The sequence below is a fragment of the Sminthopsis crassicaudata genome, chromosome 3, assembly GCF_048593235.1.
Source record: "Sminthopsis crassicaudata isolate SCR6 chromosome 3, ASM4859323v1, whole genome shotgun sequence".
Classification (NCBI taxonomy): Eukaryota; Metazoa; Chordata; class Mammalia; order Dasyuromorphia; family Dasyuridae; genus Sminthopsis; species Sminthopsis crassicaudata.
This window is the reverse complement of record NC_133619.1, coordinates 568,588,309-568,732,487: the sequence shown is the minus strand read 5'-3', so window position 1 is coordinate 568,732,487 and position 144,179 is coordinate 568,588,309. Positions and strand designations below refer to the sequence as shown.

The 144,179-nt window shown below is 36.6% G+C and overlaps 1 protein-coding gene across 2 annotated transcripts; it reads right to left on the bottom strand.

Annotated features, from left to right (window-relative positions):
• Positions 1-33,787: 33,787 nt before the first annotated feature.
• Positions 33,788-142,959, bottom strand: FAM124A (family with sequence similarity 124 member A). 2 transcript variants are annotated; one of them, XM_074304781.1, is made up of 5 exons: positions 142,654-142,958; positions 123,372-123,403; positions 78,355-78,420; positions 77,687-78,196; positions 33,788-35,000 (listed from the first exon to the last, which is right to left on the bottom strand). In XM_074304781.1, exons 1-5 carry the CDS (start codon positions 142,685-142,687, stop codon positions 34,194-34,196), a joined length of 1,449 nt encoding a protein of 482 aa, XP_074160882.1. In that variant the 5' UTR covers positions 142,688-142,958; the 3' UTR covers positions 33,788-34,193. The 2 variants fall into 2 exon arrangements, with proteins under 2 accessions (XP_074160882.1, XP_074160881.1); XM_074304780.1 differs by having other exon boundaries at positions 77,687-78,420; positions 142,654-142,959.
• Positions 142,960-144,179: the final 1,220 nt, after the last annotated feature.

Here is a 144,179-nt window from a genome sequence, read left to right as displayed (position 1 = left end):
GTAAAAGGGGAGGGTTTAACCTACATGTAGAATACATTGTGAACTATCCGATAGAGGAAAGGCTCTAACATTAATGGGAATTGGGACTTTGGGAAACAGAGGAAAAGGAAGGAGGAATGAGTTGATGGATACCACCTGTCTCACACCCTGGAGGGGAAGTTAGTTACTGCAACTATTTGTGTGATTCTGGGCAAGTCATTTAACTTCTGTCTGCCTCAGTTTCCTTAACTGTAAAAAGAAAATAATAATAATACTACTAATACCTCCCCCAGGTGAGGTACTTAATTTTTTTTCTCCCTCCCTACCTCCTCTCTTGGGTATTTCAGTCCATATAGGAGGAGGAAGGGAGTCAATCTTAAGATGTTCTTAAGAGTGTTTAATTTCACATCTGATCTATTCAGGTTCCACCAAAATCTTATTTTTTTCTGCTTAATCAATAGGGGATATAGTGGGAGGTGATTCTTTTGTAGCTTCTAGATAGTACATCTCAGTATTGCAGTCAAGGACAATAAATAGGTTTGTAAACAAGGGGACAGGATCTCACTAGGGCAAATCTTACTGGTTTTCCATTTCTGATGTTACAGAGTAGTCCCAGGTGATTCCTTTCCCTTCACTCACAAGGTGGTACTTGGATTGACCAGGAGAAACCCTCCCTCCAGAGCAGAAGTCACTTATAAAAGAAGCTAAGCCCAAAGTATTATGGAAAGTCATCCACATGTAACCAGGCAGCATTATCTCTCTAGGACTAGAGAAGGCTTTAGTGTCTTCTAGTCCAACACCTTCATGGTTGAGGAATGATGAGGAAATCCTGAAACCCAGTGAGGTTAAGGAACCTGTCAAAGTTCACACGGCTATAGTAACAGAGCTAGGAATCTTAGTTCCTGTGACTCTATGGTTAGAGTTTTCCTCCCTGCACTTTGATAGGAGAGCTTTAAAGCTTTTATAATGCAAGTTGTCATTTCTTTCAGTGTACTCTCTCTCTGGGCCTGTTGTGTTTAGAATTCCCCACCAGCTGGAATAATAGAATTTAAAGCAATACCATCTTGTAAACTCCAATACTGTTTTCCCTGCCTTGCCTCGCCTATTTCCCTTCCCAATAAAGTTAAATACTATTCATTTCAGATTCCATCGAAGGTCAAATATGCCATCAGGCAAATTTCTTGTCTTATACCTAAAGGCCCCACGTCTGGACTTAATTATAAGTCACACTTTTTCCCTTAACTGTGAGTCATATCTTTTCCAGGCCTTTCCTTTTAATGTCCTAAAAGGAATTAAGGGAGCAGAGCAAACCCTTATTCTGCTGAAGGACCTGACTTCCTATTTCTATTCTCACGTAGCTTATTAGGATAACAGGCTGCTATTTGTCTTAGTGTCATTTCCACTTTTTGGTGACTAATAAAATGTGTTTAATTGAAGCTGAGAAGACAGCACTTGACTGATTGCAATTAGATTTGCTTCGATTCTGTCGGTAGGTGTTTCACTTCATCAATTAAAGTTTTGAAGGAATTGATTGACTTGGGACAAACATGGTGCCTTTCTAAAGGGTATCAAGAGACAAATGTAAACTTGATTTGTACTTCAGTCTTGAAAGAAAATGGGAAAAGTTTCCAAATAGACCTCTTGTCATTTTAAAACAGATTTCTGTGACAAAAAAATTGTGATAGAGGGTTCAGAGATATGTGATTGGAAGGAGTGATGTCTCCAAGTTTGTGGAACTGCTGGTAATGAAGTAATCTACCTGAGCTCCATGTAAAAGAAATAAAAAGCATTCAGAGATAGTAGTTTGCATAGTAAATTGGGCATTGGGCTTGGCTCAGGAAGACCCAGTTTGGAATTCTCCCTGAGGCTCTTATTAGCAGTGTGACCCAGGCCAAGGAAATCTTAAGTTTCCTCATGTGTAAAATGAGAATGTTGGACTTTGTGGACTCTAAGATCGTCTAAATCTATAATCTCGGGTCTTCATTCTCTCTTAAGAATCTGTATCTGATGGAAGTGGAAATCTTCAACATAAAGAAGATCCAATTCACTTCCAGTTGATCAATGATGGACAGAAACAACTACACCCAGAGAAGGAACACTGGGAAGTGAATGTAAATTGTTAGCACTACTGTCTATCTACCCAGGTTACTTATACCTTCGGAATCTAATACTTAATGTGCAACAAGAAAACGGTATTTACACATATATATTGTATCTAGGTTATATTGTAACACATGTAAAATGTATGGGATTGCCTGTCATCTAGGGGAGGGAGGGGGTAATTTGGAAAAATGAATACAAGGGATAATGTTATAAAAAATTACTCATGCATATATACTGTCAAAAATTTATAAATAAAATAAAATAAAAAAAGAATCTGTGTCAGTTGAAGAAAATATTTCAGAGCATAGATGATGGGTCCTAGAGATAGGTCTTGGATGTTTTTATCAGAAAATCTCCTTCTTTCTGATGTTTCCTTATTCTTGCAAATGAGCTACCTAGGCCCAGCTAGGAGCAAGTTAACTAAGAATGTATAAAGCTCTGTGGTTCTGCCAACTTTGTTAGCAGCATAGGAGGAGGTAATGTACCTCCAGTGGGCTGAGACAATGAATAGCTAGCACTGCTGCCTGGGAAGCAGCCAATGGTTCTGGTTGATTTGTAAACCCACCACCTCTTTGCAATTCTGCCAATGCAGAATAAAGAAAGGGGAAGGGGAGGGAAAGGAGTCAAGTGGGACTCCCTTGGCAGAAAAATATAACACCATGGGATTCCAGGGTCTCCAATTCAAATCAGCAAATATTTATTATAGAAAGTATTATTTTTTATTAAAGCTTTTTATTTTTTTCAAACATGTATGAATAATTTTTCAACATTGACCCTTACAAAACCTTGTGTTACAATTTTTTCCCTCCTTCCCCCTAATCCCTCCCCTAGATGGCAAGTAATATGTTAAACATGGTAAAATATATGTTAAATCCAATATATGTATACATATTTATACAATAATCTTGCTGCACAAGAAAAATCAGATCAGAAAGAAAAAAATGAGAAAGAAAACAAAATGCAAGCAAACAGCAACAAAAAGAGTGAGAATGCTATGTTGTGTTCCACACTCTGTTCCCACTGTCCTCTCACTGGGTACAGATGTCTCTCTTCATCAGAAGATCATTGGAACTGGTCTCAATCATCTCATTGTTGGAAAGAGTCACATCCATCAGAACTGATCATCACATAATCTTGTTGTTGCCATGTATCATGATCTCCTGGTTCTGCTCATTTCACTCAGCATCAGTTCACGTATGTCTCTCCAGGCCTTTCTGAAATTATCTTGTTGGTCATTTCCTACAGAACAATAATATTCCATAATATTCATACACCACAATTTATTCACCCATTCTCCATTTGATAAGCATCCACTCACTTTCCAGTTCCTGGCCACTACAACAAGGGCTGCCACAAACATTCTTGCACATGTAGGTCCCTTTCCCATAGGAAGTATTCTTGTGTGACTTTTTGTGCTCTCCTGGTACTCCGCATGGGAAAGTCAGTGAAAATGGACTCCACTAAAATAGAGTGTCTTGGTGATGGAATGGCAAGGAGATCAATGTCACTGAATTTTAGAGTATTTATAAGAGAGAATGAAAGGTAAGAAGACTGGAAAGGTAAGAAAGGGCCAGATAATGAAGAGTTTTTAGGATTTTACATTTAATATTTAATTCTAGAGGTAATAGGGAGCCACTGGAGTTTATATAGTAGGGGGATGGTCACTGTACTTTAGGAAGGTCACATTGGCAGCTGAATATACAATCAATTATAATAAAAAAGACGGGCAGTCAGCTAGAAGGTTATTAAAATAAGTCAGATATGAAGGGATAAAACTCTGGACCAACATAGTAGTATTGTCAGAGGAGAAGAGCAAGACGTATACAAGAGATCTTGCAAAGATAGGAACTAGAAGATTCGGCCACAGGTTTGGCTATAGCTAATAGGGAGCAGGTGATAATATCTGGGTTGCAAGCCAGAAGGACTAGGAGTGCTTGGAATAGGGAAGTTAAGAAGGGGGAGGGTTTTGGGCAAAAGATAATAAGATTGTTTTTGGACATGTTGAATTTGTGATGTCTGTGGGACGTCCAATTAGAGATGACTTGAGGTCAAGAGAGAAGTAAGGGTTAAGTTATCTGCATAGGGATAATAATTGAATCCATGGGAATTGATGGGTCAGCCAATAAGCATTTATTAAGTGCCTATTATATGCCAAGCACTCTGCTAAGCTCTGAGGGTACAAATACAAATTAAAACATAGATGTTCCCTGCCCTCAAAGAATCCCTTAAATAAAGGCCCTGGAACCCATGGCTTTACCTTCAATTAAGAGGATCCAATCAGAGAGGTAGAGAGTACTGATGAGATATGAGTACCAGGCAAATTCAGTCTTACAGAATAATGAGATTTCCCAAGGATGAGTTTCCTGGAGAAGGGAGTCATGATCAAGAGAGTCCCAAAGAAGGACACCATCCAACAATTATAGAGGAAGAGAAGAACCTTAGGTCCATGATTAACGAATGCAACCTAAATGGAGATCCACCAAAGGAGACTGAGAAAGAGTCATTAGACAGGTAGGAGAAGTAAGAAGAGAACAGTGTGAAAAAAGGAGGAAAAAAAGGAGAAGAGAATATCAAAGAGAAGAAGGTGAACTTCAGAGTCAAAGGTTTCAGAGAAGTCAAAATGGATAAAGATTGAGAAAGGCCATTTGATTTGGCAAATAAGAGATTGCTGGTAATTTTGGAGTAAGCCGTTTCAGTTGAATGATGAGGCTGGAAGACTATAGGAAATTCAGAAAAAAGGGACTGAAAGAACTGGAGACACTAATCGCACACAGCTTTCTCAAGAAATTTAAGCACAAAAAAGAGGAAAGATAGAGGAAGATGGCAGGGATGGGTGGTTTATTGGAAGATTAATTTTTAGAGATAGATGAGAAATAGGTATGTTTTATAAAACACCAGGGAATCTGTCAGTAAATAAAATTAGTGAGACATGAGGGGGTAGAGGGAGCAATCTGCCAAAGGAAATAAGTTAGAATGCATCATTTGTGTATGTTGACAAACAAAAATTTGGGTTTAATAATATTAAATTTAATATTTAAATGGCAAACTGGATTTTTGTTTTAACAAGGAAAGTTAAGGCTTGGCAAGGAGAAAGGTTATCTCTTTCATGTGAAATATGGGTGAAGGAGGAGATACTGAGGGAAAGCATCTGAAGGATGCAAGGTGAGAAGGAAGGAACCACCCACTACCAGCAGAAGCAGTGGTGCTGGAAGAATCTCTACATATTCATCTTCTCCACTTCCTTACCTCAAACTTTTCAACTTCTTTGTAGCTGAGGTCTTACCCTTGCCATTCCACTGAACTTCTACTCTCTGAGATTATCAACACTCTCCTAACTGAATTCCAATGATCTAAGTCATTGATGGTCATTCTCTCCTCCTAGAAACTCTCCTCTCTGGGTTTTTATAATATTATTCTGCTTCATTTTGTTGAACCATTTCTTCATTTTTTTGGATGGGCCATCATCATTTCTTGGCCTCTTTTTATGATTATAGCTCAGGATTCTCTGTCCTGGGACTTGTCTCTGTGCATTTTCTCCCAATGATTTTACCAGCTCCCCTGTATTTAGCTATAATTTCTATATAGATAAATCAAAAATCTATGTATATTTCTTTCATCTCTCTCCTGAGCACCAAATTAAATATTATGCTATCTCCTAAGCATCTCAAACTCAATATGTCTCAAATAGATTTGATTATCTTCTTTCCCATTCCCAACTCATCCAAATTTACCCATTTCTGTGAAGGGTACCATCATCCCACCAAATCAGATCTTTAAACTATTTCTGTCATATCCAATCAGCTGCCACATATATGGATTCTGTGTTCAGAGCATCCCTTTTATACATTTTCTTTCCTCTACTTACACAACAATCACCTTAGGGCAAGCTCTCATTGCCTCTTAGTTGCATCACTACAGTAGCCCCCCAATTGATCACCCTGACTTGAGTCTGACCTCTCCAAATTGTCTTTCACACGACTTCCAAATTCTTAAGGCACAGGTTTGACCATATGATCCCCTTGCCCAAGAAGCTGTAGTGAGTCAAAATATCCTTCTCAATTAGACTCCTACTCATCTTTCCAAACTGTTCAGACATTATTTCCCCTCATACACTCTATAATTCAGCAGAACTGATGACCTTACAGCTCCCCTTTCTGCTACATCTTCCACTTCTGTGCTTTTCCCAGATTGTATCTCACTTCTGGAATGTGTTCCTTTCTCATCTCTGAACTGACTTTAGCTCAGGTCTCACCTCCTGCTTGATGGCCTCCGGGGGGGGGGAGTGTTAGGATTACTAAGTGAGAACTCAGGTTTTCTGGACAATTACAAGGTGAGAACTCAGGTTGACTTGATAGAGGGGGCAAGCTCATTGGCTGAGGTGGTTCTTCCCAGAAGCCCTTGCATTATCCCACGCCCATTCTCTGGGAGAATAAAAGAGAGAACAGCATTGGGCCGAGAGAGCAGATCGGCCTGGAGAAGGATAAGAGCTGGAGGAGATTCAGAGCCAGGATTCAAGAAGGAAGACTCTCTGCATTACATCAGGCCTGACGGGGCTCTCTGCAGGAAGGGAAGTCACTTCTAAGGACAAGAGTTAACAGCAACTGCCTGGAGACAACGATTCACTACAGGAAGAAGAATCTGTCTGAGAGATTTGAGTAGACACAGCAGATCTCTTCCCAGAGAGCGATCCGGCAGCTTCTAGAGACGACAGCTCGCTACAATTGGCGTCCACACGTGGGGCAAGGACTTTTGCTTATCCTGACAAGAGGAGCTAGACCAGACCTTCGCAATTTGGCGCCCGAACAGGGACAGACACAGTCCTGATTCCAGTGGAAAAGCTTCTGATCTAGATCTCAGTCTCTCTGACACAGAACCGTGAGTAACGAGGAAACTTTGTTAAAGATTAAGTGAGCGTGCTAATAGATAAATAAGGAACTTAACTTGTTAAGGGCTAAACCAGGAATCTCTTATAGCTGAAATGGGGCAGATGTTAGCTATATTCAATCCCTGGACCTCAGCCGACTCAACCCCAGCCCCAGAAGCAACCTCAGCTCCACCCCCATTCAGGAGTGGTACTATAGAGAGTATAATCAAGATAATTGAGGAGCAGAGTTTACTTGTAACCTGGGTACAGATTGCTAAACTCTTGGCTGCATTAAGACGCACATCCCCTTGGTTCTTAGAGGAAGAAAAGATAGATGTAGATAAATGGAAGCTAGTGGGATATGAAATGAAAGAATTTCAAGCAAAAAATGGGCCTCGTTCAATTTCTGCAGAAGTATTTTATATCTACAACATAGTTCAATTAGCCTTAAACTATCAAGCAAGTTGTAGGAGAAGGAAAAGTTCTAAAAATGAACAGAGGAGGAAGTGTGAGGAAAAAAGGAAAGATCAAGATCTTTCCCTAGAGCAAGAGGATTTAAATGAGGAATTAGGGTATGATTCTCTTGAAGAAGCTTCAACCCTGCCTAGAGAACAGATTATTGACAGGCCCACATCAACCCCACCTTCAGAGATGGAGGAAGAAAGAGGGGAAGAGGCAGAAACACAAACAGAATTGCCTGTGAAGAAGCCTAAGCCTATGACAAGATTAGAAAAAGCATTGGTTAAAGCTAAGAGAGAAGGACAGGATATAAGTGATTTTATACATGCATATCCTGTGATTGAAAATACTGACTCTGTAGGTAAAAAAAGGAGAAGATATGCACCTTTAGATTTGAATAAAATTAAGGATTTGAAAAAAGGTTGTACCCTTTATGGGGCTACATCAGCTTATGTCAAAATGTTACTAGATGGTTTGTCTTATGAAGTCCTAACCCCGAATGATTGGAAATCCATAGCAAGGACATGTCTGGAACCTGGAGAAAATTTGTTATGGCTTGCGGAATTTCATGAGTTATGTAAAATTCAAGTCAGATGCAATTTGGAAATAGGAGTTAACACACAATTCACTTTTGAGCACTTAGCTGGTGAAGGTCAGTATGGAGAGAATTCAGAACAGATTCATTATACCATGACAATATATGAACAAATTGCTAAGGCTGCAATAAAAGCTTGGGGTGTCCTCCCTGGACAGAAAGATCGCGGAGAGGCTTTCACTAAAATACAGCAAGGTCCCAATGAACCTTTTGCAGATTTTGTGGGACGTTTGCAAACTGCTGTCAAAAGAACTATTGGAGAAAATGCAGCTACAGAAATAATGACCAGACATCTGGCTAAGGAAAATGCCAACGAGATTTGCAAAAGAATTATATGGGGATTAGACAAAGATGCTCCTTTAGAGGAGATCATAAGACGCTGTGCTACAGTGGGAACAAATGCTTTTTACACCCGGATGATGATGAACATGGAAAGACAGGGTCCCTCCTGGCAAGGGACTTCTAGAGAAACTCGGAGATGTTTTCAATGTGGAAAAATTGGACATCTAAGAGCTCAGTGTAGATATGGAGATACAGTGAGAAGACAGGGTGAGAGAAGACCTAAAACCCCATGTCCAAAATGCAACAGAGGACTCCATTGGGCATCAGAGTGTAGAATAATTCAGGGAAATGGGATGAGGGGCCCAGGTTCAGGGCCCCAGGCAAAAAAGACTTGGGGCATGATGGCAGCTGATGTTACACCTAAAGAGCCTTTAGAAGGTCAGGACTCTGATTTAATCAATCAGCAGAGAAGCAATCACATGGCAGAAAGGGATTACCTGATAAGTCAGTCAAAAGGCAATCAGATTGCAAAAATGGATTACACTTGGGGAGAATACAGGCCTTTTAAACCAACAGGGCTGTGCCCAGTGCAGACAACTCCAATGTAATTGTCAGATGATGAGAAGAGATTTAGAAAGTGGTAAATAGAAGAAAATTAGATAGGTTAACTGCCTGGGAGAGAGGGTTTGCTTGTATTTTAACAGACAGAAGAAAACAGATGAAGAAGGAAATAGATGGGTGGCAACAAGCACCTGGAGAGAGATAGAAAAAGAGAAAGACCTCAAAATAAAGGAGAAGATCTAAGAAACATCTTACACCGAAAGAGCATGGCTAATAAAAAGACTGTTAAAGAACTTTAAAACCAGCAGGAATCATTGGACTTCCTCACACAAGATGAGACTAATGGACAATGGACTTATGGACATTTATAAATTTTCAATTTATGATTATGTTATATACTTCTAGCATGTGTTACGTTACTATGTTACTATGTGCTTATGTAATTTATGTAATTATCTGTAATACTTCCCATGTTGATGGATTTATGTTTCAAGGTCATTTATGTAATTATCTGTAATACTTCCCATATTGATGGATTTATGTTTCAAGGTCATGACTGTCCTATGTTCTAAATCAAAAGAAAGGGGGAGATGTTAGGATTACTAAGTGAGAACTCAGGTTTTCTGGACAATTACAAGGTGAGAACTCAGGTTGACTTGATAGAGGGGGCAAGCTCATTGGCTGAGGTGGTTCTTCCCAGAAGCCCTTGCATTATCCCACGCCCATTCTCTGGGAGAATAAAAGAGAGAACAGCATTGGGCTGAGAGAGCAGATCGGCCTGGAGAAGGATAAGAGCTGGAGGAGATTCAGAGCCAGGATTCAAGAAGGAAGACTCTCTGCATTACATCAGGCCTGACGGGGCTCTCTGCAGGAAGGGAAGTCACTTCTAAGGACAAGAGTTAACAGCAACTGCCTGGAGACAACGATTCACTACAGGAAGAAGAATCTGTCTGAGAGATTTGAGTAGACACAGCAGATCTCTTCCCAGAGAGTGATCCAGCAGCTTCTGGAGACGACAGCTCGTTACAGGGGAGAGAGAGAGAGAGAGAAAGAGAGAGAGAGGGAGGGGAAGGAAGGAAGGAAGGAGGGAGGGAGGAAGAAAAGGAGAGAGGAAAGGAAAGAGAGAGGGAGGGAAAGAAGAGAGAGAGGAAAGGAGGAAGAGAGAGAGGGAGAGAGAGGAAAGGTGAGATAGAGTCAGACAGAAAGATGGAGACAGAGAAAGAGAGACAGTGACAGAGAGAGTGCACTAAGTACTATAGGTGACAATAGAAAAAGAAATGGACTTCCTTTCCCCTGCCCAGTCTAGGGTAAAGCCAGGGTTGACCCTTAGGGAGAGAAGCTCCACAGATAAGATCCATTCACCACCATCATATCTAGGTGTTTCATACAGCTGAGCAGCTGTGCTCAGAATTAGTTCTTTTTGAAAGTAAGATTCTTCAATGAGACTAATTGCTTTTATAATAGGACTTTCAGGGGGGAAAATTCTCTCTCTCATAAAAGCAAATGGATTCCCTGCTCTGAATGCACATCTTCTACACAGCAGGTACCGAATTACAGATGGCGTTTTATGCTCCCAATCAGGACTTTAATGGGGAAGGAAAAGGCTCTGGCTCCTCCTTCCCCTCCCTGTCATTACAGCTGGAAATGCATTTTCCCTTCTCTTCAGGAGGGCAGGCTGAAAAAACCCAGAATGCAAAAAAGGTGCCAGATCTGCATCTCAGAGTCATAGTGGTTCTTAAATTGGACATGGAATAGGGGTGTTAAAGGAATTCCAATGATGATAATTTTAGAAACAATGATGTAATTTATACAGATACTTGTTGGGGGGAAGGGATTGCAGGGATGCTGGGAAAGTCCTTTGCTCTCTATCCCCCCTCTCCCCTACTTCTCCAATAGTCATTGTCACAGTCCCAGGACCTCTGATTGAAAAAGTGCCCAAACTTCTGCCAGGGGAATGCAGGAGAAAATAGGGGATGGCTCAGCTTTTGTGGCCAAGAATCTGCTTTATCCCTAACTTTGTGGCATATTGATTACCATTATCAAACTTTTTGGTATTCCTTGTGCCTGAGCCAAGAAAAATAAGTTCATTCCAAGAGGGATATGCAACACGAGGACACAGATGTACAGGAAAAGTCACTCGGGAATATCAGACCTCTGGAAGGGAACTGCTATGAAGAATGTCTCAGCTGGTTCTCTTGTTCATGTAATTCTGCCATTGCAGGGATAGTGGACCTCAAGGGCAGCTCAGGTGCCCTCATTTCCCCCCCCCACCTCTAACCCCCATAACTTGCCTTCCAAATGATGAAAGAATTAAGATCACACAATTAGAGATTCATTCCTTTGGTTCAAGACTTTGTTTTCCATAAAAATGCAAACTTTCCCTGGGATGCATGATGTATTAAGCATTATCAGCGATCCCTAATTCAAGGTAGGCACTGGAAAGCAGGGAACAGAAGGATTTTGGGGAGAATACAAAAGCATTCAGACTGCAGGTAATAGTGGTTGATACATAGTGAGTGAGTAATGATAACTGATGACAGATTGGAGTTATGCCATAGAGAGAAGAAAAGATGAGGAAAGATAAGATTGCTATTGTTGGAGCATCCTTTGTTCACTTTGGTGGGTTTGAAGAACTCTCGAGACTTTTCCTGACCCACAGCAAACAATCCTGGGAAGTAGGTGCCATTATTGTCTTCATTTTGCTTCAGAAGAAAACTGAGACAAATAGAAGTCACAATGACTTGCCCAGAGTCACACAGCAAGTTAGGGTCTGAGATGGCATTTGAACTCAGATCTTCCTAATTGTTGGCTTAGTTCTCTATCCGCTGTACCACCCAGTAGCTCATATTCCTCCCAGATCCTCAGTTTCTTCATCTGTAAAATGAAGCAATTGGAATAGATGGCCTCTCCCTGCATTAACCATTTGAAATCTCTTACAAATATCCTTTTCTTCTTTTAAAATAGTATTTTATTTTCCCAAATACACAAAAAGATAGCTTTCAGCATTCATTTTTATAAGATAATGAGTTCCAAACTTTTTTTCCCTCTCTCACTTATTTCCTTCCTATCCAAGCCAGTAAGCAATGTGACATAGGTTATATCTGTACAATCCTTTTAAATATAATAAATATTGTCTTTGGAGAATGTCCTGCCTCCTGTAAAGGAAATGAGTCAGAGGGCCTTCTCCACTTCTTCACCTCTTTCTCATTTCCTCCTTAGATCCTTACAACCTGGCTTGCATCCCTCCTTCTCTATTGAAATGGATTTTCCCAAAATAACTGTGCTTTCTAACCCCCAAATCAATGGCATCTTAAGAGTCCTCCTCTCTAGTCTCTTGACAGCTCTCACTCTCTTGCCATTCATCATCCATTTTTCTCCATCCCTGGCATCTGGGATACTGAAGTTTACAGCCAAAGTCTGAATTTTCCTGAGTTTTATTTTTTTAAAAATAATTTTCAATTAATTAATTCTTTTCTTTTTTTTTTTTTTTTTTTACCAACTCTTGAGCCATTCGTTTTTTCTTCATCTTCTTTGATGGTTTTACTTCTTTCTCCTTGTGGGTATATTCAAAGGCTGAGTTTCCAACCTGCTTCTAGACTTAAAGCTGTAAGGAAGTTTACAACTTTGAGGGATTTAAGGGAACATCCCAATCCTTTATCTTAAAGATGAGGAGACTGAGACCTAGAAAGGAGATGTGGACAGGTAGGTGGTACAATGGAGAAAGGGCTGGGCCAGGAGTCAGGAAAACTCTTGAGTTCAAATCTAATCTCAGATACATAGTAGCTATGGGAGATCTGGGCTTGGAGTTAAAAATCCTGAATTCGAATTCAGAGTTAGACACCTACTAGGTGTGTGATTTTGGGTAAGTCACTTAAACTCTTTGTGCCTCTGGAGAAAGAAATGGCAAACCATTCCCGTATCCTTGCCAAAAAAAGCCTATGGGGCTTCAGAGGGTCACGAAGAGCCGGCCCCAGTGGAAGGACTGATTAACAACAAAGTATTCAGCACTGTGACTGGCACACAGTAGGTGCTATACAAAGGCTAACTCTTGAACCTTGCCCGGGTCGCATCAGCGGTACAAACACTCTGCGCTTAACCTGGGAGACCTCATCCACATTTGTGGCTTCAATAATCCCATTTTGAGAATGCCTGGCCAAATCCTGCTACCCTGGTGGAGGGTTAATGGACAATCCAGTCATGGGAGAAGGAGCCGACTCATTTTAAGTTGGCTAGAGCTGAGGGAAGGCAGGGGCAAGAAACAAAATGCATCCAAGTTCTGCCTAAAGGGCCACAGAAGAGCTGGAAAGGAAAGCTACTATGTAAATAGATACCCTTTTCCATTTAATCTGCACTACGAATACTTTCTTAAATCTAGATGATTTAAATTAGCCCTTGATTTGTAGCATTTGCTAATTTCCTGAGGTATAAATGTTCACACTGAAATTTGAACAATGGTCTCCCCTGAGCCCTTCAGCTGGCTCCTACATACCTCTGGTCTAAAGCATTCATTTGATGCCATATGGTACTTTGTTATTAATCTTTTATATCCAGGCCCTGTCTTTTCAGTGAGTAGGAGTTTGACAAATGAATACGAATTAGGGTGAGTCTGCAACAGTTCAAATGAGGACTCTGTAAATCTGAAGAATTAGGTGGTATGGTGAATAGATCTCTGGGCTTGAAGTGAAGAAGACCTGAGTTCAAATCCTGCCTTTGACACTAACTAGTATGTAACATTTATCAGCCTCAGTTTCCTTATCTGTAAAATACAGATGTTGGAGTTGACATCCTCTAAGATAATTTCCATCTCTAAATCCAAGGTCTTACCAAAATGAGAAGACTGATTTGTTTTTCCTCTCCATTTCTTCAAAGGCTTCTCCACATGAATGATGATGTGATAAATCAGAGATTGCCTCAGGGAAAGGAAAAGGAAAAAGTCTGTGCACCAATCTTTCATGTCCAGATGAGATTTATTAAGGCATAACCACTGGAGGTTACAATAGGTTTAGACTCTTGATCTGAAGGAAATTTAAAGATCCCAAATTTATAGTTTTGCTCTTGAAATAGTTGTTATGAAATATGAATGGTTCCATGACGAGACCCCCAGTTAAAGAGGAAAAACTCTCTAGCTGGAGAAGCTAGGAAAGGTGGTTCTCTTTTTACGGCTCCCAGAGACGTCCCACCAAAAGGGACGATGAAATGCAAAAGCAAGAATCACCGGTATTTATCAGAAATATGACGAGATCAGTCTGATGCAGCATTCAATCAAATAACAGGACATAATTAGAAGAGACATTCTTCTCAAGTGAGGAGAGGAAGAAGGTAAGATAAGGTAAGAAGGTAATTCCTCTGTATTATTTTTTTAAATCAGCATTCTGGCCGCCTGAGAGAAAATGCTACATTAAAAAGCAGTTTTATACTTTGTCACTTGTCCTTTTAATTTTTACTTCTTGAGCTTTCTCTTGGAGGCTTAGGTTTGCCTCCTCTCTTCCCCTGTTAGGAAGAAATTAATCTGCTAGTGTCATTAGCAAGTTAAGCCCCTTTGCTGATGGCCAGATTGAGCTTTACCAGAAGGCTGGTAGTAAAGGAGGTTGTATTGCTGCTGGAGGCCACAGGAGGGTTGGAGCAGGGAGGTGGTCACTATGGTCCTCCAAATCCACTTTATCATCTTTCCAAGATAATTTTCTGGTTACCTTTTTTTTTTTGTCCTAGAAAATTCCCATCTCTGACATACTCTCTCCTTATCCAGAATTCCAGGATAGAGATTGATAAAGAATAAATATAATCCTTTTTCAGAGTCCTACTTTGCCATCTTTAAATATTATATTTGGTTCAAGGGGATGAGAACCGTGGGGTTGCAATGTTCCCCCATCTACTTTAGGTTAGTTAACAAGGCAGTTATGGAGGATTTGGTTTATGAGAGTTTTCTAAGCCAATTTAATTATAGGAGAAAAAAATGTACTGGCCAAAAGTAGATGGAGTCATGTATATATTTGTCTAGCTTTAATCTAATTTCAGAATATTTCTCTACAGAAAAAAGCCAAGGCACAGCTTGAAAATGCCTAGAGAAATAAAATAGTGCCTGCTGCTTCCTCTATGGGTAGTGGGAGATGGAGACTTTTCTGCACTGTTTGAGAGAGTATCTCTGTCATCCCACCTGGCAGACCTTGATGTATTCCATGCTGGAGCCAACCTGAACACAAGCTTCTCTAAACTGGCCTCAGGAAATTCTTTAGCAGCAAAGAGCAATGAGTGGTCTCTTTAGGGGCCAGGGAAATCTTTCTGGGGGCAATACTTTGGTTACCACCATTCAGTTTTCTGCTTTGAACTCCTGGGAGCGGCTGTAACAGAGAATGATAGGAAAACATTAAATTCTGTGCTGTTTTTCCCATCCATGTTTCAGTTGTTATTCGGTCGTTTTTCAGTCATGTCCAATTCTTTGCGATCTCATTTGGGGTTTTCTTAGCAAAGTTAATGGAGTAGTTTGTCATTTCCTTCTCTAGCACATTTTACAGGTAAGGAAACTGAGGCAAAAGGATTAAGTGATGTACCCAGGTCACATAGCTATCCGAATTCAGGAAGATGGGTTTTCTTGACCACAAGTCTGGTACTCCCTCCACTAGCTGTCCTTCCCCACATTTTACAAATGTAGAAACATTATTCTCCTTGTTCTTGTATCTCATCCTGCCCACATTCTTTTGGCACAACACATATCTTGCATCCAGCCCAGTCTTTTCACTTTCTTCCAAGTCTTCTTTATAATTGTCCCTCTCTCTACCTCTTACTCTCATCACTTATGTAAGCCAAGATGGTTTACGGTGCCTTCTGCTCTGGAAACACCTGTCAGATGTAATGAAAGACATTTACAAATCAGGGAACTGTCATAGCTTTTGATGCTAATAGGTCTGTCTTTCTTCATGATGTGAGGTGAGCTAGAAGCATCTTGAACAGCATAATTAAACAATAAAGAAATTCAGACAGGTGTGAATTTGTTTTTGGAACTTTGTACTCAGATTTTACATAATCAAGCTCACATCTTCCTATTGATTGCATCTGATGAACTAAAGGAATACCAGACTTCCCTCATCGAAGGGAGCCCTGAATCTGACACTGATCTCAGACATCCTTCCCTGAAGTATGAGATCCATGGGGAAGGTGATCAGTGGAATGAGCTGCCAGCTGCCACCTTCACTTCTATGCCTGACACTCAACAAAGTGTTTGAGATTCCTCCTCTTTTAAAAAAAGTGAATTAAATTGATTTTTGAGAGGAAAATTTTATGACACTCTGGAAATAATTGGAAATATTGAAGTCTGGGTTCCAGACCTAACTCTTTTATTGCTTGGATGTGTTGCCTCCTCCACTAGACTTTTTCTAAGAAGCTAATCCTTCTTCCTGTTTATGTGTTGGATGATGACTTTAAGTACATGATTGAGTGATTTATTCTTGCTCTTACAGCTCTGTTGATTACTGGGTCCTTATAAGGGGAAAGGGTGCTGAGGGAGGTAGGGAGAAAGGAAGCCTATAAGCAGAGTTGAGGGGAAATTGAACCTGCCATTGATTTGGTGGTATTATAAAAATATAACAAATGAGTCTTATCCCATTCTTTGCACTGATGCTTCAGGAGAAGGGCAAGGTGAATCAAGGGGGTTCCTGATGAAATTGAGAGAGGCCCTCCACACTTCCATCTCCATCAACCTGAGGAGAAGGGTCATTATTTGGAAGCAACGTGTAAAAACATGGAAGTAGAAGAAGCACTTATATGTGTCCTAGGAAGGAAATTCCAGGACTCCTGAACCCTGATCCTGAACCACAAGCTCTTAGTAGAGGAGAAAAGGTTTTACATTCTTCAAACAATGTGATTCCAGAATCCAGACTTCCAGCAAAGAAAGATTTCCTAGGCATAATAGCTTTAAGAACTGCCTTGTAAGTAACTTCACATTCAAGTTTCTTAAGTCTGAGACTGGGTACTAGACCTACTAACGAGAGATTTCTTGATACTGGGGGATGGAGAATAAACTTTTATCTGGCACCTTCAATGTGCTAGGCAATGTCCTAAGCACTTTACATACTTTTCGAATAGTATTTCAGTTGAACTTCTGAGCTAGAAGCTGTTATTTACAATTGGGGAACTGAGGCAAAGAATGACTTGCTTAGAGTCATACAAATGACAAAATTGTGACTCAAAAGTCCTAGCTCCCCAATTCTACATCTATTCTTCTTTTCTTGATAACCTTCTGTCTGTAGTATAATAATTCACATTTATATAGCACTTTATGGTTTACAAAGATGGGAACAAATAAATGAAAACCTAGCCAGTACTCATTTCCAGCTAATGTATTATACCAAATATCATTTATTCACCAAGGCTTCTGTTGCTTTCTCTATAAAGTGTCAGGAGTCCTCTGGGTCTAGTGTACAGGCAGCCTTCACATTTTGCTATAATATATTCCTGGAATCCATCCATTCCTTTCTGCCCCCACTGCCACCAGTCTAATTTGTGTCCATAACACCTTACATCTATACTATTATCATAGCTTGCTAAGTGATTTCCCTACCAATTTATCATATCCAAACTATACCACGTACAACCATCAATGCAATCTACAATTTTCTTGTAATGAACTCTTCATTTGCACCTTCAAAGACTCCCCATTTTTGAAGAAATAAAAGTACAAAATCCTTAGACTTAACATTCAAGGCCTTTCATAATTTGATCTCCTCCCTTCCTATCCAACCAATCTTCTTTCCCACTATTCCCCAAATGCTTGTAAAATTGTGCTCCAAGACTTATGAAATAGCCATAAGTATATCATGTACATCAGTTATATATACAGGGGACTCCAATGAATTATAAAGAGTACCTGCAATATATAAAAGGATGTAGATGACCTAGAACTCTTGAATAAGGTGTCTGGCAAGTTTGAACTGACACCATCTTTTTCCCTTGATAGATTTCCCTGCAGCAAACAGAAGTTTTCTAAATCCAAGTGTTAGATATTTTATCATTTTTTATTGGTGGTGGCAATTGTGTTAAGAATGATGACTTTTTTTTTTGAAAAATATACTTAAATGTAGGACTGATCCTACATTTCTCCCCTTTACTTTTGTGTATTTTCTTAATTTATTCAAGGGTACCAATGTTATTTCTTAGAATCAGGTCATAAAAATGTTATTAGAAAAAAAGTGCTGTTAATTCATTCTTTTCTCAGCTTTCTCTGCCATCCTTAACCCAAATTCTCTAGCTGGTCTATTGAAGATTTGGACAGATAATGATGCATTCTCTGCAGAAGGAGATAGACCTGATGGAGGCTCCAGAAACTCGGGGCCAGGTGCCCTATCTTTTCCTCTTTATCTGCTCTGCTTCCTTCCCCATGTGACATAACAAAACAGGTTAACTTTTAGTACAGCAAAAATGGTTTTCATGTGTGACCCCAGGCTACTAGGAGCAGAAAGATAAAACTGACTTTCAACCTCATATATTCACAGCAATGTCACATAGCATTTGACATTTCATTGGAAGCTCTAAAACTAATTGGCCATTTGCTTTAAATTCACTCTCTTTTCTCTGAGAGAGGCAAAGGAGAGCAACCTGACTACCCATGCTCCTTTGTCCTACTTCCTAGGATTGTTGTGACATTCAAATGAGATAATATGTATAAAGTACTTAGCACAGTGCCTGACACATAGAAAATGCAATTTTAATTCTATGATATTATTTTTGTTATATCAATATATTTATTAATAAATGTATTTCTATGTGTTGACTATACTTTATATTTTAATGTTATATTTATTATATTATTTAATAAGCATATTGATTATATATTTTATATGACATCTACAATGTAGAAGGTAATTTTAAAGGGGAAAGCATTAGCAATGGGAGCCAAGAAAGGACTCTGGAAGAAAGCAAAATTTAAGATTTAAGCTGAGTTTTGAAGTCTTCTAGAATGAGAAAAAAACTGTAAGCCAAGCAGTAAACATGTTGAGGAACAAAAAAAATGTTCATCTATAAGCAGTGAAGAGATTCAGTGAATAGGGCATTGGTCTAGAGTCAGGTACACCTGAGTTCAAATTCCATTAAATCATATATTTATAAATTGTGTGACCTTGAGTTAGCCACTTAAACTTTGCCTCATTGCTTAGTACAGTACCTGGCACACAGTAGGTACTAGTACAGTACCTGGTGCACAGTAGGTGCTTAAAAATGCTCATTCAATGAAATTGTTCAATGTTCCGGTTGACCAATCCAGTAGTGTCTAGCCATGACCTCATAAGACAGCTGACAAATCATGCCTCTAATTCCTTGGTGAAGAGGTGGTGGACTGTAGCTACAGAATGGGGCATTCACTGTCAGCCGTAGTCAATAACTTGATTTGTTTTGTTTGTGACAAAAGTCTAGTTGTTCATGGTGTGAGAAGCCTTACATTTTCTTCTTCATTTTTTTGAAAAGTCTTTTGACTTTATTTTAGTATTCTTTCCTGTCTCAAAAGAGTCCCTAGTTTCTATTTAATCCATTCTAATTTATGGGGAGTTTGTTGCTTGAGCAAGGTTTTGTACCTCTTATGCCAAATTGTTAATTACCTATTGGTTGTGGTGATGGGAGTCATTGGGAATTGACAATAATTGTGTAAAATACAGCAAAAAGGGTTTCTTTTTAAAGAAAAAGTAGCAAAGTTGGAATCAGGAGATTTTGGTCTTGACTCTATAAGCTCTGTTACCTTGAACAAGATCTTTCCATCTTTCTAGGTCATAGATTTCTCAATTTAAGCATGAAAGGACTGAATTTGGTGATGGTTAAGTTTCCTTCTGACACTAACATTCTTTACTGGACTTTTATTTACCAGATTTTTATGATCCTGTCAGTCTGAACTAACAAGGAAAACACAAACACCCACCCCCTCCCTGAGACATCCTGGAAAAGAAAAATTATAAATGACATTAGTTTAAATAGTCATGTATGAGGAATTATAAAAAGTGAGAATGGCTCAGGACAAAGAGGAAGGTGATGGGGGAACTAAGAAGAGGGAATGGGAGGATCCCCATAAGTTGTACTCTGTTGTACAGGTATATCCACTTAGCAGCTATATTCTTATAGTGATTCCTGGTTATTTGTAGGGTTTAAATAATTTAATGAGAGCATTCCACAAGGAAATCCACCTTCTTTTTCTGATCCAAAAAGCTCAAATCTCTTAATTCAGTCCCCTCACTGGGAAACGAATGGACTGCATTGGCTGCTGGGGTATCTAGTCTGCTTGGCAGTTCTATTTCTTACTATAAATTTGAAATAAATGATCTTCAAGTAGAACTCCCTTATGTTTGAGTAGTATCAGTCAATTTTGCTCCTGCCTGCAGCCACTTCTAGATGGCCATTTCCAGGGGGACCAATTAGATTAGCAACATGAACCATAAGGGTATGGTGAATTCAGGGGGATCAATTAGGCCAGAAACAAGAACCATAAGGGTATGGTGAATTCAGGGGGATCAATTAGGCCAGAAACAAGAACCATAAGGGTATGGTGAATTCAGGGGGATCAATTAGGCCAGAAACAAGAACCATAAGGGTATGGTGAATTCAGGGGGATCAATTAGGCCAGAAACAAGAACCATAAGGGTATGGTGAATTCAGGGGGATCAATTAGGCCAGAAACAAGAACCATAAGGGTATGGTGAATTCAGGGGAAGATGGAAGTAAGCCAACCATGTACAATGAGGCACAAATACATATATGTGCTCAGAGAATAAAGAATAAATCAAAATGAGATCCTGATTTGCCCTGACTTACACACCTGACATGACCTTATGGACTCTGAACTTAGATCCCATAAACTGATCTTGGCTTTCCCCCCATGAGTGTCTGAGATAGGATTTACTTTCTTTCTGCTGGTGGGGAGAGAGTTATGAAGATGAAGGATGATAAAATTGCCCTCAAAACCATATATCCCTTTTCCCCCTGGGAATTGTTTATATTTGATTGGAACAATGAGGGAAGGACTGAGGAGCCACATATATTAAAATTAGTCTGCGTTACTATGGTCACTGCTGGATAAAGCTGATGCTATCCAAGTCTATGCAGTATAGCAAATGAATATTTATTTTTTACATTTGTTTTTAAAATTTTCAGTTACAAATTCTCTCCCTTCTTTCCTCTCTACCCCACTGCCATTGAAAAGGCACTGTGAAAAAAGCACGCAATCTAAAAGAGAATTGGGACACGTACACAAAAACTAATTTGATGGTTTAAATTAACACATAGGAAAGGTCAGCCAGAGAAGCTTCTAAACACAGAAGGGATCTGAATATAGAAGAGGAATGATCTTTCTAAGTCATCTGCCAGCGCCTCTCCCTCATCATCCTTTCACCGCAACCCCACTAAAAAGGGCAGTTTATTTCCCAGCAAATGAATCTTTCCAACATGTAACTCTAAGGCATGTTACAGATGGGAGGTTATCTCCCACAGGGTGAAACCTGACCATGTATCACAGGCTTGCCCAGGCAGCAAGAGAGCGACTATGGCAAGCTCAGCTGAGGGCTGCTCTTTGCTCTTTCTCTGTTCAAAATTGGTCCCTTTGAAAAGCCCTGTCCCGACTGTCTTTTCATTATTCACACTCACTGCCTATGAGGTTCCCAGGGCTCTGTGGGCAAAGTCTGAGTGCTACAAATATGATAGGAGTCACTTAGTCCAAAGAGTCTTGTTAATATAAACTTTGCCTTTTTCCTCTATGAAGTCACTGGACTCCAAGAGAGAGATTTTTCTGTGTAACCACATCAAAATACATGTCAACTTAATGTTGTTCTAAGTTTTATATATGGCTTTGGAGCTTAAGGAAAGGAGAGTCTGTAGAGAAATGCTGAAGGTGATGATTAAAATTGATTTCCTGTCCTAGTACTCGGAAACAGGAAGAATCATAGAATCATGGAATTTTTAGAGTTCTTTTAAAGAGAATTTAATCCAGACTTTTTCCTGTAGGAACTCAGGCTCAAAGAGATTAAACAATTGACCCAAAGTTCACATAGCTAGGCAATGGTTAAACTGGGTTTGACCCCAGTTCTACCGACACCACTATCCTTTCCAGGGAAAATTCTGCAAATATAACATGCTCAATAAATTAGGAGCAAATTAGTGCATGTAGGCAATTTTTATGTTATGTTTCAAACAAGTGGAATCAAGTTGGTTTACTCTGGACCCAAGTCAGCTTGTGCTGTTTGCCAATAGCTTGGTAGATGAAGGTCAAGGAAAATAGTAGTACCCAACCTTGCCCAAAGCTACAGGGGAATGTAGCAGTGTCGGGGAAGCATACGGTCTAGCTGAGAAAACAGGTTTTGCAAGCCTGTGTCCATAAGCCAATGGAAAAAAAAACCCCAAAGAACAAATAGAGAATGTTAGGAGGGTTTGGAAACATTACAAGCAATATAATCTTCTGTTTGTATGGAGCCCTGGTGCATTTGCACCTGGAATAAGGTATGGAGTTGCTCCGGAATATACAAACAGATGAAGGTCTGGGAAAGATATCGAACATGATCATGGGGAATATGCTAAAGAGATTAAAATTCATCAGTTATTTAAAAAGGTCAGTTTTGAAATTTATAGCAGGAAACACCGTGTCCAAGATTTTGTGCTTCTGGAAGCATTCATTCATTTCTAAATTTAAATATCTTGATTGATCATGGAGAGGGTCAACATGAACTGTTGGGGAGGGGAGGAAGGAGCAGGGTGTTTCCATTTGATTGCTTCTCTGACCTTTTAATGTGTTTGCATGGAGTCAACATTGGATGTTTTATCTGGTCAGCTTCATGGCGCTAGGTTTTGGGAACTAAGGACCTCCTCAGGCCAACAGAGTGGGGTTGTGATGGGAATGATATTTAACAAGTAAATGTTGATAAGTTATACTGTGAGCCAAGGGTTACAGCAATGAATAGGATGTTGTCCCTGCCTCCCATGGAGTGTTAGTCCTAGAAGAAAGGAACAAATAAATGAAAGAATGAAAATGTATTTACCATGGCGTCCCCTCATCAGAGAAGTGCTGTTCTCTACGAACAAAGCAGAACTGAATTGGCTCAGAGGAAATGTGAAGTGAGCTAAGTTAGAGAGTCCACCCCACATATTCACAGGGACTATTTGTGTCCGACCTGGGGTAAAGTGCTCCGAGCTTGCATTGGTCTGGTCAGCCACAGTGGGACCCATGCAACTCAACTCTAAGATAATAATGTCATTTTGGTCCTCTTCCAGAACAAAGGACAGCAACCGAATATACACGTATGCAATCTATGCATAGACATCATATCTCTTATATAAATAATATGTATATATATATATATATATAATATATGTATGTGTATGTGTGTATGTTCATGTAGGATGTGGCAATCACAGAAGGGAGCTACAGTCTGAGAAGTCAGAAGGATGGAGAGCAAAATAACAAGGTGGACCTTGATATATCTTCTCCAGGGGTGATCAGAGGGGCAATATGATTATAGTATTTGGAGAAAGAGGAAGGGAATGCTTGGGGAAGAAGGGTCAGCGGGGCTGAAGACAGCCAGGGCAAAATGAGAAATAAATACTTTTAGAGATACCTTTTCAGAAATTAGGCAGAGAAACTTTAAAAGGAAAGACACTGCAACTTGGAGCAAGTCCTGGGATGCTTGCGGTTGGCTAGATAGGGAAAAGCCAGGTTGACACAGTAGGAAAGAGACTGTTGATCCAAGAAAGGGGATAATTAATGGATCAAGGTTCTTGAAGAGAAAAAGGGAAAACATGGGTGAAGATGACTTGTTTAAGGGTTATCTTAGAGTACGAGCGCCTGGATGAGGCAGTGAATGAGCACTGGGCTTGGGGTCAGGAAGACTCATCTTTGTGAGTTCGGGTCTGGCCTCAGACACCCTGGACAAGCCACTTCACCCTGTTTGTCTCAGTTTCCTCATCTATAAAAATGAGCTGAAGAAAGAAATGACAAAGCACTACAGCATCATTGCCAAGAATACACAAAATGGGGTCATGAAGAGTCAGTCGTGACTGAAATTTTACACAAGAACTTCCTTAGAAGGTGTTAGACACTTATTCCTCTGAGTCAGAGAGAAGAAGGAAAGAATGAGTAAAAATAGAAAAATACTGAGGTGGAAAATTGAGGGAGCTTACTTCAGATGACCTTAATCTTCGTGGTAAAGTAGGAAGCAAGTTATCTATCCCATGAGTGTTACACACTGTGAGAGTATGATAGGGAATTTATGGAAAGTGGAAAAGGTTTGGAGCAGTTCCTGTGGAGAGTTGGATTAGCTGAAGGAAAGCTCTGCCAAATTTCAGAGAGGTTCTAGTTGGAATTGGATAGTCAGAGGTCATAATGTGGCTGGTGGCTCTCACTGGCAATGCTTAGACTTTGGGATCAGAGAAAGCAGGCAGAGGAAGTGACCCAAGGCCAACTGTCACCACAGGACAGGGAACTTGTCCAGTAGTGTTCATGCAAGGAATCAATGAGGAGCTAGATGGTGCAGGACATCAGGAAGTCTCATCTTCATGAGTTCAAATCTGGCCTCAGACACTTCCAAATTGTGTGACCCTGAGAAAGCCATTACTCTGCCTGCCTCAGTTTCCTCATCTGTAAAATGAGCTGGAGAAGGAAGTGGTGAACCATTCTAGTATCTTTACCAAGAAAATTTGCAACTGAACACAAGGGAATCAAGATTTCAATTCCTTTGAATTTAGAACCTGAGTATTCTAAGACCTTCTCTTTAGTCTGAAGATGGAAGTACAGGTTCTTTAAGATGACATAGGTCTCCCTATGCATTTTTGTATTATAGACACAGGATTAGAATTCCTATAACCTCCCTCTGAAGATCTGGGAATCTAGATAGCATTCTTAAGGTTTCCCCAATCATCAGCCCAACAAAGTGCTGTAGAAATAGCACCAGTCAGGCAAGTACTTATTAAGTAGAACTATTTAAATAGATATTTATAATTAATTTATATTTATAATTTATATTTAAATAAATTTATATTATTATATATAATATATGTAAAATAAACTTATATTTAAATAAGTAAGAGGATTATTAAACAGAAAAATTATATAGAGAGTTATAGTGTGATGAAATGAGTGCTTCCCTGGGAGTCACAAAAACTGGATTCAGATCTAGACTCTGCTAGTTATTAGATGTGATTGATAGGTCAAAGTATTTATTAAGTGTTTACAATGCTCCAGGGATTGTGCATAGTACTAGGGATTCCAATACAAGCAAGACATTCCCAGCTGTGATGGACCTTACATTCTAATGAGGTGAGATAACATATATAGGAAGGGAGGGGAGAGTGTGGGTACCCACGGGGCACGGTGAGGAAATTGCAGAAAATGTCATGTTCCCAGTAAGTTAAGCTTATAATCTCACCTATTAAAAACCCTTGACAGCCCTGAAGTCAATAGGATCTGAGTTCAAATCTAGCCTCAAATACAACACAAGTCACTTAACCCTAATTGCCTCAGCAAAAAACAAAAAACAAATAAACAACAACAACAAATTTTTAAAAATCCCCAAAAAACAAACAATAAAACAAAAATAAAAAAACCCTGGCAGCCAGAATAGAGAGTCCAATTTTTCTCATGTCACTGTCTTCTCTGAAGCCTTTGTTTATACATCTCTACAATGTGTATGGTCCTAGAGGAACTACCTATTTTATTGTATGATGAGGAATACTTGAATATGCAAACAATTTGTGATTTTATCAGCTTGGAGAACTCTAGGTATGGAAAAAACCTAATAAGTAGCTTGAGGCACATGGAGGTCAAATTAGTCACTTAGGACCACACAAATAGTAAAGTTCTGAAAAAAAGATTTGAACTCATGTATTCGTGATTCCAGGCCCATCATTCTAAGTACTATGCCAGACTGAAAACCTCAGTTACGTAAATATCTGCCATCCAGCATTAGTTAAGTACCTACTATGTACCAGGTCCTATATTAAATGCTTGGGATACAAAAGAAAGATCAGAGAAAAATGGTCTTTATTCTTCAGGAGTTCACAGGATAGAACAGTGCCCGTGTTTCCTCCCCATCAACCAGCTTTGTCCTACATGGGGTAGAGAAGTAGGTAAAAGACTTCCATAAATCATCTCCATAGTTTCATAGAATTTTTTTTTGGGTCAAGAATTCTTTTGGGTCAAGATCCCAAATTTTGGGATAAGAATTCATTATTTGACAAAAACTGCTGGGAAAACTGGAAATTAGTATGGCAGAAACTAGGCATGGACCCACATTTAACACCACATACTAAGATTAGATCAAAATGGGTCCAAGATTTAGGCATAAAGAACGAAATCATAAATAAATTGGAGGAACATGGGATGGTTTACCTCTCAGACTTGTGGAGGAGGAAGGAGTTTGTGTCCAAGGGAGAACTAGAGACCATTATTGATCACAAAATAGAACATTTTGATTACACCAAATTAAAAAGTTTCTGCACAAACAAAACTAATGCAAACAAGATTAGAAGGGAAGTAACAAATTGGGAAAACATTTTTACAGTTAAAGGTTCTGATAAAGGCCTCATCTCCAAAATATATAGAGAATTGACTTTAATTTATAAGAAATCAAGCCATTCTCCAATTGATAAATTGTCAAAGGATATGATCAGACAATTTTCAGATGATGAAATTAAAACTATTTCCACTCATATGAAAGAGTGTTCCAAATCACTATTGATCAGAGAAATGCAAATTAAGACAACTCTGAGGTATCACTACACACCTGTCAGATTGGCTAAGATGACAGGAACAAATAACGATGAATGTTGGAGGGGCTGTGGGAAAACTGGGACACTGATGCATTGTTGGTGGAGTTGTGAAAGAATCCAACCATTCTGGAGAGCAATCTGGAATTATGCCCCAAAATTTATCAAACTGTGCATACCCTTTGACCCAGCCATACTACTACTGGGCTTATACCCCAAGGAACTACTAGAGAAGGGAAAGGGTCCTGTATGTGCCAAAATGTTTGTGGCAGCCCTTTTCATAGTGGCTAGAAGCTGGAAGATGAATGGATGTCCATCAATTGGAGAATGGTTGGGTAAACTATGGTATATGAATGTTATGGAATATTATTGTTCTATAAGAAATGACCAACAGGAGAAATACAGAGAGGCTTGGAGAGACTTACATCAACTGATGCTGAGTGAAACGAGCAGAACCAGAAGATCATTATACACTTCAACAATGATACTGTACGAGGATGTATGCTGATGGAAGTGGATTTCTTCAACATAGAGAAGAGCTAATCCAATTCCAATTGATTAATGATGGACAGAACCAGCTACATCCAGAAAAGGAACACTGGGAAATGAATGTAAACTGTTATTTTTACCTTCTGAATCCAATTCTTCCTGTGCAACAAAAAATTCGGTTCTACACACATATATTGTATCTAGAATATACTGTAATATATTTAACATATATAAGACTGCTTGCCATATGGGGGAAGGGGTTGGGGGAGGAAGGAAAAAAATTTGAATAGAAGTAAGTGCAAGGGATAATGTTGTAAAAAATTACCCATGCATATGTACTGTCAAAAAAAGTTATAATTATAAAATAAAATAAAAATTAAAAAAAAAAGAATTCTTTTGGGTCAAAGAAGCAGATCTTCCTGCTTCTTTCCATGAATATTTAGAATAGAATCTAAAGGACCTTTCAGTGGCAAGGTGGGTTAAGGACATTTTCCACCGCTAAGGCTAAGAGCAGGAGACGTTGCAGCAGAGAAAGATGATAGATTTATCATTAGAAATTCACATTTTCATTCTGCTCCTGCAGTGGAATATTGGGTAAATCACCTCACCTCTGAAGACACTTCTGATTTGTGTCTGGGCCCCTTCAGTGGTGACCTCACCTTTCAGTTCTCCAGCTCAGTTATCCCAACTGAATAGTCTCCTCATCTGAAAAATAAAGGGAATGGACTCTTTGATCTCTAATAGATTTCCCAGCTCAATACTATGAGCTTCTGAACACAATATTATTTCTCTTACCTCCTAAGTCCTGGTGGTCTCTTAGACAGAGAAGAGAAGTAATACGACTTGCTGTCTGACTCCCAGGTTAAGTGCTCACTCTCATTGCACGTTCTCCACATTAATTAATTAACAACAAAAACAGAACCTTCTCTAGGAGTACAGCAGCCACCAGATGGCACTAAGAGCTTTCATGGAGCAAGCTGAAAAGTTTGCACTTGAGGCAAGTTGCAGGAGCTAGATGGGAAGAAAGGCCAGAACTGCAGGTAAGGGATGGCCAGGAGCACTGGACCATAGACCACCTGCTCTCTGGAGTAGAGACATCTTAGCCAGAGCTTTAGAGCCGGCCTTTGGACCCGCTGCCCAAGTCTGCAAGTCCCTGACCCTCAGAGCAACTGAGTCTCCATTCCAAGACTTGGTTTCCTTGTGATGTTTCACTGGGAGATGATGAAATTTTCTTGAAAGATGATTCCATGTAGCCAAGATACCGTACCCCATCACTCTGCCTCCCCACCCATGCATTATAAAGTCACCATCAAACCTGACCTCATTTTAGTTCTAGGCATTGGACAAAGCTTTCAAAAGGCAATAAAGGTGGCTGTTTTTAGCCACTCAGATTTAGAGCATTAGTAAATAATGCAAAAAACACCAGGAAGGAGCAGTAGTAAGTGGGCTGGGGAACAATCTATATGTAAGTTGCTGTACATCCTGTGCTTTCTTGTGGCAATGCAGGAGTCTGAGAAGGAATTTCCCTGATAATTCCCCCTAGGTAGTGCATTGGATAGTGTGTTGGACTGGAAATTAAGAAGATGTGAGTTCAAATCCTGTATGGTCTTGAGCTAGTCATTTCCCTTAAATCTTAGTTTTCTCATCCTTAAAATGGGAATGATATAGCACCTATCTCTCAGGATTTCTGTGAAGATTTTATACACACACACAAATCCATTATATTTGTATATATAGACATATGTAATACAATATATTTGATATATACCAAATTATATACATATAAATAATATAACATTATTTATATGCATATAAATAACATGTTTATATATAAACAGCAGAACATAATATATTTATAAGCATATAAATAATAAAACATTATTTATACATAAAATAATTTCAATATATCAAATAATACATAATGTTTATAAAGTCTTTTCCAAACCCTAAACTATTATACAAATTATTATCAAAAAGACAAAAAGAGTAGACAGTAAAATGTAGCAACACAAGGTAGATTAGGTTACCCACTCTACCAAATACACTAACACAATAGTAATATGGATTTTGAGAGTCTGAAGAGAGACCTTATTTTTTTCCAATTATTTCTTTTCCTTGTCCTCCTAAATAGTAAATTAACCTGCAAGTCAGCAGCATTCAGTCCATGGACTAGATAATAGCTTTTATTATTGCTAAACTGGAAATGTAAAAATGTAAAAAAATTGTTTATAGAATCATAGGACATTGGAACTGAAAGGAACCTCAAAAATCATTTAATTCAACCCCCTCAATTCACAGTTAGGAAAATTGAGGTCTACAGATCCAAATGACTTGTCCAGTAATAGCTGGTGCTAAATAAAGGATTTAACTCATTCCAAGTCCTTCGTTACAACCAAATTTTATATCTGTAACATTGTAATGCTTCTATTGTTATATGGAAATGTATTTAAAATGATTGTACATATATAACTTGTATCAGATTGCTTGATGTCTTGGAGAGAGGAGAGGTAAGGGAGACAGAAAAAAATATGGAACTCTAAATCTTAGAAAAATGAATATTGAAAAATATCTTCACATATAATTGGAAAAATAAAATGTTATTGAACTTTCAAAAAATGGTTATAGTCAGAAATCATGTAAATTATAGCTTTGAAAATGTGTTTTGTAATCATGTCTCTAAATCTCTGATAATAAATCTCAAAAGAAGATAGGGGAATTTACATAGTACTTAAACAGCAAATATGGTTTTCAGAGCAATAAACACATAATAAATTGTTAAGTATTCTTTGTACTTATAAAACAATTTCCACTTGAGAATATTCAGGTATTTTGTTCATATTTATTTACTTGGTGATTTTAATGAAACATCTGCTGCCTCTGACCATATTTGCATCCAGAATATTAACCCTTTTGAGGACCTTACATGTGACATTGGGCTTTCCTCATGAACCTACTAGGCTATTCAAGAGAAAGATAATCCCAGAATACACAGCTGGGACCATTGGGCAAATATATGATCTTGAAAGTTTTTCTAATAATTACAGATGTCCCCACGTGAAATGGGGCACTAGGGGGATTCTGAGCTCCTGGTCAATATAAGTCTTTATTAAGGCTTGAGATGCTCTCTTGTTGCCCTGGATCAAGGGTAGAAGAGGTATATTCAAACTTAAGTCCTCTTGCTTACTAGTTATGTGACTCTGGGCTAGTCAAGTTCCATTTAAACACAGAGAAAGAATCAATGGCCTCTGTAGGATCTGGGTAGAACATGTGACCTTTGAGTTCTATTTCATCTCTTGGGATCCTATAGTTCTATGGTAAGAACTGGTTTTCTCTAAGTCACCTTACCATTAGATCATAAACAGAACTTTGGCAAGTGGAAAGAGGGGTCCTGAAGTCAGAGGACTTGACTTAAAATCCCATCTCTGATACTTATGACCTATGGGGTATTTTTGTTATTTGTTATTATTCAGTCATTTCAGTCATGTCTTGCTCTTTGTGGATCCATTTGGAGTTTTCTTGGCAAAGGTACTGAAGTAATGAGGCAAACAGGGTAAAGTGACTTGCTTAGGATCACACAGCTAGCAAAGTCTCTGAGGCAGATTTGAACTCAGGGAGATGACTCTTCCTAACCCCAGGTCCAGAGCTCTAGACACTAGACACATGGGTATTAGATAAGTCAATTAACTCTCTTGTTCTTCAGTTTTCTGAAAAATGAGAGGATTAAGCTAGATGATCTTTGAGGTCCCTTTGAAGGTCTCTTTAAGCCCAAGATTGACAATCTTATGATCCCATACATCTTCAACCTTAAGCAACTGCGGGGGTCTCAGAAAGTTGGTGTGATGTGGTTCTTGGTAAAGGGTAGGAGCAGTGAGTGGTAGATGGTGGGAAAGCACACTAATACACTGTGTGTTGGTGCAAACTGACCAGGAAAATGGAAGGGAGATAGCTTGGCAGTCGGTGCCCTGTTGGCTTTTGCCACTGAATTGTGTTTGCCTACTTACTGTCCCCCATACTCCCCACAGCCAGTGTCATCTGGGGAAACAATTCAGTGGGCAGCCATCCCCACTAAGTGTGACCAGTTATCACCTGTGGGTCAGGTGAGTCAGCCTAGCTGACTCAATGATGCATCCTGAGGGAGAAACAAGGTGGTTTCTGTCAGACAGGATGAAATACCACTAGTCCTGCAACTACCACCTTCTTTTAGACTCAGAGATATCAAAAATTTGAACTCAAAAGCACTGGAAATGGTAACCCCCTCCCCCATCCACTTAATTAGGCTGCCAGAATTTGTCAAGTGATTTGCTTCCAGCTCAGATCCTACCAGCATCATAGGGATGTGACCTGAAAATTTCTTCTTAGAGCTACTGAAGATCCACAAAGGACAGATCTTATAGCCAAAGTCCTTGGCATTCTGATGTGATTTTAACAGTAAAAATGCCATTAAGGGTGTATTATCACTTGCTGTGCTGTAGACCCTGGGACTTTTTCATTTGATTTATAGCTGAAACCTGTGGGTGCTGTCTCCAAACCATAAGCACTTTGAGAGAGGGGGCTATATTTATATGTATATCCCTAGTGTTTTGTAAACAGTAAGCACATAATAAACCCCTTTTCATTCACTCATTCATTCATTCATTCATTCAATCATTGCTTTTTCATTTTTTTAACCTTTTCTTTTTTGGTCTACTTAATCCTTCTTTGCCACTTAATGAGTTACTTATGTTGTTGACTGAGTGCCAAATTTACAGGATAGAAGGAAGGTGGAGAAAAGGGAGGCTCTAGAAACTAGTCTCCAGTAATTTTTGACTTTGCACTGTGTCAATCCTGATTTAGGTGGTTTTATGGGAATGACAGACTAAAACCAGCCATAACTTATCCACATCGGAGGTTGTTTTAATCTAATTATTTGTGCTTCCCTTGAAAGTGGGTGAGTTATTGAGTGAGTTTGCACACTGTTAACTGAGAAGAAAATGTCACCTTCATGAAACAAACTGGAAATGACAAGGCCAATTCATCCTCCCTTCCTAGGCAAGGTGTCTGATATCTGGGGCCTACCCAACCCTATCCCTAGTGCCAGGGCCCAGCACAAGCCATGCATACAACCCTATGGGACAAAGGATGAGATTTAAACATTTTTCATGCTATAATAGGCATGGACAAAAGGCAGGAAATGTTCATGCTGATTCCTATTCTTAAGTTAATGAAGGCAGGGCAGGACAGTAACCTATAAATGAAAAACCTCCCCAGTTTCTGTTGAGGTTGGGGCTGGGGGTAGTGAGGGTGGGCTGGATGCTAATGTTAAATTTCTTATTTTTAATTTTCATTTCTGTTACCCACTGTAATTGAACTGTGATTAATTTTCATATTTTAAAAAGAAAATTTTGGGAAGTTTGGCTCAAAGAAAATGTGACTTCCACTCCTATGCAGAAGTGGGAAGGCTATAATAATAACAATAATATCTAATATTTACCATAGCATTTTCAGGTTTTACAAGTGTTTTACATGTGTTATCTCAGTTGATCCTCATGACAACATTGGTACTGTTTGTTATTCACATTTTTTACAGATGAGGAAACTGATATTGAGGTTAAGGACTTGCCTAGGATCATACAGTTAGCACATATACAAGGCAATATTTGCACCCAGTTTGTTCTGACCCCCTCTATCCACTCTGCCACTTAGTTATGGGTATCAGATGATGAATATGCTATCAGGCTTTGTTGGTGGTCTGATTCATTTTGCCAAACTGATTTTTTTTTCTCTTTGTTTTTAATTTTTTGTTATAAGGGATGGCTCAATGGGCAGAGTAGCAGATGTGTTTAGATATGAAAGTAATGCAAAAATAATAAAAATATAAAAAAAGAAAACCATTACCATGAAGAAGAAAACTTCACAGTTAATTGAGAGAATACTATTTTGGGCTAATGGAGGTCCAGATCTAGTTTATGTGTGTAAATATATATGCATCCTGCGCACTCATGAATGCACACAAGAAGTCTTCCTCGCCAAAGGCTATGACTTAGCCCAAGCCCAGTGACTAGAACCACTGGACTTGGAGGTAGGAAGGCCTCCAAGACCTTTGAAACTTGCCTCAAACACTACTTGACACTTTAAGTCCTCTGAATCTTTCTTTCTTTAACTGAAAAATCAGATAGTAGTACTTATCTTATATACTGAGCTTATAGTGTTTAGTATTATTAATACCTTAAGAGAGCACCACAAATTTAGGATAGTAGGTTAACCACTACTATGCTTTCTTTTATACAGTAAGTACATATTCCTGAAAGACTCAAGCAAATTCAAATTTTATGAAGCTAGTCATATTTTAAATGTGTTAAGGCAGTTGTGACTTAAAGGAATCCTGTTGTAAATCTTTTCATGAGCAAAAGTTCTTTTTTTAAAAGCAGACAATCTGATATCTGTGAATCTAATTTTCCCCATATATTGGGTTTTCTTATAGTGAAGTATGCTATGAATAAGTAGGCACCTACATCTGTGTTACCCAGGTGTTTTTTGGTGATAGAATTTACAAATATTTACCTTGTTAGAGACCCATAAAATCTCTTCTAGTTATCAGAAAGAGCTTTTGTAGATCTCTAACAAGATCCAGAATATGATATTTCATCATAATAATATATGAAATTGTATTCACTCTAATCATGTGAATAATTCTATTCATTATATCATATATGAAGTATTTTGCATATTTCTTATGAAAGTAATAAAGCATCTTCCCCTTTTTTTTCAAATTTCAGCATCCTGGCTTTAATTATTTTGCCTTCGTAATTGTAAAACTTATCAAACCATAATTACATAGGTTGGCTTATTTTTGTCCATTTCAAGTGGTAAAAAGATGCAAGTAATAAATTATGTCTGTAAGTTGAGTCTCTTTTTAAAACAATATTTTGCAATTTAAAGATACATGATATTGGCTTAACAACATCACTGCTTCTCTACTGTCTCTGGAAAGAGAACAGTTCTCTGCTAACAAGTAACGATTATATCACAAAGGCTATGAATTTCTTAGAAATAGGGCAAGGGATTCATTTCCAGATGTTGCTACATAAATACTTGCAATATTTTTTAACTCAGCAGCACCGTGGGGACAAGGGTGGGTGAGAATTTTTGAGAGTGAGGGAAAATTCATATGTAGAACTCTTCTATTTCATGAGTTGGGGGTCCGGAGGATTCCGCAAGTGGTTGGGGGCTGTCCCTAGCCCCCCTGCCTTCTGGAGAATGGGCAATGGGGAGCTCAGAGGTCTCCTTGAGTGTGGAGGAGGATGCAAAGGGAGAGGTTGCAGGTGAAGAAGGAGAGCTGGACGACCCCTCAGTAAGACAGGAAAGGGAAGCGCAGGAGGCCTCGGCTGGCGGAGTGCTTGAAGCAGACAGTGGCCTTCCATTGGAAGCTCCTTGCTTTGGCTGATGGGGATGACATTTTTTCGAGGGGAGGAAAGTTTCCAAATTATTGCAAAACCCACTAGGGGCTGAGTAGGCTGAGACCACGGACAAATCTGAGAAGGAGAGCTTTAGACCCGTGTCCACATCTGTTTCCTGGGCATCTTCCAGGTCATCCACAGATAGCTTGGAGTTTTGTTTCCTCTCCGATGGTTCTTCTGTTGGGGAGCCCCTCTTGACCCCCCAGAGTGGGTCAGCCACGGGCAAAGAGTCAGGGGCAAGGATGGCACCTCCAGTGGGCAGACAAAACAATGACTTGCTCCTCTGGAATGACCAGGGAGGGGGGCGAGCATTTCTGTAAGTCCGTCCTCCCCGATCCCTATGGTCTAGGTTGGGGTGGGGAAGCCCATTGGATGGACCGCTTAATGGCTGCTGCTGGCTGCTGCTGAGGGTGCGACTCCGAGGAATGAAGCAAGATGAAGGGATGGAGGAAGAAGCCTTCTCTGAGAAGCAGTGAAACCTGCTGGTTCTGGACTTTCTATATAAACTGTGTGCCTGTGGGGAAAACAGGAAACACTCCATTAATGTGGAATTGCCAATCTCCTGGTATCACCTCTGCAATATTATACTTGCTATAATCTCACTAGCTAAGCCTAAAGGAACACCAGGATAACTCAATGGAAACAGGACATTATACTTAGATGCACAACAACATTAATAATATAAAAATAAAACAATAATATCAATGACTGATAATAGGAATAATTTAAGTGCATTGTAATTATTTCAGCAAAAATGTCGACCATATTCTAAAAACTATATCAGATGATCCAAATTATAGTGAAATGAAATATATTGAAAAAAAGATTTTGCCCTTCCTGAGCAATAAATTCCAAGAAAAATTCCTATAAAAAGGAAGCAAGAATGGCTCCTTACACTCCCTGTCCTTTAGTGTTATAGCATATATAAAGGAAGCTAGTAACATCTTATATTACAATGGATTATAGAAATGTATGCAAACATGCATGTAGTTTTTGGCTGGATCAAATTGGAAAGCCGCAGCTTATCAGTTTAAAAACCTATGTCAGGATTAAAATAAAATTCTAGAATTTGTCACAACTGAGAATACTAAATAAGCCCTAAAATAAGTGGAGCGCAATTTAAAAATAAGTATTCCACATATTTCACCTCAGAAGCATATAAACAATTAGTAGGTATTGATTGCTCTCTCCCTAATACTCCATTCACTTTTTATGGTAACAGCTCTGTCCAGTAAGCTATGGGAGTCATTAACTACCAGGTTTAACCCTATCTGCCACAGATTCTTTGTGGGGACTTGGGCATTTGCCTGTCCTTTAATTTCATTTCCTGTACTTCTGTTTTATGTCCATTGCTTTCAGAAATTCAGAAGAGAAGCCTGCTGTTTACTGCTGCATAAAATCCGCAAACCTTGCCTTAAATCCAGACAGCCATTTGCAGCTTTCTCCCTATTGCATACCCAGAGTCTTGCACACACCTGACACACAGTAAGTACTTTATAAATGCTCATTGATTGACTGTGTATCTCTTTCCACAAAGGACCCAAGCAAAGGGACTGGAGACAGTGGTTCTATCTGTGTCTCTATCATACTTCCTAGTATTGGAACCAGATTAAAATGTAAGTGAGAAATCTAACAAAATAGGCAAAACACAAAATTCAACAAAATAAATAAATTTAACAAAAGTAATAAAAATATAATAAACTAGATGATATTAATATGTAGTTTTCTAAGTCAATATGCATACTTCAGGTATCTCCTGTAAATCGCTAAGACTCCCCTTTTGATTAGAATTTTTTACTACTGCCCAATCACAAGATGCACCCAGAATTACCAAAAAAAAAACACCCAAACCTTGCAAAGCATCTCCCTCACAACCTTGTAAGGTAGGGAGCATGTGTTTAATCATCTTTTGTGATGAAGGCTCAGGTTCTGGTAATCAGTCTTGTCATGTATTGGAGTTCTCTAGCTGCTAAGAACCACTCTAGCACACCCCTTATGGGTTCCCATTATATCTGCTTCATCTTTGTCTAGTTTGAACTACTTAAATTTTTTTTTAAACTAATACCAAGTAATTTTAATGACTTTATAATATAGTTTTAGTCCTGGAGGTGCTATTCCCTTCCTATTCCTATTCTCGTTTTTCTCCACACTATTTCCCCTGATATTCTAGATCTTTTGTTTCTCCAAATAAATGGTTTAGCTTTATAAAGTCTCCCTTTGGTAGTCTGATTGATACTGTTTTACATTTGCAAGTTAACTTTGAAAATACTGTAATTTTTATTATGTTTGCTCAGCACTGCTATGAACACTAAACGTTCCTCTAGCTACTTAAGTTATTCTTTAAGAAACATTTTGTAATTCAGTTTATACAAGTGTTCTGTGTATTTTAGTAGACAGATTCCCCAAAATTTTGTGCATTGTGAAGTTATTTTGAATGAAACTTTTCTTCCTGTCATTACCTCTTAGATTTTATTATTATATAGAAATGCTGTTGATTTTTCTTTTTTTTTTTTTTTGTGGACTTCTTTTGTAGCCTGAAACTTTTCTGAAGCTATTATCTCAAATAGCTTTTTTTGTTGATTTGCTAGAATTTCCTCTGTAAACCAAAATCTTATAAGTAAAGAAGGATACTTTCTGTCTCTATCTTTATGCCTTTAATTTCTTCTGCCTGTCTATAAAATATCAGGATAAGGGCATCTCTTTATTTGATTTATTTAATAGGAAATCTTCTGGTGTATTGCCATTCCCACAGGTTGATTGCTTTTGGTGTTGGATAGATACTTCTGTTATATTTTTTAAAATCTTTATATATCTACACTGTGGGCAGAAAGGTGGCTTCTTGGATAGTGCACCAGGCCTATAATCAGAAAAACTCAACTTCCTGATCTTGCCTTAAGATATGAGCTTTGTGTCTCTAGGCAGGTCAACTGCTTGACTCAGGGTTCTCAAAAATGAGCTGAAGAAGAAAATGCCCAAACAGTCCAGTACTTTGCCAAGAAGAGCCCAAATGGGTCATGAAGAAATGGACATTATTGAAACAAATGAAAAATAACAAAAGTCCATATTTTGTTGGGTTTTCTAATATAAATCAATATCATACTTTGTCAACAATTTTTTTTCTGCAACTCTGTTATAAACATGTGGTTTTAGATGTTTTTAAATTATTTACCTTAATTATTTTCCTAAAAAATTAATAATCTTTACATTTATGGTATAAATACAACTGGTTTATGATAAATGATTTCTTAAATAAATTGTTGTGATATTTTTTGCCAAATTTTTTTTAATTGTTGAATTGATATTCAGAAATAAGTCTTTTGCCTTACCCTTCTCTGGCATTAAGACTGAATTTATCTTATAAAAGGAGCTTGGTAAAGTGCTTTCTTTATCAATTTTTGAAAATAATTTGTATGACACAGGTATTAAATTTTCTTTAAAATTTTGATACAATTCTCAAAATTCATTAGGCCAGGATTTCTGCTCCCCCACCTTTGTCAGCTAATTCTTCAATGAGAATTGGATTATTAAATTGGATTAAATATTGCTATTTGGGATCTGTTAATTTAGGTATTTTATATTGTTGAAGCTACTCCTCTATTTCTTTTGAGTTCTTGGTTTTATTGGCACAACTGCATAGAAGGATCTGGTAGTTCTTTTTAGTTCCTTTGGTTTTGTCATGATTATACTTTGTTCATTTAAAAACTTTTGTTGAGCTCTCTGTTATTTTTCCTTTTTTCTTTTAGTGTTCCAACTGTCAGATTCTTTTCATGATGATTAAGATTTATGGATGGGGTGGACTCATTGTCTAGGGCACAAACAAAACCTTTGCTATTATTATATTATAATATTGTGGTATTATTGTTTCTGTTTTACAAAGGAAAAACTAAGAGGTAAAGTGACATCTCATGATTGCCTAGGTAAACACTGGGACAAGGAACTGAATTCAATCTCCTAAATTTCATTTCTGGAGCTATTTCTAGTTCAATACATTATCATTTTCTATGTGATAATTCTTGGAATCTGATGGGTAAAACTTCTAGACACCAGAGAATACCTAGCTGCACAATTAGGCAAGAGGCTGTTTTTGTCCCAAATATAACTCTTGTGATATGTCAGGAAAAAAACTTCCCTTGCAGGCTGGAGGAGACATATCTCTGACAATAGTGTCAGAAAACACATGCTGGAAGATAGTAATCTCTGGATGCAAGAGTGAGGGACTGCATTCACTACAAAAACGAGATAAGGACTGAGGGGCTACAGAGAATGCTACTGTAACTGTCAGGGAGACAGCTCGAATGGGAGACCAGAAGAGGTGACTGTACACTGAGAGTGTGAGCCTAGGTAATGTGTGTTGGGAAACAGGAAAATGCCGGTGTATGGGAGCCAGAAAGTGAGATGGTTTCAGGAGCTCTGGGGGTAATTCTGTGAGGAAGAGGAGTTAGCATGGCCATTAGGACAGGTCTGAAAGTGCAGTCTTTCTGCACTAGGCCTGGAACTGAGAAAGAAATGAACAGGGGGCTTGAGACCTTGTGCCTTTGACACAGCCACAGCAATCCTGGGGAGCCATGAAATATGTCTCCATTAGATCAAGTTTATTTGAATGGCAAATGACTATTCCTTCTTATCGTTTCAGTATGAGTATAATGTCTCTGGGTCACAAGAGGTCTAGACCTCAAGATCTGAGTGGAACTAGTTGCAATGGTCTGAATGTTTAGGAGTGGATGGGAGACCAGATGGGATGTTCTGATTGAATCCATTACCTAAATTATGATGGAAATCAATGGGGAAATTATTTTATTTATAAAAACTCATCTTACAAATGAGGTTTTAGGAGCACATTTGTCTTATAAAGTGAGTCATGTCATCTGGAGGAATGCAAGATATGACTTCATTATGCCTCATATCAACTAATTGCTGAACCATCTTGTTTCTTTCTTGGAAAGATTTGGGGCCTTACAATCTGTTCTGAAGTGAACAACACCTGAGTTATCTGTGATTCAAAAGCTCTTTCTTTTCCTTCCAAATTTTACCTGTGTGCATTTCTTTTGCCTTGGTCTAGACCACTCACTGAAGTAATCCTTATTCCCACTTCCCTTCAGCCAAAATCTTTCATTTCCACAGAAACTTTTCCCTGCTTCCTTAAGTCTAATTTGCTCAAACCCAGGGATTTCCAAATCCTGCAGTTAAACACTTCTCTTACTTCACAAGGGGATATTTGGTCACATTTTAAGTTCCTTCTAGAGGCTTCCCATCGATCTTAGGGCTTTCTGTGAATTTCCTTCATTTTGATCTCTTCTAATATATTTCCTGACTGAACAGGCAGTCATGTCTACCCAGTCATCTTTTCTTTCAGCTGGACTATGTTTAGCCTGGAGCAAATGAGGTCTTCAAGTATCTGAAGAGTTGTTATGTGGAAGTCAGATTAAATTCATTCCATCTGGCTCTTGGTTCTGAAAAACTAGGAGCAATGAAGGAAAATATTGAGCTGAGGGGAGATTTAGACTTGATGCAAAACCACATCAAACCCATGTATAAATTAACAAACATAAACAAAAAACAGCCCCTTCCCACCCCTAATTCTAAGAATGAAGAATCAAAAAAAAATGGAATGGCCCATTTTGGAAGGAGGTGAAGACTTCACTTGAAATCTTCAGACAAAGCTTACATAATCACTTTGGGACATAAAAGAGGTAGAAAGTATTAGCCAGTTGTTCTAGTATACTTGTCCCAACAATCTATATATGACTTAGGAAGATGATATAGAGACCATTATGAGATCCTGAAACTTAATGTGGGAGTCATGGTATTGGGATTTGTTATCAACAAATGTTTGATTTATATACCTATATACCTGGGGTCGCATAAACATTTCTCAGGTGGAAAAGAGTTACAAGAAGAAAAAATTTAAGAAGCCCTGATGGAGAATTCTTGGTCCAATAACTTGATCTTAAGGAAACTTGATATCCCTTCTGACTTGGAGATTCTGTGACTTTAATGTCCATTCTTCCCTTTCTCCCATGCCACACCACATAATTCTCACTTAAATTTTGCTAACAGTCATTTAAAGAAGTAAGGATGGCTAGGTGAAACAGAGGATAAGGCACTGGGCTGGAAATCAGGGGAGCTCCTCTTCCTGAGTTCAAATCCAGCCTGAGATATTTACTTAAATCACTTAATTCTTTTTACCTAAGTCCCTCATCTACAGACTGAGCAGAAGAAGGAAATGGCAAACTACTCCAGTATCTTTGCCAAGAAAATACCAAAGAGTCAAATGTGACAACAAAAGAAGTAAAGAGATAAAATTCTGGAATTATTAGGGATGTTTTGTGTGATATATTCCCAAGTAAAACAATAGATAAGCAGTTAAACAGAATTTATTTGTCAATCAACCAGCATTTATTTAAAAGCCTACTATGTGCCAGGTACTACACTAAGTAGCAGGAATATATTACTTGTCTCATTAAGAAGAGGTCTGGGGTTTTGATAAATCTGGGTCTATGAATATATAAGATGGGTTGACTATAGCTGGCTAAGCAAAGAAAGAAAGGAGAAGCATTTGAAATTTGGTCCTGATAAGCATGCCCTTAAAGGCTTTATATGTACAGTATGCTTTCATCTGTTTCATGGTCCTAAAGTATCCAAGCCCTGGCCAGCTGCAGCATCAGAAATCCGGATCCAACAGTTACTCACCTGAAGGACATATCTATGAAGGGAAAACTTCAGCCTTCTCACTTTTAGCAAGTGTACAATTTTTTTTTTGGTACAGGCAAATCTCCCAAATTGCTACTTCTCTTCATTGACCCTGAAATTACTTTTATTTATTATTTAGAATATTTATTCACCTATAGCTTCCCTATCTTTCTTCAAGGTTCCATTCAAATCCCACCTTTTTATAGTTTTCTCCTTATGCAAATCTTCACGTACTTGGGATAAATATTCCCCTAATTCACTTATAGGTTTGAGACTCATTAGTTTGTCAGACCTCTCAATATCCACTGCAAGTCTTCATATACTTGTGATGGACATTCCCCTAATTCACCTGCAGGTACATTAGTTTGTCAGGCCCCTCAATCTAGTTTACTCCATCTGCTGAGACAGTTTACTGGAGTGAGGCTGCTGTCCATGCTACAAACTTCTTGGAGCCATAAGTGAGAGTGGGGGGACAAATGGACAAGTGGGGAGACAAAGGTAGATGAGCAGTCCTTAGACCAGATGAGCTAGTTCTCTTGGATATGCCCTTAGCATATACCTAACATTTAGTAAGCATCTAATAACTATATATTGATTAACTGTATTTAATTTTCTAATTATATGTTGTTTTCCTGCAATAGAATGCAAGGTTCTTCAAAGCAAAAACTATTTTGTTTTTGTCTCTGCATGCCCAGGATTAGTGTTTATAGTAAACAAATAAATGCTTGCTGAATTAAATGTGTTCAGAGATCTGTTATGGTATCAGACACCTTGGTAAGATCATTGTACTTGGTGATATTTCTTTCCAGTACTTTTCCTGTGTCTGACACAAAAAAAAGTTCTGTAGTACTGTAACATAATAAAAATACTTAAATTTTAGAAGCTTATGGGCTGAAGATTTTGTTTAAATTATTCAAAAGGACTCTTTTAGGAGTTAGCAATGGAAAGAAGTGAGAAAATATAATGGTTGTTTCAGCTGGCTTTTTTGCTTTTCTTCTTAAAGACAGTAATGATGCTGTCATCAAAATCCTTCCATTGAGCACTCTGGCAACATATAAAAGCTGACAAATTCTTAACTTGCCAGGTTGATCATTTCATCCCTTGGAATGCAGAGGAAATGAAAAAAAAGGGAAACCATAAGGAGGAACTGGCTGGAAAAACTAAACAGGGATAAGGGAAACTTTCTGAGGCTGATCAGTCTCAAAATCAGGACAGATTAGTAAAGGATTTCTAAGAACAATCCAGCCTTGACCCAAGAGGTAAGGAAAACAATTCTCAGTGAGATCAGAGATAGGGTACGTAAGTCTGAAACTCCAAATGAGAAGTTGAATCAAGAGGGCTTTGAAACTCTTGATGTAATTCTGATGATATTGGACAGGGCTTATGATTTAGATCAGAGTTGGACAGGATGACTGTTCAGTTGGACATCCAAGGTTCTCTCTGTATTTCAATAATCTATGATCTCATCAATATGAAAACCCCTCCCCTGTATCAACAGAGATCAGAACTCATCTATACCTCAGCATCCTATGTAATTCTTATCACTATATTCATAAAACCTCCCCAAAAGCATTCTCCCAGTTCTCTAGGTTTGCTACTTGTTCCTTTAATATTAAAAAAGGTTCAATGATATATTTCATTTTTATATACCTAGGATTTTCCATTATTCTTTTTCTCCTCCCAAAAATCTCTTCCTTTAATAAAGAATAGAAAAAGAGAGAAAGAAAAAAAATCAGTAAAAATGACCAACATACAAGAGAAGTTTGATGATACTTGCAATATTCCATGCTCACATTACTTCACCTCTGCAAAAAGGGCAGAGGATAAGAGATATTTTCTCATATCTTCTTTGAGATCAGTTTGTTCATAAACATCTAGGTAGTACAGTGGATAGAGTATTAGACTTGAAGATAGGAAGATCAAGTTCAAATTTGATCTTAGATTTACCAGTTGTGTGACCCTGGACTAGTCCTCTGTCTACCTTGGCTTCCTCATCTGTAAAATGAGGATAATAATGAAGGATTAATTTTATTGGACTTGAAGTTAGGAAGATCAAAGTTCAAATCTGATCTTAGATTTACTAGCTGTGTGCTGGGCTAGAACTCTGTATGCCTTGGCTTCCTCATCTGTAAAATGAGGATAATAATGAAGGATTAATTTTTTTGGGTATGTCTATGACAGAATGCTGAAATAATGAAAAATAATTCATGTTTAATCCACAAATTTGTACAGAAATAAGAGGCAACACAATAGCTGATAAACTGTAGGATTGTGCAAGAGACCTCTGGACAATCTTAAAATCAGAATTATCTTCAAAAGGAGAAAAAGAACTTGCATCAATATTATGTCAAATAGAGAAAATGATAAAAAGAATAATCCAGAGTATATTAATTCAGAGAATAATTAAAGTAAGAACGTAGTGTGTGTGTGTGTGTGTGTGTGTGTGTGTGTGTGTGTGTGTGTGTATGTAATGGGGAGGTGGCTTGCCTGTAAAAAAGAGAGATTCTGAATGTAGTTGGATAGATCAGAAGTCAATGCTTCAGATCATTAAAACCAGCTGAGACCTGATATGCCGACCTGACTTTGGACAGATTCATCTTCTCAGAAGGGGACTTGGGGACTGTCACCAAATGAGCAAGGGCTGGAATAATTTGAGTATCTGCCAAAATTATCAAAGCTTGGAGGACTCCTAGTATGGCTTGGAATACATTTTATGAGGAAGGGGTACATGAATGTCATATATTTATAGAAGGAAAAAATTATTCATGATTTCAACTTGGCTAAATAAGTAAGTCACAAGTTTTCCAGAAAAGGAAGACTTTGTACATCAACTCTGCTTCCAGAAAACTTTGTAATGGCTATGGCAAAAAAGAGTAAAACTAAAACTCTGCTATATTTTCCCAGGAGTGTCAGTTCTCTCTGGTTCCCTATGTCCCTCTCTTATTATTTGGAAAAAAAATCTGTCTTTGTTTTCAACTTTTGCAGGTTTTCCCCCTAGGCTTTTCAAAGAATGTGATCATTATAAGGATTCCTGCTCCATGAGTCTATGTTTCTAAAAAGTCCCTATTGCTATTAGTTCATGATGAGCTAAAGGGCAGTGCTCATTGCATGACCCTTCGAGAGGCTATCCAAAATTTTCCACTGCTTTGGAATTTGATTGCATTGAATATGGCTCAAAATACTGGTCCACTGTCTGAGAATTGGGAATATTTGTTGTATAGACATTTGTTCCTATGGTATTTGGAATGGTGTATTGTTTAATTTTTTAATTATATAATTTATGTCAAAGTTGGAATGACTCATATTTTACTCTTTTGATATACCTATCAGTAAAGAGGATGTACCTATGCTGTGGGAAGAGAACTCCCATTAAATATGAACTCCAGCTAAATGGTAAAGTATAGCCGAAGGAGCTCCTGCATGGGAGTTAGGAGATCTGGTTTTAATTCCCAACTCCACTGTTGAAAACTCACTTATATGGCACTTTAAGGTTTATGATGCTAAGAAGTCAGTCCCTATGCAGATGCTCGTCCTTGGAAGCAAGAACCTGTGACTGCCTATGATTCGGATACATTATACCTCACCAAATCTGCTCTTAAAGCTCCCATCATTACTTATTCCACTGTTTTAAGCTTGGCTTTGCCAGGCTAGGGAGAGATAACTAACAATCAAGCCCTAAATGTATCCTTATTCGACATGCATCTCACTTCCACATATACATTATGATGATCATTAGGGTTCCCAGCCACTCCCAGCAAATGGAAAGAAGTGAGAAAATAAGCCCAAAACACACACTGGTACTCTGTGATACTATAGAAAAAGCATAGCATTTAAAGCTGGGGGATTGAGTTCAAAGCTTAGCACTTTGTATGACCATGATTAAATTGTTACTTTCTCATCTCCAAAATGAGGAAGTTGGAGTAACTGATCTCTGGGGTCCCTTTCTAGTATAGATCTCTGAACTAATAATTATTACTAATAATTATCGATGGCTTTTACTTTCCACACTCATGAATCCAACCATATAAACTATAGAGCTCCCTTACCTCCAGGACCAAATAGGAAAATCCTGACATTTAAAGCCCTTCACAACTTGGCTCCTCTCTACCTTTCCAGTCTTTCTTGCCAATCTCCAATCCCAGTGACAATGGCTTCTGTGCTTTTCCTCAAACAAGACATTTTATCCCAGCTCTGGACATTTTCTCTGGCTCTCCTTCCTTATCTCTGCCTCCTGGCTTCCTTCAAGTCGCAACTAACATCCCCTTTTCTCCAGGAAGCCATTCTCAGCTCTTCTTCATTCTAACATCTTCCCTTCTTTTTTGTTATTTCTTGTTTATCATGCATAAAGCTTGTTTGTATGTAATTGATTAATTGTTGTTTCTTAGAAGACAATGATTATCTTTGTCTCTTTTTGTGTTCCTAGTATTTAGCACAGTAGCATAGTACCTAGCACATGTTAGGTGCTCAATAAATGTTTATTGATTAACTGGCAGGGACATCTTCTGCAAGCCATTAAGTCTTTTTTTCAGCTCTAGTTTTTGTTTTCCTTCTACAAAAGGTAAGGAAAAATGTAGAAAGAGCAGGGGACTTATAGGATTCCAAAGAATTAAGCTGTAGCTCTGGCTTGATCCAATTTCTGAGTGATCAGGGACAAGTAATTTCTGCTTAACTTTTATATCCTCTAGAAGACTAGTGGGATTAGACTGGATAATTCTTCTGTCTTTAACATTCTGGTGACTAGATGGCCTTTGGGCTCCTCCCTGGCTGAAATGGTCATATAATTCCATGATTACACAGGGCTAGTAGATCAGAGAAAATACACACATAAACAGTGTCAGAAGTAGACAATAATAAAGATTCTGGAACAGGGGAAAGGATTATATTCAAATGGTCTTTAGCTCCTGAAGCAGCATCAATCTTCATCTGGGTGCAAGTAGTCCTGGGGTCAGGTGTGGCAAGGTTTCAAGATCAGGATTGACCCTCATTAGTGGACAGATAGGCTGGGATAGCAACTCATAAACTCGAGGGATTTAATTACTCTATAAGAAAGTGTACGGAAACAATAGAAACTAGAAATGAATAATCACCCAGGGTATAAAAGAACGAGTCCATCCAGAATGAATAATAACTGGTGAGCTTCATTATTTTGGAAGTCTCTCCTGAACTCCCTGGGGTCACCTTAGAATTTTTCTCACAGGCTACTCCCAGCGACATTAACAAATTTACTGTTCTATCTGCTTCCTTTCCTTTTGAAGTAAGGGAGAAGGGAGAGACAGGGGTTCACATTCCCAGACATCCCTACTCAAGTGGTTCATAGGCTCAAGGAATTCCTTTGATGTTTGGAGTAAACACCTTTCACTAAGTAACCAAATAGCTTTCCATAAATTAACCTGCCCAAGAATGCCAAAGGGATGGAGATGAATTTTCCTGGCAGAGATATCTGGTTCCCTCCCAGAAATCAGCATAAAACTAGACTCCAGGGCAAGTCCTAAGGGTTTTTGATCTAGCTTCTACAGACAGCTGGCACACAAGTGGTAATATATTTGGTGAATGTTTTTAGAATATAGAAGGTTATTAGCATAGCTGCAGAGGTCAGAGATGAATCTATGCATTTTCATGGTTCTTAATGACAATATAATAGCCAGTAAAAGGGGAAAGAGCCTGTTATCATCTAATCAATAGATTTTTGAATTCTTGTTTAAAAAATATTTTGATAACTATGATGAGGTTTTTAATGGTGTGTTGAACAGAGAAAAAAAAACTAAAAAAATTGACCCCTGAGGCAAGCAGAGAGAAGGCACCAATAGAAATCAATTTAGCTCCAAGGTCCCACCCTCTGAGAAGGCCTTCCAGGCAGAAATCCAAATTATGTCAAATCCCTGAGGTTCACTCTCTGTAGCGATCTTGGGCAACCTTACCTTGCCATGTCCTGTCAGAAATCCCAGTCATATCCCTGAGGTTAAGTTTTTTCCCTATAAAATCTATGTAGACCTTCCTTTGGGTCAGTCGGCACAGCATTCTGCCTCATGATATCTTTCTTCTTACTTCTCCTCCATGTCCTGTGGTATCTCTCCTAACTCCACTATGCTTCCCTACCCCACTTCTCCTCCTCATAGCTAACTAGCTCTTTTTGGGTACCAAGCCCTTTCAGGATTTAGCCTGCCAGCTAAGGACATGTCCCAACCTAAAAGGGTTTTTTAGGTTCATAATTATCCTTTTTCTGGATAATTAGAAGTTCCACTGAGGAACTTATCTTTCATATGCTCTCCCACTCTATTTCATATTTACTATTCTTGATGTCTATTGTATCCCTTCATTTTGCCTAAATAAATCTACCTTTTGCCAAAAAGAATGGCCACATGAATTCTTCACATGACTCAACCCCAACTTTTCGTGCCTACCATCATCTGGTGTCTACACCATCCATATAAACTATTTTGCTATAGTTTTTTCCCTTTGTAATGCTCTTTTTATACATTAAATAATCTTGTTCTGATAACTTGTTCTTGTTCAGTTGTGTTGTTTGGGGGTTTTTTCTTGGCAAAGATACTAGAGTGGCTTGTCATTTCTTCTTACTGCTCATTTTATAACTGAGGAAACTGAGGCAAACGGGTAAGTGATCCTCCCAGAGTCACATAGCTAGTAAGTGTCTGAGGCAGTATTTGAACATAGGAAGATGAGCCTTTTTAATTTCCCACCCAGTGCTCTATCCACTGTGCCATCTAGCTGTTCTGAGAAAGGGTTCTCCCTAAACTGCTAGAAAGGCCATGACACCAAATTGCTTAAGAACTACTGTTTTAATCCACTTCCCAACACATGGACAGCTGTAATGTATATAATATTTATATAATATATAAAATATACCAAGGGCATGTCACATTTTCAATTATCATTTACTGTAGGATTTAGTAATTCTCTGTAACTTGTCTTCTCATTCTCTCTTTCCCCTCTTACTACTTTGGAACCTTATTTCCATGTCCTCTAGCATAAGAACACTTTCCTTTGTTCTCTCCTGTGGCAATACAGAACAATGCAATATCATAGCATCATTTTCTGTGTAAGGATTTGGCCAAGAAAATCACATATCCGGAGCCTAAAAGAAATCTCAGAATGTCAAGTGGCAATCAGCTACAAGGATTAATAAAAACCAATCCATTAGAAGGAGAAGAGCAGTTCGTTTATATGCCTTATCTGGCTTTTTACTAGTCTTCAGGGGGTTGGTTATTCCATTTATCTTGAATGTGGTAGGCCCAGGCAAAGCTTGGGCTTTGTCCAACTTAGTACTACGTATCCCAGTAGAAAGATTTGAAGACAGTTTGGAGAGGAAGAAAATGGTGTACTGGTAATAAGAATACATCAAATTTGTATAGAAAATGCTATAGATGGGATTTCTAAAGTCCCTTTCCAGTTCTAAATCTATGATCTGTTATTTCATTTGGTGTTGACTAGACTAATGATAATTTCATTTTACAAGTGACTCCACAGAAACTGAGACACCCATGGCTTAGAAACATGGCAGAGTTGGGACTAGAATCCAGATGTTCTGTCCAACAGTCTTTTGACATCATGCTGTTTTTACTGAAAAGAATACTTCTTCAAATTTTACAAAAATCAATAATTTCTTTGAGGAATACTTTTAGAAAATTAGTTTTTTTTAAAAAGTAAGAAAATAAGAAACTAGTTATAAGAATGTGGTCAGTGAATGGTGAATATAGAAAATGTAGCTATATACATATACACACATACACGTATGTGTATGTGTGCAGGTAGGTTTATTTGTTATTTAGTCATTTGTGACTCTTTGTGCTCCCATTTGGGCATTCTTGGCAAAGATTCTGGAGTGGTTTGATATTTCCTTCTCCAATTCATTTTATGGAACAAGAAATTAAGGCAAGTTGGTTAAATGACTTGCCCAGGGTCACACAGTTAGTGAATGTCTAAAGCCAGACTTGAACTTGGAAAGATGGGTCCTGTTGACTCCAGGTCTGATACTCTTTTTCTTGTGCCATCTAGCTGCCCTCTAATCCCTGGAGATGTTGCTAAATGCTTTGGTGGAGGAAGTGCTCACACGAGCCTTAATACTAATAGTCATTATTGTCTGGTGAGACTGGCTCTTGGATGACAAATGGTCCATTACCAGACTTGTAGTCAAAGCCTTTGCTATTGGGTTAGAACTGTCAGAGCTTAAATCCACAGGTACAGTCATAGAGAAATATCAGACTAAGATGGTGTTACAAATCTATAATATCATGAAGCTTCTTCAGCTTCATAATTTGGGGCAATAATATAAGTAAAGCTTGATACCTAACAGCTATTTGGAATGGTGATGGAGAAGTATGGAGTAACCAACCTCCACTCAAGTGGACTGCAATTAAGGTCATAAATTGAAGGAGCATGCTTCTGTTCATTAATGGGACAGGACCCTCTTAATTGTGGTCTCTAAATGCATCATGTGGACTGGAGTGAGAAGTTAGTTTTTGATTCACTGATGAGTACGTTTCCTTTAATTGAAAGCTGGCTCCCTTCCTAGAAAAATCCACAATGTAGAAGGAAAGAGACATTGCCCCTACCCTTGGGATTGGAATGGGAACAGTCATGGGATGCTAGCAAGAGCCCATGAGTTTAGGAGCATGTGATCTGGCAAAACCAGCAGGACGAGACTGGGCTTCACAACAAAGGTCATCTGAAAACTTTCTCTTGACCCATCTTCTATCCTATTCAGCCATGGAAGCAGAAGCTTCTTGGCTCAGTTCTGAGTTTTCTCTCATTTCTCTTGAGTTAAATAGGGTAGAGACTGGTATTTCCCTTTTTCTCTCAGGTTCAGCAGAGGAGCAAATGGTTAGCCATGAATTCATATTATCTCTATTTTTCCTTTTTAGCTTGGATAGAGATGGAGAGACGTGATCATGTTCTCGTGGACTCTCCTTTTTTTCCTCTCTTCCTCGTCAGTTGGAAACTGACACATTTTTTCTCCGTCTTTTTCTCTCTTTGCTATTTTGTCTCTATCTGTGCCACTATCTCGTCTTTTCCTTTCTGTATTTGTCTGTTTTGTCTATTTTTTTCTCTGTCTCTTTCTCTCTCCCTTTTTCTCTTTCTCCTCCCTTCCTACTTTCTCTTCTTTTCCCTCTCCCTCTCTCTCTCTCTCTCTCTCTCTCTCTCTCTCTCTCTCTCTCTCTCTCTCTCTCTCTCTCTCTCTCTCTTCTTTGCTCTTCTGGAGGACAAAACAATGAAGAATATAGTAAGCTTATCAACTGCTCTATGTAGGCATGGGTATAAAGTTTCTCCTCTTGCAGACATAGTAGCTATCAGTCTTTATCTTCCCTATTCCTTCTTTGCCTCTCTACGTGGAGTTGGGAAATCAATGTGGAGTTATTTCAAGATAGACTCCTTCCCCCTAACCCCTGCCACTCACTTCCCACCAGATATCTATTATTAATATATTGTCCTCTTTTCAGGAATATTTTCTTGCCTTATATTTTTAGGATTATTGTTAAAAATTCTATTTTCATCATGTACAACTCATTTTTGATAGATTTGTATGTTTGTACTGAGCTAGGAATTTCCCATGGTAGTCCATGTGTTTGATAGGTCTCAACTTTTACTGGATTTATATCTTCATTATTGAGCTAATAATTTCCCCTGGTAGTCTATGTGCTTGATAGTTTCCATTAAATCTCTCTCCTTTTTTCTCTCTCTTGAGCAAAATTTATCTTTATTTCATGGGATTCAGCTTCCAGGTATTCTCATGGACTATACCTAGAAGATCTTGAAATATTGGTCCCCCAAAGATTTGGGATATAAGTAAACTTGAAAACAATGATTGATAAAGTCTTTTAAATTACAATTTCCTCTTTCTTCCCTTTTCAACTATAATAATAACTAACACTACTATACCCCTTTCTTTACAGCAGCCCTGATAATACATAGTAGCCTATAATTTGGAAATTGTACTTAAGGAAACTGAGGCTCTATAGTGTGACATAATTTGCCAGGATCACAAAGAGAGTAGCTGTGGCAAATAACTTTCCATCTAAAATGATTTTTAGGATGACTGAGACCGCAAGTCATTCCTTCCATCTTTCCTTCCTTCTTTTTTTTCCCTCCCAGCTTTCTATGCATCATTTCCTTCAATAAATATGAATCAGGTCAGTTGTGTCTTTAATTCAATGCTATATTTTGGAGCTATGAATCATTAAAATGAAGATGAAACTTTATAAAAAAGCTATCTTCATCCTCTCATGTTCTGCTATATACCTGGAAATAATTTCTTTTTTTTTCTTTTCTCATTTTGTATTTGTTTAAAATGAATTTTAAAATCCTGTTATGTTCCTTCAAAAAGCTACATACAATCCAAAACAAGCCTGACTAAATGCTTAGATACAAAGAGCAGTTACTGGTGAATTAATGTCAATGTGGGGGGAGAGCTTTAATAGAATAATCTTAACCTTAACTCTAGAAAACTGTGTTTTGGACTTTGAATTTACTATCTTCATCAACGTCTTAGATGAATAAGACATGGTAATGAGCATCAAGTTGTCTGCTGACATAAAATAGGGAGGAATGGCTAACATACTGGATAAAAAAATCTAGATCCAAGAAACATTCAACAGAATTTGAGGTGAGCTGAATAACATGAAGTTTAAAAGGAACAATCTAGGTGTCCCAAAAGTCTTCATGTGCTTGAAAAATACACAAAGACTTTTGGGACATCTTGTATCAAATCACTAGAGCTGAAGTCATTAAATATCCAGAAGACCAAATTGAGATGGATAGCAAATATGCTAGTGATAATCACAATTCTAAAAGATCTTGATAGGACAGAACATTGGGCTGATTATAAGAAAATGAAATGTGAAGTTGATTTCTTGAACCTACATTCTTAATTCATCATCTGGAAAAGATAGCTGGATAAAGTAGTGGACTGCAAACTCAATGTGAACCAAAAATATAATTGGCAGGCAAAAATGCACCTATTAATAAACTGAATTAAGATAAGAATGATGTCCCAGATTATTTTACTCTGTCCTGACCTAGTCATACTTCAACTAGGTATTGTGTTAAGTTCTTGGGAGCCACAGTTAGAAAGGACACTGATAAACTGAAAACCACAGAGAGGGGGCAACAAGAGTAACTCAGATCCATGTCACGTGACTGTTGGTTAATGGAATTGGGGATGTTTGGCCTAGTGGAGAGAAGACCCTGTTGGGGCAACATGGCAGCTACCTTTGAGTACTGAAGCTTAAGTACTCAAGAGAGATTAAGTTTGTTCGGGCAGAACCAGCAGCAAGGAGAGGAAGTGGCAAAGAGGTAAATTGTGATTCAATATTAAATAAACTTCCTAAAATAATAGTTATCCAAAGTTTGACTAAGTGGCTTTTACAAGTAGTTGGATCCTTCTCACTTGAATTCTTTAATCAAAGACTCTGTGACCCCCTTTCATATGTTTTGTAATGGGAATATATACGGGGCATGATTGGACTGGAGGGCTTCTGTGGTCCCTTTCAACTCTGATATTCCGTATTCTTCTTTAGAGATCTGCCACTCCTTGCCCCTATATAAATACACCTTAACAGGGAATCCGAAACAAAGCACAGAAACACAGACACAGAGGCACACACACAGACACACATCAGCAGGAAAGTGGATACACAGTGAACTTCCTTCCTCTGTATCAGAATAAGAAAGATACAGAGTATCATCAATATTTTAGTGATTCTGTATCACTTCTTTCTGGAGAGTGCCTATAATCTTAGATTTATGAAATTCAAGACCTGATTTTACAGGAGTTGGGGGTAGGAGTGGGTAATGATGGTGCTATATACCTATGAAAAAAAACACAGTTTTGGAATTCCTACCCTTTCCAGACACTTTTTAAAAAATTCTATTAAATTCACCTAGATTAGGTGAAAAACAAAACCCAGCTATCTAATTCGTATTACAGTCCTCACAAGAATTTTCACTATTTCTACAACCTACCTCATAGGTATCCGTAAATGGATATAGCCAATCAAATCAAAGGGGAGCTCATTTACTTAGAACTTCAGGCCACTGAAGATGGTTGTGGGATTTACAATCTGAGAGAGACTGAAAAAGAGGCCTGAAGGTTGCTTGTCTTAGATGGTTAGAGCTCCCTGGATGATTAGGACTTAGAACTTAATTGACCTTTCCTATCTCAATGATTCTCTGAATATTCAGATAAATATCCCTCTGGGCACAAAATGTTTTGCTTGATAAGTAATATTTCATAATAAAGAAAAACACACAATAATATTACAGTGTAGTGGGGGAGGGAGGGGAAGCTTGATTTGGAGGAGGAAGAGAAGTTCAAATCTCCATAGTTTGAAACCCAGGGCAAATCAACTCCTCTGAGCTAAAGTCTCCTCATCTGTAAAATGGGCATGATGATACTTACCTCACAGGGTTAGGGAGAGATACTAGATCTATGATTTCATTGATATAGAGTAAAGACATTTCTTCCATCTATGCAAGTGCATTGCATTTAATAGTCTAGAGAGCTGCTCCAAACTCTGATAATTTGGGTTACTTAAACTCAGTGGTCACACAACCAGTATATGTCAGAGACAGGATTTGAACTTATATATCTATGGTTTTAAAAGTCCATTATACCATGCTACTTTGAGGAATATGCTTTGAAGATGCAAGACTCTATAGAAATGTGAGCAATTCTTATCAAACATTTCACCAGGGACTCTTTTAATCCTTGCTTTCCATGTTTATTCAAAAACTTACTATACAACCAAGAACCCAATATAATTTTGTTTTGCTATGAATAGTCAGAGGACTAAACTCTTGCAAGAGTAAAAACAAGAACCAATAATAAATGACATTTTTCAGGTTGAGAATTGCCAACAGGGATGCCATAGGGAATGGTCTTATTTATCACCCACAGTCACACTTGGGAAAAGGTAGGAAGCAGCGCATTAAGTCAAGCTCACAGAGTATATTAAATTGAAAAGAGTATGAGCATTGAAGTGCTGAGAAACAACTAGGTTATTAATCTGTGTTATATATTTAGAAAGCTTATAAATCTAAATAGGAAACAACAGAAGGACACCTAAGTCAAATAAGCTAACTCATATATCTGGGGGGAAATGGGCTGAAACATAAATATTTGATGCTAGGGAGAGACATGCAGAATAATAAAGTGCAAAGGAGGAAATTTCTTTGATAAAAGAGGATGTTGTTTCTCCATCTAAATCTGATGAAGTTATTACTAGATATTTTTGTTTACTTGAATATTTTTATATGACATATGTGAGTTAATTGTTACTCTTACAAGGAGATTCCTGTTTTCAGGAAGGGTGGGAAGGATTTTTCCCTCAGAATATTTTGAATTTGGGAAAAGAAGAATCCCTTCATATTATTATATGGACTTATCTACACTACCAAGTAAAAAGCAATTAACCAGACAAGAGAAACAAAAATCCAATTTTTAAAAAATAACTTGGGAAGGAAATTTGGTGGGAGAAGAAGGCTGAGATGACTACTCATATCATTGGATGTAGAGCTGATTTGACAGTTATCTTAGATTATCAAAGATAATCTTGTCACTTTTCTCTATGACATTACATTGTTTGATATTTTTCAAAGGGGTCATGCTTCAGTGCAGGGTGATGGGGTCCTAAAGAGCAAAACATGACTGGGACAACACAATAACAAAATTATAGCTTGAGCTTGGAATCCAGCCTATTGCCTGGTTTTGTCAGTTAAGAACATTTACTTACATTTTTTGTAATAAAAAACATTTTTAGCTCAGGACTATCTGAAACCAGGTGGGAAAATTTGACTTTTGAAACTGTAGTTTACTGACCCCCTCTTTTAGTGGATAGAGCTGAAAAGACTTGGATTCCATGTCTTGCTTCTGACAAATACTGGCATTTGGGAAAATCATCTAACCTCTCAGGTTTCTACACAACTCTTAAAAATTAAAAAAAAATTAAACATCTATTTTCTCTCCCTTTCACCTTCCCTACTTAGAAAGCATGCAACTCCAAATCTCTTATTCCTAACATGTATAGTAACACTAAACAAATTTCAGCAGTGGCCATGTCCAAAAGTACATGTATATATTATATGGATATATTTATTTTTCTCCTTCCTTCCTTCCTTCCTTCCTTCCTTCCTTCCTTCCTTCCTTCCTTCCTTCCTTCCTTCATTCCTTCCTTCTTATCTGTCTCAATGGATAGATGGATGGATGAACCAGAATCATGGTTGATCACTATGTTGATTAGCATTCTCAAGACTGAAGACTATAAATTGTAGAGAAAATGCCAGCCTACAAAGGGAGAAAAACTTTCCTTATCTGAGAGTTCCCTATATCAATAAAATCACAGGTCCAGTTCCTATTCCTAAATGAAATTATCAAACCAAGGGATATTAGATGAAACCAAAGAGCCACAGATCAAACAAATATAAGCTAAAGAGTCTCAAGGTAGGATTAGTCTTGAGAAATATTTTTTAAAATTATTGATTTATTAATTCTGCAAGAAGGAAACTAATCACCATGGCAGAAACTTTTAGGGGTTTTAGTCACCATCCTTTTGATTTAGAAGTTGGATTGCCTTGGAGGTTATGAAGTATTATGAGGTACATTGTCCAAAGAATAAAACTGGTGTCACAATTTGTATAACACACAATCATGAGTGGCTAAGTACATTGAGAACCCAAGTTCATATCCTTCTTAAAAAACTGTCAGTGTATGACCATTAGGAAGTCACTGAATGTCTCACTCCATTTCCTCAACTGTAAAAAGGAGATCATAATGGCACTTACCTCACAGAATTGTTGTTAGGATCAAATAAGATAATTATATAGCACTTAGCATAGTGCCTAGCATATGGTAAGTATTATATAAATGTTAGTTATTATTGTTATCGCTGCTGCTTTTGTTGTTGTTAAAGGAGACATTTGTAAAGTGCTTAGCATACTGCCTGTCATATAATAAACACCATATAAATGATAGATTTTATTATTATTATTGTTAAATGAGACATTTATAAAGTGTTTAGCAATAGGCTGGCACATATTAAGCACAGAATAAATAAGTGAAGAACATTTCCATCATGGAAATTGATGGAAATTAGAAAGAGAGACCTACCTTCCCTCCTCTCATCATATTCAGACTGAATCATTGAGCCCAATGCTAGGCACTTAGGAAATGCTAAATAAATATTTGATTAATTGAATTGAATCTTAATCTTCCAGAGCCTCAGCTATAAAATAAATTCATCTCTAACATTCTTTTTATCTCTGAAATTTTGTGATCCCACCAGGAGTTTGAAAGAATATTACCTGACAAGGCCTAGTAACTCAGAAATCTTTGAATGTTCATGTATAGTTTCTCTATGACAAAAAAAAATCCAAGTTTCATTGTTATGTTGCATCAGGATAGTTTAGTCTTTCTCATATAAACAGAATATCCCATCATTCCATGCTTCCAATTGTCTACTAAATAAATACCAGTCACTTTACTTTGCCATTAATACCCTTTCTCATTTTTCTCTGAATTATTTTTTGCTTTTATCTATCATTTATATATCATATCCTCCCTCATATCCCCTACCCTCTAATTAAATAGGAATCCTTGTTGTGGGCAGACACATTAGCCTTGGCTAATGTCGTTGCCTATACCTGGAATATCCATCTATTGATTGCATCTGTTACCCTTCTACTGAACCTTTAGGTCTGGTTGAAATGTCACTGACTCCATGAAATCTTCCTTGATAACCCCCAGCAAAGAGCAATCTTTCTCACATAACAGATGTTTCATTCTTTCCTAATATGCTATCACATTCTAATTTACATCCTATCTATTTGAGTAGATACCTTTTCTCTCTTCAGTTCCTACTGATCTGGCCTTGGATGAACCAAATCTTTTAACTTCTCTCACTTCCTTTCTCTGAAATGGAGAGTATAAAATTTTCTCTACCTAATTTGTAGGGTTATAAAAAGAAAGAGCTCTATAGAATATAAAACACCATGTAAATGGAAACTATTATTACAAGACTCTAGACTGGAGCCATACCCTTATCTTTGTATCTCTCCCAGTTTCAGTTAGTTGGTTTTGCAAACATATTGAACAAAACAGCTTGCAAAGCTGACTCTGGCTACAGTCACACTGACCGGCGTTTTCCCTACCCCTCCCAACCAGTGCTAATTTCTTCTCCTGTGACAGCTATCATTAGTCTGACAGAAAAAGATACTCGGGGTTGGTTCTCTCAGAATAGATTCACATGGAGATAAGACAAAGGGAAGAGACTTTATTTAATTTCTTCAGTCCTCTGTTCGATTTCCTTTCATCTTAAACTTATTTCCCACATGGCTAAGCTATATGCTTACTTTAACGACTATTTGTCTTTTAAGTGTACAAAAATTTCCCTTCCCCAATGTAATAAACAATCAACCAAAAAATGTGTAATTTAGTGGCAGACCAGAGTTAGAACCTGTGAGTCTTTCTCTGTGTATGTATTTTTCCATTTGAATTGATTAGACTCTCACTTCTACTATTTCTTCTACTTTTGAATGTTGTAGATCCTATAGTGCACTGTTCTATTATAGCTGGAAAGGAAAAATGCAACTTAAAAGTCAGAGAGAAGACCCTTTCCTATGGAAGCTTCCTCATTGTTCCACCTCCTTCATCGTCTGGGTCTGCTCTAGTTACTTTGCAAATCTACATTTGGGTAACAAAGCCCAAATAGATCTCACTCTTCTTTCACTGTTTGGATGTTTTCTACAGTATCTATTACTTCCCTTGAGACTGACCCAGAGCTGTCCAACACACTTGTAATGTCAATGCCAGAAATAAAACACTACCAAGATCAGAGGAGACTTCGTTCTCCAGAAGAACAAAAGTCTGTCACAGAAAGCAGACTTCAGTCTAAACTTTTCATAGCAAAAGCAGAATTAATCCTTTCATTGACTTTGCTTGACTGGAAAACGAAAAAGTCTTGATTAGACAGATTCGATTTATAATAATAATTCTCTTCCCTTGCAAATACACTATAGAAATATGATGCTAGATTTCTTACTAAATTGAAACTATTAGCTAAACAGATAGGGGAATTCAATTTCATCCTATCCAATTCAATGAACACTTAATAAGTTCATGCTTTTATAAGTCACTGTGTTAAGCTCTTGGGACACAATCTGGGATTTGTTAACACTGAGCTCCTTGAAAAGAGAGATTTTTACATCCTTTCTTTTCATTTCCAGTGCTTAGCACAATGCCTGACACATAGTAAGTGTTGACTGACTAATAACTGCAAAGATAAAAATGAGATAGTTCCTGTACTCAGATGCTCTAAAGAGCTAAATTTCTATAGTGAAAGCAAAAAAACAAAACAAAACAAAAAAAACCCCAAAAAGCAAAACCTGAAGTAATTTTGGTGAGGAGGGTACTCACAATTTGGAGCATTGTGGAATCAGGAAGGGCATCTCATAGCTCAGCTTTGAAAGGTTTCAAGAGGTAGAGGAGAAGAAGCACAGTGGGTGGATAGCTTGTACAGAGATGTACAATGATGTGTACAAGGAATGGGAATTAAGGTCAGTTTGGTTAAAAATTAAGAGTACATGAAGGGGCCTAATACAAAGGGAGGTAATATGGTTTAGTGAAAATGGCATAAGATAGTTTTTTAAACTGTGGGTTGCAATCCCATATAGAATGCGGGGGGTTATGAAACTATGATTTATTATCAGTAAATGTTAGATCTGCATACTTATTTTATATACTTATATATCTAGGGTCACATAAAAATTTCTTGGGCAAAAAGGGATTGTGAGTGGAAAAAGTTTATTAACTCTATAATCCCAGCTTAAAATCAAGATTGAAAAAAAAACCACATGTAGAGTCAAATTAGTTATGTATTTCAGAGATATCAGGCCCAGCTAATTTATAATGAGGAAACTCCTTTGCATTCTCCATTTCCTGACTCAAGAGTTTTTACTCTAAGAGTCTCTCATTCCAGGAATCCTTTTTTTATCCCTGCTTCCTAGCTTTCCTGATTTCTTCAAGGAAATCTCAGCTGAAATGCTACATTCTGCAAGAAGCCCTTCTCAGTCCTCCTTAATCTTGGTGCCTTCTCTCAGAAGCTACTTCCAGTTTATCATCTATCTATCTATCTATCTATCTAATTATTGTTAACAAGAAGAGAACTGTTAATGATTAACATTATTATTAGCATCATTAACATTAATAACTAACATTAACATTAATGATATATATATATTATATATGCACAAGATATATATATATACATATACATGTTATGTATTTCATATATATATATTTTGTACATACGTAAATTGTTTTGCATGTTGTTTCTCTTCTTAGAATATGAACTCATTGAGGGCAGGGAATGGTTTTTGTCCTTCTTTGTTTCCTCTGTGCTTTGCACAATGCTTGACATATAGAAAACAAGCTGTTAATTAATTTTAGTTGATAGACATATTCTCTGGAGTTTTGTTTTCCTGCTTAATAACTTATCCTAGAAGGATTTTCTGTTTTATCTTGCAATTCATTCCATTTCTATGTTTAACATGTGTATGTATATATATATATGAAAATCAAGTTCTTGAGCTTTTAGAAATAATTTTCTTTGGCAAAATTATGCAAACAAATCTTACTATATTTGCTTAATTCTTGAAGCCTAAGAAGGATTATTTCTGATAGAAATATATAATAAAAGCAATGAAAGATAGGAGGCAGCACTGTGTACCAGAATAGAAAAAGCACTGGACCCAGAATCAGAAATTTTGGCTTTGAATTCTTACAATTACTAGTTGCATGTCCTTTGAGGAAGAAAGGTATCCTGTCTGAGCCTTTGTTTATATATAAAATGGAGATAATAATTCTTGCCTTCTTCCTTTACAGGAAAAGTAAGATACTCTGTGAGACTCAAAGCCATACAGGAATGGATGCCATTGTTGGGTATACTGATTAGCTTGGGTTCAATTGGTGGCAATTCTAGGATCCAAACAAATAGTTCATAAATGATTCTTTGCCCTTTGTTAAATGCAAAATGAGTAGCTTTGCAGTATAGAAAAGGCCCTTCCCTTTACAGCCTTCCCTGAGGATGCTCAAACAACACATATCTGTGGCTTCAGGGAATTTAGAAATCCCAGATCTGCTCAGCTATGGACAGGGACTTATTTAGCTGCCTTATATTTCCAAAATCTACATGGCAGGACAGGGCATGATACCTGCCAGAGATGTGTGACAGATCAGATAATCAACAGTAATATTGATTCTTAGCACAAAGGAGCATGATGATGTGCAGGGCTCTAAGAAGCAAGTTAAGGAAAGAACTTTGCCTTTAGGATAGGGCAAGTTAAGTTACTCACATAAACATAAGCACCTCAGGAAGGACATTTAAATAGACACACAGCAAATTTGTTGACTCTTTGTGATCCCATTTGAAGTGTGTTTTGTTATGTATGTGTGTGTTTGGCGAAGATACTGCAGTGGTTTGTCATTTTTTTCTCCAGTTTTTTTTTAACAGATGGGGAAACTGAGGTAAACAGGATTAAGTAATTTACCTAAGGTCCTGTAGGTAGAAAGCATCTGAAGCCAGATTTAAATTCAGTTCTTTCTGACTTCAAAGCTGATGCTCTATTCTCTGAAAAGTCTTTACATTATACATAAGAAGTGAGTTTGTTAGTGATTATATTTTCAGAGATGGCACTATTCTCCCAGTTTTCAAACATGTCTTAGTCTCTAATTGGCTTTGGCCTAATGGAATAGCATCCCAAACTGGAAAAGATTTAGAAGTCTGAGCTAAAGTCAGACCTGAGGTTGCTTTGGGAGGGTTCAGGTCAAAAAGCACCTCACACCACTCACATAACTGGGAGATGATCTGAAAGGAAAGGTGGAGTGAAGGGAAAAGTAGGAAATGAAAAAGCCAAACTGATTCCTTGTCCCTGGATTCTAGAAAATGGAAAAGAAAACCCCAAACATTGAGTTTTCCAGTAAATAGTTAACACTGATTCAAGGGAGAAAATGTGTGCACCCTGATGTATACGAATAAACTTTTAAGTTTGGTCTGCATTGTTAACATTTTCTCCATTATTTTCTTAAATCCAGATAATGAACAAAACAATAAATCAAGCCCTGATTAGGTTGATGATTTCCGAGATATAATTAATTACATTGAAAATGTAACAATCAACTCCTTCCAAAACTGCAGACTTGGCATCTTTTCCCACCTTGGCTCTGGGGACTACCCATTTACTCTCTCAATTTATGTGCTCCTAAGATAAAGTCCTGATAAGAAATGCTATAATCAGAAAAAATTAATGAGTTTTGGGGATGATGGAAACAGGGAGCTTGGAAAGACATAAACCTCAGATGGTAACAATGTAATTGGAAATTCTTAAAAAAGAAAAAAGAGCTCACATTTATTATATAGAACTTCTTGTGTGCTAGGCACTGTGCTAAGCCCTTTTACAATTATTATCTCATTTGATCCTCACAATAACTTTGGGAGGTAGATGCTATTATTATCCCCATTATATAGATTAAGAAATTGAGGCAAATGGAAATTAGGCCCTGTGTCACAACTATTTATAAATGTTTGAAGCTGAATTCAAATTTGAGTCTTCCTGACTCCAACTTCATTTCTCATTCTCTGTATCATTGAGCTATCTCTATGATCATATAAACTTATATATTGTATTTCTCTGACTCTTACATCTTGGATATCTCTTCCATCCTCTTTACCTCTCCAAATCCAGGCAAAGAAGACCCTTATTTCTATAGCATCCATTTAGAGCTTTATAGTTTAAGATCTGGACATCTAACACCAATAATATTCCAATGATCAGTTTCCACTTTCTAACTTATATAAGGTCAATAAAAATCCATCTTTCTTAAACTTCTGGGATAATCCTCTTTAGTGTTCAGTAACTACTAATCAAATCTAAAGGCTTGACACACTAATTGACCCAGGAAGTGTAGCTAATCACTTTCATATATTTCATTTAATTCTATGCTTTTGATATAAGCAAAAGATACTGATTTTAATAATGTAATTTTTTTCTCTCTTCCTCTTAGCATTTCATGGCTTTTGTTGTTCAGTAGTTTCAATCATGTCTGACTCTTTGTGATCCCATTTGAAGTTTTCTTGGTAAAGATACTAGAATGTTTGCTATTTCCTTCTCCAGCTCATTTTTAAATTGGGAACTAAAGCAAATAGGATTGAGTGACTTGTCCAAGATCACACAGGTAGTAAGTATCTGAGGCTGGATTTGAACTCGGGAAGATGAATTAGGCCCAGCACTCTATGTACTATGTGCCACTTAGCCACCCCATCAATTATGGTATCCCCTCTATTAATTTCCTCAAAATCTAGGTCACTACTTTAATATTTTTATGTGAATCAATAAACAGATAAGTCCTATGTGGGAAACATAATTGATAATTTATAATTTATAATAATTTAGCCTTTACAATATATCTCTACAATTGTAATTCTCTTTATTCCTATATGTCATGTTTATATGTATTTGAGTTTTGTCTATTAGACTGTAACTAGAAAGCATGATAAATTTCAAATCTGGTTCCAATTCCAGATATTCTGCTTACTACCTGCATTCCTCAAGGTATCTAATTTAACTATTCTGGGACTCAGTTTCCTTATTTATAAAATGACTTATTGAGGTCCTTGTAATTTATAGGGGTTAGTGTGTGAGAGCCAGCCCATACCAGCCCAAACCAATTGTTAACTTTTCAATGTGAGCATTTATACCTTGAAAATCAGAAAACACTAGTCTACTCAAGGCTTGATATATTATTTCTGTCAATTGTCTAAAGAAAGTAATGAAGAAAATGTTAATAATGCAATTAAACTTAAAGGTGAGAATCTTTTTTTCCTTTTGGCACTAAATCTATTATTTCACTAGAGGCTAAAACTGTTGCAATTTCCTTGTGTCTCTATAACATGAACACTCGATATCTAAGTTTATTTTCCCATTGTATTTGAATAGTCACAAATGAATAGAAAAAGTCTTGAATTCACTTCATTTTTTCTTGAATTATACATTATAATTACAGTATAGGTTTGTGTTGATTTTCTTTTTTTTTTTTTTAAATCCTTTAAATGTAACACTTTTTTTAAAGATACAATTTGATTGTCACATGGTATATAGCCCTGTATTTGGAATCAAAAAAATCTAATTTTGAAGCTTGGTTCCAATATTTGCTCTGATCCTGAGCAACTCAGTTAATCTCCAATAGCCTCAATTTTCTCAATCTACAAAATGGAGATAAATAATACTTATATTATCCATTTCTCAGGATTGTTAAGAAGAGTGCCATATCAATGTTTATTACCACGATTGCCATAAGTCTTCAGAAGCACAGATCTGAAACAAACTTCTAGAGATCAGCTGGTCCCATCACCTATCTCAGCTAACTGACACAAATGGCTGTCTATAATTAAACATCCTTAGGGATGAAAATTGATGTGTTTTTTCAATGTTAAATGTTTTGTTCTAGAACCAAAATCTCTTCACAATGCAGCTCCAACTCCCTTTCCAAAATACGTCCCATCCTGATCCATATGCTGGACCCAGATGGCTCTGGAGGGGAACCTGAGGCAGGTGACCTTACACAGCCCTTTCTCCCTTAAATCCAATTCACTTGCAGGTCATGTTATCATCTCTCTGATGTTTGAAAAGAAAGGACAAACAACAACCCAATACTTCCCACCATGGAAATCTCTGCAGTTGTCTCACTGGCTCTGATTCTCCCTAATTAATAATACCTTATCACACTGCTAACTTTGCCTGGAATGAGCTCTGCATCTTCATCAAATCTTACCAATTCTCTTCCATCCAGTTCATGTCCCAACTCCTTCATGGAAGCTCTGCTGTCCAGCCTACAGATCTCTTCTCATCACCACGATTGGATTGGGCACTTATTACATATTATCTTCCACAATTAACTTTTTATGTGAATACATGTCCTGTACTCCTAAAATTTCACAGTGTGTACCAGTTCTTTCTGGAGAAAATGATAGTTAAATCTCAGGACTACTTTAGGAGATTAAGCTCATTTCAGACAGCAAATTTGTACCAGTTCTTTTTGGAATAATTGAAAACCATAGTTGAATCTCAAGACCACTTTAGAGCAAAAGCTATTTTCAGTCAATTCTCCCATTTTAAAGTTCTACTTAAATGCACAGTATTGTGTTTTAAAACAGCAAATGGTCAATTATTTGTTGACTAATCTGAAATCAGGAAACCTTTTTCTTAGCAGTAATTTAAACTTCTATCTTCTAGTCATGGAGGAAAAATAAACAACAAACCAGTCCAGAGTCTTCTTTATAACATGAAGAAAGAAATGAATTAAGTTGTATGTGGACATCTAGAATGCCATGATTCGGTTAAACCTTTGGGAGACATTTCTCAGTGCCAGGCCAGCTGCCCATATGTTCTATTTTTCTTTCTCCAGAGCCCTGTGGGTCTTAGTCTCTGTTGGCCTACTGCCATTGACCACCCAAGTAGGTCTCTTCCTTCTTTCAATTTCTCTAAAGCAATTCACTCACTTTTTAGATCCCCCGAGTAGAAGGCTTCTGACTGTCATAGGGTTTATCCCACTATGAAAACTTGCTGACGGCCTGAATATCATTCCTACACTGATCCCAAATTCAGTGTCAGATTTACTCTTCCCATCTCAGTTACACAGATCTAACAACTTTCCCAGATTTATTCTGATGAATCATTTCTCAAGAAACTGCAAAAATTTCCCCCACCCCTAGACTTTCATCAATATAAATTTACAAGAAAAAATACTGTAAGCACATGGTAATAACCGACAGCTTAGTGATGCATTGGATAGAGGGCTGGCTTTGGAGTTAGACAGATTTGAGTTCAAATACTGTTATAGACATTACCTATGTGATTCTGAGCAAGTTATTTAACCTCTCTGCCTCAGTTGCCTCAACTATAAAACAGAGATTATAATAACATATGCCTCCCAAGAGGCATTTATGCTTTGCAAACTTCAAAATCCTCTATAAATAGAATTCCCAGTAAGTACCATGCTCTCATGAGTTATTTCCCCTTAAATTCTGTCAATAAGAGTAGCTCCTTCATACTTTTCCCTTTGATCTCATTTTCTTGTCTTTAAAATATGTTTATATTTGTACAAAGATATACCTGTAGGTAAAATTGTGTGGGTATATGTGTGAGTAAATATGTTTTGCATGTATGTAGATTTTTCTTACCTTCCACAGCAGGATGTTACTCATTACCCCCAAGTTGCTAGACCTTATTTCCACTGTTGGGGGCAGCTAGCTGGCACAGCAAATAGAATGACCAGCCTGAAGTCTGGAAGATTCATCTTCCTGAGTTCAAATCTAGCCTCAAACCCTTACTAGTTATGTGACTCTGGACAAGTAACTTAATCTTGTTTGCTAGTTTTCCCATCTGTAAAATGATCTGGAGCAGGGAATAGAAAACTATTCATCTCTCAAGAAAATCCCAAATAGGGTCACAAAGACTTGAACATAACTAACAACAACATTCATCCCCTAAAATTACCTAGTATTGATTTTGCATATCCTTCCTATAGAGCTCTCTGCACACATGTTTCCCCAATAGAATGCAAACTTCTTGAAAGCAGGCCATGATTTATTGGTATGTGGATAACCCCCACACCTGGCACAGCGTCTGACCTACAGCATCAGCTGCTTGATTGATTTTTACAATGTGACAAATAAAAGTGGACTCAGTCCTCCTAAGACAAAATTGACCAGTACCAAATAGAAAAGAATAGTTCACTCCTAAATCTTAATTGTTCCACTATTGTTCAGAGGCTCAGAATTATTTATTTTTTAAACCGAAACATTTAATTACCCACTTATATGCTGTTATTGAGGCATTTCACTCATGCCCCATTTGGGATTTTCTTGGCAAAGATATTGAAGGGGTTTATTTCCTTCTCCAGATCATTTTTATAGATTAGGAAACCGAGGCAAACAGGGTGTAGTGATTTACCCAGGGTCACACAGCTAGTAAGTAAGTGTCTGAGACTGGATTTTAACTCACATAACTACTTGCTTAAAAGTAATTTCATAACTGGAAACGAGATAATCTTGCCTGACACAAATGAAAAAAAATTATGGGACTAGGAAAATTGTGTAACCTTTCTTCCTAGAAATGTTCTGAAAGAGAAAAGACAGGCAGCTGTGTGTGACATCAGTCCAATAACTCTAGGTATTTTATTTTCTCTGCTATTTCAGTAAATGATTTATCTCCCTTTTTAAGAATACTATATTTTGTTTCTCTGAAACGCTTTAGGCTATTTAGACTATGTTTAAACTAATCATGAAATAATATATTTCAAAAAAAAATGAAATAAAGGTTTTTCAAAGAATTAAATTAGTTCAGAGACTAAAAGTTTAGCCAAGCAAGTAGAATATATTTGGATTCAATTTTTTCTTAAAAGATCACAGATCTAGTGCTGGAAGAGATCTCTGAGGTCATCATATTGAGCCTTCTTATTTTATACATGAAGGCCTTAAAGTAGGGAAGTTAAGTGGCTTATTAGTAGAGTCAAGGAAACAAATGTATGAAGTATGAACCTCAGTCCTGTGACTCCAGAGCCAAAGCTTCACTCACTATTCCACAGGAAAAAAAAATCCTAGAGTGATATAGGTGGGGATTCAGAATGCCATAGGTATCTTTAAGTATTCCAAACAATCCTATGTGGCAGAGAGATCAGTCGTTTTGTTTTTTTTTCTTTCTTTTTGATTGCAGAGTAAAAAACTAGAAGAAATGGATAAAAGTTTCAGGGAAGCAGATTAGGGCTGGAACTTACTATAAAGAAAATAAACTTCCTAATAATTATAAAAATGAAAAAAAAAGAGCTGTCTCATGGGGTATTGAGATCCCCATCACTGGAATTATCCAAATGAATACTCTGTGCAGAAGAACTGAGGGATATAAATCAACTGATAAGCATTTATTAAGCACCTACTAGGTTCTGCACTAAAAATGCAAATATAGAAATAAGAAAGCCCCTGCCTTCAAGAAATTAATAGGTTATTATAATACATTGCTGGAGATGTTTGAATATGAGTTGACTTACATAACTTCTGATATCCCTTCCAACATTGAGATCCTATGATTTATTTCAGGCATGGTCAATTTTTTGAGATAACTTTTTAGGGTGCAAGCAGATATTACGTTCCTGTGCTGATTTCAATAACTGCTATAACGATTCCTTCAAAGGACTTTTTCAGCTTAAGGTTACATGTAAATATTTTAAAAGCAATTATAGTTTTAAAAGTGCTTCCAGTATGAAAGAATGTTTTGCCATCTTCTAAAAAATTATCATTTCACTTTTCTCCAATTGATACAGGCAATCTCGGAACATTTTTCTTAGAAGTCAGAAGTTGAAATATATTCTTTGACTACAAACTCAGCCCCCACAGTAGGGAGGGAAGATGATCAGAAAGAACTCCTGTTGAGATTTATACAAAGGGAGAACGGATTCTTCTTTATGGTCATATACAGAACTGCTTCCCAGGAAAACCACAGTCCTAATGAGGCACTCTGGATGGAAAGTCAAGGTCTGTGGATTTAACCATGATAGGGTGCTGACAGCTGTCACAGTTTGGATGGCACAGATGGCCACAATGATTAGTAGAGAGGGGTTTTTCCTCTCTACTAGAACATAAACATCTACCTGTTTTTCCCATCCTTTTTCACCCCTTGTCAAAAACAATTCATGTATATTGTGAAACGACAAACAACAAACTAAAAACTGACATTTATAAACCACTTTCAAGTTCACAATGACCTTATATAATTATTTCATTTGAACTTCCCAGCAACCTCACTGAGTTGGTATTTCAGGAAGTATTTCCCCCATTTTATAGATGAGGAAACTGAGTCCCAGAAAAACTGAACAATTTACTCATGGTCCCATGCTAAGTGCCAAAAGGAAGAATTTGAACTCAGGTATTTCCTGATTCCACTTCCAGAGCTTTTTTCTAGCAGGAACCAACTTTGAAGTTAAAAACCATGAGTTTGAATCCTGCCTTGATATTATCTGCATGACTTTGGCCAAGTCAATTAATATCTCTGAAATTCAATTTCTTCATTTAGTAAATGAAGAGGTTTGTCTAGATGCTTTCTAAAGATCCCTTTCTGTTTCTTAAAGTAAGTCTATGATTTTTAAAATATAATTTATGTCTATGTCATAATCTTTAAAGATCCAAGAGGCATTTATCTGATTTTTAATAGTAATTACAAGGTACAATGATGCTCATATTTATGGGGCAGTCCATCCATTTTTACATAATATCTACCTTTACAGCAACGTATGCGAATTATTTAAAGAAAAAGAAAAAACTGAAACACAAATAAAGAATGCTAACCATTTCCACTCATCTCTGCAATTTATTATCTTACCCTATTTTGGGGGGGCACAGAGAGACCCAGTACATGTCAATGGGTAAAACCTGAATCTGTGTCTTCCCAACTACCAGAATTCTATGCTTACTGTCTCAAATCCTTGCTATCACCTAGAAAAAAAATCACTCATTGTGCTGAGACCATATTCATGGAATGTATTCTGACTTCCTTCGTAAACAAAGCGGGCAATGTACAGTTTTGCATCCAAAGGGAATCATTCATACTTCTTTACCCTTGGTTCCCTCATCCATAAATCCACTGAACCAATTTAGCATCACACTTATATGTGTGATTAACATTCTCGTTGTAACTCATGTAGTGATGGGATGTCATTGTTGGCAATTCATCTGGGACTTGTCAGCTGTGGAACAGATGCAGCACTCTCCTAGCTGAGGAACAATAGCACAGTGAGAAGCAGGATGCTCTGAGACATTCAGTAAAATACACCATGGAAAAAGGAAGGCAGAAAAATAAGAGGCCTGTGTTAAGTTACTTTGGTGGGGACTTATCCTGTAGCATTTTATGTAGTCTCAATCCTAAATGTACTCTTCAAACATACAAGAGAGAAAGTAGGGTTCCTATATTCTCAAAAACAGAGGTGAGAAAGTCCTCTTAAAGAAGGAATCCAGAATCCTTTTCCCCAGGGAAAATAATTTTCCTAGATTAGGGAATGGAAATTTATGACATACATATCCAATGCTGGAAAGAATCAGTAAACCAGATTTGTCTCCAAAAAGGAGATGAGATGATGCAATTCTCTCTTTTCTTTGCAGAGGTGGCAGATTATGGTGCAATACTGCATGGATGATCCAACTCAGATAATGTGTGGATTAGTTTTGCTAAAACTCTTATTTTTTCCTTAGCTACAAATGATGGCTCTTTGGGGAGGTAAGGAAGGAGGCAGATATTTGAAAATCAAGGTGATATAAAAAAAAAGATTCAATCAGTTCATAAACTCTTTCTTGGTTACCATTCCACCTGACTCCCGCAAGAGTTGTATTTCAGACCATTCCAGTCTTTACCTTTTCATAACTAAAGAACAAAGCTTGGAAGTTAGCTACTACCTTGGAGTAGGTTTTGGAACCTACTTCCAAAAGGTTACCTTCAGTTCAGTAAGTTCTGGGACTGTACAATGACCATATATGGAAAATTTTGGCAGTGAAATGATGGCCCTAAACTTTGGGGAGAGTTTTTTTTATACAGAATGTTCTTAAAAATGGTTCTCTTCTTGACCTGAGAGAAGGAAATATTCTCTATTTGTTTAAATCTCTGGAAGACATCTATTTGGAGATTCATGACCATCTCTCCTTCCAACATGGGAACAAAAACTAAATTGATACTTCAATATCAAAATGCATATTATAATTTCTAGTTGTATTAAAATATTCTCAGATTTTCTGTGTTATAGAATCAAAAGATGCAAAGCTAGAAGGAACTTTGAGGGTATCGAAGTCCAACTTTTTCATTTTTTTTCCCAGTAAGGAAACAGAGTTCCAATAAGTTAAATAATTTGTTCAAGGTCCCTGAGGTCATAAATATGAAACCTGGGAATTAAATCTAGGCTATCTGACTTCAAAGTCAGAATTATTTTTCATGGAACCATGTTATCAAATAACAACAAAGTGAAAATGTGTTTTTCAGAAAATGGAACTACTTTGCATGACTATAACAATATATTCTTGTTAAAAGGAAATGAAATAAAAAATGCATTATTGAAAGTCAAATTATTTGCTCAAAAGTGAATGGTTTTAAGAGGGAGTAGAAAAATTTTACTCAGACTCTTTCAGATATCTACTATCATCTAGACTCCTTTATCATGGACGCATCATGTGTTGGGAGACCATTAAATGAACACACAAATTTTTCAGAAATAAAAGGATTTTTAAAAGGATTGAGCAAACTCTGATCAAGGCAATGATCCAAGACAATTCCAAAGAACCCATTATGAAAAATGCTCTCCATCTCCAGAGAAAGAACTAACCAACCAATTGCAGGCAAACATACTCTTTGTGTGTGTATGTGTGTGTGTGTGTGTGTGTGTGTGTGTGTGTTCCTTATTTGTGTCTGCTTTCTTTTGCAGCACAGATAATATGGAATTATGTTTTGCCTGACTTCACATATATAATCGATATAATATAGCTTGCCTTCTCAAGGAGTGGAGGAGGGACAGAAAAGAGGGAGCATTTGGGCTTGGTCCTTTTCAGGATTATGAACTACTCTCTCTCTCCCTCCTCATAGTGCCTTTAATGGTTTCTTTTTCCTTACTTTAACTAACTCCAGTTAGACTGCTAAACTCCTATGTGGATTTTATATGCCAGTCGATGGCATATTTAAGCATATTCCTTTAATAAATTCTTCCAAACTCCTTTTTTTTGATAACCCTGTTGCTCTCCCAAATCTATTTCATATTCACTACCCCTGGTTCCTATTTTATTTCTTATTTTTTTTTGGTAACCTCATCTCCTAAATAAACCTATCTTTTGGCCAAAAAAGAGGTAGAATTTGGAAGTTAAAATTTAGAAAAATGAATATTGTTTTTTACATGTTAATTAGGAAATATTTAATGAAATAAATTTTAAAAAAGGATTGAGCAACTGGATCTGCTCTCTATTAGCAAAGTGCTGCTGAATGGCTTCAACAACAACATTTGAAAACTCAGCCTTAAAAGGATGGGAATGCTAATCCCTATTGGAAACCCACTGAAAAGGGAATTTTGCGCTCCCTGGCAGAAGCCCATGCTTGGGTGGGGATTTGGACACCCGGCTGCTACAGCATCACCTGCTATTCTAAGAGTACCCACAGATAACTGATAGCAGCTGTTTCTTTAAAACATGCAGAATATGATACGTTTTAGAGTGAACCCCTAGAGAGAACAAATAAAACGGACCATGTGATATAAAGAGATTTTTTTTTGAAAGAGTTCAAGCAGAAATTTTAAATTCTCTTGTTTTCTTCTTTTTTTCTGGGAGGAAACAAAATAGAGTGGAAAGGGAAGTAAGTAGCTTTGGAGGCAGAACTCCTGGGTTGAAACACCACTTCTGAAACTTGGTACCTTTGCAGCCTTGCCAAATCAATTAGCTTTCTGAGCCTCAGTTTTTATCTGGACAAGGCAAAGGTTGGACAGGGTGACCTCTGAGGTGATTTCCAACTCTGTGAAGCTATGAATGGTCCTTAGAGTCTGACATTAAATCATCCCCAAGACCACTGTGAGGGTCCACTGTATCTTTCAAGAGCCTCACTCTCCCTTCCCAGCCTGGAGCAACAACAAGGTCACCATCACCAACTCTTTGGCAGGAACATAAAACCATGCTCTTGGAAAGTCTTTTTCTGGGATTGCTTTTCCAAACACTCTGGGCATCATGGATGGAAAAATCAAACTCACATTGAGCAAAATTAACAATAGTAATAATAACAACACAAAGCTAACATTTACATAGTGCTCTAAATTTTCCAGAATACATAAATTAAGCAATGTATACAATTAGCGCTAATAGATTAGAGATCATCTACTTCCAATTCCACATTGTATAAATGAGGAAATTAAGACTGAGCACTACACTTTTTAGCTGCTCCTTTGCACTACTTTTAAACTATATAAATACTAGCACCAACTATGTGCCAGGTACTGTGCTCAGTGATTTACAAATAATATTTCAATTTATTTTCACAATAACTCCGGGACATAGATGCTGTTATTATCTTTTTTTGTGAAGTTGAGTAAAATGAAGTTAAATCACTTGTTCAGAGTCATACAGATAGTAAGTGTCCGAGGGCTTCCCAATTCCACAATAAGAACTGATTCTACTGTGCCACTTAGCTGTCTGCTTTATTCTCCATCCTAGCCTCAGTCTTGCCCATATATTTTCTCTAATGAAGTCTTTTGAATCTGTATTGTTGTAAGTTAATCCAGCTGGGAATCTGGACCCATAGCTAACTGATGAATTTATGCAGCAAGGTCAATGGAAGCTTTGTCTTCATTGATGGTACTGTATTAAAGATGCTAGTAGGTACTAATCATATGAGTGAATTCTGTTCCCAAGTTAGCCCATTCCACATGACTTTCACACTAGTGTTCTTTTTCATTATAGTTCAAGGTCAAAATGTTTCACAAAAAGTTATTTAATTCAGTTCTCCATAGTAAAGGCTGAGCCACAGTTCAATTACACCAAAGATGACAGCTTTAAAGCTTCTCAGTGAAGATTTTAGAACCCTCTGGAGGAGCTCAACTTAATATTTAAATCCTTCATTTTGTATCAGTTAATTTTATCTATTTGAATCTAACCTATGGTTTCAGTGTAAGCCCATTCTCTTATCTAGCCTTGGTGATGATAAACAACTGCTCTCTATTTTCTGTGAAAGAAGTTTTCATATATATATATATATATATATATATATATATATATATGTATATATATATATATATATATATGTATATGTATATGAGTATCATCATTAAATCATTCTTCCACATTCAAAGACATAAAATAAATTCATAGCTAGCTACAAATCCTCCCACTCCTAACTATGATCCATACTATCTCTTGTTTCATACAGCATTCATTCCACAGACTTATTGAGTATTGATTACATTCAAAAAAGGCAGAATAGTACAGTAATTAGGGAGCTTAAGGCAAAAGACTATAACATTGCAAAGACATTGCCAATCTGCATTGGTTAAAGGGAGTTTCCTCCCTGGAAGTTCTTCATGCCAGTGAAATAACAGATCCAATTTCTATTCTTATTACATGCAAGATATTGAGCTAGGTGCTGTGAAGAATAAAAAATATGCTTACAATCTAGAAGTATCAGCCAGGTAGTGAATACTGTTGGATTTGGGAGTCAAAGAGAGCTCAAATACTTATTAGCTGTATGATGCTGGGCAAATCACTTAATCCCTGTCTGCTTCAATTTCCTGAACTGTAAAATAGGGGTGGGGGGTAATAATAACAATAAACTCTCAGGGTTATTGTGAGTTCCATATCCTTGCAAATCTCAAAGAATTATATAAATTTTGGATATCCGTTAAATAATAATCACAAAATCTTCTAAATTAATGACTAAAATGCTATCCTATGGGACCTAGTGTGTTTCTTCACATCTACTTCTTTACTTTTGCTGTTGTCACAGCTTTTGCATCTTTCAATTATGGATACCATGAAGAAGAAATGGAAGGAGAAAGGAATAAGGATTTATATAAAGTCTATTATGGGGCAGGTTCTGTGCTAAATGCTTTACAAATATCTCATTTGATCCTCACAACAATTGTAAAAGCAAGTGCTATTATCATTCCTATTTTACAGAAGCAAACACAGGCTGACTTGGCCAGGGTCACACAACTAGGATGTCCGAAGCTGGATTTGAACCCAGGACTCCCTGACCCTGTGCAGAGTACTTTACTGTGACATCTAGTTGTCTCTAAAAAGCAAGGAGTAGGAGAGGTAGCATTTCACCAGCCCACCAGAACCTGGACTTATTTATATCTAAGTTTTTGGTTGGTGTTGAATAATTCTAAGAAAAGCATTTCTGCTATCCTCTCGTAAGCCACATGATGTTTAGAGAATTTATAAACATATTTTAACGTCAATTTTTTCCTTCCTTTGAAGAGGAAATATAATCTTACTTCAAATACAAAAATCTACCTTAGGGGAAGCAGTCTTTCTGAAACAAGGGAGAGGGGAACAGGGTTAAGTTGATTAGGCTGACAATGAAATACAAACTGTATTTTAAGCAAGCAATTAAACAATATTCAGTTGAGCTGGTCTTCCACATTGAATTCCCACAAACTGAACAAAAAACTTTGGCAGAAATTCTAGTAGAAAAAGCAGCTTAGGAGAGGGAATGCTTTTTATTGTAAACTTCTGGAAAATATGGGTAAAAACAGGTTTTCTGTTACTATACTTCCACCAGATGTTGTGGTTCACGCCTGTAATCCCTATTACAAGGAAGGCTAAGGCTGGAGTTTAGAGCCATAAATGACTCAAGGCTAGAGCTGTTGGGGTTTGTCATAAGTAGAGTGAGCCCCTAGAAAGGGAAGTGGGGTACCTGGTGGCCTAAGGAGGGCCAAACTGGCCCAGAGTGAAAAATAAATGGAGCTGGTTAAGGCTTCCGTGCTCATTACAAATGGAACTGGTTCCTGCAAAGTCCTTGCATTTCCAGAGTGAGTGATTATGGAGAAGGTTTTTTAAAGCATTTGAATAAATAAATTCGAATAAATAAATAAATAAATAAAGTCTCCTCTACTTATCCATCTCCATTCATAAATAACTTAATGCCAACCACACAATGTGCTACCCACTTTTGGAGATTCCTTTAAGGAGCCTAGAGGCTCATATGTTGTGATAAAGCAAAATATTCTTTTCTACCACAATCCATTAATGTTGCCCTGTCAAACTAGTTTTAAGCACGAATCATGATTCCTGAATGGCTATTTTAAAAGGGTCAGTCACTCCTTTCTGTCCACATTGATTTTCTCTCCTCCACACAAAGTTCCCTTTGATGTCATGCATTACTGAGCCCAAGGACGGCTTCATTTCTCTGATGTTCTTCACACTTTGACGCCAAAGGCTGAACTCGGACAAATTGGAGGGTCTAGGTTTTGTGGGGCTCCTTTTGGAAATACATCTTAAAGGTCACTCTGAACCAAACTCAGGTCAAGCTTTCATACTCTGCCTCGGGGATCAAAAAGGGGAAAAAGATTCTCAATTTCTGAATTGTTTCATTTGCAAAAGTCATCCTAGCAAATATTTGATTCTTTCGGGTCTTTCAACATTATAAATGCTAGCATTCATGAGTTCTGATTCAATTTTACTGTCTTGCCAAATAGTGCAAATACAGACTAACAAAGAGCATGAGCAACCTGAGATGAGCTATGCTAATATAGTCCATGCAACCCACCAGCAGAATCTGGATTAATTGCAAAAAATAAGAGAAACTTCTTCATATTAGAAAAAAGCTATCATAGAAACAACATGGCAAAGTTGATAGAAATCAGGAAGATTTAGGTTCAAATTCTGCCAATGACACATCCTGACTGGATGATACTTGGGCAAGTCACTTACCCTCTCACTGCCCCAGGCAAAGCTCCCAAATTATAAATTACAGAGTGGGTACATTGGTAAAGGGAGATTCCTCATTTAAAATTTCATTATACCAATAAAATCTCAGACCTACTCTCTATCCCTTCAAAAATGATTAGAAATCAAAAATTAGATTTGTATTGTTTTGTTGTTGAGTATGAAGGAATAAATGATTAAATGAAAAAGCAGGTATTAAGTTCTTACTCTGGGACTATCATATTACTATGGCTCCGTGTATTCAGCCGGATTCCTGAACATTATTCAGCCAGCATTGATAATCAGGTTGAATAATTCAGATCTCTAGGTAGCCCTATTTTTGGCTTAAATTATGTAGCCTGACTGCCTGTTCTAAGCAATTAACCCCGTCATTGCCAAATTATAATTTTCTTTCATTTTGTGGGAATATAGTCTATGCTTAAAGATATATAAATATGATATTTATACAATATATTATTATTACATAATATATATTACAATACTATTTATATATTATTATAACAATATAATGTTATATGTTATTATAATGTAATATAATAAATATATAATATATATGATTAAAATATAATAGAAATTCTATATCTTTACCTAGAGTTATATTAACCTTTTGTGATTTCAGGAATAGGAACTGCTAATAGCATTTCCCTAATAGCAAAGAGCTTTTTCTTTCTCCAAAGCTGTCATATAGAGAACTAAAAAGCTGACCACTGAGGCAACTATGCAATGGTGGCAAGTAACAAAGCAAGTCATTTTAACACCTTTGGATCTCAGTTTCCTTATCTATATAACAAAAGAATTATACTGTTTGACTCTTAAGTACCATCTAACACTATGACATGCTTTCCAGGATGGTTCCTAACTTTTAGAATTAATTCACTTTTGGTTCAAAAAAATCTTGAAACTGGAAAGCATATATAATCTAACAGATCCCAGAGAGATGTGTGATGGACTTAGGTTGTGAATTCTGAATTTTGAAGCGCAATTGTCACCAAAGGGCTAAAAGAATCTAGGAAACCCACTGATGGCAAGAAGGACTTTCAGGTTGTGCATTAATCTAACTACTATAGAAAGGCAAAAAAGTCAACTGAATAGATTTCATTAAACTTCATTTCTTTCCCTTTTTCAGGTTAATCAATAAAATCAGGTCCATAAACTTCTCAAAAATAATATACTCTTTAAATAAGTTTATAAAAGAAGTATTTTATTTCCCTAATGCATTGCTCAATTTAACAACCACTAATAATGCCCACATTCTCCTCTGAACAACTGGGGACAAGAGGGCGTGGGACAAAGAATAAATCTAATGGAAAATGATGCATTTTGCAATCAACAAGCTGTAAGTAGGTGCTTTTCTGTCATTTCTGCTTGGGGGCTCAGAATTGAAATTGCTGACAACTCATTGACTTCAAGAGGTTATTTCAAGGAATATTTAAATCATGAATTGGCCACATTGCAAACCATGCAACATCTGCTCTATCAGAAGCTGATAGTCATTGCAACTAAAATGCACTGGCATTCCTTTCTGTAAGTGTAGCCGTGGAAGCTGAAACAGAGTACATGAAAAGCCACTCAAAGAAAGCTGATTGCACCGACTTGAGGCACAACAGGAAAATGAAACGATCCAGCCGAGAGATTCCTCCAGGCTTCTTCCTTTGTTTGAGATGGAGTATGAACCACCTGGCTTGTACTTTTTGGGTAAAGAAAAAGTGAGTGGACAAAGAATGAGGGCTTATTTTTTCCTTATTTCTTAGAGTATGAACCACCCGGCTTGTACTTTTGGATAAAGAAACTGAGTGGACAAAAAAATGAGGGCTTATTTTTTTCCTTATTTCTTAGAGTATAAACAACCTGCTTGTACCTTTGGGTAAAGAAAAGTGAGTGGACACAGAATGAGGGCTTATTTTTTCCCCTTATTTCTTAGAGGATCTAAAGATGGCAGCATGAGCTAGTTGGCTAAATTTCCCCTTACCCACAGACAGACATGATCTAACACAGGTACCTGCAAAAGGATCTTGTTCCCATCATGATCTTCTGTCTGCCATCTTCCTTCACTTATTGGGCTACAGGGATTGGGCAAAAGAGGGACGAGCTGACCAATGTCCTTCACTCGGAACTCTAGCACGGAGGAATCAGTGGGCACTGGAGTTTGACCACTGGGGAGTCTTTTCAGAGAGAACTGGATGTCCACATCCAGATTTGAATAAATGGGGAAAATGCAGAAGTCTGACTTCCTCTGACTTGGGTTCCTTTTCAAGATCAGCTCATAGAGCTTCAAGATGTCAGCAAAGTTCTCATGGCGGCAGTAGATTGTGAAACGGACAATTTCTTTCCCGTAATGCACTGGACGAATGGCCCATAGTGGGGTTCCTGGGGCCAGGGTGAAAAAATCCTGACTGCAGGGGAGGTAGGGGAGGAACCTGCCATGCACCCGCTCCGTGTGGTGGTAGTGCCACGGTGGCCTCCGGAAAGTTTCATGGAGTTCTAAAATCTGCTCTTCTCCATATTCCTCCTGTAGGAAGAGAACGACAGCAAGGGCTGGCTGGGAAGCCTTGTTCTGCCTCTTCCGCTTCCGAGCCACTCTCCTTTCAGACACACGGAAGAGCTGGAGATCTGGGTGGACCCAAGCCAATACCTTGTCGATGGCTTCCTGGAGGGCTTTGGACTCACCTGGGTCTGTGATAACGTGGACGCTGACAAGGAAAGGATCCTGGGTATCTTCCACAGAAAGCTCACCTGAAAGAACCAATAGAAACATAATGTTAATGAAATTTTTTTTCTCTAAAAAATTCAAAAAATTTTTATGGCAAAGACTGAATAGAAAAAGGGAAGGACACCAGCCAGGCTGCCCTCCATCAGTTCTGCCTCCACGAGTGTCTGAATCATTGGGAGATGGGGCTATATTAAGACAGGGAAAATAACTCTGAAGCTCAACATTTACTTGGACCATACAGTGTTTGATCAGTGTCAGGATTCTGAACTGCGACAATGAAAATCACGTGTAGAATAATAACTGACATGTACATAGTACTTTGAGGTTTGCTTCACACACATTAATTATATCACTTAATCCTTAGGACAACCTTAGGAGATAAGTGTTATTGTTAACCCCACTTTACAGATGAGGAAACTGAGACCAAGGAAACTTGTAACTGGGTCAGTGTAATACAGCTACAGCAAATGACAGAGACTGGATTTGAATCCAGGTCTTCCTGACACTAAATCCAGCATCCTTTTCATTACATCAGCATGCAATGTATTCTTTATTAATTTGTTCTTGTCTGTTCTCTATGATTCTACTTTTTTTTCATTGTGTTGTTCTTTTTCAAATATTATCCCTAATGAATACTTTATTTTTCTGTTTTTAGAATATTTTGAGGGAGGAGATGAGGGTCTTCATTGTCATAGGGAATTCAAATTGAAAAAACCCTCTATATGTGGGAAAACTGGAATTGGAATTGGAATTCTTCTGTTGGCAGAGTTGTTAACTAATTCAACATTCTGGAGATCAATTCGGAACTATGCCCAAAGAGCAACCAAACTGCACAAAAGGACCACCACTAGGTCTGTACCCCAGAGAAATAAAAAAAGGACCTATATGGACAAAAATATTTATAGCAACTCTTTTTGTTGTGGAAAAGAACTGGAAATTGAGAGGACGCTCAACTGGGGAATGAATGAACAAATTGTGGCATATGATTGTGATGGAAAATTATTGTGTTGGAAGCAAAATGCTTCCAGAAAAAATCTGGAAAGACTTACATGAACCAATACAAAGTGATATGAGCAGAACCCAAGAGAACATTGAACACAGAAACAGCAATATTATATCGTAACAACTGTGAATGACCTAGCTATTCTCAACAATATAATGATCCAAAACAATTCTGAAGGCTTTATAATAAAAAAATGCTGTCCCCTTCAAAGAAAGAACTGATGGAGTCTAAATACAGATTGAAGCATATTCTTCTTTATTTTTCTTGGTTTTTTCTTTCTTTTTTTCTTGGTTGAGTTTTCTCTCACAACATGATTGATATGGAAATATGTTTTACATGACTGCACATGTATATACTATATCTAGTTACTTGCCTTCTCATAAGGAGGAGGATAAGGAAAGAATTTGGCACACAAACTTAAAAAATAAATCTTAAAAATTGTTTTTACATGTAATGGGAAAATAATTAAAAACTTAAAAAGAAAAAGGAATTCCCTTTTATTAGTCCAAATTAGCAATACTCTGCATCTTATGCTCTTAATATTTTTGTTGTTAAAACCCCTTTGAGAAACTGGTGCAGCCTAAAGAGACCCCTTCTCACAATAATATCTTCAAATAAAAAGATAAGATACCTAGGATCACAAAAGAAATCATGCATATGGAAATAAAGATGTATTTTTCCCCACCCAAATTCATGAAATATATTCATGAGCCCCAGGTTAAAAATTTCTGTTTTAGAGAAGAAGCATGCAGATTAAAGCATATTATTTTTACTTATTTTTTGTTTTATCTTTCTCATGGTTTTTCCGTTTTTGTTCTGATTCTTCTTTCACAACATAACTAATGTGGAAATATATTTAATATGAGTCTTCCTGGCTTGACATTCTATCTACCGTGCCACTTAGCTGCCCTACTATCTAATAACAATAGAGTATCTACTTTCAAGGAATTCAAATCAGAGTTTCATTAACTCACATCAACGCCTCTACTTGATCAAGGTCATATAAGGAGTTACCAGCAGAGTCAGTTTTCCTCCTCTGGGTTCTTTTCAGACAATATCACGTCTAGGTTACCTACAACCATGTAAATGCTTTCAATATGTCACGGGAAAAGATTCTGATTCAACATCAGAATTCTCTCTACCAAAAGCAGATCTTGGAATAAGTCATTGTTTCGGATAAATCCTATGGGGTTGCCCGAGGCTTAATGTTCTGTCCTAGGTCATACAGCAGTAAGATTCAGAGGTCAGTTCAGAGTTCACAACACCTTAAATTCTGAGCTCAACAAATATCCACTATACAAGTCTGCTTCCGACAATCAAAAAAAAAAAAAAAAAAAAAAAAAAAAAAAGGAAACCAGAGATATATTAAACATATGGTTAAAAAGGTAAGAAAAAATTATCCAATTCAAACAAAAATATTTATCTCAAATCCCTAACAAGATCAAGATGTTGAAAGAAGTACCCAAACAAACAAAAGCTTTGATGAAAAAAGAAAAAATAATAACAAGTATGGATGGATTTGAGATTTGAATAGCTGGAACTATTTCCCATTCTAAGGTACACTGAAGTAAGCCAATGAAAGTCCTTAGAAACTAGGGAGAAAGGAATATGTTACTTCCTTTTCTCCCACCAGTAAAATAATTAAGACCTTCCCTCATCAACCCCTTGCAGATGACCTAGATAGAAAAAATTGTAATACATTGTTGGTGGAGTTGTGAACGGATCCAGCCATTCTGGAGAACAATTTGGAACTATGCTGAAAAGGCTATAAAATGTTCATACCCTTTGATCCAGTCATGTTTCTATTGGGTCTATATCCTAAAGAGATCATAAATAAAATGTCATAATCATAAAATGTTTGTGGCAGCCCTTTCTGTAGTGGCAAGAAACTGGAAACTGAATGGATGCCAATCAATCAGAGAATGACTGAATAAATTGTGGTATATGAATGTTATGGAATATGATGGATCAGCAAGATGATTTCAGAGAAGCTTGGAGAGACTTACATGAACTGATGCTGAGTGAAATGAGCAGAACCAGGAGATCATTATACACGGCAACAACAAGACTATACTACGATCAATTCTGAGGGACATGGCTCTCTTCAGCAATGAGATGATTCAAACCAATTCCAATTATTCAATGATGAAGAGAGTCAGGTACACCCAGAGAAAGAACTTTGGGAAATGAGTGTGGACCACAACATAGCAATCTTACTTTTTTTGTTGTTGTTCATTTGCATTTTGTTTTCCTACTCTTTACTTTCTTTTTTTTTAATCTGATTTTTCTCATGCAACAAGAGAATTGTGTAAATATGTTTATACATATTGGGTTTAACATATATTTTAACATGCTTAACATATCTAGGGGATGGTATAGAGGGAAGGAGGAGAAAATCTGAAACACAAGGCTATGCAAGGGTCAATGTTGTCAATTTATCTGTGCATATGTTTTGAAAATAAAAAGCTTAAAAAAGAGAAAAAGTTGAAATAATAAACATACAAAAATTTTAAAATGCACAAATCCTAGCCAAGATTGTTGCATAAAAGGAGGTAGCAAACTACCATACATTTTCTCCAATGACAATGTGAAATTCACACTAGCCTTAATAATAATCAAGAAATTCAATGAAAAAGATAATGACTTTTTCTACCTATCAACCGTTAGGAAATGAGACTGTCAGCATCAACATAGGCAAACAATGGCTTCCCAGAATGATCAGAGATAAGCTTTAAATCCAGAAGTAGAAAGAGAAGAGCTGTGAATCTCTCATTAGCTTCAGGGAACTCTGAAAAGTTTCATGGTGGTGAGAGAGTCTCAGGATGAGGAGGACTCAAGTCCCCCAGAGACTGACTCTAACTAATCCTGTGAAGCAGTGCTCAGACCCGGAGATTCTGGATGTTCATGGTCTCTGGGGTCCCCAGGACTCTTCTGACATGGAGAAGAGGGTCCTGAAGATCCAGTGCTCTGAATCTCAAAAGATTCAGAGGGCCCTGAACCCTATAAGATAGAGGTCAGAACAAGAACCAGCTGACCCAGAAGACCTATCACTGCAAAAGTGTAGTGAGGGCAGATCCTGGTCCTGGAAAGGAGCCCAAACTAGAGCTAGAGAGATTATTAAACCAAAAAAGACATCAACATAACTATGGGGGGAATCAGATATAGGGATTCCTCCCATAGAGGAAAGGAATAATTATTATAAAACTGTAATCAGAGACTAAAAAAATTATTTTTCTAAAAGGATTACATGAAAACCTCAAAGAACTGAACAAGAGGTAAAACAAAACAAAACAAAAACATGAAATTTAAGCTATGGGGGGGAAATTGAAAGGGTAATTAGAAAAAAATAGTGAACCTTGTCTAACAAATAGACTTCCTAAAAGAATAAACAAATCAATGACTCCATGAGACAACAAGAAATACTAGGACAAAATCAAAAGACAGAAAAAAAGTAAATGAAAATGTAAGATATTTGATATCCACAATAAGTAACTTGGAAAACAGGTCAAATAAATTAGGAATTACTGAACTTCCTATAAATGATGATTCTCTCCCTCTAAATCCTGAATATTATATTGCAAAAAATCATAAATGAATATTGTCCAATAGATTAAGATCTATTAGAACCAGAAGGAAGAGTTATAATAGAAAAAAAGAATAACATCCTTAAAGGAAAAATTCCAGTGATGTCATCACAAAAATTTAGAGCTCCCACATCAAAGAAAACAAAACAAAACAAAACGTTATAAGTTTCCAGATAGAAGCCATTCAAATACCAAAGAATCACAATTAGGATCACAGAAGACCTGGCAGCTTCTACTACAAATGAGAGGAAAACTTGGAACAGAATATCCCCCAAATCAAAAGAGATAGGTTTTTAAGCAAGAATAACTTACTTAGCAATGCTGACTATAACTGTCTGGGTGGGGATAAGGATCTTTACTAAAAAAAAAAAGAATTCCAGGTAGGGGAAAAAATAAGCAGAATTAAAATAAAAATATAAGAGCCAAGAAAAACCTGGAAAGGCAAATTTAATTGAGTAACTGAAAGAGGTCATATGATATTATAGTGTTAATATCCTAATGGGGGAGAAGTAACAAATGCCCATTCAGGACCTTAATATCTTCCATGTGTATTGAGTAATACAAAAAAAAAAAAAAGAAAAATATTGGAGGGGGGAGAGGGGTTGACTTTATTATGATGGTTTTAAAAAGATTAAGGGAGGGGAGGGCAACTGACTGAACAAAAATGAAAAAAGAATATAGAAAGGATAGAAAAGAAGGTGAAACTTGCTATTTTTCGTCATTGAGTGAGTGAAAAGTATTCATTGGAGGAAGTAGGGGAAGTGAGTATCTATCATATGAGCCTTACTTTTACTTTAAACAGACACATGCGCATGCACATACATGAAATTTGGTGTAGGTATACATCAAACTCAAGAATGAAACTAGTAGAAGTGAGTAGGATAGTATCCAGTAGGGAATAACCCATAAGCAAAACAAACTTTCTGATCCTGAATTAGGGTAAAAAATAGGGAAAAAAAGGAGACAGAGGGAGGGAGAGAAGAAGGGAAGGAAGAAGGAATAAAGGGAGTGAGGAAAGAAAGAAAGAAAGAAGAAGAGTTGGAGGAAGAAAAGAAGGAGATGAGGAAGGAAAAAAGGAAAGAAGGAAGGAAGAGATAGAAGGAAGAAAGGAAGGAAAGAAAGAAAGAAAGAAGAAAAGGAAGGAAGAAAGTGTGGAAAGGAGAGAAGGTTGAATCAAATGTATATTTATTTGATGTGCTGTTGTCAAGAGTAAAAAATAAAAATTAAAATTTCTTTGTAACTCTTTGGCTTCTCATGTTCAAATGTCCAACTGCAGGGAGGCAGACTGAGCTGGTTTTATTTGTTGTTTTGCCTGAACAGGCACAAAGGCCCACAGATAAGCTATTCCTGTTGTCTGCAGCTCACTCTTACTCTTGGTGCTCTACTAATTTACTTTTTTTTTTTTGAATGGACATAAGGCATGACTGCTTTGTCATTTAGCCCAAACCTAAGTTTACTGTACATTTTGGCTCTTGACAAAGGATCTTCTTGCAAAACAGTGAAGTGAGGGTCTATTAGTCACGAAAAAATTGTATGCCTGGAATTGGCTTTTTAACTTAACCTTGTAACACTAAAACTTTTGAGGATGTTTCATCCAAACAGTGCTGTTCCTTGTTTCAAGATCCATAGATTTTTAATTCATTTAACTTTGTCCCATAAAGGCTATATTAAACAAAAGAGAACTAATTTGTATTTACAAAAGTTTTCAGGCAGATTAAGTGAATTTTACCCAAGAGATGTCTTTTGATTTAGAAATGGCTTCTCTTTGTTATTGTCATTGTAAACTTGTTTCAATCATGTTTTATCATGTTCATGACTCCATTTAGGGTTTTCTTAGCAGATAATGTTTTGGTTTGCCATTTACTTTTTTAGCTCATTTTACAAATTAGGAAATAGGAAAACAAAGTTGAATGGCTTGCCCAGGGTCAGGCAGGTGGTAAGTATATGAGGCTGGATTTGAACTCAGGTTTCCTTGACTCCAGCCCTAGTGCTCTTTCCACTGCACCACTTAATTGCTCTGAAGATTCATCTAGATTATACTAAACCTTGTGCATGGTTACTTTAGGAATATTCATATAAATTATAATGGCCAATGTTGGTCCCAGAGAAAACCTCCCTATCCCCTTTTGTTGGAGTGAAAGAATACAAATATGGAATTATACATATACTGTCAGATTTGATTGAGATGTCAATTGGTTTTGCTAAATAATTTCTTAATTTTTGTTATAAAGGATGATGACTCACTAACTGGTAGATAGAGGCACGTAATCATAAATGAGGATGATCTAACAACAAAAGATAGCAACAATAATCAGATTAAAAATATAGACAGAGACAGTTGGACTAAATAAATCATTGGGCCGTTAGTTCTATATCCCCAACAGAAAAATTTTTCATTCTTTGGTATAATTAGGGCAATGCTGCTATATGGCTCAGAGCTAAAGAGTCTGAGGGATGTGCCTTTCAGAAAAGGCCTTTCAGATCTTAGCATAGCATGATGGGAAGTACATTGGATTTGGAATCAGAAGACCTTAATCCATCAATTAACTCCACTTACAAAGTTGAGTAGAGTCACTTAATTTCTATGGAGGATACTATCTGTAAATGGTAATTTCTTCATCTGTAAAATGGGAGGATATCTGCAAGGTACTCTTTCTTGCTCTAAATATATAACCCTTTGACATCTAAGTTTCCATCCCAACTCTGAGGTTAGAATCAATCAATCAATCAATAAGTATTTATTAAAACATTTATTTATGCTAGAACTTTGCTAGATGTTTGGGATAAGAAGCCCAAAGTGAAATAGTTTCAATCCTTAGAAAACTCACAGTATATATATATATATATATATATATATATGTAAAGAGAGAATATAATAATATATATATATATATATATATATATATATATATATATATATATAAAGAGAGAAAAGGCATGTTATCAATTAGGGAATGGCTGAATAAGTTATGGTACATGAATGTAATAGAATACTATTGTTCTCTAATGATGAACACAGAAATTTTAGGAAAGCCTGGAAAGACTTACATGAATTCATGCTGAGTAAAGCAAGCAGAAGCAGCACAACATTGTATACAGAAACAGCAAGATTATGTGATGACCAACTATGATAGACTCTTCTCTTTTCAGCAAATCAGTGATCCAAGGAAATTTCAATAAACTTTGGGTGGTAAATGCCATCCACACCCAGAGAAAGAACTATGGAGACTGAATGTGAATCAAAGCATCCTATTTTTACTGTCTTTTTTTCTTTCTTGTGATTTTCCTTTCCCAACATGTTTCATATGGAAATATGCTTAAAACGACTGTACACATATAACCTATATCAGATTGTTTGCCATCTTAGGGAGGGGAGAGGTATGATAGAAAGGGAGAAAAAAAGTTGGAACTCAAAATCTTACAAAAATCATTGTTGAAAATCATCTTTAAATATAATTGCAAAAATACTATATTATTAAAGTAATATTTTTAAAAAGTTTAAAAAAAGAAGGCATGGAAATGGGAGATGGAGGTGGAAGAGAGAATGTCAGGAAAGGCAGAGCTAATCTAGTTGGACTATAGCATATGAGATGGAGGACAAAATAGAAAAAAACTGGAAATATAAGTTAGAGCTATATTATGAAAGCTTTTAAAAGCTAGAGTAGCTTATATTTGATTTGAAAGTCATTAGGAAACCAATGGAGAATAATGAGTAAGAAGGTGATATGATAAGATTTAGGAAAATCACGTTAGTAGGTTTATAGAAAATTAACTGAAGTAGGAAAGAGATTGAAGACAGGGAGACTAATTAGAAAGTTATTGCAACTGTTCAGATGAGAGGAAATTTAGATCTGAACTAAGATGGTGGTCATGCTAGTAGAAAAAAGGACACCATGAGTGGAAAAACAAAAGGTTTGGCAACTGATTCTCTATGTGGGGTAAAGGAGACTAAAGAAACAAAAATAAAAAAGAGATGGGGATTCTGGGTGACTGGAAGGATGACAGTAATCTTGACAGAAATAGGCAAGTTATCAGAACACAATGCTAATAGGGTCATGGGCTACATCCGTGTTGGGGGTAGTTGCCTTCCATCTGTTTCCTAATCACAAGTTGTGTCCTTGACTTCAATCAGCTGCATGGCAAATATGGGCATTTAGCCATAAGGGACACTTGGTGGGAGAATGCATAAGGATTTACATATATTTCTAATCTCTCCTAGGAAAAAAAATAACCTCAAATTGTAATTTAGTCAGCTCCATTAGTTTGCCTTCTCTCTTTGGCTACATGCCCACTGGCCATTCGTTGATATTTATGCTACTATCAGAAGATCATGGGAAACAAAAAAAATGCTCAAACTAAAACTAATTAATTTTTCCACTTGTCAGCCACCCTGGCAAGAGATTTAGCTGGGGGGAGGGAATATTGACACTATACACTAAACTGAGGTTTGGGGATTGTCTCCTATGACTATGAATAATTGTGATTTGTCTATATATTAATTGATGCTCCATCATGATGAAACAGAATGGACAAAAACCTCTGAATAGTTGGGAAACAAGGAAATCTTTTAGGGAAAGACCTCTTCTCTCATCTGAAGTTTTCTTTTTGATGTCACCTCTTTAAAAGGGGCAGTGTCAGAGTACTGAAGCAAAAAGGAACATTTTTGAAGTTGAAAATAAAAAAGCAGAGCAGTGAAGTCAAGTGAATTGATCCAGTGCTAAGAAGAGGCTTGAAAATTAAAAAAAGATAAATTTGTTCACCTCTAAACAAAGCCATCAATGTGGCTAGTTTCCCAATGTCCTTAGTGGAGCAAAAGTTTCTGACAGGACAATAACAAAGGCCATTCTTAATGTCTATATGAAACCTTGCTGCCTTGAAAGGAGTTAAGACAAGAACACTGAAGCAGAGAGACAAGACGGAAATTTTAGCAGACACCTTTCCTGTGAGCTGTTCTATTGGTAGCCAAAAAGCAAGCAAGCAAGCAAAGAAAATAGGATTGAAAATGACCTCTCTGCCTTCCCTTTGCTCAGCAAGAACTAGTGGATGTGAAAAGCTGGACCATCTCTAATGAAGAGGAACTGTGTGAAGACCATCCTTGCCATTAGTATTCTAGAACTGAAGGAGCCCCTCAGGACCTGAGGGTGAAAAGGCTTCCTAGAACAACACAGTAATCATATTAGACATTAAGATTATCTACCCACCAGAGAAAATGAGCTCAGTAGAACCAGCAAAAATTCAGTATAATAGAAAAAGCAGAGAAAATTATGTTGCTCATCAATATTTAATGACTATTAATAATTAATAACAGTTTTGCTTTCTAGAAGCAGAGACACAGCTATTTTATTTTCATGCCTTCCATTATTATCTTGGTAAGGATCTCTTATGCCAACTGTTCAGAGAGTTGGGTAAAAAACCCAACAAAAACAACCCACTTCCAGTATCATCAATGCGAAAGAAAGAATGAATCTGAAAAGTTTGCTGAACTCTTCTGTAGTGGATTAGAGAGTTTATTTTCACAGTGAGTTAGGCTTTCATATGAGTCTGATATTTCCTTCCAAAGCCATCACCATCATTACAGTTATCTTTTTTTATAGAATATTTCTTTATTTTTATTAAAGCTTTTTATTTTCAACATTTATCCTTACAAAACCTTGTGTTCCAAATTTTTCTCGCTCTCTCCCCTAGATGGCAAGTAATCCAATATATATTAAACATGTGCAATCCTTCTATATGTATTTCCACAATTATGCCACACAAGAACATCATCATAATTAACAATACTTATTAAGTACCTGCTGTATGCCAGGCACTGTGCTTAAATGCTGGAGATATACCAAGAGGTTCACAATCTAATAGAGAAAAGAAAAAAAAAATACACACACACACATCTCCTTTCCACATAATTATATTCTTTCTTTTCCTTTCCCCTTGCTTTTGCCCCTTATGAGATTCTACTTTTGGGATTGAAGGAGAGAATCAAAAATAATTAAAGCGGAGAAAAGGATTAAGGAAGATTAAAAAGAACCAAGGAGAATTAGGGGGAAGATATCTATACCTATAATTTTTTTTTTGCATGAGGCAATCAGAACACTCACTCAGGATCACATAGTTAATAAGTATCAAGTAGTTCAGGTCAAATTTGAATTAAGATCTTCCTAACTCCAGGACCAGTACTCTGTCCACTGCATTACCTAGTTATCCCAGGGGGAAGATCTTCAAGAAGTAGACTCAAGAAAAGGGAGAAGGTAATTGATAAGACAAGGCAAAGTAAAAAATAAATGTAAATGAAAGAATTAGGAACACTGGGAAATGAGTGGAACACTGGGAAATGAGTATAAACTGTTAGCATTTTTTTGTTTTTCTCCCCAGATTATTTTTACCTTCCAAATACAATTCTTCCTTTGCAACAACAACAAAATTCGGTTCTGCACAAATATATTGTACCTGGGATATACTATAAGATATTTAATATATATGGGAATGCCTGCCATCTAGGGGAGGGGGTGGAGGGAAGGAGGGGAAAAATTTGGAACAGAAGGGAGTACAAGGGATAATGTTGTAAAAAAAAATTACCTATGCATATGTACTGTCAAAGAAAATGTTATAATTATAAAATTAATTAAAAAAAGAGTACAGTTAGGTTCTGAAACTATGGAGAGATATTTTCATATAATAGGTATGATTTATTGATATAATTAATCTAAACTTTTCTCTTAAGTGATATTAGTTATCTATGTTATGTTATATCATTTTATGTTGTTATGTTATATTGTATAAATAAAACAATTAACTTAAAAAAACTATTAAAAAAAAGAATTAGAAGATAAATTAAATTGATAGACTAGTGAGTGGTGTACATGAGTGAAATAGAAGTGATATTAGTTATCTATGTTATGTTATATCATTTTATGTTGTTATGTTATATTGTATAAATAAAACAATAAACATAAGAAACTATTTAAAAAAAAGAAAGAATTAGAAGATAAATTGATAGACTAGTGAGTGGTGTACATGAGTGAAATAGAAGGCTGACACAAGACTGAAGAAGGGTAGATGTGACTGAAATATTTTTGAGGCTAAAGAAAGGTAGTTGAGTATATTATAAAGTAATTTAAGGGTACAACAGTATATAAAAAGTTTAACTAGATTGAAATAAGTGTAAATACTAGCAAATAGTTTTTAAAAGCTAAGATTAAAAATCTCTACCATTATGGAGAGTAGACATTGCACAGTGTGAGATGTTTGCATTTATGTTATAATATAGCTGAGTTATTTCCTTACTGGAAGAGAAGTCTTAAAGAACATTTTTAAGGAGAATGAGGCTTTCCTAAAGGAAAGAGAATTTAAGCTTCAAAAGGGAACAAAGGAAATTGAAGTAGAGAAGAGGGTGGTCTAACTATTGTCTGAGTATTAGAGAATGAAAGAGTGTGAATTGAGAAAATAACAGTTTTGGAGTATATATAAATATATCTTACTTCACAAAACTGAATTGTTTGACTCTTTGGGGGAGAATAAATATCTAATCTAATCTAGTGAGAATTAGTTGAAAACAAGATAATTTACGTTTAATGTCAGGAAAAAACTTCCCAATAATTAGAGTTGAATAATTTATTCTACATGTAGTTTGTAGTTAATTGTTTATGTGCTGTCTCTCTCATTGGATTGTAAGCTCCTTGCTTGATATCCTCAGCATTTAGCAGGATGCTTGAAAGACAGTAGGTGCTTAATAAATATGTGTTGATCAGCTGCTTGAATCTATTGCTTGGAGAGATGGTAGTTTCCCTATTCTTGGAAGTCAAGCAGACACTGGACAAATGCTCATTGGCCATATTATATAGTGGGAACTCCTTTCAAGTAAGAGCTGGATTTGAAGGCAGAGATGGTCCCTTTTAAATTCTGTGCTTTTGTAATTCTGTGACCACTAGAAACCAATAACCCAGCAAAATAAAGCATCATAAGTGAGCCAGTTGGCTCAAGCAAGCTATAGTACACGATAAATGGGGAATAATCAACATAGGGAAGACACTACAAATGGAAGGAATTAGAAAAGATTTCTTGTAGAAGTAGGATTTTAGCAGGAACTTTAAATCAGGAGATGGTGATAAAGAGAAAGTGCATTCTAGGCATGGGGAATAGCCAGAGAAAACTCTTAGAAGACTGGGTCTTGTTTAAGGAAGAGCAAAAGATGCCAGTATCACTGGATGGAACAGTGATGTGGTGGGAGTGGGGAAGGGTAATAAAGAAGAGTGGACTATGATGTTTAAGACTAGAAAGAGAGAAGAGGCAGTTTGTAAAGGGTTTTGAAAGCCAAAGGATTTTTTATTTGTTCCTGCCTTCACATCCAACAAGCAATTAAACAGAAAATGAGTATATATATCATATATGTATATAAAACATTAATGTGTTATTATTCTTTTCCTATTTTTGTATCATTTTTTGAGTATATTTTGCTTTTTGTTCTGTGATTCTGACTTAACTAATGGGGTTAACCTGAAAGGGCAACTTTAAAAAACAAAAACATTATTTTATTCTTGTATCAATTATTTTCCAGCAAACTTTGACTAAATATGGGCAGGAACTATTTTAGTTTTTCCTTTGTAATTCCAGAACCTAGCCAGGAACCTGGAATACAGAAGGACTGTAATAATTGCTTGTGGTTGATTGATTGAAACCAAATACAAATGTATGCTGCACAATCTCCACTGGGTCTTTACTGCAGCAAATGGTGAGTAGGGTAACAAGAAATAAAGCAACTATAAAATAGTTGCTTTATTTCTTGTTACCCTATTCACCATTTGGTGGCTATTCCAAATATTTTTATTCCTCTTAAAGCTTTCTATGAAACCCTCTTTTCCCATTTTTTCAATTGAGGAACTTTCTTCACCCAACCTTACTTCATCTAAAAAAAATTAAGGTGAGCTCCTTTTTCTACCCATTTCCTCATTTCATATCACTTAAATATCCCCTCACTATTTCTTTCACCCATCTCATGTGAGGATGTGGCCCTTACTGCATCCTTAATTCCTCTGTGTGTCATCTTTGCCCGAAATTGCCCCCTTTATCATCCCTACTCTTTATTTTTCAGTTTCTCCCTGTCTTCTAGCTAACAATAATAATGCAGATAATAATTCTGTCAGGATCTACCTCATGTGAGATTATAAGGAAAGGGCTATGCAAAACTTAAATATTATACAGGGTGTCCCAGAAGTCACAGTGTAGCTGTAAGCTTTAATAGCTTAAATGCTTATATTGAGTGTTAAACACTTATACAGGGTGTCCCAAAAAATCTCTGTGCAGTTGTAAACTTTAAAAGTTTAACTGTTTATAAAAAGTGTTAAACATTACACAGGTGTCCCAAAAGTCTCAGTGCAGTTGTAAGCTTTAATAGCTTAAATGCTTAAACTATCAAACATTATACAGGGTGTCTCAAAAGTCTCAGTGTGGTTTTAAGCTTTTAAAATTATAGAGTATCCCAAAAACTTAGGACAGTTATAACCTTTAAGAGCTTCCAATGCATAAAGATTTCAGAATACCATGAATACAGATGATGATTATTATTATGAAAGAAGCAAAACCCCTTACTCTTCTAGATTTCTGCTTACACTACAGATGAGGAGCTTTGCCCAACATGGAGATTAGAGATTACAGACATTAATCACGGGATCTGTCATTACTTTCATACAGCTTCTCCCAGACCTCAGGTGTTGGGCACCCGAGGCCGATGGAACCTGAAAATGGTCAGAGGGACAGAGGCTGGCTGACCCAAGCTGCTGACACATGGGCGTCTGGAACTTTATTTCTGGAAATTTGGCCCCAGAACTTAGCTGGAGACCTTTTTCACCTCAAATGCCAGAGGGTGAATAAGTATCTTGATTGCATCATGTCGCTTATTAGTTCAGTTACTACGCTAGCGGGACTCATCTCCCAGAAAGAGGTCAAGTGGCAAAAGTCCCAGGAGAGGCCACGTACAGCATACTAAGCATGTAACATTAAGATGAATAGGTCACTGCTGGATAAAGCTTCAGACTGTGGAAAGGCAGAACAGAAGACTAAGGAAAAAAGATCAGTGTTTAAAAAAATAGAACTAAATAACTAAATAGAAATGCAAAGTAAAAAGGGTAGCATGGGATTAGTAGTGAACTAGCCTCAGATACCCTAGGAGGGAAAAAAGATGAGGGCTCACTTCAAAATTTAATCTAATAATTAGCATTTTTTCATCATTTTCTTAAATCTAGATGACCCACAAAACAACAATCAAGTCCTGATTTTTAGTTCTTTATTTGAAGTGTAAATACTCATCTGTAAATTTTAACAATCAGGGAGGTTCCGTACCAGTTGGCTCCATCCCTTCACTTTTAATGCTTTGAATATTTTGAAGGCAGGTTTTGAAGATGCTTCATACTAATGGTCTGGAAAGGAGAAAATGGTTACAGAAGTGGTTGGGGGAGGGAACAAACTGTGCTGAAGCCCAACAAACATAATGTTAAGAACAGAAAGGAAAGGAAACAGAGTCAATAGAAAAAGGCTATACTTTATATATCTCTCTATATATGTAAACACACACACACACACACACACACACACACACACACACACACACACACACACACACACACACACACAGTATAGGTTTTGGCCCCAAGCTGGAAAAAATGGGTGAGGCTCATAAAGACAGAAAGGAAAATGAAAACTAGAAAAGCATGGAAAACAATGGATAAATACGCAGTGAGAGAAATCAGGGCAAAAATTCCCAGTAGAAAAAAAAGATAGCAAGAAGACTACTAGGAATAATGGAATGACAGTAAGAAAACCCAGAATGGTTCTAAAGAGAAATAAGAAAATTAAAAGAGAAAATAAAATTGGAGATCAGGATCAAAATTAAGGTGAAATCAGAGTTGGCTCTTAAAAACAAAACAAAACAAAACAAAAACAGTATGACAAAGGAGAGGGTAGGCAGTTTAGAATACATATTGGAGATTTTGTCCAGAACCATAGAGGCTCTGAGAAAGAGAATGACAGTTATGGAACTCAAAAATATGGATGTGGGGGAGAATTTGACAAAATAAAGGACAATATCATTGGAAGAACATGCAACTTTTTTTAGAATTCAAAGCAATCAATCTTGGGGGCTGGATACATAAGATAATCTAAGGATCCTGGATCTCCCAGAAAAAACACAACAAATTGAGTAACTTGAAAATTACACTGTAATAAATAATAAAAGCAAATTATTTATAAATATTGAAAATAGACATTAAAGTACTTATTGATAAAATTTACAATTACTAACAGATAAATCCCAAGATTCAATCATTAAATAATAGTGATTAAAATACAATTAAACTTCATGATATAAATGTCAAACAATATTAGAGGGAATCAAGAAAAAAGTATTTAATTATCAAGGAAAATTAATTTAAATAATCCAAGAACTAGAGGTGAATTTCCTTAGACAGAGAACAACTGGGCAATATCATAACATGTATAAGAGGAGGGGCTGGAGAACAAAGGCATCTTCATCACTCATTTCATTAAGAAGGAGTGAGAACCTAGAAAATTACCTTTTCTATGCTTGTCCAACTTTGAATGTCTTCCTAAGAGAGATAGTTAGGGGTCCTCTGGATATTTATATATAAATATTAGAATAGACAATGGCGAATGTGAGGGTATAAATTGGAACCTTCAACTAAAAACAAAACATAATGACTTTCATTATCTGGTCCCCCAAAAGTTTGCCAAATATCTCTAAACATTGTCTTATTTGATCCTGATATAATCCTGATATAAAAATTAAAAATTCATTGATAGGTACTCACGTCAATCATATTTATCAACATAAAGGAACATTTTAGTATCTGTTTTTCAGAGCACAATCTTACAGTATATAAAAATCAATGAGCTCCAATATGATTTTCAGCAAATCTCTAATTATATCAGCAAGATGGATACTGTTGGAATTGCACAGAAGCCACAGGGAAAGATTTACACATCAAAGAACTAACAGCAAAAAGGGGAAGATGTATAAAAGGGAAAATGATTAATTAGCAAATGCTAGGAGATTTAACTGAACTTAGCAGATCCTACAGGGCTCCAGTTGATGTCTCAGCTTAAGTAAACAGGGGTAATAAAGCTGAGCCAGAAATTCTTCTATCACTGCCCAGTTAATTATCTAAGTTAAAATTTGATGTCTCTGCTAAATTCTGCAAGCTCTAGCTTATTATCTGACTAGCTATCTTAAAACTTTTGGGGGGCAATACTAAAATTGTCTTACTACGATCCTCATAACAATGCTATAAAGGAGACGTAACACTACAGGTATTACAAAAGAAATGTGATGTCAAGACTAGCAAGTAATTTGGAATTTACTAAGAGAGGGCTGTGCAAAGTCACAGACTCACGTTCTCTCCAAAACCATCAAAGTCCAGTGGCCAGATACAAATCATGATGACTGGAGATGGCCTCAGATTCAGTGGGAGACCTTGGCCTTTTGAAGCTAAGTTTGACTGAGGGAAAGCCCATTGAGCAATTAAGTGTAAGAAATGAGGCAGAAAATGGCCTCTTTTACTAAGTCAAAAAAAGGAGAAAAATCAACCTGGGAAGATTAGACCCTCCAGATTTATGGCCAAAACAGAAACAATCTGTCTACAAAGGTATATAACTGTCAGTGCTCAGTCCAAAGGAATATAAATTTTGATTGGGGATTTCAAATATCTCACAAGATATCTTGGGGTTTAGGGGTTACATTTCTTTCTTAAGAACTTTATACCCCAAACACTCTGGCTCTTATTGATTGGCCACCTATAGGTCCCAGTCCAAGCTCAAGCAGTCATGGCTCAGAGTAAATGTAAAGAGCTACAAGTATTATCCCTTTTATAAAGGAGGCACAAGAAATGTATATTTCCATGATCATATAGCTTAGTAAGTAGCAGAGCCAAAATTTGAACCCATGTCTTTCCTGATTTCATGGCAAATGCTATTTTCATATTGCCATGTTTTTTTTGTTTGCTTCTTTGCTTTTTAAACAATAATACTAAGAAAAAATCTCTTCAAGAATTTAAAAGCAATATAAAAGATATTAGAGCAAGTAGGGGTTGCAGTGAATAGAGCTCTGGCCTGGAGTTGGGAAGAATCATTTTCTTGAGTTCAAATCCAGCCTCAGACATTACTAGTTATGTGACACTGGGAAAGTCATTTGATTTTGTTTGCCTCAGTTTCCTTATCTGTAAAATGGGGCTGGAGAAGGAAATGGAAAATAGCCTCTAGTATTTTTGCCAAGAAAACCCCAAATGGGGTCACAGAGAGTTGGACACAACTGGAAAGCAACTGAGCAACAACAATAAAAGATGTTATAGTTAAAACACCATCAAGTTTAATATAATATGAAATTTTATACACAAAGCTCCAAATCTCCCAGTTCTAGATCAATCATTGATCTCAAGATAGCACATTTTCAAATTTCATCATTCATTTACTTAACCTCACTCATTCATTTATCTATCCATCAATCTACTCATCTATTTATCTCTTGTGTATGAGGCAGATGTCATTTGCTCAGGCTGGAAGTGGCCACTCACAGGCCAATCCCATTTCTCACTATTTATAAGCAGAAAGCCCCCATTCCCAGTGACTCATCATATAAGTGTTAGATTTAGCAGGGACACTTTAGCCTTATTGTCCCTCAGAACTCTAGAGCTCAAGCAAATCCATCAGCCTCTGAAATTACATGCTCCAAGATGTCTGGAAATTTTTAATTAATTTTAACATAAAAGAATAAGTTTTTGCAAGCACCTAGTTAAAAATCAAGTAGTCTTGGATACTTTATACCAAAAAAGATCTGAAATTATGCTTGACATGCTTAATAGCAATCAATAAATATGCTGGATAAACATTTATATTTGTTAGTGATCTTTTAATGTCACGGTAATTAAGAAAAGAACCAAGGCAATTATCTATAATAGGTGTCAATCATATTGCCAGTATAGACACAACACTCCAGAGTGGCACATGACTCATTACCAGATAAATATGTAATTGGAAAATATATAATAAAATACATAAAAATAGAATAGAATACAGTTAATATGTAGTTTTCTATATTAGTACAAGGTCAGCAGGGATCTTTATGTATGGATTAGTGGTTCTGTTTCCATTTAAATTTGACATCACTGATTTATACCATTCAAGGAAAAAATACTTTTTCTCAAATTATATTGAATATTTTGATAATGCTTTACTTTATATTGCTACTATACATCAGCCTTGACATCTTTTTCTCAGTTTGACAAAGAGTACAGGATTCTGTGAAGTTTTTTTTTTTCCAGAAGGACGTAGAAAGGACCAGTAAAATCTTTGGATCAGCATTATTTATTGATTATCTTCTGGATTCATAAACCTCAAACTAGAAGGGACCTTAATAAGAAGCAGAGTGGTACAGTGGAAATATAGGAATAACAATAACAACAATAATAAAAATGCTTTATGTGGTGCTTTAATAAGGTTTACAAAAGCTTTACATGTCATTTTGTTTGATCCTCACATAACCTTTTTAGGTATTATTATTCCCAGTTGAATTTGAGGCAGAGATTAAGTGACTTGGCCAGAGTCACACAATTAGATAAGCCTGAGGAAAGATTTGAACTCAGATTTCCTTGGTTTCTATTCCAACATTGCAGTAGCCACCGTAGTCAAAGGACCTGGATTCACATTCAAGCACATCATCTCCCCTCCCAGGCTTTAGTTTTAGCATCTGTAAAATGATACCTGGGAGAAGGAGGAGGTAATTTCATTGACTTTGAGGTTTGGCCCAAAGATCTCACAGCTAGCAAATATCTGGGGCTAGTTTTGAACTCAGGAAAATGAGTCTTTCTGACTCCAGATCCGGTGCTTTACCCACTGTACCACTCTAGAGATAAGAATGTGATAGGGACTGGACTTAAAATTCTATTGTTGTGGGGAACTCTTGAATGAAGAAATTCCCTTCAATGAAGGCTTGCACTCCTAAGCTTTAGAGTCTCAGAATGTTACCCAGAATAGCTGTATCCAACTCAAATAGAAAATAGAATCTTCAAACTATACAGAAAGATCCATGTAGGCCCCATAAAAACTTAGAAAATCACATATTTAACATTTTCTATGTTCTGTTATATTTTTATTTATTTTGTGAAATATTTCCCAATTAAATTTTCATGCCATGGGGAAGGGGAAAAAACTCCATCCCCTTTATGTCTCTAAGGCCAGTTATCTCTTTACACACTGTTTCCTCTCTCTCTCTCTCTGTCTCTCTCTCTCTCTCTCTCTCTCTCTCTCTCTCTCTCTCTCTCTCTCTCTCTGTCTCTCTCTCTCTCTCTCTTTATATATATATACAGCATATACATAAAATTAAAATACATTAATATACCCAATAAATACAAGGTGATGAAAGAGTTAAGCCCTTTTAGTTGTAAGTGTCTGAAAAATCCTTAAGTATATTACAGGAATTTTAAATTTCCCTTTATTATTTGGAACTCAAAACCATGTCCCTCATAAAAATTTGTTAACTAAAATTCTCTTAATATTAACCTCACCTGAACAAAAAGTGTCCTATGGGATGTAAAAATTTACTCAAGAGTCTTAAGTATTAATAAGAAGTCAGAGGAAGAATCTCAATAGTCCCAAACTCCTCAATCAGCTTAAAAATCCTCTAAAATGTAGTGTAATCTGTAATCTGACTTAATTTACCCATAGTTTGATGAAATTTTGTTTTCTTAGGAGATGTGTAACATTGTTACTCAGTTTAACAAAGTTCATCCAAATGACATAGAAAAAAGTATGAGATTATAAATCTATTTTATTTTTAACTTTTATGGTCTAAGAGGAATGTACAAGATTGCAATATGTTGGAGAATTATTTCTCAGTCACTCTGATGTAATTTTGCCTCTGAGAATCCATGTCAAAATCCTCATGATGGATCAGATTATCTCTGAGGCCTGAAGCTATACTTGAGCATAATAATAAAACTTAGGTTTTTGCATCTATAATTTCTGTGTCATGGTAAATATATGTATTTGGCAGCTGTTAACCACATGAATTCAAAGAGGAGATATTTCTCCCATAACAAGTAGAAGACAATGCTTGAATTAAGACTTGAAAAATAATAGAGATTTGAAGATTCAGAGGAGATGAACAAATATGTTCCAGGCATGGGGGGACAGTCAATGCAATAATGCATAGATATGAGAAATGAAGCCTGTTTATGAGAAGCAGTTTCCCTAGATCATAAAGTATGGGAGGGTGAATACAATAAGACTAGAAAAGTAGATTGGGGGGACAGATTGGTTTCAAATGCCAAATACAGCAGTTTACATTTGATCCTAGAGACAATATGGAGCCACCAGAATCTAATCATAAGGGCAATGACACAGGCAGATTTGTGAAGCAATTTCCCAGGAATTGCAGACACTAGATTATTTAACAGCTATTCTGTTTTCTTTGATGATCTTGAACTTTCTGTATCTATATCATAAGAATTTATAAAAGTATATTGCCATTGATGTCAAGAAATTAGAATTTCAGCTAATTTTATTGTCTGGGGCTCTTACTGCTATAGTAATCCTACAAGAAATTATACCTTTTCTCTCTTTCAGTGCAGTCCAAACAGTCATTGGTTCACAAAGGCAGAATCTGTTATAACCAGAGAAAAAGAAAAATTTCCTGCAGTACCTTATCCAAATTTCTAGACTGCCTTTTTTTCTACTTTATTTTAGGGTAGGAAGGGCTACAACTGTATATCACATCTTTTTAATTGGAAAACAAAAAAGAGAGGAAGCAGCATGGTATAGTGAGAAAGAACATAGACCCTGGACTGAGAGACTTTTGATCAAGCCATAGCTCTACACTTAATAGCTATGAAGCTTTGGAAAACACATGGAATCTCTCAGTTTCTTCACCTGTAAAATGGCATAACTGAACTATGTTTTAGGGGGCCATTGTTAAGAAAACATTTTGTAAATATTAAAACACTCTAAAAATGAATGATCACTAATGTAGCATAGTAAAATACCTACTATGTGCAGATTACTATGTTATGTAATGCTGGGGGCACTGAATGAATTTAGATCTCAAAATTTATAATCTGCTCCCCCAAAGACCTATCATTTTTAAGGTAAGAAAGCTGACTAAAATAAAGTAACTTGCTCAAAATTATACAATCAGCACACAGGGGAGCTGAGATTTGAAATCAGGATCTCTGACTTTAAATTCAAAACTCCCATTTCTAGTGGGTGGATGAGATGGGGGTAGAGTGAGGAACTGGAAGGATAGGAAAGACTATGGAAACCTGAAAGGGAGAGGAATCAGAGAATTTTAAATTAGAGAGAACCTTAGAGATTACCTACCAGATTCCCCATTTTATAAATGAGAAAATTAAGGTTTAAGGCTTTGAAATGACCCACCTAAAACCACAGAATAAGCAGCATGTCTGAGATTCTAATCCAAGTATTTTGATTTAATGTCCTGTGCTCTTGGCACTATTCCTGATGCATTACACACAACCCTAGTGTATCAGAGCTCAATCCACTGATGTTTTCTTTTACACAGATAAGTTATAAAGGCCAAGTCTAATTCTTTTCTGAGATTTCCCTTCTTATTTTCCATAGTGCAGCCCATGATGCTGTTTCTTACTCACCTAGAAGACTCTAAGTAATTCTAGCTTCCCAAATGATAGTTTTAAATCAAATCACTGAAGGGGCATGGAATGAGAAACAGCATGTAATCTTTTTTTTTATATTTTTCAGTAAGATAATTTTAGTATTCCCTTAATATAATATCTTCACTTTTGAAATTATTAAGTAAACTGGGAAATACTATGACCTTTGCTTGTGAAAAATTTTAAACAAGTAAAACATTTTATTTTTTTAATGATTAAAATATTATGTTTTCCCAATTATCTGTAATACACAGGAAGCTTGGGACAGACTCTCTTTATCATGGGAACAGAATTCAACCATAAAAGTAAAAAAAGAGGAAATGCAAAAAGAAAAGGAAAGAAAATGAGCAAGAAACAGAAAAAAACCTTGAATGTAGAAAGCTGCTATGGTGACAAGGAAGACCAAAACACTAATTCAGATGAGTACAAAAAGTCAACCGAATTGGTCTCAAGCCCACAGAGACTTCTTGGGAGTGGCCATAAAAATTTTAAAAGGCAAATAAGAGAAGTAGAAGAAAAAATGAGAAAAATTATGAGAGGTATGCAAGAGAAAGTCAGCAGCTTGGAAAAGGAAGGCAATTCCTTAAAATGCACAATTGGCCAAATGCAAAAAAATCCACTGAAGAAAATAATACCTTCAAAAGTAGAATTAACCAATTGGAAAAAAAGAAATACAGAAGCTAACTGAAGAAAATCACACTCTAGAAGAGGGCAAATGGAAGCTAATGACTCTATGAGACATGAAGAATCAGTCAAACAAACCTTTTAAAAAGAATGAAAAAATGAAAGAAAATGTGAAATACCTTATTAGAAAAACAGATAACCTGGAAAATAGATCCAGAAAAGACAAATTTAAAAATTATTGACCTACTTGAAGGCTATGACTAAAAAAAAGATCCTGGATAGCATGCTTCAAGAGATTATCAAGGAAAACTGACCCTAAATTCTAGAAATAGAGGAGGAAATACTTATTGAAAGAATCCATTGATCACCTTCAGAAAGTGATCCCACAAGGAAAACCCCCAAAGAACATTGTTGCAAAACTCCAAAACTATGATCTCAAGGAAAAACACTGCAAACTGCCAGACAAAAACAATACAAATATCAAGGAGCAACAGTCAGGATTACCCACGAGCTGGCAGCTTGTATAATAAAGGATCAGAGGGCCTATAATACCATATTCTGGAGCAAAGGACCTGGAGTTACAACCAAGAATTAACTACCCAGTGAGACTGAACATTATCTTTCAGGGGAAGCAATGGATCTTCAGTGAAGTAAAAGACTTTCAATGATCTCTATTGAAAAAAGAAAAACAACAAAACAGAATTAAACAGAAAATTTAATCTACAAACACAGAACTCAAGAGATGCATAGAAAGGTAAACAAGGGAGAAATATATAATATTTATAGGTTAAACAGTTTACATTCCTAGATGGAAAAATGACATCTGTAACTTTTGAGAACTGTACCCATTATCGGGGCAAACCGAAGTGGATATCACATGAACAAAGAGTGTGGTTTATGAATGAATGTGATGATATCAAAGTAAAAAATATTAAGGGGTAGAAAAAGGTCGGTACTGGAAGAAGAGGAAATGGGAGGTATAATGGGACAAATCAGATCACATGAAGAGGCACAAAAGATCTATTACAATTGAGGGAAAGAAGGGAAGGGGATGAGCATTGTCTAAAAGTTAATCTCATCAGTTTTGGCTCAAAGAAGGAATAAATCATTCAATTGGATATAGAAATTTATCTAATGCTATAAAAAAGTAGGGGAAGAAAGAGGAAAGAAAAGGGAGGGGCTAGATAAGAAGTAGGTCAGAAAAACTAAGGAATAAAAAGGTAAAAGAAGGGGGAGAGGGTGATAGAAGATAAGGTAGTGAATGGGATGGATCAAAAAATACTACTAAGGAAAGGGTGGAAAGAGAGAGCCAAAGTATATACAGGGGGAAAAAAGAGGATGGAGAAAAAAATACAGATGTGTGCATAACTGTGAATGTGAATGGGATGAACTATCCCATAAAATGGAAGCAAATATCAGAGTGGATTAAAAACAGAATCCTACAATATGTTGCTTTTATATATATACATATATATGACATACAGAGACACACATAGAGTAAAGGTAAAATATTGGAACAGAATTTATTATGCTTCAACTGAAATAAAAAAATAAAAAAAGCAGGAGTAGCAATTTTGACCTCATATAAACCAAAAATAAAAAGAGATCTAATTAAAAGAGATAAGGTAGAAAATTACATCTTGATAAAAGGTATCATAAACAATGAAGTAGTAAAGATATTAAATGTATATGTATCAAGTGGTAGAAAATACAGATTCCTAGAGAATATATTAAGCCAGTTACAGGAAAAAATGGACAGCAAAACTAGATAAGTGAGGGACCTCAACCTTCATCTCTCAGAATCAGACAAATCTAATCACAAAATAAACAAGAAAGAAACTAGGGAAATTAATAGGATCCTAGAAAATCTTGAATAGAAACAGAAAGAAATATGCCTTTTTCTTAGCAGTAAATGATACCTACACAAAAATTGACCATGTATAAGGGCATAAAAATATCACAATCAATGCAGAAAGGCAGAAATAGTAAATTTTCCTTTTCAGACCATAATACAATAAAATTATAGTCAATAAAGGGTCAGGGAAAGATAAGACTAAAAACCAATCGGAAATTAAATAATCTAATTCTAAAAAATTAATCAGTTGGTCAAACAACAAATCAGAAAAAAATCCATAATTTCATCTAAGAGAATGACAATGAGATAACATACCAAAACCTATGAGATGTAGCCAAAGCAGTTATTAAAGGAAATTTTATATATCTAAATATATACATGAATAAAATAGATAAAGAGATCAATGAATTGAAAATTATGCAAATAAAAAGCTAGAAAATGAACAAATTAAAAACCCCCAATTAAATACCAAATTTGAAATCCTGAAATTCAAAGGAGAGATTAATAAAACTGAAACTAAGAAAACTATTGAAGTAATTAATAAAACTAAGAGTTAGTTTTATGAAAAATAGATAAAAAATAGATAAACCTATGTTAATTTGATTACAAATAAAAAAGAGAAAACCAAATCATCATTAAAAATGAAAAGAGTGAACTTATCACCAATGAAAAAGAAATAATTGAGAGCCATTTTGCCCAACTGTATGGCAGCATATATGACAATCTAACCAAAATGGATGAATATTTACAAAAATATAAATAGTGTAATAATAAAAAATAATAAATAAAATAAATTAAAAAAAATATAAATATTGTCCAGAACAACAGGAGAGTTAATCAATTACTTAAATACTCCCATTTTAGAAAAAGAAATTGAACAAGTCAATAATGAACTCCCTAAGAAAAAAATCTCCAGGGCCAGATGGATTCGAAAGTGAATTCTACCAAACATTTGAAGAACAATTAATTCCCATACTATGTAAACTATTTGGAAAAATAGATAAAGGAGGAGTCCTGTCAAATTCCTTCTATGACACAATTATGGTACTAATACCTAAACCAGGAAGAGACAAAACAGATAAAGAAACTAAAAAAAAAAAAAAAAAATTGTATCCCTAATGAATAATAATGCAAAAATTGTACATAAAACATTAGCAAAGAGATTACAGCAACTTGTCAGAAGGATAATACACTGTGGTGAAGTGAGATTCATAATAGGAATGCAGGGCCAGTTTAATGTCAGGAAAACTATTACCATAATCAACAATGTCACTAACAAAGCCATCAGAAATCATATGATAATCTCAACAGATGCAGAAAAAGCTTTTGACAAAATATAGCAGCCATTCCTATTAAAAAAAAAGTAGGAATCATAGGAATAAAGGAGCTTTCCTTAAAATAATAAGCAATATATATATATATATATATATATATATATATATATTTAAAACCAACAGCAAATATCATTTCTAATGGAGACATGCTGGACATATTCCCAATAAGATCAGATGTGAAACAAGGATGCCCACTATCACCACTATTATTCAACATTGTACTAAAACTGTTGGTTTTAGCAATAAGAAAAGAAAAGGGAATTAAATGAATTGGAATAGGCAATAAGGAAATAAAACTATCACTCTTTCCAGATGATATTATGATATACTTAGGAAATCCTGGAAAATCATCCAAAAACCTACTGGAAACAACAGCTTTGGCAAAGTTGCAAGATATAAAATAAACCCACACAAATAATCAGCATTTCTATATACTGACAAAGCCCATCAGCAAGACATAAAAAGAGAAATTTCATTTAAAATAACTACAGACAAAATAAAATATTTGTCAAGACAAACCCAAGAATTATATGAACACAATTACAAAACACTTCTCACACAAATGACACATAAAAACGGATCTAAACAACTGAAAAATATCAATTGCTCATGGATAGCCCGAGATAATATAATAAAAATGACAATTAAGCCCAAATTTATCTACTTGTTCTGTGCCATACCAATCAAACTGACAAAAAATTATTTTATAGAACTAGAAAAATAATAATAAAATTCATCTGAAGAACAAAAGATTAAGAATAACAAGGGAATTAATGAAAAAATAATGCAAAGGATGGTGGTTTAGCAGTACCAAACTTAAAACTAACTATATTATAAAGCAGCAATCATCAAAATCATTTGGTACTTGCTAAGAGTGATAAATCAGTAGAATAGATTAGATACATATGACACAATACCAAGGCCTATTGTAAATCTAGTATTTGATAAACTTCAAACTTCCAAATTGGAATAAGAACTCACTATTTGACAAAAATTGCTGAGAAAACTGAAAAATAATATGTCTGAAATGCAGCATATATCTACCATATCTCATACCAAAATAAAGTCAAAATGGGCACATGATTTGGGCATAATAGATGATACCATAAACAAATTAGGAGAGCAAGGGATAATTTACCTATCAGATCTTTGGAGAAGGGAGGAATTGATGACCAAAGAAGACAAAAGAAGAACATTATGAAAGGCAAAAAAAACAACTTTGATGACATTAAATTTAAAAGTTTGTACACAAACAAAACCAACAGAAACAAGATTTGTATTGCCCTTTTAGGCAGTACAAAGCTGGGGAAAATATTTCCAATGTTTTTGATAGAGGTCTCATTTCTAAAATGTATAAAGAACTGTGTCAAATTTATAAGAATAAAAGTCATTCTCCAATTGATAAATGGTCAAAGTATATGAACAGACAATTTTTGGGTGAAATTAGAGCCATCTGTAGTCATATGAAAAAATGCTCTAAATCACTATTGATTAGAGAAATGCAAATTAAACTACTCTGAGGTACCACCTCACATCTATCAGATTGACTAAGATGATAGGAAAAGATAATGATAAATTTTGAAGGGGATGTGGGGAAACTGGGACAGTGATGCATTGTTGGTGGAGTTGTGAAATGATCCAACCATTCTGGAGAGCAATCTAGAACTATGCCCAAAGAGATACAAAACTGTGCATGCCCTTTGACCAGCAGTGCTATTACTAAGTATGTATCCTAAGGAAATTATAAAGGAGGGGAAAGGACCAACATAGCAAAAATGTTTGTAGCATAAGTAATAGTCTGGATAACAAAGAATTGGAAAAGAAGTAGATGTTTAACAATTGGGGAATGGCTGAATAAGGTAATGGAATATTATTGTTCTATAAAAAATGAAGGTAGTGAAATATTATTTTTCTATAAAAATGATGAAGAAGCTGATTTTAGAAAGGCCTGGAAAGATTTACATGAACTGATGCTGAGTGAAATAAGTAGAACCAGGAATACATGTTTATTGTATACAATAACAGCAAGAATGTGTGAAGATCAATGATGAAAGACTTGGTTCTTCTCTGGTTCAGTGATCCAAAGCAATCCCAATAGACTTTGGACAGAAAATGCTATCTGCATCCAGAAAAAGAACTGGAGATTGAATGTAAATCAACACATGCTACGTTCACTTCTTTTTTTCTGTTTTTTTTTTCTCTACCATGGTTTTTCCCTTTTGTTTTGATTATTCTCTCCTAACATGATTCATAAAGCAATGTGTAGTAAAATAAATAAATTAAAGAAAAATCACCTCATATTCATTTTGTATATATTCTGTAAGTTTTCATGTGTCTGTTTGTCTCTCCTATTAGAATGTCTATAAACTCAGAACATAACATATTTACTGACACATATTGGGTGATCAGTAAATGCTTCTTAATCGATAACCTGATGAGTGATACTCTTGGAATCTTTCAAATAACTCCAAACATATAAAAGCAGTACCAAATATCTTATTGCTGCTGAAAATAAGTCAATTCAATAGCTAAAATTACTCCTCATAAAAAACAAATAGGTTTCCATTTTATCCAAATTTTATGTGATTAGGACAATAAAGATTATTTAGCAAAATACTTTGTACTTATAGAAATACTGAATTATAGCTTCTGTTTAAAACTGCATCCAGGTAAGACACAGATATATAATGTGGAAGATAAGATATTTTCCACTGTGTTAAATTCACAAAAGAAATATGAAGCTAATCTGACTATTATAAGCCCTGTTATCTTTTTGAGGGAATCCGTGACAAATGCTTTCTCTGTATGTAAGTAAAATCTGTAAGTCACTACCTCCTATTATAGCACAGAATAAAAACCAAGTGATTGTCATTCATTTTAGTCTGAATTTGACTCTTGGATGTTGTACACAGCTCATGTACAATATTCTAAATCATCCATTAATTTTGCAACATGTAATCAGCTCTTCAATTTCCTTGCTTATAAAAGAAAAAAACCCCTCAACCGCCCCTTTTAAAAAATCAGCTCATTCACATTAGCTAATTTCTTTTTAATGCAGAAAAGCTGAACAGATGTGCACAAAAGCAGATGTGGGCACTTGACGCTTTCAAAATTCCTATTATAGCTTCAGCTATCAAAGCATGCTATGTTTCCATTTCTTCAAATTACAAGGTAATGATGTAATTAAAGGAAGGTTAGCAAACATGAGTGAAGGAAAGAACCATTGCCATAATTATTGGGGAAAGAGGTTAGTGAGAGAAAAAGTAATGTGTGATCTGGATTCCTTCTAGGCTACTCAGGAAGAGAATTTAAACCCTTCTAATGAAAAAGCAATCTGCCACACAGAATAAGCTTATAAATACTCGTTCTAGATTTCCTGTATTGTCCACCTAGACAGTTAACCTTTACGTGCCTCGGTTTCCCACTTTCCAAAATGGTGGCTTTCTCAGCTATGGGTCTGCCACTGAACTATGGTAAACCTCAAAGTTTAGATAGGGTTGAGGAGGGGATAAACAGTTTCTGGACAGTGTAGGAGTGACTACTCATAACCATCTGTTTCCATGTGCCACAGACATATGGAAGCCATGGACACTGCTGGGGAATTTTCCTGAGGGCGAACATTCAACCCAATTCATGATCCCTACCTTCTGGGTCTTAAAGTGTATTGAAAAACATTAAGTCTTATTTATATAGATGCAATAAAAGGCAACATATAGGCTACCAGACCAGAAATTTGAAAAGGAAAATAATAGCAACTCTTCTCCACTAGAGAATATATTCAGATGTAAAAGAAGGCTAGAGGGAATAATTTTATTTGCCTTGTGCTTATTCTATATTGTAAGATCTGATGATCAAGGGTGCCATAATAATAATAGTTAGCATTTTATACAGCACTTAAAGATATACAAAACACTGTTACAAGTATCTTATTTGATCTTCATAATACTTCTAAGATAGAGGAAGTTAAATGACACAATGAATAGACTGCTGGACCTGGAATTAGGAAGACTCATCTTCCTGAATTAAAATCTGTCTTCAGACACTTACTAGCTGCATGACTCTGGGCAAGTCACTTTAATGTTGTTTGACTCAGTTTCCCTAGCTGTAAAATGAATTGGAAAAATAAATGGTAAATAATTCCACTATTTTTACCAGGAAATCTCCCAAAATGGAGTCACAAAGAGTCAGATAGGAATGAAGTGACTACAACAAATACTTCTAAGGAAGTTGAATTTTACTGAGAGAAACTGAGGCAGACAGGCATATATATATATATATATAAATATATATATATATATATATATATATATGTCTTCTGGACTCTAGCCACTAAACAACCTAACTGAATGTGTTTTCATGACTTTAAGTGACACCTAAATGCTATTATTATTATCGTGGCACCCTTAATCATCAGATCTTATAACCCAGAATAAGAACAAGGCAAATGAGATTATTCCCTTTAGCCCTCCCTTACATCTGAATATATTCTTTAGAGGAGAAGAAAAGAAGAGTTGTCACTATTTTCCCTTTCAAATTTCTGGTCTAATAGCTTATATGTTGCCTTCTATTACATCTGTATAAATAAATATGCTGATGACAATATTCCTACTATGAAAATACAAAGTAGAATATTCAAGGTTACATTACCCTTAACCAAAAAAAAAAAAAAAAAAAAAAAAAAAAAGGAAAAGGAAAAGGAAAAAAAAACTGAGCTTTCAGATTCAGCTCTGAATAGTTTAAAGACCACAGTTTTATTTATGTGGAAATATTTAGTCCTATCATGATGAAAATTTCACTAGCATGACATGGAAGTATTAAGTTTCCTTGGCATAATTGTTGTTTTTCTTTCCTCCTGTTTATAATCCTACCCCTCTTGTTTAAATCCATAAGAACCCAAACTATACACTGTGGCTTGCTAATCTCCTAACCAGACCTTCTGGAAGCAGTTTAATATTCCGAGAAGGTAAATTCAGCCCATATTCCTCGGGACAGATTGTGATTCCTAAAGATTCACAAAGGGTCAATGATATATCTCCCTTTTTTAGAAAATGTTAAGAAAAATCCTTCTGGTCTGTCAATTGAAAATTGACACATTTAGAATAGGAGAAAACCCTAAACAAAACTGATGTTAGCCATGAAAGTAAAGCACCCAAAAGAGAGGGATCAGATAAGACTCTCCTAGTAGAAAGGGAAAGACTGTGGCTGGGAACCTCCAATGCCAGAGGCATAAATGGTGGACCTAGCCACAGCACACCTTTCACTACTTACACATCCCTACCTCACAGAAGATCTTTGTACTTAAGGGAATAAGGTAAAGGCCACTGTTCCAACACACATGCTGTTGCTATAGTAACAGACATATAGATGAGAAAAGCATATGGATTCACCAGGAACTGGCTTGTGCTTTCTCATTAATGCTGAAGGCCAAAATAGGTATTTTCCACACTGTGCTCACCAGCTTCAGGTTTTTTAATGTGCCTCACAGGAAGCAATATGAAAAAGGATTTCTATTTTTCAGAAGATCATCTCAGTGACATGCAAATTGATTTAAATCTGATTCAGTTAAGAGAAGAATGAGCAAAGAGAGAACAGGATCTTTTGCTTGGCCAGAAAAAAATGGCCACTAAATGTTAATGCCTGATACTGAAGAAAGAAGTTATAATAATTTCTTATAAAGACAAATATAAGACAGAGATAAAATATCACTTATGTTATCATTTGGATAAATAAGTAAGCTATACACATTTGCATGAGGCATTTATTATATAGGAAGTATCTTACTCCACAAACACATATATGTTTGTGGTAAAAATGCTATTTCTTGAAGTGGTGATTGGCTTAAATGGAAAGATCACTTATATCAAGGGAATCATGGATCTGCTAATGTAGCAGCAAGAACTGCATAGAGATCAAGCTGGTTGGTGTGACCAGGTACTGGAGAGTCTGAGCTCTGGACCCTGGATAGCCTTGTGTTTGTGTGTGTGTAACAGTAAATACATGAGGTATACAGGAGGAAGTACAATATGCATGTTGAAGAACAGCTATGAAACAAGAGGGAAAAAAATTCCATTTTCCTTCATCCTCTTCAGCAAAGGGTGAGCCAAGGCTATATGTACTCATTATGCATTGTGTATCAATGCAGAAGTCACCATACAAGCATAGAATATGTCACATGGTCAATCTCCCGTGTAAACAATTCCAGTGGCAGAAGCCTACAGCACAACAATTGGCTGAACAGGCTGCCAGCACCAAACACTAATCCCTTTCAGCACTGACAAATGGTGCTTGTGAAAGTGCAGGGTAATCCCTGCCTTCTGGGTAACACTGGTGAAGTGGGAGTAGAAGGGGGAGGCTGGCCCCTCCGAGCTACATTTACCAGCTGCAAGAAGCATGAAGCAGAATCTTCTGATAGGATAAATAATAAAGTTATTACCCTTATAAGAAGGTTAATCAAGGCCATTCATGTCAGACACTACGACTTTCAGTTCACTGAACAGAAACCTGAAAACACTCAATTATTTGTCCAACAAAGGTCTTACTTCTATAGAGGTAAAATTTCAAAGATCTACTTTGATAGTATTTTTCTTTATGGCCTGATCTATATTGTTGAAGTTAAACTGAAGTTCTGAGCCCCCAAGCAAAATTTTTTAGAAAGGTCACTTTGGAATGTTTTGTTCATTGAAGCAAATAATCAGAGGCTAAGAATGCAGGCAGAATTGAAAAACATTGTACATACTCACCAATAAATAATACATCTGAAAGTTAGAATTCTGGCGATTTTTGAGTAGGAAAAAGAATTGATAACAAGACATTGATTCCTATCTGATCACACACACACACACACACACACACACACACACACACACACACACACACCCCCACACGTCTTAACCAGATAAATGCAACAGAAAATAATAGTAATATCATAGAATTAATCAATAAGTATTTGTTAAACTCCTAATATTTGCCAGATACAATCTCTTAGGGCAAATAACATACACACACACACATCTAAATATGTATAGTGATAGTTATATATGGAACATCTAGGTGGTACACTGGATACAGCATCAAGCTTGAAGTCATCAAGATCTGAATTTATATCTAGCTTCAGACATTTATTTCTTGTGTGATCCTTGGCAAGTCACCCAATTTTTATTTGCTTCAGTTCCTCAACTGTATAATGGAGACCCACTGGAGAAGGAAATGATAAATCATTTTAATATCTTTGTCAGCAAAAGCCATGACATGGCTCTTTTCAACAATGAGATGATTTAGGCCAGGTTTTATGATGGAGAGAGCCATCTGTACCCAGAAAGAGACTGTGGGATACTGAGTGTGGATCACAACATAACATTTTCACCTTTTTATTGTTGTTTCCTTGCTTTTTTTTCTTTTTTCATTTTTCCCCTTTTTGATCTGATTTTTCTTGTGCAGCATGACAATTGTGTAAATACGTATAGAAGAATTTCACATGTTTAACTTTATTGGATTACTTGCTGTCTAGAGGAAGGGGTGAGGAAGGGAGAAAATTTTGGAATACAAGGTTTTGCAAGAATAAATGTTGAAAACTATTTTTGTATGAATTTTGAAAACAAAAAGCTATTATTAAAAAAATTTAAAAAGAAAACAAAAGAAAACCCCATGAACAAAATCATGGGTTATGAAGAGTTGGACACAACTGAACAACAACATAGTATATGAAATGCATATACTACACACACACATATATGTGTGTATATATATATATATGCATATATTTATACACACTCACACATACATGTTGATTGTCCTTTGTTCTTGAAGAAGACCACAATGACATCACTATGCCAGAGTAAAGCTAATATATCCAACTATGGCTGATAAGAAAAATATGAACTCTGAATGTTCTGCCACAGCTCAGAAATAAATAGTTCTTCAAATATTTGAAGAGGCTTCTCTAATTTTGCACACCTCATGTTTTTTTTTTTCCCTGAGCTAATTCAATTATACTTTTTTCATAGAACACAATATCTTCTCTGATGAGGGCACACTATACTGGGCAGTCCTGTGCTAGTGTCTCCTGTATCATACAATCAGTTCTTTTTTTTTTTTTTTTTTTTTTGAGGCTGGGGTTAAGTGACTTGCCCAGGGTCACACAGCTAAGAAGTGTTGAGTGTCTGAGACCAGATTTTAACTCGGGTCCTCCTGAATTCAGGGGTGGTGCTCTATCCACTGCGCCACCCAGCTGCCCCCATACAATCAGTTCTAAAGTTCTTAAGAGAGACCTTGAGAGTGTCCTTGTATTACTTTTTCTGACCATCTTGTGAGTGCCTAACCAGTGTGAGTCTCCATAAAATAATCTTTTTGTCAAGCATACATTTAACATTTGAGCAATAGAGTTGTGTTCTCTCTATACATATACACACAATAGGAATCTATAATATATGTATATGTATATGTATACATATTTTATATACATATGTGTGTATCTATATAAACACTATGCTTATGTATGTTCCTACATACATATATAAACACACATTTGTATATAAATATCTATGAAATAGATATAAACTTATCTGGGATGGGGAACTACTAACTATGGAAATTAGGAAAAGCTCCTTGTAGATGGCTTTGGTTAAGCTGAATGTTATAGGAGACTAGTGGTTTTAAGAGATTTTTGAAACATTATATTCTCATGATTTTCTTCTTAGCTCTCTTAGCTCCTGCTTGGAGAATTCTAGCTCACTCTCCTTCTTTCCCCTTATATGAAAATGCTCACTAAGTTGGTGAGCCTCTTCTCTCTATATATACATTCTGCTTAAACTATGGAAGAGAAGATGATTGAATTACTCCTTTGGCTTCAATTATCACCTCCTATGCAGATGATCCCCAAATTGTCCTTCACCCCAACTTTTTCTGAGAACTCCAGGAATTTATTTTCAATTGGTTACTGAATATCTCCACTATAAAATGGGGATATTAATAGCATCACACTGTAATGAGGACCAAAAAGGATAAACCACTTACTATAATACTTGGTGTATAGTGGGAACTTAATAAATGCTTATTTCCTTCCTTCCCTACTGGACTTGAAACTCAGTATCACCACCAAAGTTTAACTGATCATCTTCCTTCTAAAAACTATCCCTCCTCTGACTTTCCAAGTTTCTATTGATAACATAACCATCCTTCTAGCTACCTAAGATTAAAACTCAAGAATTACTTTTGATAATTCCCTCTCCCATGTCTCTATGCTAATAAGTCCTTTTGATGGTATTTATGCAGTCTTTCACATTCATGTCTTTCCCTCCATTCCCACTGAAACCACAAAAGGTAAGATTTTTTTTTTCTCACCTTTACCTTCAACAAGAGGTTGCTGAAAGATGTTACCTCTTTCTGGTGGAGATATGAAGGACTTTGAGTAGAAAATTCTCCTTCCATTTTCAGACATGGCCAGTGTATCACTTTTACTTAACTTTTTTTCTTTGTTAAAAGAGAACATTTCTTAGGAAGAAAATTTGCAAGCAGTATGTTCTGGAATGACTTATGATATAAAACAAAAATCATCAATAAAATTGTTTTAAATAGTGATTTTTTTAAAAAGCCTTCACAAAACAAACTATGCATATCTCTGGCTAGAAAATATGCTTAAGCTTTCCCCCAGATCATTGTGCTGGATTTACAAATTCAGCAGACATATTAAAAAAAAAACACTTTTCAAATCTGATGCCTAGAGAAGTTAGCCTCTTTGTGAGTGACAGAAGTCTAGGGATTTCCCTAACTTTAGAAGGGAAAAGGCTTTTGGGGACTGAAAAGGCACACCGGCAAAGCTGTTTGGCATTTTTTCTGATTCTTACTCACAATCCTCGGTGACTGAGGGGAAACAAATGACTCCCTTGCTTTGTCAAGCTAGCAGCTGCTCACAGGGCTACCAGCAATTACTCAATCCCTTACTAACAACAACCAGAGTTTCTTTGGCACCAACTTATTGCCTCAGAACATCTAAAAATCAAATGCACTTTTTCTTTTTCTAATAAAAAATAACTTCACAACCAGCAAGTTGGCAAAGATTACCAAAGAAGGGAAAAGTAAATGATGGAAAGGTTATGGAAAGATATATACATTAATGAATAATGTATAATTGGCTGAGTTACAAATTGGTCTAACAATTTTGGAAAGCAATTTGGAATGATGTTAAAATACAACAAAAATATTGTAAGTTGATAAATTTATTAGAACTGAAAAGGACCTCAAGGGCCATGCAGTACAACTCTCTTGTTTTAAGATGAGGTATCCCAGGCTCAGAGAGGTAAAGTTACTTGCTTAAAGTCACATATATCATTAATATCAGAAAAAGGATTTCCTAGAGATTTCATTGCTAGGTATATGCACAGAAAAGGTAATTTTTTTTAAAGTTCTAGTTACAGAAGCACTTTTATAATAATAAAGGACTGTTAAAAGGTAGGTTAATTGGGGATGGCTAATAAAATTGTAATACATGAATGTAATGAAATATTATTTTGCTTTAAAAATGATGAATCGGATAAAATAAAATGCACACACATGTAATGACACAATGTAAATGAAACAACTATGAAATAATTGCAATGGAATGCTATAAAATTATAAATGACCAAACTTGACTCCAAAGGAAAAAAAAATATGAGAAGTCATTTCTCTTCCTTCTTTGCAGAAGTAAGGAACTGGGATATGCAGATAATGTTAGAGTTGTGGATCTGAAGTATTGAATAATAGAGATGTCAACCTCTTTCACTGTGTTGTTTTGCTGAACTCAGTTTTTTTCTTCTTTTTTTAATCTTCTGTCATTAAGAATAGCTCTATGGGAAGTGATGAGGTACATGGAGGAATGTAGGTGCTAAAAAAATCAACAAACATTTTTTCAAAAAAAAGAAATCAGATTATCTGAGAATAAAATGATTGACAGTTACTCTGTAAAAATACCTTAGTATACTAATGAATAAGTCTGGACCAGAACTAAAAACTCTGTTTACTGGTTCATTAAAAAAATTCAAATATTTCATTGCTTCATAATTATTTAACAATACTTAAAGAAAATGACCAATTTAAATGATTTTGGTTGATTAATCAGCGACAGTAATCTTTTTGAATACTTCATGAATAGAACAGAACTCATTACTGGCATCTAGTTGGAATTTGAAATACATATTTCCCTAGAAAAAATGTTACAAGTTGTGTTTCTTGTCCCAGAACAGTTCATAAGAATCTTGTTAACCAGACTGAATACAATGTAAATCTCTAGAGGTAGCAATGTTTTTATAGGGAAAATGTATCCCTAATAACAACTCATCATGCCAGAAGCACACCATCCTGCCCCTTGCAATGGCACCAATGACTTCTCTCACTTTTTTTTCTAACTAAATATAGGATTAGGGACTTCCTTAGCTCCAAGATAATATCAATGACTCTCTTGACATGGGGCTCTTGCAGAGTGACAACTAGAGGGTCACAGGACCATAGCTTTTGAACTGAAAAAGACATAAAATATCATTTAATACAATTTTTGTATTTTGCCCAGAGAGGGGGAAATGACATTTTAAGATCACAAGGGGGCAATATTTGGGCTAATTAGGTCCTCTGACTTCAAAATGCTCTATCTGGAGAACAATTGGGAGATTTGAAGCACTGATTTAAGGAACTATAGGATGGCAAGAGTTGGAGACTGGAAATTTAGATTCACTGGAATAGGGGAATATTGCTGCTTCTCTCTCCCATTTAACCTCACCAATAACTCCACTAAAGACCTATCCTGAGCTGGTCCTTGTGTGAACTGAAAATTAAGGGATAGAGTTAGGGAGGGCTTGGTTCCAGGCAACAAAGACTTCTGCAGCAAGAGAAGAGAAATGGAGAGAAAATAGGAAGTAATGCAAGTGGAAAAGAGAGCCGAGATGGGGCCATTCTACTAGAGCAGATGTTAATAAAGGACAAAGAAATATACTCCAAGTGGATTCAAAGAAACTTGGATAGTCCTGTATGAGTTGATACAGAATAAAGCGAACAGAAGTAAGGGATCAATTTATGAAATGACTTAAGTAAGTAATTTTGAAAGAAAACTCTGATTATTCAACAACCAGTCATTACTCCCCCTCCCTTCCCCCACCATTTCCTCTTTAACAGACAGGAGATGGACTAGAGGCATGGAATGAGACAAAAATTTTCAAACATAGAGAATGTATGGATTTGTTTTACTTGTGTAACCTTCTGTCAGACTTACCATGCTGGTGGAGATGCAAAATCCATTGCTTAGTGATATCAGGGGACTGGGGTTTTTAGGATTGTTTGCAGAGAATCTTGGGAGAAGGACAAAGAAGCCAGATCTACAACTGGAGATTGTGAAGCTTCTTTCTCCATCTTTGTACCAGATGGACTTTTTTTCAGGGTTTTTTTCAGCTGATTGCTGATTTGTGCTCCTTTGTGTTTCCCTAAAAGATGCTGAGAAGTAGCTGTAGGACTGTCACCATTAGCAATATAGTTAACATTAAACTGAAAGAGACTTCAAAGAGTCCAAGGTTCAGTAAATGTAATGCTGACTAGACCAGGTTTGGAGAGATGATCTTCCATTTACACCATAGAGACAATATTCTTCTCCCAGAATTCCAAGCTGGAAAAGGAAGCAAGTGCCTTGACCTCTCTCTGGGAGAGTAAGGAGTTAAATAAAGCAGCTAACCAGTTCTCTACTGCAATTGGCAGCAATCTATGTTATGCTGCCTGCAAACACCCAGAGATTATTCCCTTCCCCCATTACTTCTCTGTTCTTTGCCTCAAAGCTGCTTATTTCCTTTTTTATAAGAAGAAATTAGAGGCTACTAACTCCCATTGGGTGGCCAATGTTATCCACAGCGATGGAAAATAGAAAGTAGAATGGCAGGCTGAGAAAAATCCATAGCACATCCAGCACTTAACATGAGGTTTGGGATGGATGATAGCTGAATAATAATTTCTTCCTTGGAAGATTATAGACCTTTTCAGTTACATTGCCCTAATATTTTTAGCAGGGGGTAAGCAGAAGGATGTTCATAAGGAATCAAAATCTCTTAGAAGAGAAGTATATTGCAAGCCTTCCCAGAACAAGAAGAGATGAGTATCCTTCTGGAATAATTTGTTGCTATATACCAGATTCCTCCCTTTTTAGAAGCACTTCACAGATGAGTGAAGGACTTATAGAATGAGTGACCCTCTCTCCATATCTACCTATTACTAGTATTTTATATTATAGATGGAGTCTAGCATCCATGGATTTATTATTAGTTTTTCCCAAAGAGACCAATCTTCTCCAAACCTGTATGTAGAAGACTGGAATAAGTCTAATTTCCTTAAATCATGGGGTTCCATGACTCAGTTTACATGTGGGAGATATTTTTATTGAACTTTATATTTGACTATGCTCATTTCTTATAAGAGAGCACTTCTATTTGTAAGGAGAAAGGATCTTGAGAAGTTAGTTGATAGAGTTAGTGATGAAATAAAAGAAGGAAAGAAAAGGAGCATTAATAAACCATTAAAAGTATGCATAGGGGAAAGCAGGAGGAAGTTCAAGAGGAGTACAGGCAGCAGGGAAATTCTGTTGCTATTAAGTTTGCTATTGTTATATTTGCAGTTTCAGGTATAATGACTTTTTTATTATATTATGTTATAGATTGTTTGAACCTATAAATTAAAAATAAAGTAAAATTGGCAGCAGTGAAAAAAGTTTGCTTTTGTCAAAATATGTAATATTTTTAAAACAAAATATGTAACAGAGGTTCAAGTCTAATATACACAACTCTTCAGTTATTCTGTTCACTGCATATTGAAATATTCATGTTTGTTGACAGTGGTCAAATTCAAAGATGACAAAGAAAATGAGAAGAAAAAGAGATACTTGTCAGTCATTCCTTAGTTGAGGGATATGCCTAGATGTGACACAAAGTAATTACAATTTTTTGCTCACAAGCCTTTTAAAATAAAATATACTCATGGGATCTGAATCCCAAAGAGATAATAAAAAAGGGAAAAGGACTCACATGTGCAAAAATATTTATAGCTATCCTTTTTCCAGTGCCAGGAACTAAAAATTGAGTGGATGCCCATCAGTAGAGGAATGACTGAATAAGTTATGGTATATCGATGTAATGGAATGTTATTGTTATATAAGAAAGCATGAGCAGGCTGATTTCAGAAAAGCCTGGAAAGACTTACACGAGCTGATGTTAAGTGAAGTGAGTAAAAATAAGGGAACATTGTATAAAGCAAAAACAAGATTATGTGATGCTCAATTGTAATGGAATTGGCTCTTTTCAACAAAGAGTGATTCAAGGCTGTTCCAATAGACTTGCGAAGGAGGGAGTCATCTGTATCCAGAGAGTAGACCATGGGGACCTGAATGTGGTTCAAAGCATAATAGTTTCACCTTTTTTGTTATTGTTGTTTGCTTGTTTTTTTTTCTTTCTCATGTTTACTTTTCACTTTTGATCTGATTTTTCTTGCACAGCATGACAAATATGGAAATATGTTTGGAAGACTTGCCCATGTTCAAGCTGTGTTGGATTGCTTGCTGTCTAAGGGAGAAGAGTGGAGGAAGGGGAGGGAGAGAAATCTGAAGCACCAGATTTTACAAGGATGAATGTTGAAAACTATCTTTGCGTGTATTTGGAAAAATAAAAAGCTATTATTAAAATATATTGATAACACAAGTCATTAAAGTTGAGATAGAGCTCATCTCTTGAGTGCCAGAAGAGTCCCTATCAAGTGCCATCTGCTGAAACTAAGCAGTTTCATCAAAAAGAAGGCAAGAAGGGACTCCAGAAGTCAGGAAAGGCAGCAAAGTGGAGAGGAGGCAGCAGTACAGTACAGCCCCAAACAGTCCAGATAAAGGGGCCTCAGAGGGAAGTATCATCGGAAAGAATCTTCCTTCCTCACCACCCCCATCCTACCCAGGACAATATTGACAGACTGTTCTATGTTTTGACTGAGGTGAGACTCGGTGCGTGTAAGACATACTAGTCTCCATAAGCAGGGACAATAAGCTAGTAAAATAAATTGTCCCCAGACTGTAATCAGTTCTTCATTTCAGGAGCAAATCTCTGGTGTAAAATAAACATACACAATTATGTTTCTATTGTTTTTATTTAAAGACCCTTCCAGCTAAGAACATAACTTAGAAAAATCTTTAGAGATAGATGAAAGCATGTAATTTGAGACTTTTTCAAAATTCTCTTGCCTCTATTCTTATTTTCTTCCAAACCATGTTTAAAGTTTTAAAAAGTTGGCTACACTCTCCCCATTAATACTGATGTTTATGTCTAAAGGATTCATTCACAGGAAAAGGTTTCTCTAAATACTGAATATCTTTTAAACACAACCACAGTTCTCTCCAGATACAGATATATATATATATATATATATATATATATATATATATATATATATATATATATATATATATATATATGAGGGAGAAATACCATGAGATTTTTTTGTAAATTAGGTGAGAGTACAACCATGTGGATTTAGTAAATTTGTTTTCTGTTAAGGTACTTCCATCTTTAGATGTTTTATTAAAAGTTGATCTTGCTAAATACCGTAACAAATCTTCTTTCACATTTTCTAGCCTTTCAAAGTAATTAAATTCAAGTATCACAGAGTTTAGGAAGGGCTTTAAAGAACATTGCACAATCTCATATTATAAAGGAGAAACTGATTCCCAAGGAGGTAAGTGACTGAAGTCAAATCAAGAAGCATTTATTAAACACCATGTGCTAGGTGCTATATTAAGCACTGGAGATATAAAGAAAGGCAAAAGATTTGCTCTCAAGGAGCTTGCAGTCCAATGGAGGGAGGAGGAGGGAATGACAATGTGCAAACAATTACATAGAAACAAAATATATACAGGATAAATTGGAAATTATCTCAGGGAAGGTATTAATACTGAGGGGTATCAGGAAAGGCATCTTGTAGAAGGGAGGACTTTAGCTGGGAGAAGAAGGAAACCAGGGAAGTCCAGGTATGGAGATGAGGAGAGAGATAATTTTGAGCATGAGAGACTGTAATGAAAACTGGAGTCAGGAGATGGCAAAATCTTATGCAACAAATATCAAGGAAGCCATTTCACTGGATTGAAGCATATGGGGGAGCTGGGAGCCAAATGTAAGAAAATTGGAAATGTAAAAGAGAGCCAGGTTATAAAGGGTCTTGAATTCCAAACAGAAGATTTTGTATTTCATTCTTCAAGTGATAGAGAGATACTGGTGTTGAGTGAATAGAGGGATGACATGCTCAGATATGTGTGTTAGGAAAATGATTTACATATTTGAGTGGAGGATGGACTGGAATGAAGAGAGACTTGAAGCAGGAAGACCAATCAGGAAGCTTTCACATTAACCTAAGGGTGAGATGGAGACAGCTTGTACCAGGTGGTAGCAATGTGAAACAAAGAAAGGGGCATCGTCGAGATATTTTAAAGGTAAAACTAACAGGATTGGATAACATAATTAATAATGTATGATAAAGAAAGTGAAGGAAGAGTCAAGGAAGACACTTGGGATTGTAAGTTTGGGTGACTAGAAAAATGGTCATGCTCTCCATAGTAATAGGAAAGATAGCAAAGAGAATGATATTGGGGGGAGGGAAAGTAAAAAAAAATTCAGTTTTGAATAAGTTGAGTTTAAGACATCTATAGGATATTCTGTTAAATATGCAGTTGGAAATTCAAGCCTGGAAGTTACAAGGTAGGTTAAGGATGGATAATTACATCTGAGAATCATTATCATAGAGATGATCACTGAATGCATGGTAGCAGATGACATCACCAAACAAAGTGGTCTAGAGGGAAAAAATAAGAAAAGAGAGCCATGAGAAATATTGGGTTGTATTATTGAGTGTGACTTGGCTGAAACCACAATAAGGGAAACTAAGGGATGATTAAAGGGTCAAAGGCTGCAGGGAAATCAAGAAAGATGAGGATTGAAAACAGGCCAGTAGATTTGGCAGTTTAGAAATCATTGATAAATTTAGAGAGACCAATTTCAATTGAACAATGAAGTCAGAAGTTAGAATAGGGAATTAAAGACTAGAATGTTAGCAAAGAAAGTAAAGGTATTGATTACAGATAGTTTTTTTAAGGATTTATTCACTGGAGAACAGAGATAGGTAAAATAATAATTTGTAGGGGTGAATGGATCAAGTGATGTTTTTTGAGAATAGGAGAGACAAGGGCATGTTTAAAGGCAATTGGGAAATGGTCATTAGATAGGAGAGGTTAAAGAGAAATGACAGAATGAGGATGGTGGAGTGCAATCTGTTGGAGAAGATAGAATGGTATGGGTTCATTTGTGCAGGCAGAGAAGTTTACATGGGGTTTACTCCCTATGTGAGACACGAATGAAGGAGGCAAAAGAGATCAGAGTGTTATGAGGTAAGGGGGAGAAGAAAAGAGGAAAACTCCTGGATATGATATCAGTTTTTTTCAGTGAATTATTAAGTAAGATACTCAGCTGAAAGTATGGTGTATGAGTGGGAGGAATGAGAAAGGGATGAAAAAATTTACAAAAGACATTGTGGTGAGTAGGATAATGAGACAATTTGTTGTTCATTCATGTCTAGCTCTCAGTATTTGGGGTATTCTTGGCAGAGATACTGAATTAGGTTGCTATTTCCTTCTCCAGCTCATTTTTACAGATGAGAAAACTGAGTCAAACAGAGTTAAGTGATTTGCCCAGTGTCACACAGCTACTAAGATTTGAACTCATGAAGATGAGTGAATGTTCCTGATTCCAAGCCCAGTGCTTTATCTACTAGCACCACCTAGCTGTTCTCAAGTGAAATAATTAAGGAGATACAAAAAGATTGCCTTGCTGCAGTAAGAGCCCAGTTGAGATTATGTGACATAAATTTGTAGTGGATTTAATTGGTAGTTTCATGACTGCTTCCAGCTTATTTTAGGATTATATAAATAAGAGTTAAGGGAGCAAATCTGAGAATAATCCAAAGCAAGGATTTTGGCAGGACAAGAGGGGTAATAGGACAGGAGGGCAAAGGATTCAAGAGAAGAGATCAGTATAGAGTTGAACTATTTCATCAAAAGGTCAAGATGGGTGAAACCAGTATAGGGGTGATGACAAAGAATTGAGGACTGGAGGATTCCGAGATTATGATGAAGATGAAGAACAGTTTTTAGGGTTGCAAGGCAGAAGACATGGAATGTAGTTCCAACAACTCAAAGGTAGCTGATAATGGGACCAGGATTTAAAATCAAGTCCCAGGATCATGAATCTAGAGCTACAAGTGATCTTAGAAGCTCTCTAGCCCAATATTTCCATTTTTAAAATGAGGAGACTAAGACCTAATATAGATGCTCTGATTCCAAATGCATGCACTTGCATAATATTTTTCTAACTCTAAATTCAGTGATTTTTTGCCACTTATTCCATGATGTATATAATACTCTCAAAGATTTTCTCCTCTATCAAAGAGCTTTCAGATATAGGTATGCTCTTTAGCATCTGATTTTTGGATGATAAGTCTGGTAACACATTATTTATGATATTTTTACCATTATTAATTATTTCTCACATTTAAAGAACCTTTTTATAGTTTACACACTATTTTAATAAAATAATCACCTCTAATTTCCATGTAGTATTTTAGAATATACAAAGTGTTTTCTTTGTGAAATATATTTTACAGATGAGAGAACTGAGGCTCAAGGGAGATAACAGATTTGCCTTTGGCTCCATAAATCATAAATGTCAGATTTGTGACTGGTATCTAGGGCTTCTGGCTTGAGATCAGTAGTCCTTCCACTGTCCCATATACACATTAGAGAGATAGAAACAATGAGAGGAATAACTTTTAAGGAAATGAAGAATGTTTTTTCAAGTGATACTTACTGCTGGTAGAGGACATATGGCTGTAGTCTGACCTGAAATATAAAAACCATGGTATAAGTATAGTTGTACAATTTAATTTTTCTTTATCCAAACAATAACAATAATTCACATTCATATTGCACACTAGGCTTTTCAAAGCACTTTCCCAATAACAGCTTTGTATGGCAACATAAATCCTCTCCTTTTGTGAACGGGAAAACAGGCTCTGAAAAGATAGGTGACCAGCCCATTATCATATAGTAATCATAATGTTCTGTCTTGAATTGTTATACTCTGAATAAAGTTATTATGGCCACCCCATCCCTTTCCTTGCCATTAGGACTGGGAGAATTGAGTCTGGAAAAACCTTGGAGCTCGATCACCTTTATATATCATAGTGTTATAAAATCCAGGTATATTATCTTGATCCTTGCTAGGATAATTCCCCCTCTGTTTGACCATTGCATCTCATCTCCCTGTTTCCTGCCTTCGACTTCTTATCTTGATCCTCATCCTGTAAGGATTAAGTTATGATCCTTTCCTGGAATTATGGCTTGCCCACCCACCCAGTGTTCTGACCCCCTTTATCTGCCTTTGTTTCCCCTATAAGATTGTATTCTCAGGTTATATATCTGTTTGCAAACCCTAATTAACTAAAACCCTATAAAAGTTCCCTGCCTCAGGGCTGGAATGATTTTTGGACAAGAGTCCCATTTCAGCCAGCTGGCCTAAAGCTCTCCACATTAAAAGATTAAAAACCAGTCTCTGTCTTGCCTCAGTTTCTCTGGCATTACAATAAAACCAGAATTTAAAACCAAGAGTTTCAACTCTAAAACTAAAGCTGTTTCTACTACATGAACTGGTTCACATGCATATAATCTTATGCATATACATATGTTACATATATAGTCTTATGCAAATTTACCAGATTAAAATATATACATTTATTTTTAAATTGTAATTGCTTATATTGGAGTTGGTCATTTGCCATTCAAAATTTCATTAGAATAAATTCCCCCAATAATAAGAATTAACATTTCTATAGCATGCCCACTAACTGGATATCTTCCAAGGTTTTGTCTTGGACCTTCTCTTCTTTCCCTCCACTCTTTTTGTGACTCTCATCAGCTCACAGGGGTTTGAATACTATCTCTATGCAGATTACTTTTAGATTGAGCTCTATATTCTCTCCTTGTCTTGTTCCTGAGTGCCTGTTTTACATAATAAACTGCTTATTAGGCATTTTCAGCTGGATGTCCTATACGCATCTCAAATTCAGTATGTTCAAAAGACAAGTCATCACACCCATCACCCCCACTTCCAAACTTTCCTTTTTATTATCAACAGAGCTACTGTATTTTCAATCATTTCAAAAAATCTTGGTTGGTGTAAACTCCTCATTCTCATTCATTCCATATAATCAGTTGCCAAATCCCATCATCTTGATCTCCAAAAGATCTCTAAGATTTCTATTATTTGTATTCATGCAGCCATCACCCTAATTTAGGCCTTCATCACCTTTCTGCCAGGACTATTTATTTGTCTCTTTACTTCGGGCCTCTCCGTAATCCATCTTGACACAGTTATAGAAGTGATTTTTGTAAAATACTGTTCCCCTGTCACCCTTCTGCTCAAACTTGATGGCCAAATATAAACTTCTCTCCTTAACATTTAAATCTCTTCACAAATTGTTTCTGTCCTACCACTTCAAACTTCTTATAGGATCCAGCCATGTTAACCTACTTATTGTTCCACCCACACAACACACAATTTCTCATCTGGGTGTCTTTGCCCTGTCTGTCTCATATGCCTGGAATGAACTTCCTATTTATTTCTGCTTCTCTGAAACCTTAGTTTTCTACAAAGCAGCTCAAGCAATATAAGTTCTTCATGAAATCTATCTTTGTCCTCAGTTTCTGGTATTCCAATTGTTCCCCAAAAAACCTAGTATTCATTTTCTTGTGTATCTACATGTTGTCTCTCCCAAGACAATTTTAACTCCTTGAGGACAAGCTCCATTTATTTCACTTTCATCTTTGTATTCCCTAGTGTTTTGCATAGTGATTGGCACATAGTAAATGCTTGATAAGTGATTGTGAATTGATGTGTAAATATTCCTCACAATTATTCAATAAAAGTCAATAAACTTTGACCTAGAAATATCCCATTAATAGATCAATATTTTGAGAAGACCTAGGTTGCAATCTCCTTGAAGATAGGGACTATCTTTTGCCTCTTTTTGTTTGACCAGCACTTACCACAGTACCTGGAACTTAGTATGTGCTTAATAAATGTTTACTGATTGATATGAAAAATATTCATAGTATCATTTTTTCCACAGAAATAAATAATACCTATAATTTATAAACCACTTAATATGTGCCAGGAATTTTCAGGATATTATCTAATTTGATCCTTATTTCAACCCTGGAAGGTAATTCCCCATTTTTATATTTGGGGAAACTAATGCAATAGGAGAGAAACTTGACTAATATTAATTTGATCTTTTCACCACCACACCAGCTGCCTCTATGAAAATGTAAAACTGTTGTACAGTAATATTAGAAATAGATATGCATAAATATAAAACACAAACATAAACCTTAAAAACGTTCCTGTATTGAGACAGCTAGGTGGCACAGTGGATAGAGCACCAGCCCTGAAGTCAGGAGGACCTGAGTTCAAATATGGTCTCAGACACTTAACACTTCCTACTATATGACTCTGGGCAAGTCACTTAACCCCAATTGCTTCAGGGGAAAAAAAACTTTCCTGTATTGTGGTGTAAAGGGCTGAAACTCTTGAGTCAATTACTGGGGTCAGACAATCAAGTACTTGAGGCTAATTACTGATTGGACAATACTCTTCCAATGCTTGGAAAATGGCCCTTCCCACTATCCTGTGCTGGCCCAAACTTTTGGTGTATACAGAGAATTGTGGAAGGGACTAGGAGGTGGAGGGAGACTAGCCAGGGTCACTTCTGTGAGAGAGCTGAAGAGGTGAGGTTGCAGAGATCCTACCCATCCACTCTCTTCAATTCTACCGAAAAAGACCAATAAAGACTTGTTTATCCTGACTCTGGCTGATTCTAAGGTACCCAGGGTGCTAAGGCAGTTGCCACATTGTGGTACACAGACTGGGCCATCAGTCCATAAAAACTCCTTCACACCTTCTATCTTGGCGGCAGAAGATATGTACCACTGTTATATCTGGTTATTTGACACAAGGAAGAAGGATGTGTTGACATATTTTACCTCAATAAGCAACCCCACAGGGGAACTAGGGAAGAGAGAAATGATGTGAGAATTGGTATAAAATTGCCAAATGCAAGCATCCAGACTTTAAAAACAAAAACAAAAAACAACTCAGCAGAATTTGTTTCCTGAAGAAAGGGAACTTGACTAAGGATCCTTCATGACTTCATGTTCAATTAAGTTCCTATCTTTGGGTGTGGATTCAAAAATCTCCCCAATTTAGAAGTTGATTTATGAATATAAATGAATTTAAATGATTTATATGTAGGGGATGACCAAGGGGACTCAATTGATCACCTTGATGAGATTATAGGGTGGTAAACCTTTAGGACTTAAAACTGTATATGCCTGTAGCAGGTATGGATAGACTTATTTAACATCCTGTTAAGAGGACTGGAGCCATGGGATTAAGACTTAGTGAGATTTCAGGATATCCTCCAAACCTGAATTTCAGCTGTATGAGTCTAGGACTTGATAGTTGCCAATGGAATTCCATTAGACTCATCCAGGATTGATTTATTTTTTTGGTTCTGTTTGTTTTATAGACCTAAATTCTTTATATTGGTGCAGTGTGAACTCAAGAGACAACATCAGGACTGTCCTGACATCTTCTGGGAATTCCTATTGGTATCAAGTTTATAGAATGGGGGTTGCCAGACTCCCTAGCAAATCTCAAATTTGAACTCAGGAAGATGAGAGCCCAAGCACAATGTTTTATCTACTATATCACTTAACTGTCTTTTAACTACTTTTTATATATTTTAGATTTAATTTTTCTTTTGAAAAGAAAAATCTTTTTTTTTCATTAACCATTTTTTTCCTAATGTAAAATTCATAGATTCACTTTTTTTCCTTTTAGTTTAGTTTTCCTCAAAAACAAAACCAAAAACAAACAAACAAACAAACAAAAACAAACAAACAAACAAGGAAAGGAAAGGTGGAGAAGCCATAGAGCTGGATTGGAGTCAGGAAGATGTGAGCTCAAAGCCCCATCCAAATATGTACTAGTTGTGAGACTTTGGGTGAGCTACTTAATTTCTACCTGCCTCAGTTACCTTATCTATAAAATGAGGATGATGATAGTATGTATTTGTAAAAGGCAGAACTTTGGAGGAGTATACCTGAAAGAAGTATACTTGAAACAAAGTGTTAACTCAGTGGAATTGATGAGATAATGGTTTTCTAGTTCACATATATCTAGTATAACATAATGATATATTCACTTTAGTTTGATATAGTGATATAACCAATCTACCTACCTCCCATGGTTGTTTTAAGAATCAAATGAGAATTTTGTAAAGTTCTTTATAAGTCTTAAAACACTACATAAATGTGTATATATATATATATATATATATATATATATATATATACACACACACACACACACACACACACACATAGGAAATGGGGGAGAGAGAGAGAGAGAGAGAGAGAGAGAGAGAGAGAGAGAGAGAGAGAGAGAGAGAGAGAGAGAGAGAGAGAGAGAGAATAAGGGAAGGGGGAGAAGTAAGTAATGAGAGAGGGAGGGACAAAGAGGAAGGAAGGGAAGAAGGGAAAAGAAGGGAAACATAGAGGAAGAGGGGAGAAAGAGTGGAAAAGGGAGAAAAAGAGAGCAAGAGGGAAGGAGAAAAGAAGGAAGGGAGGGAGGGAGATATCCTGATAAACAATAGTAAGTATGAGCCTAGGGGAACGTTGTATGATTATGTGGGTTTTTTGGGGGATGATAGTGGTGGGGTGGGATGAATGTAAGCTCAAAGGCATTAACTATGAGGCGTACAGTGAGTGGAAAAAGCGGTCCCCAAAAAAGGCAGTTTCTGCATCAAGCAAGCTGCCTGACATCATGGAGCCTTCCTGCACCTCAGAAGATCACTCAGAATTGAAGTTATGGATTTCATTGCTATTTGATAGAAAAGGACTGCTAATAATTAACTGGGGCAAAGGTGCAGTTAATCAAGGCTGTCTTTGTTGGCTTTAAAACCTCTTTACAATCTGACTCCAGCTTATGTTAGGAATCTCATTGCACATTTCTCTCCCTCACACTCTCTTGCTTTGTTAAACTTGCCTGTTGGCTTGCTAGGGCAGCTAGGTGGCACTATAGTACACAGAGCATCAGGTCTAGAGTTGGGAAGATTCATCAAATGTAGCCTGAGCCTCCAGCTGGGAGATCCTGGGCTAGTCACTTAACTCTGCCTCGGTTCCCTCATCTGTAAAATGAGTTGGACAAGGAAATGGCAAACCATTTGAGTATCTTTGCCAAGAAAACCCCAAATGAAGTCATGAAGAGTCAGAAATGATTGAAAAATGACTGGACAACAAAAAGATTTGTTTGCTATTATCTAAATATGGCAATATTAAAAAAAATATGGCAATATTGATCTTTGCATGGGCTGGTCCCCATGCCTGGAAATGCCTTATATCCTTAGATCTGCTCATAAGATTCCTAATTTGCTTCGAAATTCAGCTCAAGTACCTCTTCCTACAGGAGGCCCACCTGGATTTCCTTGGTTGCTTGAGGTTTCTCTTTGGAAATTATTTTTAGCCTGTTCTTGCTGTTGTTAAATTGTTTCAGTCATAATTGACTCATTGTGATCCCATTTGGGGTTTCTTGGCAAAGAAACTGGAGTGGTTTGCCCATTTCCTTCTCAATCCATTTTATAAATAACTTGACCAGGGTCCCAGAGCTAATGAGTGTCTGAGGGTAAATTTGAACTCAGGAATGATGAGAGCCCAAGCACAGTGCTCTACCTACTATATTACTTAACTGTCTTTTAACTACTTTTTTTATATATTTTAGATTTAATTTTAAGTGTATATGTGCTTCTCCTTAATAGAACTTAAAGTTCTTTGAGGATAAGAAGTGTTTTGCTTTGGTTTTGTAACCCTGCCCTTAGCACAAAATTCTGGCACATAATAGGTCCTTAATAAATATTTTATGAATGAATCAATTTGAATAAGCTCTACATACTGCAAACAAGCCTTTGATAAGGACATTGTATTACAACTCTCCATAAAACATATAGATATGTCTCTAAAGCAGCATTTTTTTTTCCTGAGACAATTATGGTAAGTGACTTGCCCAGGGTCATACAATTGGAAGTGTTAAGTGTCTGAGACCAAATTTGATTCAGGTCCTCCTGACTTCAGGGTTGGTGCTCTATCTACTATGCCACCTAGCTGCCCTAAAGCAGTAATTCTTAACCTGGTGTCTAGGAACTTATTTTTGAAAATATTTTGATAACTATATTTCAATAAAATTTATTTTGTGATACTGTGTATTTAAAAATTTTTTATGAGGAGGGATCCATAAATTGTGCCAGACAAAAAAGATTAACTCCTCTCTTAGAGGGCAAGTTTTCATGATAAGGGCAGGATAAATTGGTTGACTTGGATTCTTGGCACGATGTTGGAAAGAACAATTCTTATATGTTCTTCTATAAGGAAAAAACCAAGAAGAGTGTTCATCTCTTTTCTCTCCTGTTTTGCTGCTGGAGAATTTCTGAGAGCACAACAGGAAGGAGAACTTCACCTGAGACTTGGTGAGAGCAGAAGCACATGGTAAGAAGAGCAAGTTTATCCACATGGCCCAAGAGCAAATTCTTAGACAATGTCATTACTGAATTCTAGCTTTCTAGTTAAAGGAGGAAATACTTCATAGGTAACATGTTGTAAAAGTTGCCCTAACTTTTAGGTTTAAAAGCTCAAAAATCTAGTCTTCTTTGAAAACAATAGGAATTATCCAAGAATTATCAATTAGAGAAGAAGAGGAGCGGGTAGAAGAGAAGAAGAAAAGGAATTAGAAGAAAAGAAGAGAAAAGAAAAGAAGAAAAGACAGGAAAAGAGAGCAAGGGACACAGGAAGGAAGAGGAGAGGAGAGGAGAGGGGAAAGGAAGGGATGAAGAAAAGAGAGAAAAGAAAAGAAAAGAAGAGATGAGAGAAGAGAAAGGGGGATAGGAAGAAAGAGAAGTGGAAAAGACAGAAAGAAAGAGGAGAGGGAAAGGAAGAGAGAAGTAGTAAAAGAGAGGAAGAGAGAAGACTTTGACTTTGATCATGGGAGCAGTGAAGCGGGACTAAAGATACAATATAAGTAAGGGACTTAGATTTTGCATTACTATTACAGTGAGTTATTTATATAGAATGGGTCCAAAAGATAGTAAGATTGCTTGCCTAGTATTCCCAGATGTGTTTCCTTTCCAGGGATGTCCAAGCCCTTAGAGCAGTACCATAAGAATGGGCATGTGTAGAATTCAAGAAGGGCTCCCTGTAATGTTAGAGTGCTACCTACCTACCAGTTTCAAACTTAGTTTCTTTTTGAGGTCAGAGCCAAAATCCATCACAAGTTCAGATAATTGTGAATCTTGTGGAAGGGAAGGGAAATGGACTGCTTGATCATGGGTTCCTCCATGACTCCTTTGAATTTTTTGCTTTTTTTGTAAGATGAAAAAAAAATCTGCCCTAAATCCAATAAAATCCTCCTTGCCTTCAGGGCTTATATGGGGTCTGAGAGACCTTTTTACTGTAAAATGAAGAGAATGATCCAGGTGGCCTTTCAGGTTCTTTTCCAGTTCTAAACCAATGACCTTATGAATCATATTCACAGCATCTTAGAGGCAAGATATATAACAATATTTCTCTAGATATGTGGTTAAAGTACTAATTTCTTAGTTCAGTCCCTAAGATTATTTACATAAATTATTATTTATGTAAACCCAGACTTGTTATGTTGGGCCATCTTTATGATTCTATAAGATTCACCAAACGCTTCTCCTACAGCTACCCTGTTAGGTAAACAGTAGAAATATTATTCCCGTTTTACAGATGAGGAAACTGGGGGGGAGGGGGAGTTTGAAGTGAAATGGCTTCTCCAGTGTCAAAGCTGGCAGATGTTTGAGTCACAGTTCTGCACTAGGTTTCTTGACCCCAGGTCCTGTACTCTTTCTGTTATGACTTGCACATAACAGCACTTCATAGATCCCAAGTCAGCCAAGCTGATCAGCTAAAGACTTAGGCAACTCAACGACAAAGGCATTAGGATGAATTGATGAGTTCCTCTTAATTTGACTAAAGAGTATTATACTCTTTCAACTCCCCAGCTGTCATTAAAAAGCTAAAATGTCATGTTTCTTTCCAATTAAAAATTTTTGAACATATTGAACTAAAAATATTTTCAAAACTATTTCTGTTGCTTATTTAAATGACCTAACAGAGAACATAATGCCAACAAAACAGAATGGAAGGAAAATAACATTTGGCTTTCTCCTATCAAATGAAATTCCTTGATAATTATAGAACTTGAAAAATAGAAAAATCTTAGAGATCGGCTGGTCCAATTACATTGTTAAATGTGTATGGAAATTGAAATCCAGAAGGGACTATGTGTTTTTTCCAAAGTTACACAATCAACTGGTGACAAAGCTGAGGCAAGAGTTCATCTTTTCTGCCTTACTATTCTATTAGACCACAATCTCAGATTTGAACATTTTAACTCTACAAATGCAACATTTTATTCAAAGAACTTCCATTTTTGCAAATGCCAAAATATGACAAATCTACTTGGCTAATTCTATTATTAGTTTAAGATAGAAAGAATATTAAGATGTTTAATGCCTGGAGATAAAATACTATAACAATTTTGTAATAAAATGTTTAATAATTTTCTAGTTTTCTCATTTAAAATGACTAATCCCAAAGCACATGAGAGGATGCAATAGATTATTACATAGATACATATTAGGTTAAGCTATATAATCATATAATAATCATCATTTTGTTTTTAGTTGCTTTTTAGTTATGACTGATTCTCCCCTATCCTATTAAGGATTTTCTAGGCAAAGATACTGAAGTGGTTTGTCATTCCTTCTCCAGTTCATTTTATAGATGAGAAAACTAAAGCAAATAAGATTTAGTGACTTGCCCAGGATCACACAGCAAGAAATGTATGAAGCTGGATTTGAACTCAGTAAGACAAGTCTCTCTGACTCTCTCTGGCACTCTATTCAGTGTTACCTAGTTCCAAGGACTTAGAAAAATCACAGTTCTATTCACTAGTTCTAAATATATGTATATATGGTGTATGTGTTCATATTTTATATGCATATATATGAAACACAGTCAATAGGTGACAAAGCTGAGGCAAGAGTTCAACTTTTCTGTCTTCCCATTCTGTTATACCACAATCTCAGATTTGAACATTTTAAAAATACAAATGCAACATTTTATTCAAAGAATTTCCATTATTGCAAATGCCAAAATATGACAAATCTCCAGAATCAGTCTTCACTCTTTACCACGCCACATTCATTTCCAGTTAGTCTCAGTGGATTTGGATACATCTGGGCCTGTTTGATTTCTGACTTTGTATCCTCTACTTAGCATGGTGTCTGACATTCAGTAGGCACTTAATAAATGCTTGTTTAATGATTAATTGAAATATTTATCGAACTTTGTATGCTTGTTTTATACATACAAGTTTTATAAGTAGAAAAGTGGTATGGTTCTACGTTAGAACCAGCATTAAGATGTGAATATATGCATATATACATACACACATATATACATACACATATATCATATATCTATCTCTATGTATAATATCTAGCTACCTAAACATGAAAACTAGCTTGCTGTCATATCAGAACTTTTTGCTCTACTCAGATTCTAAATCAGGAGCCTCTTAAGTATACTCCAACAGGGCATAACTTACTCAATTCAACACTATAGGGGCTTGAAAGTTAAGATTGATTGGCTCCATGGCTATTTAATTAGTAGATGAAATTAACTCTGTCTATAACAGAGATATGAGGCAGTTTAGCTTAATGGCTAGACGACTGATCTAATAAAAAATCAAAAAGACTGGGGTTTAAATCATATCTTTGGCCCTTACTAGCTATGTGCCGTGGTTTAGTCCCACACAAAAGGTCACATCTTGTAAACTCATCCAGTTGACCTGGGAACTCCCCATCAAACACAAACAATGGAAACTTGGTGAGCACAAATAATGAACATTGGAGTTTTGTTTTGTTTTGTTTTGTTTTGGCTAATTTCTGGGTTTTCCAATTATATTTTCCTAAAATTTTTCTCTAGGAAATTGGCATAAAATTTAAGATTATAATTGATGGGCCACTTTGCCTTTACGAATAATATCATTCACTGCAACACAAACCTCACTGGTTTAATTTTCAGCAAATCCAGGGCACTGGACCAAATACTATGTAAAGGAAAACAAAGATCTACAGTGAGTAATAAGTGTATCACCTTCTCTTGATCAGAAAGAAGAAATACTATGACTTCTCCTTGCCTTTCTCTTTATCTATTTCAGAGTTTGTTTCTTCAGTTTATTCTTTGTCTATCTACCCATTCTAAAAACACTAGATGGTCTGGCTCTCATCTGCCAATTCTATGATATCATCAACTGGAGGAGAGCCATAGGTAAGGGTCACTGTATGACCCTGATTCAGTGGTTCAGGAATGACGTAAAGAGGGTCATTCTGTAATGCTTGATTACAATGTCCAAAGAAATGAATCCACTTTATATAGTTCTGCTTGAAACAGTGGTTCAGTGGACAAATCTTACTGATGGCCATTCTAAAGCCAAGCTTCATTTGTTCTATTTCTTTTATATAGATATAAAACAATCTTGCCTGTCCCTTTGTTAAGGGGATTCAGTTACTTAAAATAGTTTACCACTCTCTAGCAGTCTGCTTGTCAGCCGTAGGCAATAAAAAGCATGCTGAAGTACAAAGCTTGCTTTCAAGTGGATTTGGGAAATTGTGGCTTCCAATCGAAAGCAATTATGGCTGAAGAATACTGCCTTGCTTACAATGTTGGCTTGAAGGATATGTGGGGCAGTAGCAATGTCATACCAAGCAAAGAGAAAAATGCCAGGGCAAAAAACACAAGAATTAATTAAAGACTGAAAGAGTATAATTATTTGAACAAATCAACAGTATATAGGTAGCTGTAGATAACACTGGCCATAATATATTTATTTGTTTATTCTGCTCTATAACATTTGCTGCTTGTTTAATGGGCAAAAAGCCAACTGAGTATTAAATAATGAAAAGACAAAGTCTATCCTTTTGATAGTTTTCTCTTTATATCTATACATGGCAATTTTTTAAACTGTCACTTTCATTCAAACTGATTAATTGCAATTTGTATTTATGGTGATATTACCATATGGGCTGTTAGGTAGTACATTGGAGAGAGTGCTGGGTCTGGAGTTAGAAAGTCCTAGTTCAAATCCAGCCTCAGACACTTACTGTCTATATGATCCTAGACAAGTCACTTAACCCTGTTTACCTCAGTTTCCTCATCTGTAAAATGAACTGAAAAAGGAAATAGCAAACCATTCTAGTATCTTTGTCAAGAAAACCCAAATAGGATTTGAAGAAAACCAAAAAGGGTTGTGATAGAACAACAATTATCAAAGAGGAAGGAGAGAGTAACTGTGGGCATGCAGAAAGCCTTAGTGTAGAAGGGCCGCACTTATGTTGATTTCTGAAAAGGGCTAGAGATTCTAAGAGGTAGAGAGAAAGAAGATATACTTTTCACTCATGGAAGAAAGAAGACGAAATGTCTTAAGTGTTTACCAGCAAGAAAGCTAGTTTAGTTAATATACAACATGTGTGAAGGTAACTCATGTAAATAAGGCTAAAAGGGCTGAGGAATATCTCTATAAGCTTTACGCTACTAGAAAAATGTGAGTTATTATTATATAGTTAGAAATTTGGGAGGGAGGCAGAAAGGATAGCAATAAACATTTATCAAGCATTTATTATGGGCCAGACACTGTATTCAACACTTTTAAATAAATCTTATATCATTTCATACTCACAACAACCTTTAAAATTGTTGCTATTATTATCCCATTTTACAATTGAGAAAACTAAGGCAAACTGGTTAAATGACTTATTCAAGGTCACAAAGCTCAATTGTGTCAGAGAGCACATTGGAACTCAGATATTCATGATTGTAGTCCCAGCTTTTTATCCACTGAACCACCAGGTACCAAAGATGAAATGAATGAATTAACAGCCTTTATTAAGTACTTACCATGTGCCAAGCCTCCTGTTAAATATTGGTAACATAGACACAAAAGCAGATAGTCTTTTCCCTCAGTGAATCAGTTAACAAGTATCTACTATGTGTCAAATAGTGTTAAATGATAAAGATACTAATTATAACAAGTCCCTGGCCACAGATATACTTTCTTATAAGGGAAACACCATTTAAATCACTAGGTGCTGTTGTTCAGTCATGTCCACTCTCCACGATCCTATTTGAGGTTTTCTTGACAAAAATAATAGAGCAGCTTGCCATTTCCTTCTCTAGCTCATTTTACAGATGAAGAAACTGAGGCAAAAAGGGTAAATTGACTTGCTTAGGGTCACACAGTTAGTATGTGCCTGAGGACAGATTTGAACTCATGAAGAGTAGTGTTCCTGATTCTTAGCTCTTTGTGTACGTATATGTCTCACAAATCACTAGGTACATATATGATATAGGGAATAGATGGAGGATAAACTCCAAGGGGACAGAAAAATTAGGGATAGGAAAAATAGATCACAAAAGAAGAAGATGGACTTTGTTCTGAATTTTTAAGGCAAGAAATTATGAGATGGAGATGAGAGTGAAGACCATTTGGGGGTTAGGGGGACTGCCAGTTTGACAGGACAAAGTCAATGTCTGAATATGAAAAACAGAAAGGTTAGTGTCTCTGATAGCAGAGTCCTCAGAGCGGATTGGAGCAAAGGAAGACAGGAAAGATAAGAAGGGACTGTGATAGAAAAGACTTTAAATTCAAAACAAAGTTTATATTTGATCCCAGAAATAAACAGGAAGCCACCTGGGAATACAGAGTAAGGGACTGACACAGTTAGACCTACTTGGCAACTTAGCAAAGAATAGATTTGAGTGGGGAGAGACTTGAAGTTGGGAGATGAATCAGAAGAGAACCAGAAGCTGTACTATTCCAGGCAAGAAGAAATGAAGTTCTGAACTAAGGTTGCTTGTATATGAATGGGAAAAAAAAGAGGTGGATATGAGATGTCATGAAGGATTTTTTTTTCATTAAATAGAATTGATTTTCCTTCTGTGGGGTCCTTCAACTTTTATCTTTTTTTTTTGATAACTTTTTATTTTTCACAATACATGTCATGTCGGATTCCAAATGAAGTAAGTAGAACCAAGAGAATATTGTACACAGCAACAAGAAAATTATGTGATAATCAACTGTGAAAGATTTGGCTCTTTTCAACAATGAGGTGATTCAAGGCAGTTCCAATAGACTTGGTATGGAAAGATCTATTCACATCCAGAGAGAACTATGGAGACTGAATGTGGATGAAAGCATAGAATGTTTACCTTTTTTGTTGTCATTATTGTTTGCTTGTTTGTTTTTTTCTTTCTCATTTCCCTCCCTTTTGCTCTTATTTTTCTTGTGCAGCATGATAAATGTGGAAATATGTTTAGAAGGATTACATGTGTTTAACTTATATTGAATTACTTGCTGTCCAAGAAAGGGGGAAGGTGAAGAGGAAGAAAAATTTACAGCGCAAGGTTTTGCAAGGATAAATGATAAAAATTATATTTTCATGTACTTTGAAAAATAAAAAGCTATTATTATTTTAAAATATATATAATAAAGGAATTTAAAAAGAGATTGGATAAGTGAGGCAAGTGATAAGGAGGAGTCAATGATGACACCAAATATGTGAGCCTTGATGACTGGGAGAATGGTGGTACTCTGGACAATGATGCAAAAGATGGAAAGATGGAAAGAAAGGAAGGGGACGAGATTAGGGGTTCTGTTTCAAATATGCTGAGTTTGAAATGTTTTTAGTTTGAGATGTCCAAGAACATCTGGAGATAGATGATGTCCTCAAATGAGAGATTAGACCTGGATATAGAGATCTAGGAATCAGATGCATAAAGATAATAATCGAATCCATGGGAGCAGATAAGATCACCATATTAAATAATGTAAAGCAAAAAATTAAAAAGGGACCAGAAAAAGGCTTTGTGGGATATTCATGGACAGTGGGAGTGATATGGATGAAGAACCAGCAGAGAAAACTGAAGAGTAGTTGGACAGATGAAAAATAGAACCAGGAGAGGTCAATATCCTGATAACCTAATTAGGAGAGACTATATAAAATGATCACCAGTGTCAAAGGCTAAAAAGAAGGAAGGAAACAAGAAGCATATATTTAAGCACCTACTATGTCAGGCACTATTTCCTATCTATCATGTTTATAGATTGCTTTATATATTTATTTGAATGTTGTCTGGAAGGATGGTGGTGCTTTGACAGTAATAAAATAAAATTGGAAAAAAGGGAGAGAGGAAAAAAATTATGGATTAGCATTGTGCTAATATTATCTCATTTGATAATCATAACAACTCTGAGAAGTAGGTGATATTATTCTCGATTTTACAGATAAGGAAACTGAGATAAAAGTTGACTTGTTCAATTATACAGATAGTAAATGTTTGAAATCGTATTAGAACTTGTCTTCCTTATTTTAAACCCAGTCCTTTATCTACTACTGCACTACCTAATCAAGAAAGACAAAAATTGAGGTGAGGCCATTAGGATTGACTATTAAGAGACTATCAGTAACTTTGGAGATTGACATTATAATTGAATAATGAAATCAGAAGCAAGATTGTAGATGATCTAGAAGTGGAGAGAAAGAAGAGAAAATAGAAGCAAAGAGTGAAAGACTTTAGCTGCAAATGGAAGGGGAGATATAGGACGATTTATAAATAATAGCTTTTTATTTTCAATATATATACAAAACCTTATGTTCCAAATTTTCTCCCTCCCTTCACCCCATCCTCTCCTCTAAATGGCAAAAATTCAATATATGTTAAACGTACAATTCTTCTAAATATATTTCCACATTTATCATGCTGTACAAGAAAAATCAAATAAAAAAGGAAAAAAATGAGAAAGAATACAAAAAGCAAGCAAACAATAACAAAAAGGTGAAAACACTTAAGTTGTGATCCACACTCAGTCCCCACAGACCTCTCTTTGAGTACAGTTGGTTCTCTCTCCATCACAAATCTAGTATAATCTCCCTGAATCACAGCACAATTGTTAGTGGGGATAGTGGGATCAAGGACAGTTTTTTCTTAAGAATGGGGAAAAATGGGCAAGTTTATAGGCAGAAAGGAACAAGTCAGTAGATAGAGGGAGACTAAAGATTAATCAAAAAGGAGTTATTATAGTTGAAGAAATCAGCTAGAGAAGTTAGGAAAAGATGGGATCAAGGACATAAGAGTTTGCCTTGGTAGACATAAAGACAATCTCATAAGTTATTACTGGAGAGGAGATGGTAATGAAAGATAATACAGAGGGAACCCTATCAATGTGCTCTCTCTCTCTCTCTCTCTCTCTCTCTCTCTCTCTCTCTCTCTCTCTCTCTCTCTCTCTCTCTCTGATTTAAGGTTATTAGTAGAGTAGGAAGCTTAAAGAGAGACAAGGTTTAACACAGTTATAAAGAACAGAATGCTTGCCCTACTGCAGTGAGAACCCATTTGAGAGTAGATAACAAAAATTTGAAAATCTGTACAGTTTCATGAATTATTTTAGTTCCATTCAACAACACATGAATAACTGAGGAGGTAGACAGTGAGATTTAGCTGAGGCTGAGATTTGGTAAGTCGGGATCAGCAACAAGACATATAGGCAAGAGATTCAAAGGTAGAAAATAGTGAATCAATTGAAGATTATGAAGTTATTTACTATCAATTTTACTACCAAGAGTTGGTTAAGCAAGAGACAGAGAAGGAAGAAAGAAGAATGTAAGTATTACAAGGATGGTTGCCTGAGAAAGAGCTGAAGAATGCAAGATATGGAGATCATAGAAAGGAGAAAAAGGTGTGAGTGTGTGTGTGTGTGTGTGTGTGTGTGTGTGTGTGTGTGTTAAAAAGCACAGGAAAATATGGAACAATAAAAGATTGTTATCATAGAAAAGAATTTCGAGGGCCATGAAGAAGAAAGTAGAATCTTCTGGATAATGGTAAGATCAAGGGTTTGATCATCTCTGTGGGAAATAGAGTGAATAAACATGGAAACTGAGTAAAATTGAGAAATCAGGAAGCTAAGATGTTTGAAGGAATATTAATATGCATGTTGCAGAATTCTAATAAGAGAGGAGATGAGGCTATGACTCTGAACTCAATGAAGAAGGAAACAGTAAATCTGAGTGTCCAAGATAATGGCCATCAGTAACTGGAAAGAATAATAAATTTGGAAATTATGAATGTCAAAAGAGAAAAGATTGTACAGAAGTGACAATGATAAACTAAAAGAATTCTAATGTGAATTATGGGAATATGGAAGTGTGGCAAGTAATGAGGGAAGTCACATCATTAGGAGGGAGCCGTATCTCATTGAAGGGCCGAAAGATTTCAAATGAAAGAGTTTCAGAATCTTACATTTAGTGGGAGAGGCAGCATATATAGTGAAGTTATGGCCAGTGCATGGAGTTATGGTCTGGGAAGTCACAAAGACACATTGTGTAGAATGATAGAACCCTTTTCAAAGGTAATGGTAATATTGACTATAATTCAAAACTAGATTCTGACACACAAGCTGTATGAACATGGGTAAATCACACACATATTAACTATAATATAGTTATTGATTCATTGGAGAAGGAGGTTTTCACATCAGAGGGTCTGGAGTCACAGGTCTCCATGAAATAAGGAATGTGGTAGACAGGATAGATAAAAAATTGCTATGAAAGATTTCAGAATGTAAATCCCACTAAACTCAATTCAAAAGTTAACAAATTTTGTCTCTTGACTGAGATACCAGAAAACAGACTTGAATGCTGAAGTAGCCAATAACTATTGGAGAGAAGAGTAAAGCATGATGCATTTGGCAAAAAAAATTTTGCTTTGTGACAGGGAACTAAAAAAAAAGCATAGAGAAACTAGAAATAGCTCTAGTGACAAAACGAAGATTTAAATTAAAATGCTCATTTAAAAGAAGAGAAAATAAAGCTTATGTCTTAAAGACTAGTCAAATTAACAAGTATAACAACATTTTACTTAGATATATCTTGTTCACTTCTCTCCTCAAAGTTTAAGATGATATTGAAAGAATAAAAATTTTTCAACTAAATCTGCACTGGGGTGCCACAATTTTAGTACCACAGGCAGTAAAGAGCTCCATAAAATCATCAGCATTAACAGCCCATTGCTGGCAGACATAAGCAGATGTCCTGCTGACTGTCTCAGTCTAAAGGATAATGTCACCATCTGGGTCAGTGCCTTCTACCAGCCTAGCTAAAGACCCTTTTTATCTGTTCCAGTTAGAAATTGCAAATTGGAAGTGAATTGAAATGCCAGAGGTTTGAACCAATTAAGAATAGGTTGCTTTTATGGCTTCTTGGATTCACATTCCAGATCATAGCATATAGAAAACAAAACCCTAAAATGAAAGTTGATAAAACTTCACAAATTTATAAAAACAACAAAAGAGTTGAAAATCACAAATTATATTATCCCTTAGATTAAAATTAGTTACTTAAAGTTACTTAAAGTTGATCACTAAAAGGGAAGTTCTCCAACCAAATGAATACCATAAATGGTTAAATTTCTCAAGTTTGGGATGGGGAAGTCCCAGGAGAGCTTGCAGCGTGAGGCCATTCCAAGTCCAGAGTAAATACTCCATGGACTAATAGGTCCATTCTGGAGGTTAACTCTCTAGGAACTCCCCCAGGTCTGCCCTGCAGTTCAGCCAAACTCCAGAAAGAGTCCTAACTGCCCCCGGACTAATTCTCTAGTTTGGAAATAACAGCTTCTTGAGCAGGTCTCTGTCCCTCAAGGCTTCCCCAGAAGAGATACCATCCCTTTCCACTCCAGGTCACCCCAGCTCTGTTACTATATCCTGTGAACTGGGCAGGGGAGGCACTGGAAGTCCAGGCCGAGATAGGAGCTGGGTAGGAAGCACTGGCAGCAGCATTCAGCCTTTTGTCCTACACAGGAAAACAGTGGTGGTTAGGAAAAGAGTAATTATTCTTCGACTGATATTTTGGGCTTATTATTTTATTTTGCTGGCTGATAGGAAATATGTCTTTTAGATAATCAAAAGTGTATTGTACTAGGCTTACCCCCCTCCCCTTTATCTCAAAAGTTGAGAATCAGACTCAGGAAGGGAGGGAGACACTCTAATGATTCAACTGCGGTGGGGAGGACTCCTGGGGGCTGGTATGACCAGGAAGTCTGCACTAAAGCCAGACAGAGAAAACAAATATCCTGATTTGTAGTACTTAAATACCTAATATACACGTATACATGGAAATATACATATATGCATTCACTTGCATATATACATTTATACACACAAAAGCCGTGGTGTGTGTGTGTAATTGGAGGTGCCAGATGCGAGCAGTCTTTTGTAATCCGGCCCAAACGTCCTAGACAGACTTTAATAGCTCGGGCAAGAAGAAAGCCAGGGCAGCAACAAGTGCAACAGCATCTCGAGCCGCTCTTAGCAGGAGGTTCCGAAGCCGCAGAGAGCGGAGGGTGGAGAGGGCATTAGAAGTGCCCTCGACACCCGCTCCTAGACTCTTTCCCCTACACAAGAGGGCTCACCTATCTCCCCAGGCCCGGACAGCAGGTCCCAGCTCCCCTCCCCCCTTACCTGGGGTCCCGGGCTCTGCTTCCCTAGTGACTACCGCCAACCCCCTAAAACTTCTCGAAAAAGACTGATCTTTCCCCCGCGGGGGAGCCTGATCTACCGCCCAGCGGGGCGACCAAGGTAACACCCACATGGAAACTCTCCTTACTCCACTCTAGCTCTCTCCCCTCCCACGGCGGAGTGGGGGAGGGGAGTTTCCAAGGATGGAGATGGGGAGGGGGGGCATGGTCCCCGACCCGCGCCCTTCCGACGCCCGCTTCCCCACCGAGCTTGGGGAGCCCCTGCCGCCCCCTCTCTTCGCGTCCCCAGCCACAGCTGAGCCTGCGCGCTCACTCTCCCCGCGTCCCAATTGCGCTCCAAGATCGGTATCCCTCCCATCCCTCCTCACCCTCCGGTCTCGGCTCCCGAGTCCACACAGTCATCCTCCTCCTCCTCGCCCCCGCCCGCCTTCGGGTCCATGGCAGGCTCGAGTCACGACTCCTCCTCGGGATCCCGGGCTGGCCGCCGCCGCAGCAGCAGTGACATTATCCTTTCCTTCCTTCCTTCCCACAGGGGCCCGCTTGGCTCCCGTCCGAGGACAGCGGTCGCTCCCCGCTCCCGAATCGCAACTCTGGCATCCGTGCTCCGGCGGCGGCGGCCGGCGCCTGTACCTCTTTTCTCCGCCTCCTTCTTTCTCCTCGCTAGGCTGTGCACAGGGTGTCGGAGTCCCCCTCCCTCCTCCTCCTCCTCCTCCCACTCCCTCCCACCTCCTCTCCTGCTACTATGGCCACGCTCCTCCCTCCCAACGCTTGTGAGTGTGTTTTGTGTGCGTTTGTGTGCGCGCGCGCGTGTGCTTGGGTGGACGTTCGTGAGCTGCCTTCGCTGGGTATATTTTCCCTCCTGTCTATAATTTCCTTCCCAAAGAGCTCAAGGGCTTTTTGTAGGACAAGAACGAACATGATGTAGAGTATAGGTATTGGAGGCAGGAGGGCCTGAGTTCAAATTCTACTCCATTCATTTCCTAGATACACGACCCTGGACAAAACTTTTGTGTTTTAGTTTCCCTCTGAGAAATGAATAGAGTGGGCCCCACATATTCCATCTATTTATGATGTGGTGCAGTGGATTCAGTGGGCGCTAAAGTTCCATCTCCAAATCCGTGATTCTGTGCCTCGATTTTCTTACTTGCAGAATAAACGGATCAGGTTCTTTGGCTGCCAAATTCCCTTCTCAGTAAGGAATGCTCCATCACAGATGATATGAAGGGCACCAGGACAGTGAGCGCTTCTGTAAATGTCTATCAAGGAACTTCTACCCGCTTCCCCCACTCTCCCCAAGTTATAAGTTTGAAATAGAAAAGAGAATTTTGAAGCTGAGCTAAAGATGCTCCAGCATCCTTTCCAACAGTGACCTAGACTTGACACCTAGATGTTTTTCTTCTTTTTTTCCCTCATAGTTTGCAACACTGAATTAATTGTTACCTATTTCAAAAGCAGTCTAATTGCTATCCATCCCACAAGTCTTCCCCTCTCTATCCTAATTTGTTTTCCTTTTTTTTTTTTTTTAAAGTACTCTTTAAAACAAATAACAAAACTGGAATCATACTTGTCTCCAGGGTTAGTTGGATTAATGAGATCATCAATATCAGTAAATCACCTTCAACTCCAGAGAAAAAAGACCTAATAAGTAGGAGGCTAGTCTATTTGAAGATAATTAGCAGACTTGAAGGCTGGAAAAGCCCTCCAGAGGTCAGAGTAGTGTTCATCCCCAGCTGGCAAGCTGGAGTTCATTTAAATTACCCGTTGATGATATCCCATAATATCATCTTGTGTAAATCAGGCAGAACTTGGATATTTCTCTAAAGATTGTCTTAATATGCAGGTAAGGCGCCTGGTTCTGCTTTTTCTTTCTTACTAACACTTTGGGGAAAACTTA

Coding starts and splice junctions, on each gene's coding strand:
- FAM124A (XM_074304780.1), bottom strand. CDS start 142,724: ATGGACCCGAAGGCGGGCGGGGGCGAGGAGGAGGAGGATGACTGTGTG. Junction 78,421..123,371: donor CCATATGTCCTCTACCAGCA/GTAAGTATCACT, acceptor TGGTTCTTTCAG/GTGAGCTTTCTGTGGAAGAT. Junction 35,001..77,686: donor GGAACAAGATCCTTTTGCAG/GTACCTGTGTTA, acceptor TTTTCCCCACAG/GCACACAGTTTATATAGAAA.